The sequence below is a fragment of the Scleropages formosus genome, chromosome 4, assembly GCF_900964775.1.
Source record: "Scleropages formosus chromosome 4, fSclFor1.1, whole genome shotgun sequence".
NCBI lineage: Eukaryota > Metazoa > Chordata > Actinopteri > Osteoglossiformes > Osteoglossidae > Scleropages > Scleropages formosus.
In genome coordinates this window covers 33,871,837-33,982,341 of record NC_041809.1, presented here as the reverse complement: position 1 = coordinate 33,982,341, position 110,505 = coordinate 33,871,837, and the positions used below count along the sequence as shown (strand labels likewise).

Here is a 110,505-nt window from a genome sequence, read left to right as displayed (position 1 = left end):
AACCGCACTCGTCATACATCACCCGAGCCTCGTGCGCATGGCGTGTCACTGTTCCCCAGTGCAGAACTCGGGTCAAATCCTCCTAAGCACAACAGACAGAGATTCACCAGGCCTTTGAGCAAATTATACAAGGTAAAGGCAGATCAGGTAAACCAAGGAAAGTGAGGTGAGTGACAAAGCACAAGATCTTTATTTCCAATATCTTAGATCATAAAAAAAAAATCGTAAAATATATGATACTTAATGCAATGTGGTCTTTACGTTATTCTAATAATTCAACATTTTTCGTCATTTTTTTCCCTGCTTTCTTGAGAATGTTCATTTATTTATACACTTGTAGTGCCACCTATTGGAACTGTACTTAGTTCAAAAATCATCCGGTAATAAAGAGTTTAGCTTCTGAGAAATGGAAGTCATGAAGGCATATAAAGTATAATAAATTACTGCCAGCACACAGGATTTAAGAGAGGATTTTGCAATAAATGAACTCTAACTGGACTAGCATTGTGGTTACAGTTGCTGCCTGTAGACCCAAAGGTTGCAGGTTCAAATTGCACACCCAGCTGTAGTACCCTTGAGCAAGGTGCTTACCCTCAATACCTCCAGTAAAATTACCCAGCTGTATAAATGGGTAAATTATTATCAGTTCCTTAATGGCGAAAGCTGCTTTGGAAAAAAGTGTGAGTTAAATGAATAAGTGCACATCATCTTGACTCAACAACTCAGCCTTCATGGTCAAGGGCCACTTCCCTTCCTTTGATGAACACATAAACTTTGCAGTTTTTTTGCAATTTCAGTTGGCCTATCACTGAGGCAGTGCCAATTGGTCAGACGGATATCTATATTTACATTTATTTTTTTAGCAGACACTTTTGTCCAAAGCGACTTTCAACAAACTCTATGTGGTGTTATCAGCCCACACACCTTATTCACCACGGTGACTTACACTGCTAGATACACTACTTACACTGGGTCACTCATCCATACATCAGTGGAACACACACACACACTCTCTCTGTCACTCATGCACTACGGGTGAACCTAAACAACATGTCTTTGGAGTGTGGGAGGAAACCAGAGCACCCAGAATAAATCCTCAGAGACACAGGGAGAACATGCAAACTCCACATTGACTAAGTGGGGATCAAACCCACATCCTCTTGCACCACCGAGGTGCTGTGAGACAGCAGCACTACTCACTGTGTCACCATGCCACCCATCTGTACCTCTAATATCTTAAATACTTTAAAAAAAAAAAAAAAAAAAAAATGATAGAATAACAATGACCACATTGCACTAATTACGCAACATTTTTTTTAATTTGAACCGGTATCTCTCATGTAAAGACTCAAATGTGCTTTTCTCCCTGTGGCAGTTAAAATATGTGAATGGTGAGCATCCACTTGCTTTAGGATTGTCGCTCTGCTGTGCTTCTCATAAACTGAAAACCTAGAGGCCAAAAGAGAATGAAGTCCAGTTTACTCTGCTCACATGGAAAGTTTTTCCCTCCTCTGTTGGCAAAGCGAGTAAACTGTACCCTACCGTAACCTCGGAGAGCTTTCGACAAGAAGTGCACCTCAACCACCGGCATCTGTCCATGTCAAGAGATTGCATTCTTTTTGAAGGATCTGACATCCAAATGTACGCTCCCCATGCCAGATCTCGCTCACCTTCAACAACGGGCATATCCACAGGTCATGTCATGGAAAGCGTGCTAGTGACTGGGATGGCAGCTATGCATTCAGAGATGTTAAGTGCCAACTCTTGTCAAGCTGTGTTTTCAAGAAGGCCTTTTTCTGAAATTGTGTTTTCCTTCCATTGTGTTGTTTTTTTTTTTAATGTGTTTGTTGAGGGGTGGGAGCCTCTCATTCGGTTTCCAGCACGCAGCCTCCCACAGAGACAGCGGGGAGATGGCCGGAAAGCTGCATTTGCACCATCCATCACCCCACACCCTCACCGCCGCATCCGAAGCCTCGACCTACACTTTGCACGGACGGAGACCAGGGTACCTTTCTCCTGTGAAACGACCACGTGATCAGACCTGACACGCACGAGTCCCGCACCACGTCCTACGCCGACGCATCCTGTCCGTGCGGAGACGAGCGCGACGACGCTGGGAAGACGAAATGCAGCGCTGTCAATGCATTGGTACGGAAAGTTTTCATTCCACTTATAACTCTGATTCATCGCAAGAGAAGGAATCTGTTTTTGGCTGGTATTTTTTTTTTTTTGCCAATGCGCTATTGCTAGGGGGGTGCGGTGGTGCAGCGGGCTTGGCTGGGGCCCTAACCCAGCAACACAGGGCGCAGGGCTGGAGGGGGAGGGGACACACCCAAGACAGGATGGCAGTCCATCACAAGGCACCCCAAGTGGGACTCGAACCCCAGACCCACCAAAGAGCAGGACCCAGTCAAACCTGCTGTACCACCACACCCCCCCCCCCCCACCATCATAATGGCATAAAGTTAATTGTGAAAAAGTTTCCCTTGACATCCACCAAGATTCCATGTACAAGCAAAGAATATCATAAAACAGACACTTATAAAAAGAAACTGGGAGACCTCAGTAGAAAAGCAGGCTATAGTCGCAATTAAGCTCAAGAGACTTTTGTTTGATTACATTTATTTGTTCAGCTGATGCTTTTCTCCAAAGCAACTCGCACTCCTAAGAAATTTACAATTATTTATCCATTTACATAACTGGGCAATTTCTTAGTAAGGACCTTGCTCCAGGATACTAGGAGAAGAGGTGTGAATTAAACCTGCAACCTTCAGCTCTAAGGGCAGTAGGGCTAACCGCTATACTACCAGCTGTTCCACATGAATTTACTAACAACCTTTACCTGACATCTCTGGCTGTGGTGAATTACCTGTTTATACATCAGGGTATTCTTACTTCTTTCCTTGATCAAACACTGAACCGGAGGTGTAAGGAATGGATGCGAGAACTTCGGATTACAAAGTTACAGTCCTAAACTTTACACTACCTGCTGCCTCTAGTTTTATGTTACGCAGTACAAAAATATTCAGTAACATCTTAACTTTTATCGTGTCGACATTTGATTTCAGCAAAGATTCATATTTCTATAACTTGGTTCCCCATACCTCCTTAATCCTGAAAGGAAAAAAAATATATGTAATTATTTGTGCACCAATGCAGCTCCCTTGTTTAATGGCAGGCAGACAGAGGCATGCGGTGCTCCCTTGTTGATCCACAGGAGATCAGACCACCTCTGGCAGTCAGATGCAAACAGCATTTTACAGATCTTAATGAGAACAGCATCTTTTGAACTTAATGGCGGGGGAGAACAAAGGACACAACAAAACAATGGCTTATTATCGACTCCCAAGCTTAACATACGAGGCGTTATCCATCCTTACTTTAGCATTTATTATTGCTTTAGCATGTAAGCGTCTTGGAAGACAAGCCTGTCTGCTGTATGCTGTCATGGCAAACAAAACTATTGTTTTTCCTTTATATTTCATCACAGACCAATGTGACAAATGGTTTTCTTTAGTGCGGATGAATTTCTGTTTTAAATAGTTGAGTTCAAACAGTTCACTGTTTTAAATGGTAACAAAGACATATTGTATTGTAGAATTTAAAGCGCTTTTTAAAAAAAAAAAAATTGAGTTAAAAATAGCTTAAAATTTAAAGGAGTGCAGAGATAATCCAAAATTGCATTATCATAAACAATAGACCAGTATCAAGGATAGTTGGTAGCATGGTGGTTAGTGCTGCTAACTTTGGACCCAAGGTTGCAGGTTTGAGTCTCACCCCTGCTTTGAGTAAAGTACTTGCTTTATTTAAATTATGCAGCTGAATAAATAACTAAGTATCTTAACCCTAAGGCATAGGTTTTTTTTTTTTAGCTTCAGATAAATTAAGTAATGTAAACAACATGCTGAACAGAATATAAAGTGTAAAAGTGACATGAGTTGTACAAAGAAGTTACAGTAGAGAAACATGTGTATCTGTTTATATGAAAGACAATAAATACACAAAACTGCATTAAAAGGCTGATTTCTTTTTTAAAAAAATGCAGGAATATATTCAATAGAACTGCAATTCCCAGAAGGCTTTGCAAAAAAAAAAAAAAAAAAACCAGAAGGACAAGTTGAGCACGAGCCGAAGCCCGAGAAGACGCTAACCCCGCGTCTATGCGTGCGTCGATGACGTGGGAAAGACGTTTCCGTAGTAACCCTGGCTAACGCCGCAGCCGAGAGAGCCGGCGGGAGTGAGTGGGACCTGGGAGTAGCGCGGCGCTGGGAACGGAGATCCACGGAGATCCGCGGACATCGGGAGACTTGAACGAACCGCACCGCGCGTTACCTCATCCTCTGTGAGCGCGCCGAGATGCTCAATATGTGGAAAGTCAGAGAGCTGGTGGATAAAGCGTGAGTACCTCCGCACGCCGAGTGTGTTCCTTCCTTGCCGTCGTCGAGACGAGAGGCCCCGGATTGGTACCCGTTTAGCTGGTGCCGTGTGACGTCAGGTCGTTGTCTCCCGCTGGCGCGTGGCTGACGAGTAATGTATCCAGTGTGGTCGATAATCCGCCTTTTCTGTGCGCGCGCGTTCACTTTGAGCACCGCCGCTATTAGCCTGTTAGCATCCCGGTTAGCAACAGTCACACAGTAGCCCGATTAAATACCACAGTTAGACGCGTTCACGATATGGGTTGCGTTTTTCATGAAATAGAAACGAATTCTATCCAACTACTGTAAATTCGTATCTGTATTATATCTGTAGTAACTGTATATTTGTAGCTACTCTGTAAAAAAAAAAAGAAAAAAAAGCCGGTCCTCGTATTTGACGGCGGGTGAAATTCGTGTACCTGCGATGCTGCCTTGATATGGTGTATTTATCCGGCTGATTTTCTTGAAATTGGCAGTACTAGCCTTACTGTGCTAAACTATATTTTTATCGCCTTGTGTTTTTACTCGGGCTAGAAAATGTGCATGTTAGACTTATGTATCAAGACAAGTGTGTGAGGACTGAGGTGTTTTTCCCAATGAGAATAAATGTATAGGGAAAGTATACTTAGCCTCAGTGCTGAATGAGTAATAAAATATATAAATACATTTACACACTTTCTGCCCTCAAAGCAGAAAATTTGTGCCAAAGAATATCATTTTTGTTATTGTTATTTGTTATTCATTGCTTAGCTGATACCTTTGAGGCTTTGTCCAGGTTGACTTACACAGTGTTGATGAAGAGCTGTACCATGATTTACCCCTTTCCATACAAAAGTAGGATCTGTTTAGGTGGTTAAGGGGCCTGGGTAAACCGATTGTTAATATAACGACCCAACATGTTGCCATTTTTCTCTTTGAAAGTCTTCTGCCTCTAATGAAACTTGATGTGCAAAATCGAGAGTGCGGAAATTTGAACCGCCTACGGTAAACTTACCGGCTTTAAATGACAAGGGTCAAAAAAAGAGAAAAAGGCCATCCTTAGCTCAGACGCTCAAACGCTCTTAAAGTAAAAATGACTCATTTTCTCTGTGTTGATTCTTGTCCTTTGACCCCATTCTGGATTTCTACAGTGACTTCAGTTTGAGGGTCACATCGGGAGGAGTAACATCTGAATGGGACAGGCTGGAGAAGGGGATGATTGCCGGCGGTGCGTGTTGTGTATACGTTGGCCACGAACATGTTTGTGAAGTTGGCAGAGGTTGAGTGTAGAGGTCCATCCGTCAAGACTGGTGTCAGGAAGTCACATATCAGAGCCTTCATGGATGACTTGGCAGTGACTACATCATCTGTGCTAGGGTGTCAGTGGATTTCGCTGGGGCTGGAGAGGCTTACGATGAGTTTCCAGCCACCCTGCCAGTGAACTCCAGATCACTGATACCAAGGAAAGGAAAGGCTGTTGAGAAGTTTTGATGGAAATGCACTGAACTGGTGGAGCTATGCTGCTGAAAAGGCTGGAGGGAAAGGTGTGTTCCCATCAAAATTGGCTGCAGGAGCTTTGCAGGGAAGTCTGTTTAGGGCTCAAGTATGTTTTATGATTTGCAGTCAGAAAAGAAGTGCCATCAAAGTTATTACTGAGGTTATGGATCAGAAGAATGAAGCTGTGGGTTCAAGGTAACGCTGCCTAGACACAAGCTAAAGTCTGATCAGCTCTGGTTGGGACACCTGGGTGAGGGTGTCTTATGACGAAAGATCCGAAACGCCCCATGAACCGACGTTACGTCACTGATGATGTTTCCAGCTGCGTTGCAAGATACATGATATAAACACTCAGTTTTTTCAAAAGTTTTCTCAGTGTTGGGTTCATCTGATTCAAACACCAAAATCAATGTACTGCAACTGTCCAAGCCCCATGAGCTGACAATTTAGATTTATTTGAACATGTACGGAATGGCTGTTGTATTCTTAACACATTTCTTCTTCACGCTTTCAGTGGCCTCAGATCATGACAGAAATAAAGGATACAATTATGAGGTTGACATATATCACTTGTTAACCACAACTTGTCTCTGTAAACGCAGCCTGTGATATTTGTGCAGGAAGGGCAACAATGCGGAACAGTCATATGCTGTTCATTATTTCAGGTCATTTCATTTTTTAATAACACCCTTCCCAACATGGTTGTCTCCAACACCTAAAAGAGAGCAGGATAGGCAGTTATGGTCTAGGAAGGCTGGGAGTGCAGGTTTTTCTTGAGCCTCAGGTACGAGTTCCTGTAATGAAATGGTCACCTTCGCTCAAGTAACTCATATTTTGGGGCGACAGTCAAACGATAACTTGACAATAACTGTGCGCCCTGACTTTGAATGTGACACCCAAAAGATTTAAAAGCATAACTCTTTGCATAAAATGTGAAAAGAGGCAATAAAGCAGAGGAAACTTCAAAAGTAGATTCCGGGAGGGAGGGAAAAACAAACTGGAGATCCAAGGCTGTCTAGTTGTCCTATTGCTGTGGACATGCAAACTTTACTCAGAGGGAACCATGAGAGTATGTTGTGTGTTTGAACTTAATATGAGAGCTTATTTCTCCACATTATTGTTCACATTCTTGTCGAATTCCGTCTTTGCTTTCAGACTCAAATCCGTTGCTGTAATGTGCCGTTTGAGTCTTTGTTGCGCTTTTTTAAAGCAGTGATAATTTGACAACTGTTTTCCAACCCTCTAGTTTTTGCAGGTTCAAGCAAACACCCAGTAGCTTAGTGGTTAGAGTGGCTGACTTAGTAGTTTTGAATCCCACATCCTGCTGTAGTACCTTGGAGCAAGGTACTTACCCTGAATTGCTACAGCAAAAACTACTTGGCTGCATAAATGGGTAAATAGCTTAATGTGGTACATTGCTTTGGTGAAAAATATGAGCTGAATGATTAAATGCTGTAATCTTCATTAAAAATGTGTGACACAGGATCTTGTTTGGATAGATGACCTTGTTTTCATTGTTGTCATCACTTTATACTCAAATGGACCTTGGTGTTCGTGGAATTTTCTGTCAGATGAGGGTCAAGGATGTTGGATGTCGGTAATCTGAACTTTAATTCTGCGATGGGTGGACTTACCACTATACTGCTTACCCTGTTGTGACGATGAGATTTGTTATAACAAAATCACCCTAGACGGAAAACTTTCTCCACACAGTTAAAAGTAGCTGATTAATGTAACAGCTCGGCTTCATCTAATTGTTTCGGTTTCTTGCCTGAGAAGAAGGTCTGAGGCACGTTGAAGAACTCCAAGTCTCAAATCAGTGCTTTGCTGCTTCAGTTAACTTTTTTTGGTTTTTTTGTTTTTCTTCATTAAATGCATTGACTATAGACACATGTGAATGTGTATTTTAGTAACAGCAAGAGCCTGCTTCTTTTGCTTTCCATGCTATTCAGCGTTGAGAGGTTTCAGCACTGAGATTTCAAGAGTTGTACAGTATTCATTTAGTTTTCACCATACTAGGTCTATTTCAACATGTATTGAATATAGCAAATATTGCAATCAGTTTTTTGAATACATATATGTGTATGTAAATGCATGATTGTATGTTCTCAGTTTTACGTGGTGAATGCAGACCTTCTGATGAAGCATGTTGGTTCAGAACATTGGTAAGACATTGATAGAGAGACAAAAGTAGGAGATGAGACTTCTTGTTTGAATGTTGGCCTCAAGAAAAAGAAATGTGCTGCATTAGACAAAACCACGAGCACTTCAGCAAGCCTTAGGGATTATGTGAAGATGAGCTTGTGGCTGTCTTCAGACACCTTGCTGTGGTTTAATCGCATTATGATGATTATAGCTCATTGATACATCCGGGGACGATACGGTGTTAGAGTGATGTTGTTTGTGTCTTCTTGGTTCAACTTCAGCAAGTCACATATGCTGTTGGGCTCCTGAAGAGAAGGTTCATCGCAAAAAAATCGGGGCCCCAAAAGAAGCTCTCTGGTGTTCCAGACCACCCTGAGCAAATGCAAAAAAGGGAGGGAAAAAGAAAACTGAAGAAAAAGAAGACTCAAGCAACTTTTAACTGATTAAGAGTAGTAACATGTTTTTGTTGTGTTGTCAGGTGTGAGCTTATTAACAAGCAAAATAGCAAGAGGGGTGACGGTCGACCTTTTTTTTTTTTTTTTTTTAAACTAAGAACTCTTCTTTGAATTTCACCATCTCCCCGAATTCAGATGTCATTAAACTTTCAATATGCTTCTTGGAAATCGTGGTGGGTTGTATTGGTAGATACAGTAAAAATAAATTCCGTAGTCATGCCAGTGTTTTTTGAAGTTTGTTGAGATGCCAAAGCTAATAATCAAAATTTTTCCCCTCGAGTCTGTAACTGCCATTTGAAAAGAAGCAGAGCTTTCGCAGATCTGAAAGCGGAAAGGAGTCCTAACACCGCTGTCATTTGATTTGCGTCGCTGATAAGATCTGAAGTTTCTTCGCAATCTGTTTGATTATTGGTGTGTAAGCGGAAGTTCTGAGACGTGACGCGGTTAACGTGAGTCGTCTCTTGCTTGTTTTCTTTTGTTTGAGGGGGAAAAAAAGAAGCCGGGGAGACGAAGGAAAGCTGTTACTGAAAGTTTTCCCTACCGCACCCTCTCTCTGCCTTGACCTTAAGTTATGTGATCTCTCGTCCCGTAAAATGCCATCTTTGTTCAACACTAAGGGCGATCAGTGGAGCTTTGTTCTTGATTCCTTTTTCCAGGCCAAGAGATTTCCTTTAGTGAGTAAAGATCACTTTGTGAAAAATAGCACATGGCATCTAACCTGTGAGTATGTGGAGTCCTGACCATGAGGGTGGTATGAGGGCACTGTATTTACATTTATTCATTTAGCTGATGCGTTTCTCCAAAGCGACTTACAATGTTAGCCTACCTACAATTATTTACCCATTTATACACCTGGATAATGTTCCTGGAGCAATTTAGGGTAAGTACCTTGCTCAAGGGAACTACAGTCAAAGGTGGGGGTCAAACCTGTGACCTTTGTGTCCAAAGGCAACAGCTCTAAACACTACGCTACCAGATGTCCAAGCTGATATGGTAGCTGTATTCACAAGCACTAAGTGGTTGAGGTAGGAAGCAACACTTTGGGGACCTCCATACCTTTTCTAAAGCAAGGTGTGCTGGTGATCATTTTTATTTTGACTAGGCAAATGTGAATGGCAGCTGTAGATTTGAATAGAGCACCTGTGAAACTTTTCAGACCAAGTCAGTGTCAAAATGCAAATTGATGTAAGTGCAATAAATACCATGAATTCCATTCCTCTTGTATCACATGGCAAAGCCCAGCTGCCCAAGGACTTGCAGTGCCGAGTAGCATCAGGATGCATCGAAGGGACAGCGGCAGTGACCGGCCACAGATGATGGACCTGTCCCGTGAATGTGTAAGACGACAGGTTCAACCCGATCAGTGGATGTCACTGTGGCCCTCCCCTTTCCCCCCGTTTCTTGCAGTTGCATGATTTTGCCTCTTTGAGAAGATGCTTCACTGTGAGCAGGAAGGAACACTGTGGCTTGCATTCTTGTGGGTGTGTCTCTGCAAGTTATTCTGGTTCCTGTTAACTTGCTCTTTTTGAGCCGTGCTGTAAATCACTGTAACTTACTTGAAGTAAATTTTGACTTTCACTTACTACAGACCCCCCTCTACTTACGTAAATTTGAATCACATAAATCTGGGTTTACGTAAAAAATTCCCAGCACACACGTTATTTACGGGTAGCGCTTTTATTTTACTCAAAACATCTGAAATACGTTACGCGCAAGTCGCGTAACCAGACAAGGCAGGAAGCTGCGTCTTCCCGGTTCCCACGTGTTTTGAGCAGTGAACGCATCTCCTCTCTTTAGTGTAGTGCTTTTTTACCAATTTTTTTTTTTTTTTTTTTTACCCATTTCATTGTTCACAAAGCCTGGTGGTAAACGTGCACTTGAAGGAAAACGAGAACCGTCTCGCAAGCGAACAGCAGTCGATTTGGAGATGAAATTGAAAATAATAAGGAAGTATGAAGGTGGACAAAGATTATCGTCTATAGACAGAACCAGGTTTAGTTGTATCGACTGTGAATAGAAAAGCGAAGGATGCTGTTCTCCGACATATGTAACTTTTGACTTGCGTAAGGGGTTGAAGAACGGTTTATTTGCATCAGTCGAGGGGTGTCTGTATAAAATGTCCGACATTCTTATTGCTGGACCGAAGTTTTGTTGTCCAGATTCGCTCAGTTTCAATCTCTCTGTGCACTGAGCCTCCCAGATTTTTTTGGTCACCTTTGAAACTGATTCTGACCTGGTATAAATAAGGTAAGTCAATATATTTCCCAGACAATGACTTAATTCACACCACAGACCACAAGGGTGAATAGGAAAAAAAATGCAGACCTGTTGGTGTTGTAGGGCTTCGGTTCCCCAACCCTGTTGCCCGTTGTGTCGGTGGATTTTGAAACCCTCAACAATGCAGTTTGGCCCCAGAGCTCCACACATGACAATTTTTCGCGTTGTATGACCTGGTCCACTTCAGCGTAGAAGGTAATAGATTGAACTGAACTCTGGATTCCTAAGTTACCCTTCCATTTTCAGAAATAAGTGCACACAATGCCAAAGGGGGCACCACCGTGTTGCCTTTGAAAGGCTTCTAGATGCTGAACTGACACCTCCTGAACCTGTACCTGGCAGGACCTCAAACGCTTGACTCTTTGCCTTTTTCCACGCCAGTTATGGAGTGCAGTGGGATCCGCTAAGCAGATCCGCCATCTGGACTTCTTGCTGGCCAGGCAGGTGGACATGTATGCAGCCCTACGGGCATCTGTGTGGGAAGACCTCTGCGATGATGCCAATGAACCATTCTATGTGGCTGATATTTTGATTGTTTGCAATAGAGGCTGTGCCGCAAAATGTGCTAAATAGTTAAAAAGACACACGACACCGGTTCAGAGTTCATAGTCTCAAATGTAGTCTCATAAGTGTTAAAGGGCAAACATTTTATTGTCATTTCAATATCACATTTGTACACCTACGCTTTGCGCAGGTTCTGCTGTACTTTAAATTGGCCTAGGGCTGATTTACCTTACACCAGTAGTGATGGCTCAGTTGGCCCAAAGTCTTTACCCTGTTTTGTACAGCTGAGTTTAATTGTCGAATAAAAACATTTGGTGTGAGAATGATCTTTAGGTTAAGGAGGTATCAGTGCTCATAGTGAGCAGCCCACATTAGCATTTTGCCCACCCACAGGCATCTTGGGGAAAATACTGTGAATTTTTATTATAGTCCATTTTATCTATCAGTCCTATTTTGTCTATCATAATAAAGATCCTTAAATCAAAAAAGTCTTAGAATTTAAACTACCAGACACTTATTTTGTTAGAAGTGCTAAAAAGTAAATAACTCCCTTAAAAGGCAGTATCATTGCAAATGACCATGTGGTTTGATTTACTCTTTTTTGATCACAAATGATACTTTATTATGAATATCTCAGCAAAGAAGGGTTACGAGTGTTATGAGTGATAAAAGAATTCGTTTGTTAGATTTCTAATAATTATACTAATGTATAGGGGGTGCGGTGGCGCAGTGGGTTGGACCGCAGTCCTACTCTCCAGTGGGTCTGGGGTTCGAGTCCCGCTTGGGGTGCCTTGCGGCGGACTGGCGTCCCGTCCTGGGTGCGTCCCCTTCCCCCTCTGGCCTTACGCCCTGTGTTGCCGGGTAGGCTCCGGTTCCCCGTGACCCCATAAGGGACAAGCGGTTCTGAAAATGTGTGTGTGTGTGTGTATACTAATGTATACAGTAAAGAGGGAAGATGCAAGGATGAAAATTGTAAAGCTAAGAATTTTAGAACATTAAATTTGAAGGAGGAGGAGCACAGTAAAACATTAACATTAGAAACAACAGCGTTTTAAAAATTACAACAATAAAAGAACAACAGAATCCTACCAATTGCGTATCCATAATCACTTGTACAATCCAGAGTTGCGTTGGTCTTACAAACGTAGCATGTGAGGTAGGGTACACCCTCCACAGAATGTGAGTCCATCACAAGGCAATAACACACACTCTTATTCATAGATCACACATACGCTACCGGCGATTGAGAGTCACGAAACCAAAAAACCCACAGGAAGCTCATGAACACGGACAGAACATGCAAACTTTGCGTAGACTGATCTGGGAGCTGTGAAGCACCTGTGCTATCTGCTCTGACGCTTTGCGACTCGGGCACAACAAAGTAAAATAAATAAATGAAGGCTGTTATGCAGGGCAAGTCTGTATTTATTCGTTTAGTTCACACTTTTTTTTTTTTTTTTGATAGAACCACTTACAGTATCAGGTTTGTATGCAAAACTACTTTCAATTATTTTTACCCATTCATACAAATGGATAACTTTTAGTGGAGTGGTTCAGGGTAAATATGTACCTTGATCAAGGATACAACAGTGAGACCTTTGATTGCAAAGCCCGAGCTCTAACCAGTGCATGACCTACTGCCCCAGAACTTAATTACCTAGATCCAACAGTGGGTTTACTGAAATTATCAGTGAATATGAAAATGGTCAATGGCAAAAGGTATAAGGGCTTTTCCAGGGAGGTGCTCATCTCTCCTGTGTTCCTGAGGCCACGTGACGAAAGACTCCACGCTGGGTGAAGCTCTTTTGGCGCGGGTTCCTGTAGGATGTGCTTTGTTTCCCGAAGTGCAAGACCTCAACTTCGCCGACTGCTCATGTTTGATTTTTAGGAGTGAAAAAGGAAAGACGACCACATTGCGTCATGTGTTTCTCCGGAAAAGCTTGCAGCTGTGGAGGAAATGATGCCGAGAGCTTGTGGCCCGGGTGGCCTTCATGTCCACGAGGTTTGTCAGGGAGATTGTGTTGATAGTTGAGTGTATCTGGGACCGCAACTCGTTTTTCTCCCATTACTTCCTGCCATTCAACAGGCATACACCAAGATGTAGGATATTTTGTCAAAAAAATATATTGCCCCGTTTTCCAGATACTGATGTCAACATATAAAGGGTATGTAAAGATGATGGGTGTTTTTTTGTTTAATTTCATTTAAATGCAGTCATACAAGAACGAGTACAGCAGTGGGGTCAACACACTGCTCTCTGGGAGGTACCTGCGTTAGGGTTGGGGTTAGGGATCAGCCTAGAGGTGTTGATGGTGTTCGTTCGCACATGCTCAGGTCTGCCAGTTAAGAAGTCCTGGACTCGAGTGTAGAGGTTGTTACTGAGTCCCAACTCCTGGACCTTGATGACCAGTTTTGTTGCCACAGTTGTGTTAAATGCAGAGCGACAGTCTATAAACAGTACCTTACCATAGGCGTTACTGTCCAGGGGTGCCTGGATGGTGGGAAGTGCAAAGGGTGGAATCCTCTGTGCAGTGATGGTGACGGTATGCAAATTGAAACTCTACCAAATTATCTGGCATGCTCCGTTTAGTGTGATGGATAGATATTAAAGATGTGTGTGAAAATGTCAGCAAAGTGGTCACAACAGGTTTTTAAAACGTACCCTGAGATTCGGTCTGGACCGGATGCTTAACCTCTAACTCGAGTATTCGTTTTTTGACAAGGTTTAATATTTTAATGTATTTGTTATATTTATACGAGGATGTGCATGCAAAGCCTGAATAATGTGTCTTGTCTGTTGGTTTGGTCACGAAAAGATCCGCGTCTCCGGCCATCCCAGCTCACACAGAACGTGCGTTAAGCTGTCTTTTCACGTCTTGCGGTTGAAGGTTGAACCCTACTCCTACAGGGTTAACCAACTTAGGGATGGGAAGTGTGGTAATGATCAGAAAAGCGTGAATGTGCCCGTTTGCGCTGACTTCAGCGTTTCTCGCAGCGTGCGCTCGGCACCTCTGGACCCCCCTCCCACGCGCTGGCCGGACTGCGTGTGAACTGCGGGGGAAAGTGGAGAGGAAGGAGACGGAAACATCAGTCTGGTTCTACACATTTGTTGCTTATCTTCTTGTGCTTCTGTCTTTTCGCTCTTACTTATTCCTATGTTTTAAAAAAGTCTTCAGTTTTGAGTCCCCACTCCTGCTACAGTCAGCTCATCGGTTCCATGTTCGCCCAGGAGCGTCTCGGGTCCTTAAAACAATCTTTTCACTTAACGGGCAGCGAGGAGCGGCTTTTCGAGCAGTATGTGGGCTGTCGTTTCCCTCAGGCCTAATTCTGCCAGGCCGTTTCTCTTACACATGCTGTTGGATTGTCGAGCCTTCCGGTAGGAACGAGGGCCGAGCTCACTAAATGGTCTCCGGATGATAACAGCTTGCCTCCTAAATGGTCTGGGGCCTTTAAGCGCATTGTCGCTTTCCATCTCCGCGTCTACGTCTACGTCCGCGTCTACGACCGCCTCTCGCTGCTGTTAACGCGGCGGGTTGGTTTGAATCCTCGGAAATGCATGAGTGGTTTCTGTCTCCAACTTGCAGCACCAACGTGGTGATGAACTACTCGGAGATTGAGTCCAAGGTCCGAGAAGCGACCAACGATGACCCTTGGGGGCCGTCTGGACAGCTCATGGGGGAGATTGCCAAGTGAGTCACCGGCAGGGCTGCTTGGGAAGCTGCAGGAGGTTGCATTCTTTTTCCCGTAAAATATGTGCGGTAACTTCCCTGGGCAACTTTTGTGCTTCCACAGAGCCCCATTGTCTCGTTTTGTCCCTTAAATTGGTTTCGTTCGCTCTAATATTCGGACCAGCGATTGCTTTGAATGCTGTTGCGGTTCCTGATGCTCACATTCTCAAACGTTTAGAATTTAATAACCTGTTGGTATTGATTATATCCGTACTATTCGTTTGTAGAATTAGTCCCCCCCCCCCCGCCCCCCCTTTTTGACCTTAAAAAAAAATTCTAATGAAAATAAGGCTCAGGGTTATGTTTGTTACCGTTTCTGTGTTCTCATAACTTGTTTTGTTTGCGATCAGATCCACCTTCATGTACGAACAGTTCCCGGAGGTGATGAACATGCTGTGGAACCGGATGCTGAAGGACAACAAGAAGAATTGGAGGAGAGTTTACAAGGTCGGTAACCCAAACCCCGCCCCCCCCACTCCTTCCGTAACTTCCTCTGGCCCGGACGTTTGCATAGCCCGTTCGCCGAAACGCACGGAGCAGCCGATTTGTATATCCAAGTATGTTTTTGCATTGGCAGTGCGAGTCGCTGGAATATTCCCGGTGTGGGTGGGAGCAACTTGTTCTGTACTGTAATTACACGGCCTTAACTTTCCCATGGTTACCGCTTTCCAAGACATCGATAATATATGTTTACGTTTTGCGGTTTGCCTAAAAATGATCTCGTCCAAATGTCTTTTTTTTTTTTTCTCCCCTTTTCTTTTCTAGCTATTGTTTCTGCAACGGTTATGTTACTAGAATATGCGCACTGCTGCTGCTGCTTTTGTCACTGTCATTAAATTTGATCCGGTTTGATGTTTTAGTGGAAGCTCAGTTACTCTGCCAGATGTGCACTTCATCTGTTTCTCGGGACTGTCATCGTGATTGCAGTCCTGCACACTGGAAAATGAGCGTGTGGAACACGGTGGTCTGCGGGGTGAAAGTTGGGAAGGCCGCGGCGCCCTGCAGTAACCGACGGGCGCGTTGAGCTGGTGTCTTGGCGTGCATCGGTTGCCAGGGGACTTTTCGAGGCGTGGGGTTGCCCAGCCTTAAAAATTTCCCAGTGGGAAATAGACACAATAAAGTGCCTTTTCATTATTGCTGTGAATTGGTCACAAAATTGGTTTTTGTTTTCAGTCTCCTTTCTTACGGCTTAATGCCGAGTTCTGTTTTGGGTGCTTTTTTGTGCTTAAAACCGGAGATTTGTTTAAATTTGGGGATTTCTGAGATGATGGTAAATCTTCATCGCTGTCGGAAGATGCAATAAAGTTTTGAGACGTTCGGTCGGGGGGGGGAATCATCTCTGCGCCCACTGCCTCTTACGTTTACATTTATTCATTTAGCAGATGCTTTTCTCCAAAGCGACGTACATCTCATCTTTTGGGCCGGATGTTGGGTTAATGCCCTACATTTACCCTGATCTTATCCTTTCGGGAACTCTCAGCGGGAGCCCTTAGCTGTGCTGTTGTTTTGTTGGGAAGCATAGCTTCTGCTGAAAGTCACTCGCAAAGAGAAACGGTTGAAATTAGAGTTTAAAGAAGTTCAATCTCTTTCCCACCACTTTTTCTGAACTGACATCTTGTCTCATTGCCAGGCCTTATTACTGCTGGCGTACCTGATCAGGAACGGGTCAGAGCGGGTGGTTACCAGCGCCAGAGAGCATATCTATGACCTGCGCTCCCTGGAAAACTACCACTTTATAGGTGAGCACATGGCCCACGAAATGCAGGTGGGGCGGGGGGATGGTGGAAAGGGGCAGGGTGGATTAGGCACTTTGGGGTCCTGTGAGCAGATTCCAGGATGAGCACAACCCAGGCTCTCCTTTAGCTTCTGTGGAAGACAAGTGAAAATAGCCGCTAGTCTTGGGAGAGGTTTTATTGTACTGACGCCTGGGTGGATATCGACCAGCTGTGATCTCAATGAGCTTCGTTGCGAACATCTCAATTGTCGATTACAGCGAGATGTTCCTAAGGACTGATCTGAAACGTAAAATTCTGATCTTGACCGCATTTTCTCTTTAAAGCCGCAAATGACAATCAACGCCCAACCTTCGTTTACTGCACTGTTCATCATTTGTGTGTTTTTACTTGGTCAACGGTAAAAAAAAGGCAGGAACCCCCTGAGAACTTGCAACCCTTCCCCTGGAATTTTGAAATGGGCAGCCTTGAGATAGAAGCCTGATTTAAAAGACAGGGGTCACTCCCCCGAGCAAACGGCGTCGCTCCCTCGCTGATCACTTTTATTCCTCTTTCTCCAGATGAGAATGGAAAGGACCAGGGCATAAACGTTAGGCAGAAAGTGAAAGAGATGATCGAGTTTGTGCAGGATGATGACCGGCTTCGAGAGGAGAGGAAGAAAGCAAAGAAAAACAAAGACAAATACATCGGTGTGTCCTCAGACAGCATGGGTGGCTTCAGGTCCAGTAAGTATCTCTACAGAGCAGAGGTTGCAGATTTTAACAAGAGCAACAGGCTCTAACAAGTGGCGAATTTATGAGCGCTCGTCTCCGGCGTCTGCCTTCGTTCACCCAGCTGGGGACAGGTACGAGTCGGAGCCCAGGGGGAAGTGGGATGAGGACTGGGACAAAGGCAAGGGCGGGTTCCCCTTCAGCGAGAAGCTGGGCGAGATCAGCGACAAGATTGGCAGCACCATCGACGACACCATCAACAAGTTCCGTAAGAAGGAGAGGGACGACTCACCGGACCGGTGCAGGTAAGAGGCGTGCGGAGAACCTCGCCGTGTCTCCGCTTAACATCCGCTTCCCTCCTCTTCCCCTTGAAGCTCCTGTGTGGCCTGCAAGCTGCTGCACATCTGGGAATTCTTGTAAATGCAGCTGGTAGCGTAGTGGTTAGAGCTGCTGCCATTGGAACCAACGGTCGCAGGTTCGATTCCCATCTCCAGGTGTAGTACCTTCAAGCAAGGTGCTTACCCTAAATTGCTCCAGTAAAAATTACCCAGCTGCAGAAATGTGTAGATAATTGTAAGCTTAACATCGTAAGTCGCTTTGGAGAAAGGCATCAGCTGAATAAATGAATGTACATGCATCCTGATATCAAAAAGGACACATTCTGTACGGTTAGTTCCCGCTCTCACTTGTTGGAGTCGAATAGGTTCGAAGGTGAGTAAGGTGCCTGTGCTGAAGCTGCTCGTGTTAATGAAAGAATGCAGCTTTCCTGCTGTAGGTGAGGGTTCATCAGTCCTCATCCTGGTGATCGACATGGTATTGGACCTTTCGCTCCAACTTCTACAGTCAGACTTTTTCCACAACTTTTAAACAAATATTGGCTCACCGCATACTTTTAATCAACCGCTGTGGCTTTTCTTCGACATTTATTTGACAGTTTGTTGATTTAGTTGATGCTTTTCTCCAAAATGACTTAGAATGTTAAGCTACCTACAGTTATTTACCCGTTTATACAGCTGGGTAATTTTACTGAAGCAATTTAGAGTACATGGGTAAATGTAACGCACATGGGTCAGTGACCGCTGCTGTTCATTTGCACCAGAGGTTTTCTTCCGTTGACCCAGTGAACATCCAGCTTCTCTGAGGCTCATCTGTCACTTTGCCGGTTTCAATTTCAGTGACAACGAAGACGACCAGGTATCCAGGAACGGGAAGCCAGACTTTCAGGATGAGGAGGGCACGGCAACACCTAAGAGCGTCAGAGTAACTCAACCCACGGAGACCACCGCATCACGAAAACGTGGAGGCTTCCCCTCCAAGACGGTGGACCTCGGGGCTGCTGCCCACTACACGGGCGACACCAGCAGCCCTGAACTGGGCATGCAAAATGTCAAGGTTGGTGGTGCGAGGGGGGCATGTGAACCAGGCTGTGGACCGCTTCTCACCTCCGACTTTGAAATGTTCCTTTAAAAGACTGCAGTAAAACTCAGTCGCTTTATCCCACTCCTATGCTGCCACCTCGTGGCAGATGGAACTAAACAGCTCCATCTCATGAGGTCTGGTGAAGTTGACGTGTCCTGCTCTGCCCCTATGTTTCCACGCTCCTGACGGCAGAGCACAGGGCCAGGGGTCATCCAGTCGTCCAGCGGTGGTTTGGCCGATCTGCTGATCGTCGATTGCCGGGGCAAACCATCAGCACCAGCAGGTTAGTATCCAAGAGTCTAGTTGGCGCGTCCATCCTGGATGAAGAGCTGTGTGAAGAAACAATAAGTGCAGCCATAGAAATGAATATTCTCAGTCTTGGGCGTTGACACTTTTTTACAGTAGTTCAAATTATTTTGTGCTATTAAATATTCAGAGTCTGATGGGATAGAAGCTGTCAACTTTTCTCAGAGTGTTTGGGAAGACAGTTGTGAAAATACCTCTGAACCCAGTGGTCATGACAGACCAAGTTGGGAAATTCATAATTTTATGTAGGGTCCATGTAATGTCTTGTCTAAGGATGCTTATAACTTAAGACTCCGGTTTCTAGGAGCTCAGCGGTTTGGGAACATTAATAATCTTCTGTGCCTCCATGGTGGTTTTTAACTTATTCAACAAAAAAGAAATATTTTAGCAGTGCCTTTTTGCCCTCTCCTAACAGTGTTAACTAATGAATTAAGTAATGGTTTCATTCTGGAGCATGTGGAATACTTCCCGCAACTTTCCCAGGGCACGTTTTCTCGTATTCTCAGCTGGCACAAAAAGCTCGGTGTGAAACAAATGCAGCTGCACTGCTTTCACACAATTAATTTTAATAGGAAACACATTTATCTGTTGTCACGGAGAGCAAAGGGACGCAGGCTTACGATCGTTGGAAACGGGATGTTTTCGGTGCCCGTGTTGGAAGCAGTCGGCGGCGATGTACCCGGGTCGTCTGTGAGCCCAGAGATCAGTTAGCCTCGCTGCCAGATGTTCGGAGAGTCGAGTGGAACGGTGTGCAGATGTTACCGTCCCGTCCCTCGGCGGACTCTGCAGCTGAGCTCTGGGGAAGTTTGCGCTGGCAGTGCCAATGTGCGGTGACTCTGCTGTCCATTTGTCTCTGCGCAGATGGGAGCGCGGATCTGATCGGGGCTTTCGCGGACTTCTCCAGCGCGGCGGCCTCCGCGAGCTTCACATCAGGAGGTGGTGCGTGCCTCTTTATCGCTGCTCTGTAACCACGGGTACTCTGTTCTTCACAAGCCCATTTTTCCATATTTACACTGTCTTAGATAAGTTCAGTCCTCAGCTTCCATAAGGCAAATGTATGTCTCTGAAGCTTTTACCCAGATTGACATTACGAAATTCATATTTATGTAAGAAAAAGGGATACCGTGTGTTATATATTGTTTGAGGGTTTGGCCTGTGCCTGCTCTCTGGTGGGTCTGGGGTTCAAGTCCCGCTTGGGGTGCCTTGCGACGGACTGGCATCCCGTCCTGGGTGTGTCCCTCCAGCCTTACACCCTGTGTTGCTGGGTTAGGTTCTGGCTCGGGAAAAGCGGGTTCGGTCAATGTATGTGTGTGTATATTGTTTAATATATATTTAGCACATTCCGGTAAAGCTATGGCAGGTTAGGGTGATGCGTACAGTATACGTTTACAGCAAACTGGATGAGAAAAAAGGTTGAAATACATTAAGCAGCTGGTAGTGTGGTACTTGGCACTCCCACCTTCCATGCAAAAAACCCAGGATTGAATCCCACCTCCTGCTGTAGTACCCCTGAGCAAGGAACTTAAATTGTTCTAGTAGAAAAAATACCCAGCTGTATAAATTGTCAAAGTCAAGTCAAAGTGGCTTTATTGTCATTTCAGCTATATACAGCTGGTACAGTATACAGTGAAACAAAACAGCATTCCTCCAGGGCCATGGTGCCACGTAAAAAACAATATATTACAATATATTATATTACAACTATTATGACGATATATTACAATATATTATATTATGTTGGGGCGGCGCGGTGGCACAGCGAGTAGCGCTGCTGTCTCACAGCGCCTGAGTGGTGCGAGAGAACATGGGTTCAATCCCCGCTCAGTCCGTGTGGAGTTTGCATGTTCTCCCTGTGTCTGTGTGGGTTTCCCGCCAGGTCCTCTGGTTTCCTCCCACACTCCAAAGACATGCTGTTCAGGTTCACCTGTGGTGTGTGAGTGACAGAGAGAGAGAGTGTGTGTTCCACTGATGTATGGATGAGTGACCCAGTGTAAGCAGTGTAGCTAGCATAGTAAGTCACCGCGGTGAATAAGGTCTGTGGGCTAATAACACTACACAATATCCATTGTAAGTCGCTTTGGAGAAAAGCGTCTGCTAAGTGAAAAAATTTAAATGTAATATATACAATAAAAAAAAAACAATATATTACAATATAATAAATGCTGTAAAATATAAATATAATTGCAAAGGGAGTGGAATTGGTGAATTATTATATAAACTGCTTAACATAATCTCACGTTGGAGAAAAGTGTCAGCTAAATAAATAAATGTAAATGCAGGCTAATTACCTGAACATTTAATAGCACAGCTTAATTCCTAGTGCTAGTTTGGGTATGTGACGTATTTGCGATGACGTGCTGCCGCTTTTACTACATGAAGCATTGGTATACAAGGCAGCAGATCAAATCCCTTCCTCCTGGTGGTTAATAGAAGAGATTTCAGCGGGTTTTTGGCTCGCTAGAAGGGGGTGATGCATAGCTGGTGGGCTGGGCAGCTGAAAGGGTTTGAGATGCACCTACTTTTCAGCCAAGTTAAATAATTGATGAGGAAGATCTGCATCCAGATGGAGATGCTGTCTGCTGAAGATAACGAGGACAGACACACTTCAGCTTCTCTTAGACATGATTCACGTCCACCCATCCACCCAAGTCAGGAAGCGGGAGGAGGGGGGCTGGAGGGGAGTAGGTGCACACAAATCTGTCCCTGCTCCTCCGGAACCTCCGTGCGCTCGGGGGGCTTTAAAGGGTTCGGGAGTCAGGACTCTCAGCGATTTCATGGAACACCGCTGCACGTCCAGAGAGATGAGCAGGAACAGAACTCGGAACATCTGTCAAAATGCCAGTCTCTGCAGGACCAATTCGCTGCTTCTTACGGCTTTTCTGGCTGCTCTGCATCTGCCTGACTGCATTAAGATGGGAGACTTGTTAGGTTTTGCTTTCCTCAGGTGCATTGAATGAAGCATAACTGGACAGGTGAGTGTGTGCATATTAAAGTGAAACAAAAAGCGGTTCTTATAATTATGAGTCGCGTACATTCCTATCGGGCAACCGGTGGCATGGTAGTTAGAAGTGCTGCCTTTGGACCCAAAGGTCGCAGGTTTGAATTCCAGCTGCAGGACCCTTAAGCAAGATGCTAGTCCTCTAGTAAAATTACCCAGCTGTATAAGTGGGTAAATAATTGTAAGAAGTTTAAAATTGTACGTTGCTTTGGAGAAAAGCATCAGCTAATTGAATAAATGTAAATAAAAGCATGAGAAATGTCAATCGGAATAAAGCAGTTATATATTTTTTTGTTTTAATTTATTCATAGAGACTAAATTTATTGGAGCCACCTTAGAGTTACTTCTCAGAGCATGAAAAGTGTAACTGGTTCAAGTACCTCTCTAACACCTGCATTTTTTTTCCTTTCTTCTTTTTTTTTTTTTTTTTTTTTTAATTCCAGGGTTAGTGTCTAGTGGAAATGGTGAATTTGGAGACTGGAACTCCTTCTCCAACAGCCAGCCGGCTGCGCCCCCCGCTCAGACCCTCGCCTCCACCGGTTCAGACCTTTTCGGAAGCACGGCCCCCCCGCAAGCACCCACCGCTCCATCTGCTGACCTCTTGGACCTAATGGGCTCATCCCAGCCCTCTGTCAGCGCTTCCCAAAGTTTGAACTTTGCCATGGGCAACTCACAGGGCATGGCTGGTGGGATGGGCATCCCAATGTCCAGATCGCAGGTACGAAGCAGCGGCTTGGGGTCTCTTTACATTGATTTTTTACACTGCTTACATTTATTCCTTTAGCTGACACTTTTCTCCTAAGCGACTCATGTCAGGCTACTGAAAATTATTTACGCTTTTATTCAACAAGGTCATTAATAGTAGAGCATTTTTAGAAACAAAACAGCATTCCTCCAGGACCATGGTGCTACATAAAAAAAAAAAAAAAAAACAATATATTATTAGAACCATATGTTACAATATATTATAATACACACACACACACATTTTCAATATACAGTAAAAAAATTACAATATAATAAATGCTGTAAAATATAAACATAAAATATATAGAAACATTAATTACTTTACACAAGGGCAGAAGGTGGGATTTGAACCTGTGCTTAAGACTTAACTGGTAAACTGAGATTGACATCAAGATCTCAGCACTAGAAACAGCTGTAACATAGACCTTATGCATGGATGCTGGCTGTAATGAAAATGTTCTCCTCTGTTCGCCCTGATTGGAACGGGTCACCTACAGATTTCGTTTCGTCCAATAAAATGTTCAGGGTTTCACTTAATTCTTTGGTTTCCCATCTCGCATCTGGCACCGTGCGCCTTTCTTGCGTAAAATCCGGTACTTTAGCTCGTCTCCGTCTGTCTCTCAGCCTCTGCAAAGCGTGGGTAGCACAGTGTTACCGCAGCCTATGGGAGTCCAAAAGCCCGGGTGCAAGACTTCCATGCCAGCAACATGGTCAGACCCCAGCGTCAACATCAGCCTGGACTTCCTGTCTCAAGGCATGCAGCCACCCAAGCCTTCCCAACCCACCCTCAACAACATTATCCAGCAACAAGGTTAGACTCTTCTTCCAGAAGGATCCGTTTCCTGGAAAACTGAACAGACATGTTCAGAATTTCTCATAAAGCCATCTGGAATTGTATTGCTTTATTTTACAGAACACCTTTTCTTTTTTTTTCTTTTTTTTAACCAATGTCGTCTCCTTTTCGCACAAGCAGATGTCTGCAGTAGCACAATGAGTTGCAATAGTTTTCTTATGCCAAGAGTTTATTGCAAGCTGTAAAAGTACTGAAGAAATGCAATGCTTTCTGTCGTGACTCAGGTGCCCAACCGCTTCTGAACAACGTTGCCCAGAGCTTCGCTGCCATGAACCTCAACACGCAGCCGGCTTCGCAGGTGGCAGCCGTCAGACCACCCGCAAACGCCATGATGTCTAGTGGCGGGATGACAACGGGGATGCCTCCCACCATGGCAACAGGCACCATGGGAATGTGCCCAATGGGCATGACACCCGTAGGAGGACTGCCAGCCAATGCGGGAGTAATGGGAATGAACATGAACGTGAACGTGGGGGTACCGCTGGCAGGAATGAGCTTAGGCGTGCCATTTGGGGCTGTGGGACAGGGTGTCACATCTGCCATGGGGTACCCCAGACAAGATGCCTTTGCTAATTTTGGCAACTTTGGCAAATGAGAGAGTAAGACAAACTGTGAAGGGTCTGCCCGAACGACCATGAAGGAAGACGAGCTGTACTCGGACTACTTGAACACGGTGGATCCTGTTACCTCTCGGTAAAACCACGTACGAGGGACTGATTGAAAGGTTTTGTAAATGGGTGGAACTGTCTTTAACATAAATTTTAAAGAAGTGTTGTTTTGGTCCTTCTTCACGGTACCATCGAAACCATTTGAATTCAAGTGAGAAAGTGGTCAAAACCAAAACGTTTTTCTTTGTCCTCCTCTGGTTTTTAACGTTTCCGAATCTTAATCTGAAATTTAACTCACATGGTCTATATATATATATATACATAATAAACAGAAAAAAAATTATTGGTCAGCTGTGTACAAATGTTGGTGTGCATAAATAAATTATCACTTTGATACCGAAAGACTTCGTGAACAGTCATCTGGAGTGCAAGATTCATGACGGCAACAACATTAGGTATTCATTTTTTTTTTATGTATTCTTATACGGATAAAATTTGGCAAGTAATCCTGAGATTTGCCTTGTTAAATAAAATATCCTTTTACCTAAATCTTGCTATTGACAATTTGGCTGTTAATATTCGAATTAACATTTAAATAAATGAATTCATGTTGAAATTAACGGATGTTTTATGCGCCGACAACCAGCGATTGTTTTATACAGTCTGTGTAGGTCAGAAGAAATTGGTACAGTTCAGCCCAGAAACTGCTGGCCTGATCTGTAAATTGGTTGCCTTTTAAAATTACATACGTGAAAATGTATGCCACAGGAAACGAACTAGTAATTCAGTTTTCCGTGACTTTTATGTGCGTTTAGACAAAAGCTACGCAAATACAGAGATTTGTTCAACCAGAAAGCTGAATATGTGAAATATGACTGTAAAAGCTCAGTGGCAAACCTCCACCGACCGTGCGTAATACAGAATGGTATGGTACAGACCTTGTTAAATCTAGGTGAATTGAAGTCTCCCTTCAGTCTGATGCGTTGCACATTCGGTTGACCAAATTTTTTTATTTTATTATTTATTTACTAAAGATGAGTCTATTTCCCTATTGATTTTTAATAATCGTACAGCATCACGTTACATTTGTGTGTGTTGCGGGAGTGGAAGGAATAACGAATACGCTCTTAGTATGTATATATACAGTCATGGAATTTTTTTTTTTCCCTGAATAAAAAGGATGTTTCATTTTAATCTTTTTTTTCCTAGTTTGATTTTAGTCTGGTGTGCATGCTGTGTTGAGTAAATTAAAATCTTACTAGTTCATGTTTTGCTGCTGAGTACATTTACGTGTTGATTTCCAGTAGGGGCTTTAACAAGTTTCAGCCTTTATACTGTTGCAATAAGTAGGGGGGGAATGGTGGTGCAGGGGGTTTGACCGGGTCCTGCTCTCCAGTAGGTCTGGGGTTCAAGTCCCGCTTGGGGTGCCTTGCGATGGACGGGCGTCCCATCCTGGGTGTGTCCCCTCCCCCTCCAGCCTTACGCCCTGTGTTGCCAGGTTAGGCTCCGGCTCACTGCAACCCCACATGGGACAAGCGCTTTTAGATGATGTGTGTGTATTTTCTGCTGCAATTACTTTGTTTAGAGTAAGCCCTTTCTGGGAGCAGGATATCAGTGAGAAGTCCTTGGTGTAGTATTGTTGGCCAATGTTTCATGGTGGATACATAAGACAGCAGTCCATCACAAGGCACCCCAAGCAGGACTCGAACCCCAGACCCACCAGAGAGCAGGACCCGGTCAAACCCACTGTGCCACCACACCCCTCGCATGTTTTTGATATCCAGTTTTTATTATTTGAAATGTTAAAACCCAAGTCGGTCATTAGTTAGATGTTCAGGTGTTCGCCGAGCTTGGCATTTGCACGTTTCATCACCAGTCGAGACGACGACATCAGCGCCAAGAACAGCACTGATGATGTCACCTCACCTAGTGATGAAACGTTTGCAGTCCAAAAGCGAAGCTCGGCGAACACCTGAACATCCGAATCAACGACCTGAGCCGCAGACGCCTCCAATCTTCTCTACCATTTCGGTTGTTAGTCTTTAAACCTGGATGAGTACTGACGCAGAGTTTGCAAGGATCCAGGTACGTGTTGCGCTGCTTTCTTCTGTCCGCTAAAGGCTGGGTGTTTGTTCATTCAGGTAGGGAGATGGATTTGTTGGTGTTGGAGTCCTGGGACTCTGCGACGACTGCCTGCAGCAGGTTATTTGGGAACATTGCTGTCGAATCCTAGCGGATAAGCAACAGATGTGTTCCATGTCAGCCCCTTGTATGCAGTTTTCCCTTCTTTCATGGTGCCCTGGAAGAGTCAAACTCCAGATTGCATCCTGTCCTTTTTACAATTAATAATACACAAACACACACATTAGCTGAAGCCACTTGTCCCCAGCGGGGTTGTGCCGAACCGGAGCCTAACCCGGCAACACAGGCCGCGAGGCTGGAGGGGGAGGGGGGACACCCAGGACGGGACGCCAGTCCATCGCAAGGCATCCCAAGCGGGACTTGAACCCCAGAACCTGCCAGAGAGCAGGACCTGGCCAAACCGGCTGCGCCACTGCGTCGTCGTGCCCCCCCAGTTAATAATATTCCATTAATATTAATTATACAATTAATTATACAATTAATAATATTGCAGGTGGTGCTTCTTCCAGTGTCACGGATGTTAAAAGTATGGTTGATGTCGTGGACTTTGAAATAAGACTTACATTTATCTGATGCTTTTTTCCAAAGCAACTTACAGTGTTGAGGTTAGAATTATTTACCCATTTATACAGCTGGGTAATTTCACTGGAGCAATTTAGGGTCAGTATTTTGCTCAGGGGTACTACAGCCGGAGGTGAGGCTCAAACCTGCAACCTTTAGGTCCAAAGCTCTAACCAGTGCACTACCAGCTGTCCCCCAGACTTAACCATGCATATAGAGTATAGAAGAAATTCTGCATCCCAGGACCACAAGGATAATAATTCACAATTGTTCTGCATTCCTTATGCTTTCCAGTAAACAACATGAATGCACACATACACATCGTCTGAACCGCTTGTCCCATACGGGGTCGCGGGGAGCCGGAGTCTGACCCGGCAACACAGGGCGTAAGGCCGGAGGGGGAGGGGACAAACCCAGGACGAGACGCCAGCCCATCGCAAGGCATCCCAAGCGGGACTCGAACCCAAGACCCACTGGAGAGTCCTGCCATAATAGTGGCAGAAAAAAATTCTAGCAAATGCTGTAAAGTACCAGTTTGTAAAATGGTCTGATCCTCAGCTGTGTTTATGTATCACACCTAAGCAAATGATATTATACATAAATTCAGCCTGTATGCAGAGGCTTCTTGGTTAAATATATTCTCATGATGTGAGCGACTGTGGAAATTGTGTTCTACTAAAATACCGCTTCCAACCACAAGAGGGAGCCACATGACGTGTAATGGGTGCAACGGCTGTCGCGTTAGAGGCGCTGTGTACCAATCCCGTACAATGGGAAATGCGTCCCTTTTCATCATACTGTGCAGTTTCTGCACAACCCTGAAACAGTGTCGTTCGGAATCAGCTTCATTATTATTCAGAATAATAAAAAATTAATTTACTGGACAGCTGGTTCACAAATTATTAATGGAAAGCTGGATGGATGGATGGTAGCATAGTGGTTAGAGCTGCTCTGTGTTTTCCATCCATCTCAGACAACACAGAGCAGCAGAAGACGGTCAATGTAACTGCCAATGATGTCAAGGAGGAGCTTTCACTACTGAGACTGCTGTGATTGAACGAGTTAATTCTGCTGCTGCTGCCTTTGGACCAAAAGGCTGCAGGTTTGGATCCCATCTCAAGCTGTAATGTCCTTGAGCAAGGTACTTACCTGAAATTGTTCCAATAAAATTACCCAACTGTCTATATAATAATGTAGGTTGCTTTGAAGAAAAATGTAAGATGATAGTAGATAAGATAAATGTTGTTTTTGTTGACAAAAGTGTGCTACCTAAGGGGTGTAAATCATTATAAACCAGAATACCAAGTTATTGTGTTGTAAGAAAACATGAGTTACACTGAAATCAGAGTTCAACTATTTCATTAACTAGTAGTTTAATATTATATCTTATATAATGTGCAGTTTTAAAGAAACTTTATGCTTACCAGTTGGGTTCTCTATATGTGCTGTAGTGAATGAATATTGTGCAGTTTCTGTCATCTCAATATTGTCTTTGCTTAGTTCCATTATTTCTTAAGAGTTTTTACTAGTTTGTCCACATATTTTTTTTCCCCACTGGACTGATTGAAATTGTCACAGTAGTCTGACTGAAGAAAAGTTGGTTGTTTCAAAACAGGCAACATAAAATTTTCCCCAGAACATTTTGCTCTGCCTTTTATCAGAGAAATCCTGGTGTCGATGGTTAAACTATAAAATGTATAAGATGTATAGGGAGTGTGGTGGCACAGCGAGCAGTGCTGCTGTCTCACAGCCCCTGGGTGGTGCGAGAGGACGTGGGATCCTTGCTCGGTCTGTGTGGAGTTTGCATGTTCTCCCTGTGTCCGTGTGGGTTTCTTCTGGGTGCTCTGGTTTCCTCCCACAGTCCAAATACATGCTGTTCTGGGTTCACCCATAGTGCGTGAGTGACGGAGAGAGTGTGGGTGTTCCACTGATGTATGGATGAGTGACCCAGTGTAAGTAGCGTATCTAGCAGTGTAAGTCTTTGGGTGCTCTGGTTTCCTCCCACATTCCAGAGACATGCTGTTCAGGTTCCCCCATAGTGTGTGAGTGACAGAGAGAGTGTGTGTGTTCCACTGATGAGTGACCCATTGTAAGTAGTGTATCTAGCAGTGTAAGTCACCATGGGGAATAAGGTGTGTGGGCTGATAGCACTACATAGAGTTCACTGGAAGTCGCTTTGGAGAAAAGTGTCTGATAAATAAATGCCAATTTTTACATTTATTCATTTAACTGACTTACAAATATTAAGGTTACAATTATTACAAGCGATGTAATCCAAGGGCAGAGAATACAGGGCTACAACAGAGTGCACATTCCACTTTTCAGAACAGTGATTTTTGCAATCTGTGCCCAACGTAATATTCCCAAAAATTAAATCAGACACAGAGTTCAATGTCTTTGTGTGTTGCCAAGAGTGTCATATTCCTTGAGCACCATTGTCCCTACTTACTAACACTTAGATTAATTTTAATTAGCCGCTTTTCCAAGTCAGGGTCCTGGTCATCCGGAGCCTATCCAGGAAGCACAGGCGCAAGGCCAAGCCCTCAATTACAGTTGTCCCTGTTTACACAATAAAATTCAGTTGGTCAATAGGGAACTAATTTATAAAATCATAAATGCCGTGATTTATGTAGTAATGTAAATTTCTAAGTGCGAAATTCAATTTCAACACGTTCAAGTGGTAAACAGTGTCCTTAAAACTGCATTTTAGGCGAAACCCATAACATCCTGTTGTAACTAAGAGAACCCGATCGTTACAAACCACAAAGGAATAGGTCAGCCTACATTGAATGAGTGACAGGAATCTTGGCCAATCCAGTGTGCGATTACGCAGAGAACCGGGATCGTAGTCTGATTGACATGTCTCACAGCCAATAGCTTTCATCCATGTGACAACGAAGGGGTTCATGGGAAGGTCAAGGCGCCATCCCGAAGCTCCTGTAATGGCGGACCACGCAGAAGAAGACGGTATTGGCTTCAGCGCGAACGGGTGAGGCGGCAGACGCGCAGGAAAGGGCGCAGTGGGGTAACGCTGTACACCACGAACGTTCACAGCCGGTGCAAGAGCCTTTTTTTCCGTTCGAAATGAACAGTAACGCTCGGAGGTGTAAAACACACAGCGCGCGGCAGAGCAGAGAGGGGGGGGCGGTGGAAACGCCACGAAAACCCATAAAAAATTTATGCATTTAAAATGAAATATTTCGAGTTGTGCTACTCGGGAACTTTATTTCCATCTCGTGTCCGTCTTCAGGGTGCGCATTAACTCGACTTTGGGTTCTAAAGGAGTATGGAAAAGCATAATTTCTATCGTTTTTGATGAGTCTCATCATGTGGTTCGTTTTGAAAAAATCACTGTGTTTTTTTCACATCACGTCTCAGGTAAAAATACTGCCTCTGAAAGCAGTGGCTGCTATGTGTGTGTTCCTCTCGACCTCCTTGGACCTTGTCGATTTCACCCTTTTCATGGAGCACTTTTCCCCTGAAGGCTGAAGGTTGAGCTGATCCATCCACCAGGCTGACATGATTATAATTAAATTGTTATATCAACTTCATTCAGCTGGTGGCACCTTTGTTCAAGGTCATTGATTTACACTTTCAATCAACCAACTTCATAAGAGTTTTCCAGTTTCCATTTACTGGGGCAGCTGGTAGTGTAGTGGTTACAGCTGGTTGCCTTTGGACCGAAAGGTTGCAGGTTCAAGTCTTGCTTCCAGCTGTAGAGTACCTGGCTTGAGCAAGGTACTTACCTGAAATTGCTCCGGTAAAAATTACCCAGCTGTGTCCATGGATAAATAATTATTAATTGTAAGTAGACTAACATAGTAAGTCACTTTGGAGAAAATGGTCAGATAAATCTTTAGAGAAAGGTATTTTTACTGTATAAATCCATGTTAAGTGCCTTGACTGAAGGTGTTCCAGCCCGAGAACCTTGAGATTACATTTATTTATTTATCAGAAACTTTTCTCCAAAGCAACTTCCAATGAACTCTATGTAGTGTTATCAGCCCATACACCTTATTCACCGCGGTGACTTACGCTGCTAGATACACTACTTACACTGGGTCACTCATCCATACATCAGTGGAACACACACACACACTCACTCTGTCACTCACACACTATGGGTGAACCTGAACAGCATGTCTTTGGAGTGTGGGAGGAAACCAGAGCACCCAGAAGAAACTCACACACAGATGGGGAGAACATGCAAACGCCACACAGACTGTGCAGGGATCAAACCCACGTCCTCTTGCACCACCCAGGCATTGTGGGACAACAACGCCACTCGCTGTGCCATCGTGCTGCCCGAAATGAGGCAATAGTCCTAACTACTGCGACACCTGTTGTCCTGTTTGCTTTTTAACTTTTGTGTGAATTTTCTTGTTTTCATTTTTAATTTATCCGTCCTCCCCATCCAGGATGGAACAGCAGCAGGCTCTGCAATTCCGCACCCCTGCTCCACAGCCCAGCCCGGTAATGCGTGGCCCCCCACCTCTGCTGAGACCCCCTCCTCCTCCATTTGGCTTAATGAGGGGCCCCCCACCTCCACCACGCCCCCCATTTGGGCACCCATCCTTTGACCCCAGCATGCCACCTATGCCCCCGCCGCTGGGGCCTCCACATCTGCAGGTACTGACGGTTAACTTGCTGCATATTCAGCCTGTTGTTGTTTTTCGTAATTTATTAGCCTTTTTTCAGCTGGATTCTTTTTTTTATTTTGGCCCATGGTGACTTAATGCTGGATAATGAACTTTGCAATTATGTACACATTTATACAGCACGGTGTTCTTACTGTAACTGTATACTGAGCACCTTGATGAAAGATAATAGAAAGTTAAAGGTATTAAAGCCATACATACCCTTCCTATGGGTTATGACTTCAGTCGATACTGATGACCCTGTTTCCTAATGAAAGCTGTTACACTTATCTTTGATGTCATGCAGTCCCATACAATGAAAAATCGCTACAATGCCTTGTGAAAATACACAGAAAATACACACCGTTCTATGATTTGGTCAGCTTATTATTGTAGTAGAGTTGCATTTTTTTTTCCTGTTTTGCTGTCATTCAGCTTTGGTAAATATGCTATCTTGAAAAAATGTGGTCAACTCTGCATTGTGATTCCTGAGAGCACAATTCCCACCCCCAGCTATTGATTCAAAGCAGTGATTCAACATGCTAAGAACAAAGTGAAAATAATATTAACGCTTACTAGAGTTGTTTAGAAAACTGTAGAATACACTTAGTGTCAAAACTGGAAGAACATTGCATGACTTTGACAGTCTCGTTCAATCATGACCATACATTGTCAGTGTAACAGCTGAAATGGCAGGTTATTATTGGTAGATCAATTTTTATTATTCTTAATAATAAAACGTTTGTTGAATTTTATCTCCTTCAGGTGTCGGTTGTAATTAAGCCTTTCTTTTAAAGAAAGGGATTTTATTCACTGAATGGGGAGCTTTCTAGTTATAAAGTGATCATGTTTTGTCAGAGACCACCATTTATGCCCCCGCCAATGGGTAGCATGCCCCCACCCCCTGGGATGATGTTCCCTCCTGGAATGCCTCCTGTGCCCACACCAGGAGCCCCCACATTGCCGCCCACCGAGGAGATCTGGGTGGAGAACAAAACACCGGAAGGAAAGGTCAAGAGTTTTGTCTGAATTAATCCAGATGCCCGTTTTCAATGTCGCTTTCTTCAGCATTTCAGTCTGTGTTCTTGATAATTCACTAGTCTGTACCTATCGTACAAATGCAGTCTTTCATGGGTGTCGAGTTTAAAACGTTAACTGCCAGATCAATTTTATAATGACCCTTTCATAAAGCACTGTGTAGGTTTGTTGGTTTATTGCTACATGTGGCAATAAATGTGAGGAATGCATTTCTGTGAATCCCAGTGCCGTATCATGCAGATTAATTTTTTAAATTTGCTAGGCAGTGGGGGGGTATACAAGGTGATGAGAGAAAACTGATACTGTTTCTGTGTTTGACCATGTTTGATCATAACAGTGAACTGTGATTCTGCTACCTTTCCCTCTTTTCCCTTCAGGTGTATTACTACAATGCCAGGACCAGGGAGTCGGCATGGAGCAAGCCGGAGGGAGTCAAGGTTATCCAACAGTCGGAGCTCAACCCTTTGGTGGCAACCCAGGCGGCAGCTGCTTCTCCCAGCAGCCTCCCAGCAGCCAGCGTCGCAGCCAGTTCTGCTTCCTCACAAGCCCCCTCCCCAACCCTGAGTGCCATCCCCACCTCCACCAGCATTTCCACACCACCTGTGTCCCAGGCCCTCACCAGTGAGTACCGAATGAATATCAAGCAGAAGTGCTTCTCTGAGTCTTCCCAGTACTTGCTTCAGAACCACAAAGTTTGTGGACCTCATATCTAGTCAGCCTTGAAATGTACAGTAACACATGGGACACTTTTTAAAGTTTTAATTGAGAAATAAGGACTCAAGCAACCAGTGGACCTTTCAGAGCCTCAACACCTGGTGCATTATTGGGTTTGAATAACTCCTGCATCTCCACTTCAGTGTTGGCAATGTTAATAGTTATGGACCAGCTGTACTCCCGTATCAAGTGTTACAAAAGGGAATCTGTAAAAGCATCAGTTTATCTGGCAAGAGTTGAACAGGCATATTTGTGGAAATGTTTCACTGATGAATGGATATCGGTAATGCCCATTTTTTTTCTGTGTCATTACTGTGGTTTGGGTTATTGAGTTATCATGCATTCTAATTCGTTAGAGTTGTTGGTTGTGATTTTTGTTGATCTAGCACTAGGCACGAGTCTAGATGCTGTTTCATTTCAATGTGGGCTTAAAAATATGAATTCGTCAGTCTTTTTCTTTTTTGTTAATGAAACCGAAGAACATTTAGTTCACTATTGTTTAAATTACTCTGTCGTTCAGCACAGGAAATTAAAGAAATTTTAAATTAAATGAGGGACAGCTGGTGGAATAGCAGTTAGCGCTGTTGCCTTTGGATCCGAAGGTCGCAGATTCGAATCCCACTTCCACCTGTAGTACTCTTGGGCAAGGTACTTACCCTAAATTGCTCCAGTAAAATCCCCCAGCTCTTTAAATGGGGAAATAATTCCAAGTAGACTAACACTCTAAGTTGCTTTGGAGAAAAGCGTCAGCTAAATTATTCACTATACATGTACATTTGCTTTTACAGTCTGACTTACTGCTCAGTGTTCCAAGTAGTTAAGATATTAAGTTGCTTTTATTTGATTCATAAGGCACAGCTGCTCTGGAAATGAACCCCGTGGTTACCACACCATCCAGTGCTGGAGTTAACTCGGTGGCAGCAGTGAGCGTTTCCACGGTGACGGCCACAGTAACCCCGGTGCAGGCAATGCCACCTCCACAGCTCCTGCCAGCGAGCCTCCCAGCGGCACTGCCTCACGCTGTGCCCCAGCCAGCCGCCACCATCTCTGCCTTCCCTCCGGTCGTGGTACCTCCATTCCGTCTGCCTCTGCCCGGGATGCACATCCCGCTCCCCGGTAAGCCCAGCCCCTCCAGGCAGGCTGATCTTCTCTTCTGTCCCTGCTTCCGTCATCATACATTGGTGGTCTTCTCCCAACACTTGTCTTTGTTTAGTTCCTTGTTTTCTGTAGACCCGTTTGGTTTAATCTTGTTTTCTTTCGAACACAGCACTTTTTAATCAGCCTTGGAAAGTGTTTGCTACCCAATCCCAGAAGGAGCAGTAGAAAACATGTAATCTGTCCATTAGTGGGCAGTCTTGCATGCATTTTTAGTTTAGTTGCTGACCAAGTTTGTTTCTTAATGTAAACATGGTTTTATGATGATTATTATTACTTTATTTGATCCAGTTTCTGTATCTGGTGTAGACCCTCCCACCCCTTTATTTCTGGTGACATTTGTTAAAAAGGAAAATAAGTTCTGCCAAGCCTATTCTTGTAAAACTGTGGACCAGTCAGGTTCTGACGTGAGTTTGAGCTCTGCTCAAATGGCCTTACTGCCTTTGTGTCTCATCTGGTAGCCATGGTAATGGAACCACCCCGTAAGTTTGTGTGTTCTACCCTGGCACCAGGCATATTTATTTTATTTTTCCCTACCCAATGTATGCTTGCTTGTCCGTTCTTGCAGGTGTAGCGATGATGCAGATAGTAAGCAGTCCTTTTTTAAAGACAGTCGCTCCCAACAAGAACGGTAATTCTTTCGAACATCTCCAGTCGGTATCCTTCATTTAGTTGGCATGTTAGTGAATGTTGTGAAAATATGCTCATTTATTGTATGTGCATACATACACATATGGGCTGTCAGCTAGATCTGTGGACAGTATTTACTTTTGTAGTTGCTGTGTCTACAGTACTTTTGGATTTCAGTTTTATTCTTGAATTTTAATATTCAAATATCTGTCCTCACAACATGTGCCATTGCCAGTTGGTCTTAAGAGCAGCTTCTTGAATTCATGTGGTTCCGAGAGAAACTTTTTTCAGTAAAATTTGACATTAAATTTCACTAAACAAGTAAGAAAATTATTATTACGTTGCTTATATAAGAGAGTTGGCTCTGGTAAGTTTCCCTTACGTGCTTTTAAGAACACTATCAACAACAGTTATATTGTGTGTGTTTACTGATAGCTTTCAGGATCTCTAAACCTAAAGAACGATATCCCTGAGTTTCTGCGACTAAGGCAGAAACTTCACTAGCTGTATTTTATAGTACATTAACATACCTTTGCACTCAATTTATCTTTAGCTCTGTTGTCAGTGCCCCGTGCTCTACACCAGGGAGCCAAATTTGTACTATCATTTTTTTTCTGTTCACTTTGTTCTTCAGTAGTGCCTTTAATTCTAAGTTCAGTGACATTGTCGTGTGTTGTTTTGTGGCATGCTGAATGTGATACTAACTTCTTATCTGTGTTCATCTGTTTGGTTAGATCCTCCAAAACGACACGAGAATTAAAGTGATAAATGCAGGCTATTTGATTGTAAATGGGTTAAGTATAAGATGGGTCGAAGCATCATGTTTTCAGACTAGTTTAAGAGCAAATGTATATTAAAAATATTCTATACAATTTCAGTGGTATTCCAATACCCATTTCATTATCATTTTATCCTCATAATCTTTATTATTTATCAGTAATTCTAAGCAAATCATGGGATTCAAACCTTGGTCCAAGTGCAAATTGGCAGCTCTAAGGACTACAGTACCTGCTGCCCCTGATGTAACTACTCTTGGAATTCTAATTGTCAGATGTTTAATATTACACAGACCAGCCTCTCTAGAGTCCTGTGTTTACAACAAATTATTTATATTTTCGTGTTGGCTGTGGTCCTGCAGAAGTTTTCTTGTAGAGGGTGTCTTGGGATGCAAATTTTGACACAGAACACAAATTTGTAATTTAACACAATTTTTTTTTTTTTGCTCCCTTTTAAGGTATGCTTTCAGGCATGGCCCCTCCCTTAGTTCCCATGATGCACCCACAACTTGCCATCACGGCCACACCAGCTGCTCTCGCTGGCACCTTGCCGCTCCCAGAATGGTCCGAGTACAAGACAGCTGATGGAAAGACCTACTACTATAACAACCGCACCTTGGAATCCACTTGGGACAGGCCCCTTGAGCTGAAGGAGAAAGGTATGTGTGTATAAAGGGACATTTCTGCAGGTTGTGGAATTGTGGTAATTCCACCATGCACGCTAGAATACAGCAAAGGGTTCAGCAAAACATATCGGTTGCAAGTTTGACTCTGTGACGCAACTGTACATATCTCAGTGCGGTTTAGTGGGTGACTGAGGACCTTGTGCTGAGTTTGATCCATTTGGCTATTTCCACGTGGTGATCTTCTCAGTTCCTCATATTGTTATACATTTGCTGCCGAGAGAATCATTGGTAAGCAAGAGCTGAAATGCGTAACCTCAGTACCTGTATAATGTGCACATTGTAAAAAGTCTCAATAGATACTTTATTGATCCCCTGGGGAAGTTCAGTATTAAGTTATTAAAGTGTCATCCTTATTGTACAAACTGACACATGCTGGTAAAGGAAGATTTTTTGTAAACATTTTTATTTAAAAAGTATTGGAAGGACTTTTTCAAATCATTAGAAGTTTTTAGTACTGGATTAAGAATGGATTGTTACATGTTATCTACAAAAATACTTTGTAGTTAAAATATATCTGTGCAACAAAGCTTCTGCAAGGTTTCTTATTAGAAACTGAAGAGGTCTACTATGGTATTGCAGCAGAGAAGTGGGACCAAAAGCAATTTTGATGCTAAATATTTCCATCCACATAGATTCCTGTTTTCCCAGCACACTTCCATGCTGTACACAGTTTCTAGAAAGCTAACTGCACAGACACAGCACAGGAAAAATTTGCAACTCATTGCCATTCAACTGCTAACATTCCTAACTGGCTGATTCTGGACATGTCTCCTTGGTAGCGTAGCTACTTGTGGAGTTGCTGAAGGAGATTAAAACTTGGATGCAAATACTGTGCTTTTTTTATTTTGCTTGTAGCCGTTAGTTCAGTTGAATTACTGAAAATTCTTGTGAATGAGTCAGTTTCCCCTGTCGCCAAATAGTATTAAGGTTATATGATTGGTTGGGGGAGGGAAGATTTTCAATATTGTCAGCAATTGTTAGCTGTATGCAGGGTCTTTATAAATGTTTTGCACTTTACCATACATAATTGTGCTTATTGTGTCTTCTAAGTTGCTCTATATAAATTTACAAATTAGATTTTTATCTGAAATTTGTTTCAGGCGCCTCAGATTAATGATAAAATATGAATAGTACTATGTCATCTTAGTTGCTTAACTTAATACTCATTTATTTGGTGTGCATAACTTAAATTTCATTATAATTATTCATAAAATGGATTAGTTTATTTTAAATAATATTCTTTTAGGTGAACTTTGGTATAGTAAACAGTCTTCATTTCTAGTATTTATAGGATAAAAAGTTGTACTTATATACCAAAACGATCAATTTTGTTTCCTTTTTCGCCCAAAACAAATTGTACTGAAAAGTACTGTTGTGCTGTTATCCTCTTTCTTAAAACATAGTTTTTGCATTATTTTTGCTTCAGCAGATTGGCACAATAACTTGATCGTGGATATTTTTTTATTAGTGCTACATTAATGCACAAGGACCAAAAGGTAGATGATCTAAGAATTTATAAAAGGGAAAAAAGGATGCTAATTAAAAAAAAAGTTAAAATATTGTATTACTTTTTAAAAATCTTCTGCATGGGAGATGTTATATATTTTTTACATATCCACAAAGTTGATTTTCATGCCTCACACTATGAATGTCTCCTTAAAGTCTGTGTTCAAGGAGGAGAGCAGCTGGTGGTGTAGTGGTTAAGGAAGTGGACTTGTGACCAGAAGGTTGCAGGTTCAAGTCCCACCGAGGGGCACTGCTGTTGTACCCTTTAGCAAGGTACTTTACCTAAACTGAATTGCTTGAATTAATACCCAGCTGTATAATTGGGTAAAGTGTGAAATTTTCGCTGTGTAGCACACTTTGGATGAGGGCTTTTGTGAGGTTAATAACTAAAGAGAACCTGACCATTTATTTAAAAAAGTAATGGCTTTTTTCAGAATGGTCCTCCAAAATATTGACTTTGTCATTATACCATCTGAACTCAATTTAAGTTTAGAAAGGTTAGTATTTAACAAAACAGCTTTAGAAATATTGACCTTAGTGAGCAAATGACCTAATGGTCAAAGTGACTATTCTTAATTTGACAACTTAATCTGCTGTGGGGTAAAATTCACACATTGTTGCTAGCCTCTCTATAAAGTAGTTGTTTCCACCTTAGATACATTAGAGTAACTTTTGTTTGTACATCCCAGATAAGGACACAGAGAAGAACAAGGACCGGCTGGAAGAGTCAGAGCCCATGGACATGGAGAATGAGGTGCCCCAAGTGGAGCCTCCTAAAGTGGTCAAAGAAGTACGTTTCAGGTCTGATAGAGGAAGCAAATCTCTTCTAGAACTAGCAAGTTTTCATGTTACTGAAAGTCTTTTTTTCTGTCCCTTCTCTGTCAGGAGCCAAAAGAGGAGGAGATGACGGAGGAGGAGATAGCAGCACAGAAAGCCAAACCTGTGGCCACCAACCCTATACCAGGGACCCCCTGGTAGAGCTTTCAAATGCAGTAGATTGTCCAATACCAGTTTTTGGCTGGCCCAGCTTATGTACCTGTCTGTAGAATGTATCAGAAATTGACATGATTGTTACAGGTCATGTATCAGTTGTTTTTTTTTTTTTTTTATAGCTTTAATTCAGTTAAGAGATCCAAAGAGGAGCTCATTCTAGCATATCATAGCCAAAAGCAAGAACCTTCAGATTTTACATTTTCCACTTTTTGTGAGTGGACTACTAAGCAGCCAGGTGGCACTCTTGCTGACATGTAGGGAGTGATCATCCCCTGGAGGTTTCAGAGTGCTGATCCTTTGACCATTTTGTAGCCTATAACCAGAGTCTTGGACTGGATATGAATAGCAATATAAAGCCATTGGAAGTAGGTTAGAATGGAAGATGTATAGAAGAGCTTTGGCAAATCAAACACAACTCATGCAACAACTTTCTGAATCAGCTGGGTGGTTTAATGGGCAGAGGCCATAAGATCAGACAGGCGAAAGTTGCAGTAGTTCAGTTGCGATATCGCCATCCCCTGTACAAGAAGTTTTTTAGATTGTATTTTGAGATATGGTCAGATCCTGCTCATGTTAAACAGGAGGTATCATCAGGACTGGGTTATGGCTTCAGTGTGCTACAAGAAGCAGAGACTTGAGTTGATTCTTACTGCCAGATTCTTGAGCAATGGACCTGTGAGAGGCAATAAAGAGCCTTGTGTCTGATAGACACAATTCAAGCTATTTCAGCACTGATCCTTTGATTCCAAGCTCCCAGGCTTGGGAGTATGTCTTAAGGAAGCATTGTGCACTTGTTTGAATATTTGCACCTTCCAGTTTGACTCATTCACCTAAGGCGCTCTTGCTAAGCACAAGCCTTGCTGCTATAATCCCATTTGCTAGTCAGACGACCCTCTTGGTTAAGAGTAATATTAGTTCCATCAGTCTGTGCTTAACTCTTCTGCAGCTTAGCAAGTTTTAAAACAAAACTGAGGAGGAAGCAGAGAGAAAATTAAGCAAAAAATAAAATCTATATAGGTCTGTCATAATAAGTTTGTAAGCCAAATTGATCTTTCCTCTCTTTGTGTATTGCGTGTTTGGGCAGGTGCATAGTGTGGACTGGAGACGATCGCGTGTTCTTCTATAACCCCACCACCCGCCTTTCCATGTGGGACCGCCCTGAAGAGCTTGTAGGCCGTGCTGATGTCGACAAGAGCATCCAGGATCCTCCCCACAAGAAAGGTCTGGAAGGCAGCCACAAGTTGGGTAAGACCACAGAGGCCTTTCAGCTGTTGCCTGGTGAACACTCAAGCAGAACCGGGAACGTAATAGTCCTCTCTCTCTGTTCCCTAACACAGGGATCAGTAAGGAGGAGCTTGTGGCAGCAGCAGAGGAAGCACTTGAAGATGAGCCAATTAAGGCCAAGAAAAGAAAGTAAGTTCAGCACCCTCCCACCTCAGAGTGGGGTTTTGGTACAGCCTGGCTGTGCTGAGATCCTTTAACGTCCACCTTTTTGGCATGAAAACAAAGCATGGAGAACTAAATTAGTTCAAACTCTTATATGCCCATTTATAACCTCTGCATACAAATTGATTTTTTTGAGCCAGATGAAATTATGTTGACATCTGATCCAGCCTACCCTGAGTAAATCCAGTTCTGAATTTCTGTGTTCCTTACGTGGGTCTGACTTCCTCCGACCATAGGAGTTGCCCATCGTCACTGTCCAGGTAGACTCCGTCACTCAGTGTTACCAATCAGTACCCTTCCAGCTTGCCATTCCCTGCCCCAAACAGTGTTCTTGTTGCGCAGGAGAATATATTTAAGGGAACGCCTGTAGAACTGGTGAGACCAACATGGGCCTCCAAGGTAACTACCTTGCTTGACCTTCTTCTAGACTGTGGTAGGAATTACATTCTTAAAATGAAGAATGATTGATGAATTCTTTTAGGTCATACAATTCTGATGCAGAGAGACATTTTTGGGATTTAAAATTTCTACATGTAGACGGTTCCAATCTGAGAGACACCTTTTCCTGTAATGAGGAGGCCCAGTACTTGTTTGGCATGGTAGCACCGGCTGCCCCGAGTTTACTAAGTGCCTCACTGGGTCGCTGTCCAGCTCTTCTTTCAATTGTACCAAAGGTTTTTGGAAAGCCAAAACATTCCGCCATTTCTCTTTCTCCGATACAAATTCCCACCGATCACTCCCCCCAACACCCACCCATGAACTTCTCCACAATCCGTGGCGTACCAGCAGGTACAAAAACATCACATATGTCCGTAACCTTTTGCAGGAAGGAGGAGGCGAAGGAGGCAGACTCGGAGAAGGAGACAGCAATGGATGCCGAAATCAAGGCCGCCCGAGATCGTGCCATTGTGCCTTTGGAGTCGCGGGCAAAACAGTTCAGGGACATGTTGCTGGAGCGAGGGGTAAAACACGTCAATCCACCCACAGTACTGTAATGTTACACATAAATCTAAATGGAAGCCAGCAAAGGTAGAGTCAATTCACAATCGTTGCACTTTCTTTAGATATGTTTTTTGCCTTTTAATGTTGTTTTTTTCTTTATGTCAAAAAGTTGGTACCGTTACATTTTATTAACATGTAATGGTTTTTAAAAATGCTTCATGCATATCCACTGTTGGCTAGTGGCGAGTGTACCTTATCGTTATTTTTGTCTATTGAGGTTAACTTGGGGGGGGAAAAATTCCTTCTGCTGTGATGTAATGTCTAATTACAATTTCTGTTCTGCCTTTTGATATTTCACCATTGAACAATTTTGATTAGATGTTTTTTCAACAGGTTCTATCAGCAGTTTTCAAACATGGTTATGATTAAGCATTTTCATGTCCTATAATGTTCCTTGAAGAATGTCAGATTTAACCCATAATTTGGAGATGGTGACTTTTGGTGTTGAAATGTACTGATGCCATCATGAGGAGCATAGAAATGTTTTTGGACTGTGTTGCTGTGATCATTGTTTGCTGTTGTTCATCCTGTTCTCTCTTACTGTAGGTTTCAGCTTTCTCAACCTGGGAGAAAGAGCTGCACAAGATTGTGTTTGATCCACGCTATCTCCTGCTTAACCCAAAAGAAAGGAAGCAGGTAAAGAACGTAAAGACGGGCTCACTTAACTAAATAATGAGAACAATAATAATATCTTTATTTACATCCCGGTAAAGATGTGCTATGTCGTATCCAGTTCATCTTGTGAACTATTTATCATATGCTACAAAAGAGACAAATTACATAGTGCAAAACACTGAAAAGCACTTGAAAGGCCTGTTTCACTGTAAAATACATGAAAAACATTAACAAAGCACCTAAAAATCTTTTATTCCCTGGTTTAACACTTTGGGTAAAATTCTGAATTGCCTGTTGCAGGTTTTTGACCAGTATGTAAAGACCCGAGCAGAGGAGGAGAGGAAAGAGAAGAAGAACAAACTCATGCAGGCCAAGGAGGACTTTAGGAAGATGATGGAAGAGGCCAGGTTAAATGCCAGGTGAGCTACAAATTTTGCATTTTAACAGTGCCTGGTGTGGATGACTTCCAAGATGATTACAATCTGACACCAGTCTAGCATCAGTTGGATGTGAAAGTGCTATGGATGTTGCTGTATTCTTTTTACAGAACAACATTCAGTGAGTTTGCATCAAAGCATGCCAAGGACTTACGGTTTAAGGCTATTGAGAAGATGAAAGACCGGGAGGCAATCTTTATAGAGTTTATGATAGCACTCAGGAAGAAGGAGAAGGAGGATTCCAAAAACCGAGGAGAGAAGGTAAGGGCTGATATGTCTAAACAAGTCAATGGATGATCATGAACAATGTGAAGTCTTCAGCCATCCCAGTATTTAAAACTATTATCTGACTAATGTAGAACTGCCGTATAGCCTGAAATGTGGCTTCATCTGGAAGGAAATGATTACAAGTGACTTATCAACACAGCATGGACATGAGAAATGATATTTACACTTGCTTTGGAGTCTCAATCATAAAAATAAGTTGTCATGTTCTGCGTTTACATTGTTAGAAATGCAGGCAGTTTTTTGTCATCAAAGGAGGCTAGAAGACCTCCATTCCAGGGTCCCTATCAGATCCAAAATCCCACTTCTTGCCTTGACTTGTAACTTTATTGTTCTCCTGGCTGAAAAATATTCTGTTTCCAATAAAGGTAAAGCAAGATTTCTTTGAGCTGTTGGCCGAACATCACGTTGAGGGCCAGCTGCGCTGGAGTAAAGTGAAGGACAAGCTGGAGAGTGACCATCGTTACAAAGCCGTGGAGAGCTCGGCCATGAGGGAGGAGCTCTATAAGCAGTATGTGGAGAAGCTGGCCAAGGTGAGGCGTGACATACAGACACTTTAATATTTGTCCAGTAACTTTATTAGTTCTTGAGCATGGAACTTTTGTGCACTGTCTGCATTTTCTCATTAACAAATATTTTTAAACACCAACATTGTGAGAGTCTGTAATTCAAGAGCCCACAGATTGTTGTGTTTAGTGATATTTCCCCTCACATTTCAGAACGTGGACTCTGAGAAGGAAAAGGAGCTGGAGCGACAAGCCCGCATTGAGGCCAGCCTACGCGAGAGGCAGCGGGAGGTGCAGAAGGCCCGTTCCGAGCAGACCAAGGAGATTGACCGCGAGAGAGAGCAGCACAAACGAGAGGAAGCCATCCAGCACTTCAAGGCCCTCATGTCTGATATGGTGTGTGTCCTCACGGTGGATATGATCTCGAGCTGAAGGTAGTGCAGCGGTGACCTCAAGATTGCTAGTTCAGTTACCCGGAAGACTGTTGTTATATTATTAACCTGAATTGTTTCATTAAGATATTAAGCTGTCCAAGGGGATAAACTTTAAATACTGAGGTGGTGGTGGACCAGCAACCCAACCAAAAAGTTTCTGTGCTCGTTATTAACCATGTTCCTACACCTGCGGTAGGTAAGGTCATCAGACGCTACGTGGTCTGACACACGGCGGAACCTGCGAAAGGACCACCGGTGGGAATCGGCCTCACTACTGGAGCGAGACGAGAAAGAGAAGCTCTTCAATGAGCATGTGGAAGCTCTTGCCAAGAAGAAAAAAGAGCATTTCCGCCAACTATTGGATGAGACTACCTTGGTGAGGCCCTCCCATGCCTAAACTGCTACACCTGGAGGACTGTATGTCCAAGACCTCCCTAAACTCACCCAAAAGAAAAAACCCTTAATTAACTGACCATTGACTAAAGGATTGACTTTAAAATGTGCCCAATGCATAATTAACCGATCTGTACAATATTTACACTCATAAGCCATTGTTTGTTTTTAGATCACACTGACAACAACATGGAAAGAGGTGAAAAAAGTAATCAAAGAAGATCCTCGATGTATTAAGTTCTCCAGCAGCGATCGGGTAACATTTTATTCAGCCTTGTCTTTTTGATTTTTTTTTAGATTTGTCATTTCAGTTTCCTTAACTGTTGTGCTTCTCATTTTCATGCTGTAGAAGAAACAGAGAGAATTTGAAGATTATATTAAGGACAAATACATCACAGCCAAAGCGGACTTCAGAACTCTTCTGAAAGAGACAAAGTTTATCACGTATAGGTGGGTGAAACCGGTCACTTGTCGCGATCAGAATATTAGGGAATTCTGTATCTTGATTATTTGTTTTTCTTTAGTAAAACTAAAACATGTTAATATAATTAATATCCTCCGTAGCTTATGTGACTGGGACTGGTATACTGTGTTTTTTCCTTTTTTTTGTAAATCCACAGTCAATTTTACTAATAAAAGTCACACCCACACATCCCTCAGTTTACAGCCCAGGTTCTTTAAAAACCTTCGCTACAGCTATAATGAATAAAATATCCTGAGGAATAAAAAATACAGCTTTGTTGTTTTAATTAATTTCAAGCTGCATTAAAATTGAGTTTTAAAATGTCAAGAATACATGCATTTTCACAAGCTCAGATTCAGTCCTGATTGACCGATTCATCTCATAAATGTTCATATTTTTGTTAATCACTTACCCTCACAAGCACCAGACAATCTGTAAACACTGGCAATAAATTGAATTATGGTGGTCCCAGATTAGTACACTGTTTAGTGGAATTTCACTGACATCTATTGGCTGACCATGTTAACACAGGTTTGCATCCAGTTTTTGGATGATGGATATGTGAAGAACATGAGATTTACGGGAGGAGATTAACAGGGGAAAAAGTCCATACCTTTGAAGATGTCACTGTTTGTAACACTATGCAACTATATATATATCTCTCTCCTAATGTAATGCACAAATTGTATTTCTCTGAGATGGAGAAAAGCATCTGCTAAATGAATAAGTGTAAACAGAAGGAGCCACGTATAACTTAAATGTGTGAACAGTAATAGCAGGAGACTTTTCGCACCATTTTGCCTTGTATTCACTTTAACATCAGCAGACTGTATAAAACAGGCTTTTTGTTTGTTCATTCTCGAAACAAACACCTCCAGATCAAGAAAGCTTATACAGGAGTCGGAGCAGCACCTTAGAGACATTGAGAAGATTCTCCAGAATGACAAGCGCTACCTTGTGTTGGACTGCGTACCAGAGGAGCGACAGAAGCTCATCATGTCCTACATCGAGGACTTGGAGCGCAGGGGCCCACCGCCACCTCCCACCGCCTCTGAGCCCACCCGCCGCTCCACCAAATAAGGCAGGACCTGTCCCCGGCCTGGGAGCCTGTATGTGAGCTACCCCATAGACCCATATCTCCGCAGGTCTAATTGTAACAGGTCCCTACATGGAGCATCCGTCTTATTTATTTATGGAGCTGGTGATTCTGTTTACCAGGGCATAGAGCTAAGGGTCACAATTTCATTTGCCACAGTGGTATGTGGCGAAAGGGGGCATATGTCTTCATACATCTGTAGTTTTACTGACAGGCTCTGCAGCCTGCAGGTGAACAGTTTTTAGGTGAATGTTTTCATTCTTATGATGGGAGGCTCTGCTGGTGATGACAAAACTTTTGCTTGTCACTGTCTTTTTCAGTACAGTTTGTTTATAATGTTGTTTGACTTGTTGCGATGGATCTGTACTGGAAGTTTACTGGAATAAATACTACTTTCAACCTTTTTTTCCAAGACAGTGGTGACAGTGCTTTAATTTCCTAATTCTAACTGTGGAAGTCTTTTAAGCAGATTCCTCTTGTAATAGGAACATTATTTTTATATTTTTCCTCATTCTGTTAATCACTTGCATGCTTCCAGTTAATACTGTCTTAGTGTATACTCTTAATCTCTTGGACTATAGAACTGAATGAAATATGGCTTTATTGATGAGGTCAGGGTAGTGCTGAATACTTCAAGAAACCGTGTGGCAAGTGGCTCCTTTGCCCTTCTCCCACGATCGCCACCTACGATGGCCCTGGCTTCTAGGTGAGACTTTTTTTTTTTTTTTTTTTTTGCTTAGGCTGCATTTGTAGACAAGTACTGCCCTCTCTTCAAAGGGGAGCCAGAACAGACAGCGAAAGTCACACTAAAGTGGGTCACTTGAAGGATGGGATTTATGGCAGACAGCTTAGCAAGCCAGTCGGTCCTCTTGAATCACTGGGGTAAAATTAAATTTACTTGTGAGGGTTTGGTAGCTTATGCTAAACACAGCAGAGTTCAGAGCATCAAGATCATTAGTGCTACGTGATGCAAATACCATGTCCAGAACACGTTAAGTAAAAACCAAACAGCTGAACAGAAATCTTTTGGGTTGCTTTTAAATTTAATTCACAGTCTAGTGTGATCACCTGGTGTTGCTTCACGGGCCAGGACTCGGCCCGTTCTGATTGTAAAGGTAAGTGGTGTATGAGAGATAGCTGATAGGAACTGAGGACACGAGTGAGAATTCAGGTCTGCTTTGTACATATAATTTCTGGAGAAGTAAGTAAAAGGTACTGTTGTGAATGTTTTAATTTTTATTTTCATTGTTAATTCGAACATTCTTTAGAAAATCAAAAACAGATTGCTACATTTTGACATGTATTCTTCCCTCCAGCATGATCCAGCTTCTGTCATTAATGAAGTACACAGCTTTGTGCAATTGAACAAATAGAACAATTTACAGAAAGTAAAAGGATGTAGGTTGTGCAGGATGACACCAGCTTCTGGCATCATTTGACATCATCATGAGGAAACTACAGTCTCAGTAAGTAAACTAGTCAGCCCAGTTTTTTGTTTTGTTTTGGAAACTCATACTATCTCCTCTTCAGCCAGTGGAAAACAAACTCCCTTGCACTGTTGAGCATATCCAACAGGCCCAACAGCATCAAATTCAGGCATTGTAAGGACAAAGGAGGGGGCATGTTCAGGTAAGCGCCAAGCTCACACAAGCTCTGGGGTAACGTAGGGCACAGTGCTAGTTGACCTTGTCCTGGAATATGTACAGGTTGTTGGTGGCTGCCACAGCAATTATGTTCTCGGAAGGGTGCCAGGCCGTGTGAAGGATCTTCTTGCTGAAATCCAGGCTGTCCACGCTGATCTCGTCCTTGCGCCTCTTGCCGCCCACGCATACCTTGCGCGGTTTTAGAATTGCCCGGGGTTTGCTGTTCTCCCGCGAGGCCTCAAGAGTCACATCCCGCTTCGTGTTACGGTCAAACATGCGGAAGAAGTTGTTGTAGGAGCCGGTCATGATCACACTGAGTTGGGAGCAACAATTTGAACCAAACAAGAGAAATCCAATCAGCATTAGTGAGGGCAGTCTACAGATTTTTTTTTTTTTTTTCTCTCCCCTCCCTCCCACATCAAGCCTAAGATCCCAGCAATAAAATTCAGATGAGCTTAACAACCTAAACAAGACTGGCTGTAGTACATATGTTTAGAGAAGCCAGGAAGAAAACCCACCAGAAAACTACCATAATTGACTCTTTTAAACAGCACATCATGACCAGGCAATATGCAGTGCTTGAAGCACCAATCGCATGCAAGGATATCTTCAGTATTAAGTAGGTTCTCTACTCACCTGTCGGATCCATTCCATACACATTCAAACTTGTCAAAGATGCAGTCGTTTTCATAAAGGGAACACAACTTGCTCCTTAGATAGTCATGGACCTGGAGATAAGAAGGTATGAGAAATGAATGCTGCTGAAAGACAACAGTCATTTGATACAAATGAAAGTAAGCACTGGTCGTGTGGTCATCGCCAGTATTTTATCACTCTATCAGATGGTGGCAACCTTAAACGTAATCAGAGAAGACTTGAATAGGTATCTGCCACTTTATCAGTTTGCAATGCGAATGAGCTGTCCAGCGGTTAAAGATAGTGGCATTTAACCCCCCTCAAATTACAGCTTGTCCAAACTCTAGAGCCTGCTGAGTCTAAGGCCTTAAATCCTGCTGTTTTTCTCAGAAAAGGAGGCTACCCTTGGCATGTTACAGGCAGCCCTCAATGTACTCAAATAGACCATTCTTCAACCCCTTATGTAAAAGTCAAAAGTTACGTATGTTGGATTCCAGCATCCTTCGCTATGGCATTCACTGTCGATACGGCTAAACCTGGTTCCCATGCTATAGACGATAATCTTTGTCCACTTTCTTACTTCATTATTAATTTCAATTTCATCTCCAAATTGATTGCTGTATGCTTGCGAGATGGTTCTCGTTTACCACCAGGCATTGTGAATAATGAAAAAGGTTAAAAAAAAAAAAAAAAATGCAAAAGAAAGCACTACACTAACGAGAGGAGATGTGTTCACAGCCCAAAACATGCAGTAAGTGGGAAGATGCAGCTTCCTGCTTTGTCTGGCTGCGCTAACTTGTGCTTAACGTATTTCAGATGTTTTGCGTAAAATAAAAGCGCTATCCATAAATGTATAGGCCGGGAATTTTTTTTTCGTAAATTAAGATTTACGTAAGTAGAGGGGTGTCTGTACTTGCACCATTTCTCAGTATGTGAGTAGAGATCAGGAGATGTGGATGGGAATGTTTTAACTTGCTGAAAGGATGGGGGGGATAGATCTGAGTTATGCAACAGAGCTTGTGAAAAGGGAGTGAAAGCAGATACCTGGTATGTTTCCAAGGGTTTATTTTCCATGTTGAGGTCCCACACTTTCACAGTTAGGTAGTCCCGTGTCATCAGGTACCTCCCATTGTGGCTGAACTTTACATCAGAGATGGAGGAGATGATCTCAGAAAAGAAGGAGCGGTTGTTGGGGTCCTCTGGCTCTTCGAAGACTGAGATACACAAGGGAGCAAAATCATACGGAGCTAGATGGGAGTGACTAGTTTCAAATAACTGCATTTATTCATTTCTGCTATTACAGGTCCTCAATCCCTTATCCAAAACCCTGGGAGCCAGATGTGTTGCAGAATTCAGAACTTTCAGATTTTAGAAAAGAAATACGGTGCATATACTATATACTATAACACCTCCAGCGGAGTCTGGGGCAGCACCCCATAATCAAACATTAATATTGACACTATATGGGATAAATTAACTTGTGGTAAATTGGTAAATGGAATAAATATAAGCCATTATTTCTTATTTAAGGGAAAATTACAACTCGGTAAAACTGAAAATATACAGGTTAAAACTAAGCCAAATGCCTGCACACGTAAATATTTGTTTCATCCAGTTACTTGAAGGTCTTGGAGAAAAGAGTGTTAGTGTCACTATTGTCTTCAGGTTTTATTTTTACAGGACTGTTCCCAAACTTAAGAGGAAAAAAAAAATCTAATAAGTATAAATTTTTGGACAGTATAGGCGCTGTTGCATTTGGTGAAAAATGACATACAGTTCAGGCAACCATTCTGGCAGAAACCCCCTGTGGCTCAGCTCAGCCGCCTCTTACAAATCTCAGGGGAGCCTTTAACTGGGCTCTGAGGGAGGCTGTTTTAGGATTGCTTGCTGGAAGAATTCTCTAGAAAAGCCCATGAGAAAAGAGCCCAAAATACAGTGCAGGTAAGCTGTAGGGTGAGTTAGATCACCATGACTTGTTTTCACGCTATACATGTTCTCATCTAACCAACAAAAAAGTGTAAGTAATAGACACCTCTATTTTCTGAGATTCTTGGATGTTGCTACAATAAATATATTGGATGAAATTTTATAATGAAGTTTAACTCGTAACACGGTACAAGTTATTCTGTTCTTAGGACTATTTCTAATTGAAAAGATATCCATTATATTAATATTAAATATATTAATGGAATTGAATGTTTAATTCTGCTTCTCATCCTCAGAACTATAGTACAGCATTTACATAGCTGCTTGTTATATTGTAAAGGTTTGGCAATTTAGTAATGGTTCTTAGTTCCACAGTCTCACATGCTCCAGAGACTTGGTGCTGTCAACTTTAATATTGAAAATTAAAATGTGGAGAGGGGGAAGATCAGTACTGCTTATGAAGAACTGCGTAGTGTAAGGACGTGAAAGTCAGTCAACTCAACCATACTGAACCAAAACAGGAAGGCCGCACTTAGCAACCATGTTGGTTTGGGGTTTCTCCTGTCAGCGGGGGCACTCCAGACATGCTGCTTCTCATCCCCCATCACCTCAGGGTATATGAATATCAATAAGTCCAGATATGCTGCACTCACACTTGCAGTGGTTGTCGCAGAGAGCCGATGCCCTCATGTCACACAGCCGAACGGAGCCCTTGCTGCTGCTGTAGACAAAAGTATTGCAGTGGCTGGGGTGGAACTCTGCTGCAGTGATCACCTCTGTGAGATCTTCCATGTTGGCCGGCTTGATGTCTACAATATCTGGGCAAAGGCTCAGGAATCAACACAATCCTTTGAGAGATCAGTCTTGGTAACTGAAGAAACAAGAGCCAAACTTGAACGTGTTGAACGCATCACATTGTTTCCTGTGGTTGCAGCTATATGGAGAGGAACAGCACAGTGTATACTTCTAAATCTTTAGTTCTGAATTCTTTTAAGGATACTGAAGCTCCTGTTGGTAATCTCAAGATTCCAGAGGTTTATTCTTAGATCGTCTGTTGACATGTATGTCTCATAGTCGCTGTTGACAGAGATGGAATTGATGTGGTAGGTGTGGCCATTGGCAAAGATCCGGCGGGCTGTGGCCTCCACCATGAGGTCCATGGGCCGCAACACCGGAACCTGTGGAAAGAGGACGACGAGAGAAAGAAGAAAAAGACTGGAAACTTAAATACTATCTAACATTTATTTCTCTCCAACAGAGCCCACAGGAGCTCAGCAAAGATTATGCACTAAGACATGCTGTCAAAAGAAAGCCACTGGGTTAGAATGTAGGTTCACATCCAGCTCAGTCTGCGTTTGCCTTTCTGTTTTGATTCATCTTGATTTCTATGCTGCATTTGACATGGTCAACCACTGCATCGTCTTTACTTTGACAAAATGACTTTATCAAAAGGACGATTGTTGAAACGGTTTCAGTCCTACCTGACAAGCAGATTTTACCAGGTGGTTTAGGCATGGCTGCTTCTTTGCCCTTCAGCCTCTCAACAGGTGTTCCACAGGGTTTGATCCATGGCCCGTTATTATTTTCTATCTATACTGATTTCCTTGGCTTGGTCATTACCCCCGACAGCTTCTCTCATCATAGCTATACAGAAATCATACAACTCTTGTTATCCTCTTCCTATCTCCATCCAATAGGAATATATCCTCACGCATTGGAGCATCTCTATGACTATGGATGACCAATCACTACCTGCAACTCAACCCCTCCAAGTTGATCCTTCCTTCTGTCGAGAGCATTCTGTTTCACTGGTAAACTTCATCTCATCCTTTCTCGTAGTCAAGAGCCTGAGAGCAACAACTAATGGTAGTCTTTCCTTTTCCAGACACAGTGCAACCATAAGCCACTCTTTTAGATAGATCTTCAACATCCATTAAATCTGATAGCACTTCACTCTCCACTCTACCCAGCTCCTAATCTAAGATATGGTGATCTCTCCTAGATGACTGCAGTGGCTTCCTCACTGGTCTTCTGGCCTTTGCCATGAAGCCTCAATTGTCACAGAACCCCATCACAAGTAGTACTGGACCTGCCAAAGCTTTTCCATCAAATTGAAGACTCTTGCCTGCGACAGTCAAAGGATCATCGCCCTGATACGTGCAAGACCTGATCCATATCTACAGCCCAAAAAGAATGTTATTGGACAAACAAAGAGGCCGTGCGTCAATCCTAAATGTGTAATTCCTCTGCCTGTTGCGGGATACATTCATGTTTACTCTGAGGTGTATGTTGCTTTGGAGAAAATAGTCTGCCAAATTCATACACGTTAATGTAAAATGGACAGCTGGTAGCGTAGCGGTTAGAGCTACTGCCTTTGAATCCAAATGTCTGAGGTTTGATCCCAAGCACGGGCTATAGTACCCTTGAGCAAGGTACTTACCCTAAATTGCTCCAGTAAATTACCCTGCTGTATAAATGGGTAAATAATTGCAACCTTAACATTGCAGGTTGCTTTGGAGAAAAGCATCAGCTAAATGAATGCAGGTGGTGCCCTGACTGACAATGGAATTACATTCCTTGAAACACTTCATAAGTCAAAAATGCATTTAATACACCTAATAAATACACACCTCTACGTGACAGAGCGGGAGATGCGGATCACTGCCGCTGCCCAGCATCGTACTGCATATCGCTTGCCCAAAAGGGGGGGGATCAGAATTCGAAGTATGGTTTCCACTGAATGTCTATTGGCAGCTCACCATTGTAAAATTGAAAAAAATCCTAAGTCGAACCATCTAATTCGGGGACCACCTGTACCTGTAAATGCGCGTTTCCTCTGCGTTCCCTGGTTTCCTTTCACACTCTAGGGATGTCGGTGGGTATTCCTGTTTAGTCATTAGCATTTGCATGTGTGAGCGAGTGAACGTGTCCCACAAATGACTGTTATCCTGTGACATACCCTGGACTACCACGAACCTACGTTGGATGAGCGATCATCGATAACATGAACGAAATGATAGACAGCTGAGCCGTTCCAGGGATAATGAGGCTTCCCTGTCTCACATCTCAGACTCCACATTTGCTCACGCACCACCCAGAAGGAGGGCAGATCTGCGGCATCCCAGCATCCCGCTGTGCTCTGTCTGGCCTGCTCACAATTCTCCATTTAATTGCATATTTTACCTTAAGTGTTTTCCTCCATTAGGGACAGGAACGTGTCTTCTCTTTAAAGCCAGCAGGAACCCGCCCCTGACGTGATTACTGCCATTATCACCTCCCACTTGCGATTATGGATCTGAAGCACAATTCAAATAAGGGCTCTGCTAGACTTTTTACTGGTGCAAATAAAAAGGTAGTTTTTATTGTTCCATTAAACAATGAATGTTTTTACGACCCCTTTTCCCATTTCTGAATTTAATTTGGTAGTACAGGATTATTGCTATGCTTGCAGACTACTGAATTACTGACAAAATGTTGTAAAGCACAGTGTGCCAGCAGTCCGTGGCAGATTTACTGCATTGCGACTCGGAGACGCTGTCCTTCTGGAGGAGGGAAGGAATATTTAACTTGCGCTCTCGTAAATAAAAATATTGTGAACAGAAACACTCACGTTTCCGTTAGAAAGATTTAATGGGCAGTTGTACTACATCCCTGGCACAATTCAATGAATAATATATTAACTTGTGCAAAAAGTACATATAAAACTAAAGCTGAGTCACAGTTGGAGCATTTTACCCTTATCATAGGACTGATGCTTTGGTTTACAAACTAGCTTGATGCACAAAAGCTTTTTTTTTTTTTTTTAAATTATAATCATGCACTAATACTCATATAATGACCATCTATTATTAAAGCAGAAAAAATATAAATTAATTGCAGGCATGATGATTTAAGTGGTGTTAATTAACATTCAAACACTGTGATACCGTGGCGTTAATTAGCAGGTGGGACAAATGTGCAGATATTGCTGACAGTCCAATTCTGTTGATCCCAGCTGAGGTGGAGGGGATTTTTTTTTTTTTTTGGATTGAAAAAAATGCCCAAAGGCCATATGTAGCAAGCAATAAGTTCATTCATCTTATGCAGTGATAAACCACAATAATCTCACAGTTTTACTGGAAACAAAGGTTCATACACAAATATTGGGCATAACGATTGGTGGCTGCGATACCCGAGTGTGGCCAGAGCCAGAGGTGGGAGATGGAGACCGAGGGGACCGCGACGGCCCGCTTCCACATCATGCCGAAAACTGCAGATGGCTGCGTCAGCGAGGTGACAAACAGCCCTTGCAGTCCCTTCCGCATGTTTATTAGCAGCTCCAAAATGAGATTTACGCTCTCTCTAGAAGGGACTCGGCCATAATTCCTCAGGACTTAATACAAATCTGCGCAGTCCACAGGGGGAGTGCAGAGGGACACTTGAGAAAAATCGCGTGCAAATAAAAATGAAAAACATGATAATGAAAAGCAAGAGCCTGGCAGTAAAAGCAATACATTCTGGCTGTGGATGTGCCGTCTCCTGCGCCATGCACCAGCACACAGGAAGTGTACTTGCGTCACACCGTAGGAATACGCCTGAGGCCGAAAGGCTGCGTTTATCTTCATAACACAAAAAAAAAAATCACTTTTGCTACTAATTCACAATGCATAAAAGTTTTATACAAATGTCCTTAAGTTTATTGATTACGTTTTGTAAAAATGTTAAATATCTCAGATTTTAGAGTTATTGTATCTAGAGTCTAGATACAATTAAAAGAACTTTTAAGATTTTACTCGGGCATCCCTTGATTTATGAAATCTATCCAAAATTTCGATATAACGGCGCTTGGCTTTTGATGACTAATTTTCGATTTACAGAACAAAAAAAGCTGCGTTTTTCTCCAGCTGGAATAGCTGCGGGGGCACGGTGGTGCGGCAGGTTTGGCCGGGGCCCGCTGTGCGGCAGGTCTGGCGTTCGAGCCCTGCTCGGGGTGCCTTGCGTTGGACTGGCGTCCCGTCCTGGGTGCGTCCCCTCCCCCTCCAGCCTTGCGCCCCGCATTGCGGGGTTAGGCTCCGGTTCGCCGCGACCCCGCTTGGGACAAGCAGTTGTACACGTGTGTGCGATGTAGCTGTTTAGATGTAGTGGTTCGTATTTGATTTAGAACATGCTAAGTAACTGATCTGCACTTGTCAGGGATATTAGGTGTATGATGTCCAAATCTCATCAAATCTGACCTGAATTATGTAACACTCAAGGGCCACAGGAGCTGTCTGCCAGTGAGACAGAGCCATCATTCCACTCCACCGACTAACAAGGTAAACGCAAGTCCTCGGATCTGAACTTAATAAGAACGTGGGATCAACTCGATATCGAAGCGCTGCAGCCCAAGGCCGATCGCAGCAAGGTGTCGTAACGCAAGCATCCTAATAAAAGACGTGCATCAAAGCTGGCCATTGTACACAGACGATGCATCAGTAATCATGAAAAAATACACATCTTGGCCATTTATCACAACGCAGCATGCATCAAGATCGCGTACGAGCATCATGTTTCATCTCTTCGGAAAAGTCAAAACCGATGCCGACAGCTCATTTGTAGCGCGTGCGGTATCAGAATTCCACCGCGACCCCATGTGACTGTGATTGATTCCTTGGCCATGTATTGTATGAAGGCCCAGCGGAGCCCAGCGGAGCCCAGCGGAGCCCAGCGTGATAAATTGCACACTCGTGCGGAGGAAAACATTACACAAGCAAGACAGCAGCTACCGAGGTGGAACCGATCGATATAAATATTGACATAGTTCCTGTTCTGCGGCTTACTTATCGAGTATCGTATTTATTGAGGGGCTCAGGACATCTTTGGGTTTGAAAGCAGAATGTCTCCTAGGCACATCTGCCGATGCGGAAAGGTTACTAAACAGAGTAATTCTCTCAACATTGAGCGTTTGGTTTTTTTTTTTTTAAATTTGGTCATTTATTTTAATGACGTTTTAAATATGCACTTTTGTTTAATCTTTTCGTATTTTAAATATGCCCTCGTGTGCACCTTTAAACGTGATTATTTTAAACTTTGTTTCAAATTACGCATTTTTCTAGTTATGCTGAAATATGTTAAGTGCTTTCCTCTTTTACAAAATTATACACAGGCAGCCTGCGCGTAAAGGCCCTTGACTTGCAATGAAAACATACCAACGAATGTCATTTGTTTGAGTCGAGTCAATGTGAAATTATTATCAAGCTTATTATTGAGCAGCGATTTGCTCAGTGGATGTGAACGCAAAGCGCCGACAGGTTTCCATGCCTACAGTTTTAACGAGCGCCGATTTAAAAGACCATCGCTTTAAGCGAATATGATTCTTGAGTATTCCAGAGATGCTTTGAGGATGACCTGGGTGAAGTACATACATTAGATCTCCGTCAATGAAGGGCCTGTTTTTCACAGAGCCGTGCGAATCCGAGCTTACGTGCCTCGAATAACAACGATAAAGACCCGGTAATTGCTAGGCGGCGGAAGACATCTGCGCTGCTGTACATCGCCGTACCCAAATCCTCACCGGAAGGCTGGGAAGCGACCGACAAGGATCTGCGACATCCACACTCAAAGCAAGTCACCTTCCTTCAACAGCAGGATGCAGGTTCTGCGCGACCATGTTGACGGACCTACAGTCATTCCTCCGTAATCCATCAGGGGTCGCATAAATAGCCAGAGAGTCACACGAGCTGCCCAGCGTTTACCGACTTCGCAGACACCAGGGACCACGAGGCAGATGCGTGACTCTCCACTTACCCGCAGAGCTGTGATGGTGGTTGGGTCGCGGATCCTGCCGTCTTCATCCTTGAGGTTGTAGCCCTCGGGCCTCTTGTCTCTCTCACTGATCTTCCATAGCTTCACTGTTTTATCTGGTGGGAAAGCAACGGGAAGACCGAAGCTCTGTCACTCTGATGACAGAGAGGCGGCATCCGGTAGAAATACTGGAAATTGTATCACTGGTTGGAAACCAGCAGAAAGACTAAAACTGGCATCACATAAGTAAAAAAAAAAAAAAAAAAAAAAAAAGATATCAACTCAACATTTAAAATTTATCTAGCTACATTTCGAAGGATTATATAACCTACTGCATGAACAGCAAATTTCTTTACAAAATGCACAGTTAGAAGGCACTTTTGTCCAAAGCGACTTCCAGTGAACTCCATGTAGTGTTTTCAGCCCACACATCTTATTCACCGCGGTGACTTACTCTGCTAGCTACACTGCTTACAATGGGTCACTCATCCATACATCAGTGGAACACACACACACACACACACACACACACACACACACACACACACACTATGGGTGAACCTGAACATCATATCTTCGGACTGTGGGAGGAAACCAGAGCAGACATGGGGAGAGAACATGCAAAACTCCACACAGAGTGAGCGGGGATCGAATCCATGTCCTCTCGCACCGCCCTGGCTCTGTGAGACAGCGGCGCTACTCGCTGTGCCGCCCCAAGATCAAATTCAGTGCTGTGTAATGGCTATGCGTTAAAGCAACAAACATGTTAGCAGACTATGGTAGTGAGGAAGACTGGTGGGACTGTGGGAGGAAACCAGAGCACCCACTGTAAAGTATATTATTGGTGTCCTGAATATGAGTAGGATGCAGTGCTGTGCCTAAAGACACAAATTCCACAGAGCAGTTAAGGCCCCACGAGGGACTCTGCCCTAGTATTCTTGAGAAACCCGAATTGCCCCAGTTAAATGTCCACTTGTAAGAGCTGTAAGTCACGGTAGATAAAAGTCACAATGAAGCAACAAAATAATAAAGCATAAAATTACGATCAAACGAGCGCCCTTTCAAATGCCGTGGCAAAGGGGCCTACAACAAATTGGTGTGGAGGTCGAGCAGGACCGGCGTAGCGTACCGTTGGTGGAGAGCAGAAAGTAGGCGGCATTCTGCTGCGGCAGCCAGCGGATCTTGTTGATCTTCTCCTCGATCTCGAGGCTCTTCAGGTAGTCAAACTCCGGCTCATGACTCTGAAAGGTGCTGTAAACGTTGTACTCCCCTCTTCTGTGGGGCTGGTTCTTGCTCTGCGAGGACAGCAAAGCGAGAGGGTGAGAATGAACTTTGTGGTGGAGGAAAGGTGAAAGGGGTGCAAAAAGGGGGGGGGGGGGGGGGGGGGGGGGGGGGAGAAAGAAAAAAAAAAACGCTAGGTCCAATTTTGTCAAAAATGTAACGGTACAAGACTAGAATATTAAAACCGTCGCAGGAATGAAGAGCATTTCAATGGCACATCGGGATCAAGGGAAACAGCAGAGCTTTGTGCTTCCAGGCCAAGGAGACAAATGTTTAACGTTGCTATAATGAGCCGAGCTCGAAGCAGAGGAAGGGTTAGGACCACAAAGGTGGTCCCGCCTCTAGGAGGCCGAGTTTCAAGAGAAACCATGAAAAGGGCTGAAAATCGACAGCAAGCGCATTAAGGGGGATGGCTTTTCTCTCTGCGGGGGATGGTGGTGGTTCGCCGTGGGGAGGAGAGAGCCGGCGTGGGCCCGTCCGCGTGAATCTGGATTAACAGGCACTGTGGCACGTCTTCAAAACGGGAGGAGACCAGGGACAAGAAAGAGGGCCTGACATTCAAAGGGAGATTCGATCGAACGGCACGTCGAGACCCCGTCACGTTCTTTCGCGCAGTTTCCTAAAGGAAGATTTAAAAGTGCTGCATTTTTGAGCTTTCGTCAAAGAGGAGGCCCGTAGAACGTCGATGCCGAACGCACCGGTAGATAATCCCCTTTCGGCTCCCCTTTCAGCGCTTTTGCGATGCGTCGATGTAAGAAGAAAACGGTTTCCGCGGTGGCGGACGGCGTCGAGTTTCGGCCTCTTGCGCCAGTTTAGCCGAGGCACTTACTTCCTGCTCTCTCTGGAAGACCACCACGCGTCCACCCTTGTCCCCCGTGGCCAAGAGCTCCCCCGTCGCGTTGAACTCAACGGTGGAGATGATGTCAGCTAGAAAAAGAAACACGCAAGAAAGCCCATTCAATTTGTTTGCGGAAAAAGAAGACAAATGAAACCAGCGAGCCATAACCCGGGAAAGGTCCGATAAGTTAGACTCGTCACGTACAGATGCCCCTCGACTCGCGATGGTTCGACTTACGATTTTTTTTTGACTTTGCTACGGTGACCTGGCGATATGCATTTAGAAGAAACCGTACTTTGAATTTTGATTTTTCATTTGGGCGAGCAACATGCGGAGTGATGCTCTCTCGCGATGCTTGGCAGCGGCAGCGATCCTCATCTCCCAGTCTGTCATGCAATCGCTATACAGATACCCCCCCGTATCTACGTTGTGTTTTGAGCATCCATGTCATCACAGAAATGCCCATCTGTGTCTCGTGCTACTGGTGGGAAGAAGAAGAGGAGGAGGGCAATTACTCTCGAGGACAAACTCAAGATAATTGACCAGCACGAAGGTGACAAACCCGTAATGGCCATCGCGCATACGATAGGCTACGATGTTCGGTAGGTTGGGTGCGTCAAATGCGTTTTCCACTTACGATATTTTCGACTTAGGATGGGTTTCGCGGAACGTAACCCCGTCGTTAGTCGGGGACCACCTGTATCCCACCTTACAGACTGCACCGCACCACGATTACTTGTAAGAGGGGAGTAATGCAGAAACAGCAAGTGAAACTGTAACAAAGGGGTCTCACACAAAGAGCGAAGGCCTTCCGGATGAACGATTTGAAGCTTTCAACGAAACACTGCAAAAAAAAAAAAAAAGAAAAAAAAAAAAAACCTTAAGTGGCATCTATTGAAGAGAGTTTGATAGCTCTTAGAAGCGCCTTCTCACAAATGGAAAGGCCATCTCTCGCAGTAATGACGAAGGTACATTACAGCTATTACAGACATCAGATCGTACCTGCTGAGTGGTCCAACCTGGGACAAGGTCTAGCCGAGGTTCCTAACGATAACGCATCGCTCCCCTCAACAAAAAAGCAGTTCCTCTTTTCACGCTGGCATTTTGTCGTTCTTCCATTGATATGCAAATGCCCTAGACGCTTCCCACCGACTCCAATCCTGGCTACAGTGATTTTATGGCGCCATAATTGATGCTGGTATGATGAACCAATTATGGGAAGAGCGCATCGAAATAGGACACTGGTTATGAACGTGAGGCTCAAATGTTACCATTAAGTCCATAAGGCAATATTTCCACTTACTCGGTATTTAAATGACTCGATGAGCCCCCCCCCCCGATTTTTAGGGCTATAGTTCTTCGCAAGCTACACGTGCTTTCTAAAATTTATTGATATTTTACAGAAGCGAAGTATATAACATCCATACTTTGAACAAAATCGACAGTCTTCCATTGTTAGGTGGGAGGATGGACTACTCAAGAACAAGGGGTGTCTTTGTCAGCTTGGATACATAGATGTACGAGCAGCAGACTCGACGCCACCCATTCCGTGACCGGTGCCACCTCGTCGAATAACGGCACGCTGCTGAGCTAGTAGCCGAGATCTTCGCAATAGGTCACGTGCTCTCGATCATCCAACGGAGGCAAGTCTACAATCCCACCTATTGATGAGGCAAAACTAGGGCAAACTCAAGATGTTTAATTTATGCGACCCACATGAAGAAAGAGAGCAGATCGGAGGTTCAGTGGGACACGCCGACACCTCGGGATCGCTACGGGTGGCCGATGATGCGTTCATCCCTTTACGCGATGCCTTCGGGCTCTAGCGGGCTTTCGGTTGCTTCTTCCCCAGGTGTAAATTCCCATTTACAGAAAGGAAAGATGGAAAGACTCCAAACAGAGAGCTCTGTATAACCCTTCTTGAAGCATTGGATCATTCTGATTCCCGGCATGCCAGAACAATTCTCCAGATCAGATGAATAGAAGCAGCGACCTTTGAGACTAAATCCCTACGTTTTCATCTAACATTTCATTTAAAAAAAAAAAAAAAAAAAACACAATCACTAAAAAACCGGATTTTCTCCATTTTAATCTACCACAAATTCCTACAAATCACAATCTGAAAACAACATGACACACATAGGAAATCCCCGCGAAAGTTCCGTAATGCCTCGACACAAGCCGACGCGCAAAGCATTAGACATAAATACAGGTCGAGGATACAAAAATGATGCAATCAAAGAAAATCAAGCCATTTCGTCTAAACGGAGAGGTTTGTCCGGGTGCTGCGCTCTCACATTTCGGTCCGTCAGCTAAATGGTAGGCGTCGAGCGAGATTGCAGATCCGCTATGGCAATCGGCAGCAAAAAGAAGAAGGGGAGGAAAAAAAAAAAAAAAAAAAAAAAAAAAAAAACATGGCATTCATAAGCAGGTGCTGAGAGATGCCTACCTTTCACACATTTTTCTTTGTCCTCCTCAAAGAGATGCATCTGTTTCGGTAAACTTATTACACGACGTCGCTATGCAAATGTTCTTAAAAACGAGCGAAAACGCATCGTCTTGGCAACTCTCCCTTTCGTCCGTAGGTGGATTTCATCAGATCTCCCGTTCGGATCCGACGCTCCCTTTCAATCCAGCACGGCTGAGCGAGCGCTCCGATTCGAATGTCCGCGCCCCCTCGAACGTAGCACGGGTCCGGTCCTCGAATAATTACCGCCGAGGAGCATCGAACCAGCGGAGATAACGCTCTGGTCTTTTTCTGTGGAGGTGCGTCCGAAGAAGAGGCGGGGAGGGGGGGACCGGAGCGAGAGAGGAGAGGGGGGGGAGATGCCACTGTTGTTATTGTTATTTTTACTCGCACACACCTCCATGGGTTTAACGTCGGCTGTGGAGAGAATTTAAGAAACGGGTTTCCATGACGACCGCCCCCTCCCTCACTGAGAGCGGTGGCGTTTGGGGGAAAAAAAAGATTTTATTCTTGCTGTTTTTACTGAAATGATATCGTTTTGTCCCCCCCCCCCGCCCCCCACGCCACCAGCACTTGCTATTGCTGCAAATTTTTCTCTTTTTTTTTTTTTTTTTAAATTAAATATTTCGAGAAGAGCGAACGAGGATACCCCACCTTTTTCATCTCGCCCGGAATACATTATATAAGAGAGGGCCTTTGAAGAAACGTGCGCTTAATCCCACCACCTTAATGAAACGGACAAGCCGAAAGCACCTCGTTTCGTCGGCGGATCTGAGGTCAGGTGCTCCGCTCTGACGTCAAGTTGCCGACCCTCGACACGCCGCTTTTCCGCAACGACATCAAAGGTCCTCCTCTGCGCGGAAAGCGAAAAACTCCAATTTACTCGTGCCTTTGCGGGAACGGAGGGCTTGCCGCAGCGCGAAGGCTAACAATGGCACCGTTTGGCAAACTCTGATCCACCCTGTATGAAAGGGGGCTTTTGTGTCCCGACTTAAAAAGCGCTCCGTTCGGCCTGTCACGGGATGTTTATCCTTGGCTCCCGCTCACAATGTTCCGTTTTTCAGCATTTTGCCATTTGAATCTGGTTCAGGCCTCGGTGAGGACTCGCACCGTGGGCCGCTGTACGTGGATCCAGCACGCATGAGCGAGATGTCCCATTAGCATGAGAACAGAGCAGCATGTTCCAAAGGAGCATCGCTACAAAAAACGAAACGAAAAAGAAAAACGACACACAATTTAACCCGGGGTGAAGCCGGCCACTTTTTTTTTTTCTTTTTTTTTTTTTTTCTACCTTAAACGCGCGTGGCCACGGTGCCAAGCTTCTGGCCAAGGGGTTTAGATGCGGGACCCCCGGCGAATCATCTGATGGAGTGCCTGTGTCTGATCTCCTTGGTAGCAGCTGTGTTATCGTTGCAGAAAACCCTTGCCCGAGTACCCTGGGGCACGGAGACAAGGGGCACGGCCTCTGCCTGGGCTCAGATTAGACGCCACGTTGGGCGAAAAAGCGAGATAAGCAAAAAAAAAAAAAACAACGCGGAGCAAGCCAAGGCAGGAGCTGCTTCGATAGGGGAGGCAGAGGATCGGAGACACTGAGGGCAGGATACGCGTAGAAGTCATATTCATATTTTTCCACCGGTTTCAAATTTCCATAAGGCAAGGAACGCGTTAACTCCGCCACGGATGGTCCCAAGCCCGGCTGAGAAAGGAGGAGGGTTGGGCGTGGGGGGCGAGCTACCCCACGCCGTAAAAACCTTGCCAGCTAAAGAAAGGCCAACAAGGAAACTTCATGACATCTCAGCTCTTAGGGATGCCTGGAGAGCCCCAATTAGGCCCCGGCTGTATATACGCTTACGGCAATATTTTCATCTTTATTACCTGCGTGTATCAACGACAATTAAATTAAGGAAGAAATCGACGAAAAACAACAACATCGCCTCCTTTCTGTCATCACGCGCACAGACTTTGGTCATAATGAGGGGAACGCAGCGATTCGTCCGTTGAGCTCGGCGATGCGACGCAGCCGTCACCCTTCCGGTAACGGCGTCGCCCAAAGCGAAAAGGGTGCCAGAGATGGGGTGCGCGCCTTGCTCGGAATCTATAGTTACTACAAGACTTTCAGAGCAGAACACAGAGGGGTTTTGCACATCCCTGGTGGCACGTGCGCCCCTGACGGACTCATGCTCAGCTTCCTGGTCCTCCCATCTAAACAGGAGAGCGGAGAACTCAGCGGGGCGCCACCTCTTCAAGAACGCACTCGTCGGCGTCAAAACGAACGCCCTCGGACCTGCGTTTCGGGGTGGAAACGCGTGTCATCCACTACCTGTGAATATAATACAGTGTGTACAAGGCATTATGCGGCTGGGGGTGGGATATATTCCCCAGGGGACGGTGGAGACAGTGACAGACAGCCCCTAAAAAGGGAAACATGCAAAGTCACCTTTCTCATAACTCTTTCCTCTGCTTACTTGAATAAGGACTTACGATTAATCTATTTCCTCTAATCTGCGTAAATGCAATTTTACTTATTTGTGCCATTATATTCTGCGCTGCACACGTCTCTACTCCTCTTGTGAACATATCAAACATGATGGAATGTCGTTCGTGAACCATGCTGATTCAATCGTCCATCCGCACTGAGAAGTTTATGACTTCATCCTGAGTCATATGATGTCATTTCTATATTTATGCGGCGATTTCTGAGTCAAAGAGGAAGGCCGAGTGCTAAAACGTGGCCATATACTTAAAAACGTGTCAATTTAGTAAAATATCCTAACTTTTTCATATTCCCCCCCTTCTGACTATTGGAATGGAGGTGGGTTTGTCGGGAAAAATACCTGTGACTAGTTGGTTTTGGGTTCAGCTCCCTTGAGAGCAACTACAGTTTAACCTGCTTTAATGACCTTCAGGGACTAATAAAGTAAATATTTTTTTCCTGGGTGCTCTGGTTTCCTCCCACAGTCCAAAGACATGCTGTTGAGGTTCACCCATAGTGTGTGAGTGATACACAGAGTGTGTGTTCCACTGATGTATGGACGAGTGACCCAGTGTAAGTAGTGTATCTAGCAGTATAACACTACGTAGAGTTCATTGGGAGTAGCTTTGGAGAAAAGCATCTGATAAATAAATAAATGGAAATAGCTCACACCAAAGAAATGATACATCTTAAAAGAGCTGTCAATGCTATTGTTCCCCAAATCGAGGAAGCTCTCTTCATGGTTAAAAAACTAATCGTAACGTCCTACTGGCAGTCCGACACTATTGCTGGACCAACAGCACATCATCGGTTGTTGCCCAAAAACCCGCTGGCGGGAACTACGTCCGGCAAACACGGCGCTTACAATCCATACAAATGCTACTAGAGTAGCAGGAAGCGTAGAGGTTCGCGCTGTTGCCTTTTGGACCCCAAGGTCACAGGTTTGAGTTCCACCTCCAGCTGTAATACAGCTGACGAAGGGATTTACCTTAAATTACCCCGGTAAAATTACCCAGATGGGTGAACAGCTGTAGGAAATTTTCAATTAGCTGACGCTTTTCTCCAAAGCGACTAACAATTTTAAGCTCCTTAAAACTATTTTAGTCGTAATTAACATTAAGTTGTACGTTGCTTTGGAGAAAAGTGCCAGATAAATCTATTAAAGAGCAGCAGCGGAGTCCTTGGCTTAGGTTCCATACATGAGTAATGAATCGCTTGTGCGGTTCTGGGTCGTTTAAGGTTTATTCTCGGTCAAATTAGCTCAACAAATTTCTACCCAGGATGTTGTGGGTGTCCTTCAATCTGAGCATTTCTGCGCTTCCACTGTGAATCAGACCATATTCATCACCCTACAGAGCAGCATATGCCAGTTCCCGCTTTAACGAATATGTAGAATCTGTAGATGAACAAGCGTGTTGAAGGCCTGCTGAAATAATAAATAACAGAGCAGCAAAGACGGGAGAAACGGACACCGGGTTTCTCCTTCACAATCCCTCGTTTTCACCGCGGCAGATAAGGAAACGCTTCCGGACCAGAAACTTAACTATAAAGCATATACCGTATTCCGCATGCTGTAATTATCGTCTTCCAGGACGCCTAAAAGGAGAAGAAAAGCATTTTCATCAGAAAACTTTGCAATTCTCAGAACTGCATAAGTGCATCCAGTAACATATCCAATCTGTGAAGACGTTTCAAAAACCTGAGCAAAAATGAGCTAAAAAAAAAAAAAAAAAAAAAGAGAAGCAGCATCAGTGTGGTACTGACACAAGAGATCGGAGACACGTGCACAAGGTTACACCTGCATACTCTCGGTGGGAAAGGTGGTCCCTACGTGCGTGTTGCTGACACGGAGGAGAAGTCCTGCTTGGCCTGTTGGCAATGCGATGCGATGCAATGCAATGAGGTTCTGCCGGATGTGGAAATATGCATTACCTGGGGCTGCTTTCATCGATAAGGTTGCGAAGCAGAAAAGGTTTATAAATCAGGAGGCTGGCCGGCCGTAGCGGAGGTCAGAGATCAGCGTGCCGTACGGAATGTACGACGCCCCTAACAACAGATGAGGTTCCGCGGAGTCCGGATCATCGTGCGGAAGCCTCGTTATCGTACATCGCCCCCTTCCAGGAAGCGCACGCTCGGATGAAACATGCATGAGGGAGAGCGAGCGGCCTCCCGTGGAACGAGCGTCACGTGGCTTCTGCCGTCTACTGCAGATCGTCCAGGAGATTGGATATCTCACCGCTCCATCCACGCATTTAACCGCTGGATGAAAAATGAAAAACGGAACACAAGCATCGCAGACTGTGCATTGATGGTGCGGGATTAAAATTAAATAGAATCTCGGGTGCATGCGTTAAAAAGGAAAACGATCTCCACTGAAACGAATGTGGAAATAAGCAAGGATATTGATTTCTGCAAGAAAAAATAAATGGGGGAAAAAAAAAAAAAAAAAGGAGTGCAAAACATGGTCTTATTGTTGACACTCCTTGGGTCCTTATTGTAAATTGCTACATTAACACGAAAGAATAATAAGGGACAATTGTTCAGACTGAAGTCCTCAAAGGCCCAGAGGGTTTAACATTTAATAAGGACACGACGACGAATGGAAAAAGGAAACGAGCCAACTTCAGTCACATTACAGTTATTGCTAAGATGCTAATACCATTTTTGGTGCACCATTTTCACAAGCTGTATTAAAAAACTGTTATAAATAGCTTATTAGTTTGAGCTGAAGGTTCTTGCTGGTTCAAATTCTGCCCCATGCTGCAGCACCCTTGATCTAGGTATCTGAATAGCAAATCATTATAAAATGTATCAAATAAAGCTGTGATCTAAATAATGGACAAAATGCAACAAGTTTGATTAAAATAACCTTTAAATACAAGCATGTTAAAAATTATATCGATGTTAGAAGCTAAAGAGAGTTTCCGTTTTTCACTCAAAAACACCATATAGAGACATTTATTTACTCAGCAGACGCTTTTCTCCAAAGCGACTTCCAATGAACTCCATGTAGTGTTTTCAGCCCACACATCTTATTCACCGCGGTGACTTACACTGCTAGATACGCTACTTGCAATGGGTCACTCATCCATACATCAGTGGAACACACACACACACACACACACACACACACACACACACACACACACACACACACACACACACACACTATGGGTGAACCTTACCAGCATGTCTTTGGGGTGCGGGAGGAAACCAGAGCACCCAGAAGAAACACACGCAGACACGGGGAGATCATGCAAACTCCACACAGACTGAGCAGGGATCGAACCCACGTCCTCTTACAGCACCCAGCAAATGTGACTATTCCCGATTGTGATCACATAACGGCAGAGCTTAAATATTAGCGTTATATTTAATTGCAATAATATTTTAAATGACACATTTAATATTATGCATGTTATAATGTTAACGCACCCACCACGCCTTAAAATTGTCCATATCTATTTATTTATTAATTATTTACATTTTATTCCGAACTCGTACAAGGCAGCCATGCATGACGGCTTCAGCTTTGACTTTGACTCTATTAACTTCTCAGCATTCAGCAAAATTTCAAAAGGACAAAGAGTGGAAGGACCAGATTGCCCGTAACAGGGTTAACAGAAGGGAAAAAAAAAAAAAGCTCATCTGTGAGAGCTGATTAGCTCATCAATTGTTTACGACGGAGAATCACTTCTGCTGAAGAGACAGGTGGGGCGGAGAGCAGGTAAAAGCCCCGGCTACAGGGGAGGGCTTAGCAGAAGCCAGCCGGAGAATGTAGGTCAGTAAGCTGACGGACTGCAGCTTTGGTTTAAAAGACCGGCTAAAACAGAAACGCGCGTGCGACCGCGGTCATTCCCCAGTCAATGGGCACGTCGAGCACCTGTCGCGAGAAGAACCGGTCGGTGGCACCTCCCTCGCTGAAGCCACCGAGCAAGAGAATGGAAGACGGGCGGCGGGGGCCCGGGTTCCGCTCGTTAACCACCTGCAAAAGGACGGCAGCCAGGTCGATCGCGGTGGCCGACTGCAACCCGCCCCTTCCCCAAGGCCTGCGTCTGTCCTCTCCAAGTCCTTTATCCTCCGAAGTCCACAAGCGCTTTTGAATTCGACCCGATTGCAACGTTGAAAGAGAGCAGAGAGCACTCAAAATCAAACAGTTAAGCGTAAATACCAGAGGACGTGGGTTCGATCCCCGCTCAGTCTATGTGCAGTTTGCATGTTCTCCCCACGTCTGCGTGGGTTTCCTCCGGGTGCTCTGGTTTCCTCCCACACTCCAAAGACATGCTGTTCAAGTTCCACTGATGTATGGATGAGTGACCCATTGTAAGTAGTGTATCTAGCAGTGTAAGTCACCGCAGTGAATAAGGTGTGTGGGCTCATAACACTGCATAGAGTTCGTTGGAAGTCGCTTTGGACAAAAGTTTCTGCTAAATAATGCAAATATAAACGAGCAGACGTGAGCCTGCTGTTTGATATCACCAACAGAGCGAGCGGCTGAAATCTGCTCGCTCATTTGTATTCTGCCGTTTCACCGTTCCCATTGTCCGATCCCAGCTGCTGTACCCGTCAGCAGGGGGTCTCGTGTGAAGTACTCATGTAGAAAATTCCAGAAAGATTTTTTTTTTTAAACACAAGTGGTCTGAATGACAGCTTGAATCAAAGAAACGGGACGGGTCCTTCCTTGAACACATGTGATCGTGTGCGAGAAGAGAAGGTACTTTGTTCAGAGTGTGTTTTGAAGCAAGGCAGAATGAGTACCTGCAGCTCTGCGCCTTTACCGTGCTCAGATTAAAGGGCTAGCATCTCCCTGACCCGTCGTTTTAATTGGCTTAAATAGCAGTGCAAATCTTGCATCTGCCACCCATCGAAAGCAGGTCGTAATTCTCCATCTAGGCGGCTAGTCAAACGCAGCGGGTGGTCTGAGCCCTGAACCGCCAGCATGGGCACAAATGTGGATTATGGTGCTGGTAAACAAAGCCAAAGCCTGAAAGTTTACATGCAATCATAATATTCACCAGAACCACAAAATCATTCATTTATTTAGCAGACGCTTTTCACCAAAGCGACTCCCAATGAACTCTATGTAGCGTTTTGAGCCCCCCACACCTTATTCACCACGGTGAGTTACACTGCTAGATACATTACTTACACTGGGTCACTCATCCGTACATCAGTGGAACACACACACTCTCTCTGTCACTCACACACCATGGGTGAACCTAAACAGCATGTCTTTGACTGTGGGAGGAAACCAGAGCACCCAGAGGACACCCACGCAGACACGGGGAGAACATGCAAACTCCACACAGACTGAGCGGGGATCGAACCCACGTCCTTTGGCCCTGAAACCATAAGATTTTTTCAGCAATTCCATGACCACATGAGCGAGACAAACCAGGAGTGAATTTTTGCTGGCTACTTTTTCTTTGTGAATAGAAATCATGACTAGCGACACGATTGGGCATTTAAGTTTTCACACTCGTCTGTGTTCCTGGTTTCTGTTTTTGCTATAAAATGCCAGACAGTGGTGACATTATCACCTATGGTTGTAATCACTACATTTATTCATTTAGCTGACACTTTCCTCCAAAGCAACAAACAACATTAATCTACGAAGAGTTTTTTACCCATTTATGCAGCCAAATGATTTTACCGGAGCAATTTATGGTAAATACCTTGCTCAAAGGTACTACAGATAGGGGTGAGGTTTAAACCTGTGACCTTTGGGTCCAAAGGCAGTAGCTCTAACCACTACTCTACCAGTCACCCCACTACATAAAATACCTTTAAATAAATTTAAAAAAAAAAAAATCTGGGAGGTTTACAGCTGTCTATAAGAGCAGGTAGCATGAGTACACCACCCAAAATGTGTCCCCTTCTCATATATCATGGGCCATATTTTGAGATTATTCTTGCATGAATAATAAATGTGGCTTGAAGGCATATGACTTTGTTTTTCTAACAGCACCAAGTTACCGCAAGTTCCGATTCCATATGCAAAACGCAAAGGACTGCAGAGACAGCACCGAGGCTGAACGTTGGGACGGGCGCTATGCGAGAAATTAAATGTAAATTGAATGAAGATTGCTGTTCTGATGACTGTGGCACTGAATCACATTGAAGAATAAAGGATTTGGCGCAACGCGACAAGGTTGGCTGTCGAAAAGTGCCGTTCCTCGGACGTGCGCTTAGAAAGCATTTGAGCCAAAGTACAGGCGGTCCCCGATTTACGACGGTTCAACTTTCGATTTTTTTCGACTTTGCGATGGCGAGCTGGCGATGGACATCGAGTAGAAACCGTACACGGAATTTTGAATTTCGATTCGTCCCCGGACAAGCGATATGCGGAGCGATGCTCTCTCGGGATGCCGGGCAGCGGCAGGGATCCGCATCTCCCGGTCTGTCACGCGGAGGCGTGTATTCGGCGTATTAAATGCATTTTTGACTTACGATTCCGTGGAACGTAACCCCTTCGTAAAACGGGGAGCGCCTGCAGTTTGTTTCTCGATGGGGGCAACTCTGCTAGAAGCACGGATTTTCTCTTGTGTTAACGGATCGCTCCGGGTTCCCTGGGTTTCCGCAATTCCCAGCGTGCAGGACGTCGCCGAGTCCGTGGAACCAAAGACGACGAGGCGAAAACGGCAAGAGCGGTTCGTAGACATGAGTCGCCTCACTGCTGCGGCTCAGTGGTGGGAGAGATTTTACAGGATGACCAAACGCCTTTACCGTCGTCTTTATGTGTCCAAATGACTCAGTTGGGTAACATAACTTCCACTGACAATCTTGAATTCCAAGACAGCACACTTATTACCGTGCTTCGTTCCGGTTCTGTTCTTCTTGTATAGGTTCCGGGGGGCGCGGTGGCACAGCAGGCTTGGCCGGATCCCGCTCCCCGGCGGGTCCGGGGTTTAAGCCCCGCTTGGGGTGCCTTGCGATGGACCGGCGTCCCGTCCTGGGCGCGTCCCCTCCCCCTCCAGTCTTGCGCCTTGTGTTACCGGGTTAGGCTCTGGTTCGCCGTGACCCCAACCAAGCGGTTTCAGTCAACGTGTGTGTAGGTTCCTTCATTATCCCTCCAGTTATACAGTCCCGAAACTGCTTTCTCGAAAACATGCCCAAAAACCAGCCGTCCCTTACAGAAGGACACGCCTGCTTCCACTACAGTTACATTTATATTTATTTATTGGGCTGATGCTTTTCACCAAAGTGACTTACAATTCTGAGCTACTTGCAATCATTTAGTCCCTTGTACAGCTGGGTGACTTTTTACTGGAGCAATTTCTTAACGTTATATTTAATATTATGCATATATCATATATGTCATCGTATTAAATGTGTTCAAAATGGGGAACAGTCACATTTTGTGCACAATTTTACCATTTCTACTGCAGAATCACTTTCCAGATTGTAAGTACTGTGTAATCGCAGCATGTTGGCGCAGTGAGTAGCGCTGCTGTCTCTCAGCGCCCGGGTGGTGCGAGAGGACGTGGGTTCGATCCCCACTCAGTCTGTGTGGAGTTTGCATGTTCTCCCCATGTCTGCGTGGATTTCCTGTGTGCTCTGGTTTCCTCCCACAGTCCAAAGACATCCTGTTCAAGTTCACCCATAGTGTGTGAGTGACAGAGAGAGTGTGTGTTCCACTGATGTATGGATGAGTGACCCAGTGTAAGCAGTGTATCTAGCAGTGTAAGTCACCGCAGTGAATAAGGTGTGTGGGCTGATAACACTACATAGAGTTCACTGGAAGTTGCTTTGAAGAAAAGCATCAAACATAATTATTTCGTCATAGCATTTATATGAGGAACATAATGCATGGGTTAAAGGCAATGTTTCTAGTCTGCTTACATTCTACACTTTTAGGATCACTCATTGAAACCTGAATAAACCAGGTCTACCCAGGTAAAAGGCTACTATACCTTCCCAAAGCTGAAACTGTTGCATCTGCACCACATGCATGACAAGGGGAGGGTACGAGAACCCCCCCCAGTATAACTCCAATGAAAATGACTGCTAGCATTTTCTGTCACCCCCCTCCAAATACCTGACCAATTCTTTATACCGCTGATGTGAATAAAGCTACAAAATCCGACATCAAATGTTTTCTAACAAGCCAGATTACGGAGCAGTTCAGAAATTTCTGCTCATGGTCCAGATCAGACATGAATATCATTTACTGAGAGACACGGGGCAGACTTGGAAGAGGATATGGAAAATCACCAACTGGTTGCTAGGAGTTAAACCTGGGGGGGGGGGGGGGGAGGAAAATCAACCCCCTCATAAAAGCAGCAGAAAGAACAAAGGGAATCAAAGAATTAGTTCTGTGACTTTTTCTGCGTTGCAGGACGATGCTGAAAAATCTGTCACTTTGACCTACAACGTTGTCCTTAAGATAAAATAGGCCCCTCAGGAGATGTCAGAAGACCGAAATAATAGCATTAGAGGATTACCTTTATACGCCCAGATCAGAGAGGCAGTAGTGGAAATATTACTTTCAAGGGACCAAAGGGCACTCCGCAAGCAGATACAATCCGCCAACTCCCAACGGGATACAGTTGATGCCATAGAGGAGCGTTAGGCTGGACATCGGCTCGTTTAATAACATTACAGCACATATGTTCCAGGGCTCTCCTATGATCTATACCTTTACTATCCCAAAGCCCCAGCAAGAACAAGAACTCAAACAAGTTTTTCTATCTGCAGGTTATTAGTTCTGGGACCAAACAAGCGACTGTTGCGACCATTAAATTAGCCCTCGTAATAAAATCACTGAACGCGTGCGGCCGCACTCGATTGTGTTGGGTGAGCAGAAGTGTTGAGCAGTAACTCCAAAGAGAGGATGCCGTTAGGCGATACCCTTCAGCCTTTCCTCATATCTTCCTGCATTCGCAAGAAATCATTCTCATCCACACACGCATTGTCTGAAATCGCTCACCCCAGGCGAGCCGGAGCCTAACAAGGCAACACGGGGCGCAAGGCCGGAGGGGAAGGGGACACACCCAGGACGGGACGCTAGTCTCTCGCGAGGCACCCCAAGCGGGACTCGAACCCCAGAGCCGCCGGAGAGCAGGCACAGGCCAAACCTGCCGCGCCACCGTGCCCCCCCCTCATACTCACCCACATTCCCCTAAATATATTTGCAAACTCGGTCGACACGGTAGCAGTGCTTAAGTCCGGCCAAGCAAATGTGGGCGGTGCTAAGAATAATACCTAAGTGCTCTTTGGAGGCTTTCAGTCATGGTCTTGTCTTTGTGCATCAGCTGTGTCTTCTCTGGTTCGCATTCTTATGTTAAATAATGTTGGGCGTGTTTAAGTTCCTTAAGTAAAATGGCAAACTATAAATTGGAAAGCAGCAAGGTGTATAGATGGTCCCAAACATACCGGGAACGGAACGACGGCTCGGTGATCCGTCCCGTTATCTCACGGGTCCAGGGCTGCGTGTTCAAATCCTGCCGCTCGGTATAATAATTGAATATGTGCTTATTGAAAATGGGTGGAGGGAAGAAATAAGTTCTCAAAACACCGACGGATATTAATCTTCAGAAAAGCCTGCAACATAAATCGGTAGCGTCAGGTCGTACGGCAGCGAAGGTTCACCGGTTCAAATTGAGGGAGCAGCTGTACCGTCGTAGCAGCCTTAGGAATTTTACTTAACTTGAAGGATCCCTCATTACTTTTCCATCCCCTATTATTTATTCCTCCCGCTCCAAAATGAATCACTATATGTAGGTATGTTTGTGTGTGTATATGGATGTTGTGGGGTTGTTTTTTTTTTTTTTTTTGTATCGACTCTAAAATACGAGCCATTGGGAATCAAAGAAAAATTCCTTGCATGTCTGTGGATACTTGGCCAAATAAACCAGATTCTGATTCTGATATCCAGCTGTAAACGTGGGTTCAAAATAATAATTCATAATAATACCTTTTGTAAGACCCACAATCTCAAAATGAAAGAAAATAAATGTTTAACACCGAGTTTCATCTGAATATGGGCAGAATAAGACCGGAAGAACCAGCTAGAAAATGCTCAATAGGGAGCAGCCAATAATGCTGAGTCATACGTTCCTCACACGGCGCTGTAATATCTGCAAACGTTCCTGAGCTACAGCTCACTTTTATGGACCTGCAGACATGATAGCGGGTGTTCAAATGACAAAATGATCAGTGTTGAACCTGGTCACACGAGAGAAATCCTTTTCCCTAACGGTATACAGTTAGATTGGTTAGCACATACGTGGATATATTTGGCCTTAGACCTTAGAGTTTAGTTTCCCCTCCGTCACTTTTTGTTTCAAGTAGTAAGTGTTATTACAAATACCGCTTCTTGCATTTCTCTACTTCTTCTTGTTGAGAAGAGCACTACAATCAACGCTTATATAACAAGGTCCTGTGCAACAAAAACTACTACAAGGACCTATGAAAATGTATACTTTTTTTTTTGCATACAGGCTTATTATTTGGTACAAAAGCATTTTTGCTCATTATGAAGTTATTATACATACATACATACATACATACATACATACATACATACATACACACACACACACACACTGTCTGAAACTGTTTGTCCCAAGCGGGGTAGCAGCGACTCGGAGCCTAACCGGGCAACACAGGGTGCAAAGCTGGAGGGGAAGGGGACACACCCAGGACGGGACGCCAGTCCATTGTAAGGCATCCCAAGCAGGACTCAAACCCAAGACCCACCAGAGTGCGGGACCCAGCCAAACCCACTGTGCCACCGCGCCCCCACTATTATACATATTGTAATTATATATATATATATATATATATATATATAAAATTATAGCGTTTATACTTATGACAAAAAAAATTACTAGGAAGGTGATCAGGAATCATTGATATTCAGATAAAGTTTAATGCAGCTACTTATGTGATGAACATTAGTTCATATTGCGGAAACAAACAAAGTGCACTTAAGAATCACACGTCTGCATCTACGTGTCTCGTCCTGCTCGTGTAATGAACACGTTGTATTTTCTACGAGACGTTCGTTGCTTTGGAGAAAAGCGTCTGCTAAATGAATACACGTAAATGTATGAGTAAATGTAATTCAGTCGCTCAATATCAATATAATTCAATTAATCTGAAAACGTTTTTGTCCGTCTAGAAATCAAGCCCCAAGAAACAGAAGCGGTTCTCTCAATATCTAGTAACACGAGGAGGATATAAGGTCTTGTCAGAAAAAGGAATACAACCACACGTTCCGAAACGCCAGTTGCCGAGCTCTGGCTCCTGCCACATCAATAGTACTCTTGTTGTCCCACAAGGGCAGTACCACGGTGAAACTTTTCAGCTGCGATATCCTCCTGCATTCTGCCACCGGGGTCCTTTTCCAGTCCCGTTCCCCAGAAACACTTGTAGTGACGTCCAGCGTCCCCAAGCGGAGCTGCCCATGGTGCTGAAACTCATACCGTTCATCTACTAGAGAGATGCTCAACCTTGCTGCCTCCAAAATACAACTGTCTTCAGTCTGACTGCATGGTTTGCAAGAGTGAAACAGCTTAAACTTGTAACTTTTCTTAATCCCCATCTTTCAATTTCAGTAACATACATTCAGATTGCAGAAAAACTTGCCACTTCGTCACTCGCCATAACCGCAAGTAGATAGGTGGTGAAAATCTTTGGTGCGTTCTCCGCAGATGCTCGGCATGAGTTTTAAACATACAGAGCACAAAAATATACACGACAAACACCTGTACAGTACGTATTGTCTAAATACACACACACACACACACACACACACACACACTTTCAGAACCGCTTGTCCCATACGGGGTCACGGGGGAACCGGAGCCTACCCGGCAACACAGGGCGTAAGGCCAGAGGGGGAAGGGGACACACCCAGAACGGGACGCCAGTCCGTCACAAGGCACCCCAAGCGGGACTCGAACCCCAGACCCACCCGAGAGCAGGACTGTGGTCCAACCCACTGCGCCACCGCGCCCCCGCGCCCCCTTGTCTAAATACCAGCTTTTTTAAAGATTGCAAGATTATCAGTAACAGGCTACTTCCCAGTGAAACACCATGCACGATATCCAAACTGCTGATGTAGTCCTCGGGCTTCTGGGACGACAACGCGTGTGGGTTTGCCGTTCACGAACTAGTTGCCGGACTCCCTGTTACTACCTGACAGCAGTTGCAAGCTTTTCCAGTGCTCTGGGTGGTGCACAGAGTGCAGTAAATCCAGCTGCCCGCCTGGACCATGGGAATTGTAGCAATTACACACCTTGTCCTATTTCCAGCCATCTAGTTGAAATTTTAAACATTGTAAGCTGGTTGAAATCTAATGCTCACCGTGGGATCCAGTCAAATTTGTGGCAATGTAATCTAGTCCACAATTACAGAACCTCTAGGGAGGGGAGGGTATGACCTGGAAGAGGAGCATCAACAAATCTACATTTAATGAACCCATGTCAACCAGTCATCACGTCTTCATGGGGTCCATACAATCTCCCCGCATCCCCAATTCCAGGGTCAGAGGTCCACCTGTCACCTAAAGGAAACTGGAAACCTGTCAATCTGTGGTCGCCGTGGGCAACGCAAACAGGAAGTGCAATGGTCTCCTTTGGCAGATGGCTTCTCTTGCTGTGCGGCCACCGCATGGGAGCCCAGGTTAACAGACTATGCGGACCTACACAGCCTTGCTTCACTCAAGTCGGCTCTGCGATTGTGCGCATTCACACGCGTCCAGTCTCAACCCAGCGTTACAAAAAGCAGAAATGAAGAACTGAGGAACTATGAGAAGTTCACCAAGCCTTGCAGTCTGGCATGTGGATCTCTCTCGCTATACATATGACTCACTTCACTCATGGCTGAGAGACACAATCTTTACAAACAGCATGGGACAGAACAGAGGTTATGTCTCAAAGCATGTTCACAGCATTGGATAAACAATTTAGCTTTAGACCCCTTATTACTCATATACTTAATGACATTGCTTTATTTCTGTGGGAAAAATACTTTTGTTGTATGCATGTTGTACGGGGCGTCCTGACGGCACAGCGAGCAGCGCTGCCGTCTCACAGCACCTGGGTGGTGCGAGAGGATGTGGGTTCAATCCCTGCTCAGTCTGTGCGGAGTTTTGCATGTTCTCCCCGTGTCTGCGTGGGTTTCCTCCAGGTGCTCTGGTTTCCTCCCACACTCCGAAGATATGATGTTCAGGTTCACCCGTAGTGTGTGAGTGAGAGCGAGTGTGTGTGTGTGTGTGTGTGTGTGTGTGTTCCACTGATGTATGGATGAGTGACCCAGTGTAAGTAGTGTACCTAGCAGTATAAGTCACCGCGGTGAATGAGGTGTGTGGGCTCATAACACTACATAGAGTTTATTGGAAGTCGCTTTGGTGAAAAGCGTCTGCTAAACAAATAAATGTAAATGTATGTCCGTTAAAGTAGTCCCACCCTGGGCTCTTATGTCACAGCTACAGTCACACAATTATTTTTCCCCCAAAGACAATGAAATTCCCCCTGTCCGGCACCTTGACCAAGGCTGCTACAGCAGTGGTGGTGCGAGACTTAAACGAGCAACATTACCTTACGGGTGGGTGCCAAAACATCACACGCTGCCACTCCACCTCAGTGGAAACGTAAACAAAAGGCTGCATGCTAAATGCAACGTCCTTCCTCCAAAACACCGAGACAAAGGCAGCGCGGGCCGCGGCTCGCCCTCGTGCCGTTCCCACGAAGCACGGTGACGTCCCGAATCCCGCCCTAAACCCCCTGTAACATTCCATGCTGTCATGAAGTGGCCAAACAAAGGCTGACATCAAGCTTCCATAAGCAGCGCTTCCTGCGTGGCCTTCGACCGCCAGCCCTCGCACCAGGAACCTCAGGAAACATTCGCCCTGAGCACACGGGTCACTCGCCACCGTCTGCTTTCCGCCACCACGACTGCCTTTTGTCTCGCCGTTTCCCTTCCCGTTATCTACACAAAGAAGCTGTTGTTGATTTAAAAAGCATAAAGTAGAGACCCTACACACGAGAGAGGCTGCCGAACAATACTCTCCGATCGCACGGGGTTCGAGAGGACGAGGATGAACAACAACAACGGCAATCGCTACGTGAAGAAAACAAACGCGGTACAAAAAAAGTGTGCAGAAGAACATGTACAAGTGTAGATTTTTAAACCGAGCACAGAGAAGGCATCTCTAAAATCAGTCTAGATTAGAGAGAGATGCACAGGAACGAAAATACGGGGAGCCGAGGCTCACGGAGAGCTGCTAAGACAAACTGGACGAAACGCTGACGTTACAATGTTTCACCGAGTGAAAAACAGTCAGCAACACATAAGTACCAGGGCGCTCGAATCTCCACTGGGGCGGGGGGGGGGGATCTTGTTTTGATTTCATATTCACATACTCATCCAGTCTGATGAACATACAGTTATGTCCACACACATATTATCAAAAACAAAGGAACTGCACTAGGACACATACGCAAAGTCACACATCTGGTAAACTACCGGTGACGAAAACATGCACGGTTCACATTCAACAAGCCCTCGTTCAAAATCTAGTGCTCAGTATAGAAAATATATACTTCTCGCTATGAGGAATTTACAAGACGAGTATAGAATACAACGGCTGCAGGGAAGTGGGATAAAGACTAAAAATATGTGCTTACACAGCAGGGGTTGTCTGCTTAAGGCAGTGTGTCTAAACATTTCCAACTAATGCTTGAACATAAGTGTGTCTAAGAGCTTAGCGTATACATCCACGGGTATTTAGGCTATAAGTTCATGAATTACGAGGTTATGCATCCACCAGGAAAGGGCCGTAACCTGCGAAATGTTCTTTGACCGGTGGCCAGAGCATCGGCAGTTTGGCTGTCAAGTTTACACAGAACACAAAGCTGTTGCAGACACTGCCTTGCTGGGTAAGGTGCTCTTTACTGTGATGACTTACCCATCCAGCCTAATAGGCTGCTATGCAGGCGAGTGTCACATCTTAACCTTAGGAGTTACCTAGGAGCTTTTGAAAGTCGCCGACGCAGACACACCTTACCTTTCCCAGCAAGCAAGTCATGGGCGTTGCCTTTTGAGGATTTCATTCCTTTTCTCATCAATGTATACATAGTACAGATATTTACCACAGCTTACCCGCTTTCAGTAAAACACAGAAAGCAGGAAGAGTAACCAAGGGGATGCTTGTCGGACAGCATATCGGCAGCCCAGAGTGGCCTTCGGTTGTTTGTCGCCCATTTATTTTGGTACATGACCTTCTAAGAGATAAGACAGAGTATTACCAGCTGCTAATACAGAGCACAGCAAGTGCATATTACAAGGACACGTAGAGCAGATAGTGATGTTTGCAAATAAATATTAGTAACCGTATGAAAGAGCCTATCCCTCACTCTAATACTGTATATGTTACATTTCCACTGTTGATATTTTGTAATCTTGAAATCTGGAAATCTCAGATGTTCACTCGCACACTCAGAGAGCACTGCAAAGACATGACAGTCTATCAGCCCTACTATCAACACAGGATAGCATATTCTCAAAAATGCTATGATTTTACAAGTTTGGCCAAGTCTGGGCCAAAGGTGACCATAGATCAGGAAGAAAAATAGAGGTTGCGTGAAAAAAATGGACATATCTCATTTATTCTTTTAGCTGACGCTTTTCTCCAAAGCGACTTACGATGTTAATCTGCCTACAGTTACTTACCCATTTATACAGCTGGGTAATGTTACTGGAAAAATTGAGGGTAAGTACCTTGCTCAAGGATACTAGAGCCAGATGTGGGATTCAAACCTTTAGATTCAAGGGCAGCAGGTACTGTAAAACCACTGCACTACCAGGTGTCCAACTCAAAAACATTCAACTTAAAAAATAAATACTTTGAGAACAAAAATCTCTGGGAAAACCTGAATTGTTCATCCAGTCTATTGTTAAACCAAGAATAAGAGCGCTCTTCTAGTTTTGCTTACTGGTCTCTCCTAGTGTTCAGACCAGCTGTCTTGTACAGTCTTGGCTGTTCTTTAAAAACAAGAGACAGCTGGTCTGCATTATGTGAATAATAGCACAGGATGAGTCCCTGTGGCCTATGAATCATCCCCAGTCCAGCCAAACCAAGGTAAGAATATTCCCATTTACTATACAGAGCCAGGGAAGGTCAGCTCTTTGCTCCTGCATATAGGTTTCTTATATGGCGGAAAAAACTATACAGGCAGCCCCCCGGGTTACGAACGGCCAACTTACGTACGACCCATAGTTACGAACCTCCCCCCGTAAACCCTACTATATAAAAAATTCGAGTTACATACAATGATTTGTAATATCAAATGGTGCTACTTTGCGACATGCATCAAAACACTGTGCATCTACAGCGGTTCGTCGGCTCATTGGCACATGGACCCAAGGTAGGACTAAGACTTCTTTCTTGTCAGTTGGACCACATTGCTGTTAACAGAGTCTCGTGTATCACTGTATTTGGCTTTAATTTCTTTGCGTTCACCCTCCTAACCATGGCACCAAAGCGTAAATGGTGATGCGTCAAAGAAAAGGAAGACGATCACGACTGAAATTGAAGCGGGAGTGATAAAACAATCGGAAAAAGGTGAAGCGCCAACAAACATTGCAAAAGCGTTACGCTGCAGTGGGTCAACGATGAGGACAATTTTAAAGGACAAAGTGAAAACAACAGAGCAAGTAAAAGGCTCTGTCCAGATGAAATCTTCAATTATCCGACTTACGTACAAATTCGACTTAAAGACAGATTTAGGACTGGAACTCGTTCGTAATCCAGGGACTGCCTGTATTCAGTTTTTTCTTAGCGTGCCTTGCCTGTCCTATTTTCTTTCATTTCTGATTATACTGATTCCTGTTGGGCATTTTCTCTGCTACTCTGTTATCAGTACTCAACTTGCCAACATACTGACTACTAACATTTTTAGGTGAACCCACATTTCATATGCTTGAAGGTAAACACAGCATGTTTAATTTCCTGAGCGGTTATCATAAGCTGTTGAACTTAAAGCTGTGATAAAACACAACCATATCATTTCTTGTGTTTCTGAGATCAGCATAAATATTCATCAGTGGCAGATGACACCACTGGAATTACAATAGATATTATGGGAGCAAAACAGGAATCGTCCCCGAAATCTGTAGGGTGATTTAAAAAAAAAAAAAAAAAAAGAGAAATGAACCTTGAGATTTCAGAAAGTTGCAGGAACACTGCATCTGCGTTCCGGTTGCTATGTGCCTTTCCCTACATCTGTCTCAAGGGTGGCTTCAAGGTCCGTAGATCAATACCTTGATGCGGTGAGGAATGTCACTGGGAGTGGGGACGTGGTGGGACTGGGGGGTTGTGCTTGCCATATCAATCCATTTCACAAAGGTGGAACCACCGTGCCGTGATAAAACTTCCATTATTGAAGCCTGTGCTCATAAATTCTGGGGCAAATCTCACTTTTTAAACTTTTTTTCAGATGTGCCTTGTGTTTTAATCTTAACCCTGGATCTTCACAATTCCTTATGACACAAATATGCACATTAATCCACAAGACTTGATCGCCCGCTATACTCCAACCAGACTGCATCGCTCTTCCACATCTGCCCGCTTGGTGGCCCAACGCTCGAAAGGTAAAGCACGGAGGTTCTCGGTTCTGGCGCCGTTGCGGTGGAACGACCTCCCCCCCTCACTCAGAACTGCTGAATCTCTGTCCACATTTAAAAAGGGTCTTAAAACTCACCTCTTCCAGGCTCACTTTGCCCATCATCTCTTAAGCGCACTATATGCACTTGAATGCACTAGAACTTTAAGACCATTCCCAGATAAACCTTTACACAGCTACTCCTGTAATGTGACGTAAATGTACCGCCAAAAAAAAAATAAAATATTACTAGGAAGGTGATCAGGAATCATCGATATTCTAAGTTTTATGCAGCTACTCATTTGGTGAACATTGGTTCGTATGGTGGAAACAAACAAACTGCACTTAAGTATCACGCATCTGATTCTAAGTGTCTCTTCCTGCTAATGTAATGAACACATTGTATTTTCTATGAGATGTACGTCACTTTGGAGAAAAGCATCTGCTAAATGAATAAATATAAATATAAATGTAAATTAGCCCGTCTGTCCTGGAAACACGTTCGGTCTGGTTCAGTCAGACTCGTCAACAGCCGACCAACTTGCAAACACATACGCATGATGGATCGTGAATTCTCTAAAGGCTGCTTGCTCTGGCTGCGCCGTTTGCGCTAAACAATAATCTCGAAGATACAGAGGCCGTTTATCCGTCCGCTCAGTTATCCCACACTTATGCCATTTTTGCTCCCTTCGGAATTTGTTTGCCGTTCTCGGGGAAAAGCAAAAATCCGTTGCAAACGGTCACTTCAGCTGATTAACTGAGGCACTGAGATTTACTCACATGCTGGCATGTTTCCACGTCTTTGCAAGCACAAGCTCAACTAAAGCGCTCCTCCTCACGTCAGTAACGTCACATTTTCCCGTATGCTTTTACGGAGAGATTCTGGAATTAGTCTGCCCATCCACCCTAAACCTTTTTCAAGTCACCACAGAAAAATCACAGACGGATTTACAGCTCTTGCACTTGTACGGCGTCGCGGAAGTACCGTATCGCTAAATCTTTTGTCACTTGCTTCTTTATTTTTTTCCTGCAATGCTAAAATGATTTGTTTTGTCCTTCCTCATAGCTCCTTACTCTTCAATCATCCCTGCAAAGTATTTGCTACCGATGACAAAAGGAAAAAAAAAACTACACGTTGTGTGCAAATACAACCTAAATTACTATTGTGACTTGTTAAAAAGGGAACATCTGCTATATATGACCAAGGAGATAAATTAATATTCTACAGGGCAGTTTAATTATTTCAATAACGGCTTCATTTCTGCTCCCTGGACTGCAGGCTCCATATCTGAAGAGAGGGCAGAACCTGCTGGACATCAGCCAAGGACACAAACCAGACATGATGTTTGTAAACTACAAATCATTCTTACAATTAAAACATGTGTTCTCTCTTCTCATGTCACTTTTAGGGGGGGGGACGAGGAAAAAAGGTACCAGAATGTTCCTTGCAGGTACATACCCTAATTCTCAGAAAGGAGACGACATCATGCGGAAAGTGCATGAGATAAAACCTGAAATAAATGTCAGCCGTTACACTTGTAAAGGTTTTTTTTGTTCCACGCTCAAAAAAATGGACGAGATGTATGTTCTCTGCTGGTGCAGATAAAAAGTTCACCATGACCCATTCATTCGTACTAATGGACAGAAGAGGCACTGCCTGTATTATTAATTGCACACAGTCTGCAGGGAAATGCTGAACAGGATGGAGAGTAGAAAACCTGGTGGGGGGAGGGAAGGGGGGGTTTGTCGCTGGGTCACTGGGTAAAACAAGGTTATTCGCATGGAAACAGGCTGATTCCATCTGAAAAAGGAAAGATGTAGTGTGCAAGCAGTCCCCACCTGGGTGATAAATTCTGCAGTGCTCAGGCTGTCGGAGGCTTCGGAGATGTGAAGCGGGGGAGGGGGGAGCGGTGACATTGGGGTGTCAGGGGCGGGTTAGAATAGGAAGCAAGGTGAAGATGTGGGAACGGCACACTGCCGACACAGTGAAGTTTACCTTCTCACTATCACGTTGCTGAAGAGATATTATGAACCACGAAGGAAGCGGTTAAAGACACGGTCCTGCAAACCGAAGCGTGTTGGATCGTAACCCAAGGAAGGGTCCTGGATGGTATGTCCTTGAGTAAAACATCTGAAGTGTTCCATTAAATATCCAACCGTATCAATGGGTGAAACACTCTTTTTGGATAAAAGCATAGCCTGAGCAACAAAAACAATCCTAACAAAAAAAAAAAAGAAAATAATCAAAAAGGGTGCCTTCCTGTTCATATAGTTCCACTGAAGAACCGATGCTGAATTAACTGACCCAGCAGCTCCTAACCCAATAAACACTCATCTGAAGGAAAGGTCCAACTACACCATCTCACACTGATAAATTACTACCCCCGACATTCCCTCCAGATGAAAACATGCTTGCTGCTGCGTCGCAACAGAGACGCATCACGGCTTCCAGATAAAGCCATTTGTCATGGAACACCACACTTTTTTTTGGAGGGTCACTGCACACGTGTCACAACGAAAATGCAAAAAGCTGGAAGCAACCAAGCATGGGACACAGTGCTAAAACAGTCCCTTCGCACTGATCGGTTGTCAAGCAAGCGCTGTTTCAACAAAATCAGGTAATAAGCAGAAAGCCATGCGTTTAGCCAAACTGCTGGAGTTCAGCTGCGTTGTTGACACCTGAATAGCGTTTCTTTCGCTGTACATACGGGAAGGGTAATACGCCTGTTTGTGATCTGCCAGCCGAGATCAGCGCAACCTCTACCAACCTCAGGTAAAGAACCTCTGGGACCTCAGATTGTTTATATCTATAATTTTTATTATTATATTATAATATCTTGTTTTTTACTGTGTTTATTGTTTAGTAATTACTGCACTGTCTTGTGCCGTTTGCGCACGTCTTGCACACGTGCACTTTATATAGTCCTGTGTGGGGTAGCTTTGCGTTGTTTCTATGCAGCACCATGGTCCTGCAGGAACGTTTAGTTTCACTGTACCAGCTGTATATGGTTGAAATGACAATAAAGCCACTTCATCCGACTTTGAAAGCATGTCCACGAACAGGGTGACACAATCAGACCACACTAACAAAGGATATCGAACAAAGTCACGTGAGATGCTGGAAGAGCGGACCTGATCGAGCCACCAGCTACGATGTTTTTGCTGCAGTTGAATGAAGAAGGATTTTTTTATTTTAAAAAAAAAAAAAAAAAAAAAAAAAAAAAAAAAACTGACCACAGACTTTCATTAAAGCCCACCTATTATAATAAAACTAAAATGGGTATAAGAAAGAAAAAGAAAAAAATAAAAATAAAAAAAAGAGTACTGGAGAACAAATTCTTTGGGGAAAAAAAATTAAATACATGAGTAGATTCCCAGACCAAGAGAGACAGAACAGTAAAGCCTTTTTCAAATCAGTTCAAAAATTGTCCATGGATTTGTTGCTCTTGCACTTGTAATCTGTGGTGGAAATAATGTATCACAAAATCTTTTGTTTATTTTTCCTTGCAATGCTGCTGGGTTGTCATAAAAAAAAAAAAAAAAAAAAAAAAAAAAAAATGCTTTGCCCTTTTCCATCACTGCTTAGTTTAATAATAACAAAGCCAAGACAAAAGGTAAAACTGCATATTTGGTACAAGAGCAGAAATTACTAATCTGACAGTAGCAGTACAATAGCAGGGTTTCCAGTGCCAAAGACAGAGAAATCATGCAGTTCTTGTAGATTTCTGAGGGATTTCACTTTTACGGTAAACACTCTCTCTAGTCCTCGTCTTGCTATGAGCTCTGTGCCAAAAACTCTGCATACGAACTACTTATTTTATCTTATGTTTTGTGTCTCATTTGGATACTGGACTGACTGTAGCCTTCAGCACTATAATATTTAACAGTCAACCGGGATACAAATGTCAGGTAAATACAAAAATCAATTTTACAAGCTTCTGAGAGGACAATTAAAAAGAGCAGGAGGAGCTTAAATTCAGCATTTTACATTTACATGTATTCATTTATCAGTCGCTTTTCTCCAAAGTGACGAACATCTCATAGAAAATACAATGTGTTCATTGCATTAGCAGAAAGAGAGACGTTGTTGCAAATGTGTGATTAAGTAGTTACTTTGTTTCTTTCCACCATATGAAAGAATGTTCATCACACGAGTAGCTGCATTAAATTTTATCCGAATAATCGACGATTCCTGATCACCTTCCTAGTAATTTTGTTGAGATACACAGTTTATTTTAAGTGTAAAGGCAAAAAATAATGTTGCAGCTACATCTGATGGAGTTATAGCATGTTCCACAAACCACTGTATTGCCTTCACAGCACAACACAGCACCATCATGTATTGAACTTGTGACACAGAGTAAACAATGCAAACAATATGAGCTGCCTAGGTATTTGAGAAAAAGTTTTACCATATCCTCAAATATAATTATCACTGTGGGGGGGGCTTGCAGCGATGCCGACTGAGTGTCCTAAACTCCTGTAAGGTCTTTTACTGGAAAGGCCACTCGGTGTTAATTCATCCAGGGCTGCAAATCTGCTTACCGAGCAGTCAGGGGATGACGCTTATTGTCAGGTGGGACATTTGTGGTGGAATTTATTTTTAACCAAGGACTTCAGCTGAAACCTGACCACACCTTCAACTGCAGGACAACCCCTTGTCCACAAATGTAAAGACAGCGTTTTTTTAAAAAAAAAAAATAATAAAATTTAAAAAAATAAATTCTTCTGCCACTGCATGGTCAGCCCTGCACGCATCCGGAATGTTCACCTGATTTCAGCCACTTTTACTTTTTTGCCAGCATTGCATCAAATTGCAAACGACTCGGTGCAGCTCCTGCTTGTCCGCATCACTTTGGCTATGAAACTGCCTCTTCTGATACTGCACTGTCACACTTCTTTTATCCCAACAAGCAACTTGTAGAAGCTGCAGCAGATCAATACAACAGCTGTTACAGTTACTCACTATTAATAACTGAGTTCAAAGCCGGGAATCATACTTTGTGGAAACTGTGCAACTGTGTCCTGGATACAGCTGTCACCTTGCAGTCTGAAGGTCCCAGGTTCCAAAGCCAGCCCCTTCTCTTTACCCATGACCAAGGTGAAGGTACTCAACCTCAACTGAGAGAGCAGGAAAATACTGCTGTGTGAAAAGGGTAAATCGCAGTAAAGTAGAGGGACGGCCAGCGATCATTTGAGATGCACTTTTTAAATACCTTCAGTTGCATAGTTGTGGTCGCGGAGGAAGCTGCTGTTGATTTTGCGAGTGTCCGTGTCCTCATCCATTTATGACGTCGCTGGAGCGGCGGTCCTCGCGCAGGCAGACGAGTAGGCGGACGCACGCGGGTCCATGGTCCTCGAGGCGCTCCTCAGCAAAGGGTCCGCGCGGGCCGCCAGGCCACCATGGTGGGAGCCCGGTCCACGCAGCAGAAAGGTTCGGTGAAAGAGGGGAAAGGAGCGCGATGATGGGGTGGGGTCACGATCTCCTCGGTCTTATTTAGAGAGAGAAGCGACGGGGGATGCGGTCCGGTCGCGCGGGGGGGGGGGGGTTCGATCAAGTTGTGGATCGGCACCAGCCAGGTACGAACTCGGCACGATCACATGGAAAAAGTGCGTGTGGTCCGATTGTCGAGTCGCGCAGGAAGAGCGCAATGTCCTCCAAGCTGGAGATCCGCTCTCGGAGGCGGTTTCAAGGATGCATCAATGCGGAGGGCGTTTGGAGTCCGTGTCTCGGCATGTGGAGCGGGACGCGCCCGGTGTCGGCTGACGATCCTCTCTCTCTCTCTCTCTCTCTCTCTCTCTCTGCGCTACGGCAGACTCCGCCCACACAGGGCGCCGCCGTCCGTGTGGCCGCGGCGATGCGCGCACGTGTGGGGTCCGCAGGGCGGCAGAGACACGGAGGGATTCGTCATCGGAAAGGCTCTCGCTGAGCACAGATGTCACATCTGACACCTTCCGCTTGTTAGTGGAAAAACGGGGGGGGGGGGGGACGACAAAACACCCCGATGCCTAAACCCCGTTCGAGGCCCACAATACCTTTTTATATTTATTTATTTTGCTGACCCTTTCCTCCAAAGAGACTTATAATGGTAAGCCACTTGCAGTTATTTACCCATTTACACAGCTGGGTAATTTTACTGGAGCAATTCAGGGTAAGCACCTTGCTCAAGGGTACTGCAGCTAGAGGTGGGATTCAAACCTGCAACCTTGGGGTCCAAAGCAGCAGCTCTAAGCACTACGCTACCATCTGATCCCTACAGTTTTACAAATACACACAAATAGGACAACAGATGAAAGACAAACATGTCCACTGAACAATAAACACAAAACTGTCAGAATATTTTTTTTTTTAAAATTTACTGTTTTGCATTTCAGGGTTGGTGGGTTAGTACTGTTTGTAAATAAATTCACACGCTGTTGGTAACTATGCGGCGAACCAGTCAAACGATGTGGGGTAGGTCTACCTCCAGCACATTCCTAACAAGGGGGTTGACATGTCCTCCTCCTCCCCCAATGTTCAAGCAAGCCTCATGCCCCCCAGTGTTTATGAATTATACACAAGTGTATTAATCCTATTTTTTTATCCCCAAAACACCACAAGATGTAGCTCTGTTGATATTCTTCAAAAAAGAATCTCTCATCTATCCTCCTAGGACAGAAGAAAAAAAAAAAAAATCTGGATTTATTTCTAGGATATTTGCCTGATTTACAAATATGTGGCATCTTTGAAAAGCACAGGTAAGGTGCTTTCGGACCTTGCAATGAATTGCATTTACAGTTTTGGAGACACGATTATAGACAAACGTCCTCTACAGCGGACATAAATAAATAGCTGCGTCTTTGGAGAACTATAGGAAATGAATCATATATGTACAAGATGTCGTTCTCCGCTTCATGTTTGAACCTAAGGAGAATTCATCGAAAAGCAGCTTTTATGGGCTGTTTACACACTGCGATTTTCTCCCTCTGCATATTTACCGCCTTAATCGAAATGCTGCCGTTTCCTGCTCTGGCCTGCTGTGCAAATAAAACAGAGGGCACATGTTTGCTATTTCTCTTAAACACACCGAGCAATTTTATCTAAGGTCCCGTTTCCGTTGGAAGTTCCTCATTTGTGCCGCGACGCATCAACGGGAGCAACGCCACTCGTTTAGTCTAGTGGAACATGATGAAATGTCGTCCCCATCACAGGTTATTTTACACGCCACTGCCCCTGTAATACAATTAATATAAACGGGTGACATCTCCTGTATCAACTAGTAATGTGTTCCAGGCGTGTGTTGTGTGACATGGCGCTAGCAAGCTAAAAAATTTAAATATCTTGTGAGCAAACCAAGCACAACGTCCCTCGGTCTCAAATAATTTGAGTGCAGCAGAGTCTTTCCTCCGCAATGTGGAAATAATACAAGAAAAAAGCAAACTGCGTGACAGAAATAAGCTTTTTCAGGCTACCCTATTTAGTGTGATTATCATTCCCAATGGATGCGCAACTGACTGAGCGACAAAAAAAAGCACGAGTTACTGCTTTTTCTTCAGAATCACCGAACAGGGAAATTGCTCATGTACTAAATAGCAATACTAGATAATCAGCCAACATGGAGTTTTTGACTAATTGACTAATTTTACATCTATTCATTTTACTGCCACTGAAAATGAAGCAACCCACTCAAGCTCACCTTTGCTGGTTAATGTAATGCAATTTTTATGGTTAACTGCTATACAGTATATCCTTCAAGCATTACAATATGAGATTAAAAAAATACCTTGACTGTTAATGACGACGGTTTTAGTGATGATCAACAGGACAGATGAATAATTAATCAGTCCTCTGCTCTGACTCTATTGAGGATCATATGGAAATCGGGGCTTTAAAAGACAGCTGAGATCCTTGCCCTTTAAACGCGAATGCTCCGAAATTGGCTCGTAGCTTTGTCAAGAAGCGGCGTTTTAATAATTTATCCTTACAGTTCTTCATCCAAGCCTTGAAAAACAAATCTTGGGCCACCCTCCTCCTCCACATGCACTGCAAGGAGTACTATGCTTGTGAACTCCTGAATAAAACAACGTAAAATTCTCTTAGAAAACAAGGTTCGCTTTGATTTACTGCACTTCGTGCTATGTATACAGAAGCAATGCAATAGCTAAAAGATTAAAATAATCTTATGCCTCCTCCGACAGACACAGGTCTCTGCAGGCGAAGAACATGAAAACCCGACATACTACTCATGGCACTGCTGTTGTAACAGCAAAGCTTTGACTGCTCCAGTATTTAAATTAGAATGCAACCCTCTGGGGGTAGCCATGGTAGTGCACAGAGGGGGGGAATGGATGAGGGAGGGGGACACTTTTACACTGTAATTGCCAAAATTTCAGAGGGTGGAAAACACATGCACCCAGATCAATGGAACTGCTCTAATTAAAGGCCCCCCCACCTCCCAAAAAACCCCTGTGGCAGTGAGCTACAACAGCAGTAAAGTTTACAGGCTCTGCTGAAGTGCAGCTTTAGATATAAGATTCTGAGGGATGCGTTGGCTCTTACTGCACCAACGGAAGGCAGGATTGTGAGTCCAGGGTGGTTCTGCGACACAGAGACTTCCCCAGGTGTAGTCGTACTCTCCAGCTCTTTCTAGACAGATGTTGAAGACTCTGCTAGGGGCATCTAACCTGGCTGTGGATTGTAGTCGTCAGGAGGATCACACTGCAGTGGTACTTCATCCACAAACATTCGCTTGGCTTGATGTCCAGGTGACTTGAGGATTGTGCCTGTGGTCTAGCTTTGGTGCTCTTTTCTGGACAGGTTCCAATCCGGAGAAGATGGCGTAACCAACAAAGCAAAGACTGAAAAAGCCTAGTCATGAGTGAAGCTGTTCTTAAGCCTGTTATTTACTGCTCACGCCTTTCTTTGTACTCTTGCTCATAACTGTGTGATTTGCAACAAACGCTAAGGGCAACTGCAGGTGTAGAGTCATGAGTTGTGAAAAATATTCTCAGTAAGGACCTTCTCTTTTTCAGCAGGTATCTCCAGCTCTGCAGTTCCACCTTCTGTTTCGCTATTGCATACCTTTTGATATACCACCTAGTCCTCACAGTCCAAATCATTTGGCAAATGGTCCTTCAATAGCAAAAGCTTCTGGACAAGAACTGACCTTCTACTTCCACTATACTCCATGTATTTAAAGCCCTGGAACTCCCACACTCCCTGCCCGGTTTACATAACTCTTCTCCCATTTCAATTTTATAGATCTGTAGCAACTAATCAATGTCTCACCCTTGGAAGGGACAGAGGCATTTCAAATCTAAAAGACCTCTGTGCTCTAACAGAGAACATGTGAAGCTATTCTGCAGAAGCATGAAATGGTCAAATTGTACGTAGGGTCAACACTGTAAGTAATCTTACGGGTTGAGGCATGGAGGAACACTGAGGCAAAGACGAGACATTGAGACAAGAAATAATCTGGCTTCGTCCATGTACTGTCCAGGAAGGGACCATACAACCTGCCTTAAACACATATCGCAACCTGGACTGTCAAACTATTCTGCTGAGCCTGTACAATGTGGAAAGAATAAACGAGATAAAACACGAGGAGTCAGCGAGTGTCATGGATGACTGGGGAAGGAAAGTACAATTTGAGACTTAGTCCAAGGTTAATAGGGATGTTAAAAGTGCAAATTATTTTGGGTCATATCATAATTTGGGCTTATACTTTAGCAAAGAAAAATGTGTTTCCCCTGTGATGTTTAAATAAGAGAGACCTGCTCTGACATAAAGAACTATTCATCAACAGTTACTAAGAAAATAGACTGCAAAAGGACTTAGATTGACACTCAAAGGATGGGAGTTGTGGGAACAGATGGAGACGGATCATACGGGGGGAGGGGGAAGGACACAGATATATCTTCTCTCAGCTCAGTTACAAGTGAAGTTTGGAAAGGCAGATGGCTGGTTAAAAACCAAAATATCATATTTACTAGGGATTTACTTTTCATTTTGCCTATGAAGCACGGGGAAGCTAGTAGCATAGTGGTTAGCGCTACTGCCTTTAGACTTAAATGCTGCAGGTTTGAATGCCACCTCCAGCTGCAGTACCCTTGAACAAGGTACCTACCCTAAATTGCTCCAGTAAAATTATCCAGCTGTATAAATAGTTAAACAATTGTATGTAGATTAACATTGTAAGTCGCTTTGGAGAAAAGTGTCAGATTAATTCGGTTGTGGTGGAGTAGCCACCAGCTGCAGGGCCTTAGGACACTTCAGCCTGCACAGGGGACCAAGAAATTAGAAGAAGATGACGAAGGACAGCTAACAAGATGAACGTGTGGCTTTAGCAGAGCGGATTAAATCCTGCCTCGAGGATGATAATCTAATCACACTTCTTAAATCCCGACGACCACAGCAATTTCCCTCCTCCAGCTTCTTTAGGATCCAAGGAAGTGAAGACAAAAATATATCAATATAGATTTAATACAGACCAAACTGTGTGTGTATATATATATATATATATATATATATATATATATATATAAATATAATAGTTATATAGCTATCAGATGCCATTGCGCAAACGGGGGCAAATAAATCCAAAGGCATTAATTTTGATATTTATGAGTCAACATTTTTTCTGAACAGAGGACAGATTTTGGCTTCTGCAGAACCAATAGCCATTCTTATAACATGCAACAAGTCTACAAGTCTTCTTTTATTTATATTTAAATTTATACAAACAAATAGATATTGTGGCACAGCGCCATGTGTTTGGATGGGGCGAAGAAGGACACAGAGGCAGCGTTCATCTCGAACGCTTATTTGAACATCAGCACCAGGGAAATAATGCTCTCGGTCCGAGGACCCCGTTTCCTCCAGGACCTGCACCTCCAGCCAGCCTTCCCAGCCTGCTTAGCGCCCCCAGGCTCTCCCTTCTTTCCCCCACTGGCAGATGCAGTCACCCCCTTATATTCCCCATACGTCACCAAAAGCTAACCTAAAGCTAATGGTCATATTTCTATATTTAGTTTTATACCAGTGTTCTGTTGATTTCATAAAATTCATGAAAGGTGTTTCAATTAAAAGGTTATTCTATAGTCATAAAAGCTAACTTTTAAAAAAATTTATATATTGTTCATAAATAACACCTATTACCATATTTTTCACACTAATATTAATGAGCTGTTACCCTTAATGTTGATTTATCTATAATTTAAGATGATAAGTGTCCATACTTTCTGACCTCTGTCTTGATTTATTGTTTTCTTGATAGATCAAGAGGTGACACTGATCAATAACAGTTGCTTTGTTTACGTCGTAAGGCACACTGATTTAAACCCCAGTGAAACCACCCAGGAGAGTCCGTTTTCCCATCACATTTCTAATTTCAGGGACAGTGGGCTTTTTTTGCTTTGGTTACAAGTGAAATACACAATATATTGTACATTTTCCCAAAAGGTACAAATATGACTTGGTAAAATCTTTCAGCACATAATCCTAGTGGGAGATACAAGACGACTGTATTATTTTACAAGCAAACAGATATTAAAAGTGTGACCTGGAGGTAAGCTAATCATCCGTACCATCGATCCTGCGAGGGAGGGCAGAGGTTTGGTTTTCCTGAATTTCCCTGCAGCTCCTGTGACAGGGCACAGGGGGGGGGGGGTTTGTACGCTGAGGCGGCACTCTCCAGTCAAGCTGGTTGAGCAAAGGGCACCTGGGACGAGGCCATGCGCCACCGCAGCCAGGCCACGCTGCAGAGAAACATCTCGTTTTCACAGCCCGTTCTCTCCGTCCAAGAGGTGCCCCGGACATGCTATTTATACAGTGCCCCGAAATCTGAACGATGGCAGGAAATCCAGAGGAGAAAACATCCGTGTTTTAAAATTTGGCAAATTTATTCTTCCGTTGTTTCAACAGAAGATAGCGCTTGCTAAAGTACTAAAATACATTCATGGTGACTGCATATACTGCTCTCCGCTCGATCCTGTGCTCAGTACCAACCCAACCAACCAATTTCAACAACCGCTTGTCCTGAACGCGGTCGCAGCAAGCCGGAGCCTATCCCAGAGACACTGGGCGCATACCCTGGACAGGATGCCTGTCCATCACAGGGCCACAACTATGTACCCAGTCACACAGCTGGGCAAAGGTACTAGAGCAATTGCAGGGCAAGTATCTTGCTCAAGGACATTAGAGTTCGAGGCGGGGACTGAACCGGCAACCTTCGGAGCCAAAGGCAGTCGCTCCAACCATGACATCACCAGCCGCCTTTCCTGTGGTCGATACTAATATGTAATTTTGTTCCTTGAATGCACATTATTGGTTAAAAGTCTGAGGCTCACACTCATTATCATAGTTCAGAAATTATTTAGATACCAGGTGCTACCAATACAAGTGTTTTCCTCTGTTACGCAGTACAGTAAATCCTTTTTCACCACTTAATAAGGACATTTTTAAAAGCAATGTAAATATTTATTCAGATGGAATATGGTGGCAGGAAAGTAAGTCAATATATTTGGCTTTATTTGTTTATTGTACTACATAACGCAGATAGGAGTGTAACAGCTACTGTGTACATTATTAAATCAGACCTTGCATTGATAATGACGGACAGATGTATACAACTGGCAAGTAATTAAGAAGTTTACCGTTTGTTGTCAAAACAAATAATGTTAAATTTGTTTAAAACAAAATATATATTGAAATATTTCAAAAACAGTTGGCTACAGGGAGCAGCCATGTTTTATTTCAGGTTTTCCAGGCTGTATTTCAGCCCTTCAGGACCACGGAGAGCTCTTCATTACTGCAGCAAGCAGCAATACTGTCGGTGTTTCACTTCCAAAAAGAAGTTTGAAGACTAATCCAGCCAACAGGTGGTAGAAGTTTACGTTTTACTGGATTTTCAATTACATTCATTCATTTAGCTGACTCTTTTCTCCAAAGCGACTTACAATGTTAAGGTTGCAATTATTTACCCATTTATACAGCTGGGTAATTTTACTGGAGCAACTGAGAGTAAGTACCTTGCTCAAGGCTACTACAGCCGGAGGGTCGAACCTGCGACCTTTGGGTCCAAAGGCAGTTGTTCTAACCACTAGGCTACAGGCTGTCCCCACAATTACAGACAGTCCCCGAGTTACAATGGGCCGACTTTTATGATTTTTTTGACTTTACAACAGTGCAATAGCGATACGCATTCAGTAGAACCGTACTTCGAATTTTGATTTTTTTCTCAGGCAAGCAACATGCAGTGCAATACCCTCTCTTGATGCTGGGCAGCGGCAGCGATCCACATCTCCCAGCCTGCCACATAGTCGCTAGTGTATGCAACCGATACTCTACAGCGTTCTGTGTTGCCAGCAATTTTTGGATACCCCCCCGGTATCTATGTTGATTTTTGTGCATCCATCATGTCTACAAAATGCCCTTCTGTGTCTCCTGCTACTGGTGGGAAGACAAAGAGGAGGGCAATTACTCTTGAAGAGAAACTCAAAATAACTGCCCAGCGTGAAGGTGGTAAATCCGTAATGGCCATTGTACATGAACTTGGACTTTTGCAATCGATGATTTCAACCATCTTAAAGGATAAGAAGCGACGATGTTCAGGAGATTAGGTGTATTAAATGCATTTTTGACTTACGATATTGTCGACTTACGATGGGTTAATCAAAACATAACCCCATCGTAAGCGGGGGACCGTCTGTATTCTAAAACTAACAACTGTTAGGACCGTCACACGTGCTCATTCCTCTACATTTACGCTTCCGTAACATTTCCTTAAATACCCATAAGACTTTTTTCTGAAACTCAGCGTGTTCAAGGCATATTAATCCATTTAAACTTTCAACTCTACCAGGGCGATGGGAAAGAAAGAAAAGGAAAAACTAAATTAATCTTGAAAAAGGTTTACTAATAACATTAACATGTAAATAATACTGCAAAAAGTAACTGTTCAGTTTGCAGTATACATTGTAATAGTTATTGTGAGAGTCATTCATTCTGTCTAATAGCGAACAGCTGTGTTTCTATGATAACCTCTGTCAAGAAGCCATCTGTGGTTAAATGAATAAGCCTCTTTTTTTCTGATGCAGCATTCCCACAATGTCATGAAGTCATCTAAAATCAATAAGCCAAGAGAAGTCTTTCCAAAATCAGCATCCTTGTTTATTTCTGTCTGCTATTATTTTATTAAATATCGGAATCTGTAAGAATCAGTAAAACTTCAAACCGATTATGGCATTTCATTGACACGTTCCTGGAATGATAGGTTGCATGGAAGAGAAATACGTGCATTTGTTGCCAGTGAGAAGCAGAAAGGATCTTTTCTCTGGTCTCCATGACTTGCGCCCTATAAAACTGTCAGCAGTTATGGCTGTTGCTCAAATAGCACTCTATGACGGAAGGATGGAGAGCATCTGTCTCTAAACAAATCACAAAGGCAGCAAATTATTAACATTGATGTACAAAGGACTACAAGCAGAACTAATTAAGGGCATCAGGTAATGTAGTGCTTATAGCTTTGGACTCGAAGAATGGACCAGATTTCTGGACAAAAGTAGCTCTTCACTAGTACAGTGTCCATCTTCTGAGGGGTGACCAGCAGTACCACACAGCTGACCCATTTTCCAAAATTCAAAATTTTTAAATTAATATAGCAGCAGAAGAACAGATAGCTTTCATTTGCATCACACTCAATTGTTACACAGGCATCTAATTACATGTCAAAATCATATTGATAATCATCATTAATTTACTAATGTGTGTTTTACCCAGTTATTACACTTTCGTACAAAACACCGACTGTGCAAGAAAGCTGGCAGCTTTTAGAACATTGTGACTTATTACTTTTTTCAGTGCGCGTGATTTGACAATATAGTAGCTGCTTATTACATTTTTCTGGATTTAAGAAACTAGGACTCCGAGTACTGAAGTGGAGTTTCCACTCTAGCTCTTTAATAACTGCAATAATCTGTTCACTTAAGAGCGCGCTCCAGTGACGGCCCGTATTGGGACACTGTCGTGCGCACAAAGAATCCACTGTGAACGGACCACTACAGCTAAGCTTTGGTTATATTTGGTACAGAACTCATGGGTGATTTTTTTTTTTTTTTTTTTAAATATTTTAAGCATAGCACCCGAGTTCTAGGAGAAATTAATATTTTACGAACCAAACCCTTTGTTGTCCTACAAAACAAAAATGGGCATTCGGAGAAGGGGGGGGTGGGAACATGTGGTTGCCATGACAACTCGATAATCACGGCAATAGTTGTATCCCCCCTCCCCACGGTGTAAACACATCACTCAATAATAACGGTAGGATCATTTAAATTAGAGTGCAGGGATTAGGCGTCCTGTTGAAGCTGAAACACGGCTACTGGCCACGGGGACATTTAGCAGGCGAGCGGGATCCACTGTCTGACTGCGATTACCATATGTCACATTAATTCACCCTGTTGGTAGGCATGCCTACTCCAAGGCAACCCGCAGCGCTCAGAATGTTACATTCATTCCATGCCCATTGTAAGAGGTACTTAGCTGCAGCTGGCTGTATTCAGACGTTTCCCCGCGAGTCCTTCGCACAGCCTCGGCAATGTCTTTTACAAGGTTAATCCCTGCAGACAAACCATGTGCCCTTAACCCCGTGTTTGAGCTACACTAAGAGCCATAACCTTGAGGTTTTTTTTTTTTTTTTTTTTTTTTTTTTTTTTTGACATGCTCTTTTTTTTTCCCCTTTTTAAATCAAATAACTGGGTAATTTCACAATTTTTCCATCGGTTCGGTCATCTTAAATTGATGAGATGCCTTCGCTTCGAAATGCACAACACAATTTTTGTCTTCGGAAGTCTGCCACACGTATTCACTTCCTGGCAGTAGAGCTGTATTATGTTGGAGCACCATCACCTGGACGGGAAGTAGAGTTACAGCGACGATTCTAGAACTGCACACAATCAGCAACGGGCACATTTCACCAAAATCAGTCTTCTCCAAAGCAGCACAAAGCAACTCATGGTAACTATCTAGTTCAGGGAACAAAAGACGTGGGATTCAAACCCGGGACCTTTGATCATAACATGACGGCTCAAACTGCATCTCAGACACAAGCTCACATGGAAAGTTCGCAAAAGTCAATCCATAGCACGGAATGCAACCAATAACCAACCAACGTCAACAACCGCTTGTCCCGAGCGGGGTCACAGCGGGCCGGAGATTTACCCGGCAACGCAGGGCACAAGGCCGAAGGGGGAGGGGACACACCCGGGACTGGATGCCAGTCCGTCGCAAGGCACCCCAGGCGAGGCTCGAGCCCCAGACCTGCCATACAGCGAGCACTGGCCAAACCCACCGAGCGATCATGCCCCCAACACATGGCATGCATTTTCAGTCCATTATAGAGTAGAATTATAATAATGCAACATAAACTAAATAATACACAGCCGCTGGAGCGTATAAGAAATATCACAGCAGCTGCAGCTGGCAGCTTGAAGAATATTCATATCCATGCAGAGCTGCTTGTTTCTTACTGCTTCACATCTTCTGTGCCACCTGCAGCATGTGACTGTGCTGCGCTCACATTCATTAGGTCGCACCCCATCCACCAGTATACACAGTGCAGTGTGTCAATGCGTGTGGGTGTGTGTGATCTTTCCCTCTCCAACTGTACCCTGCAGTGGGAGATATGACATGAGAACATCATCGCATCTTAAGAGATTTTTAAATAACGTAGTTTTGCAACCCCTTATACACAGGCCTAGGCAGTTTTTTATTACAGTCTTATTTATGCTGTGTGCTTATTATTCCACTCGCACTTGATATTCGGGTACTTTTTGGACAAATTCATACCAACCTGCAACGTCATTATAATGATTACAAGCAGTGAAATTATTTTGCATAGGCTGTCTAACTGGGGGAGGGGGGAATTAAATCAACAGATAGATTTTATAGACATCACAGGACATCTGTCTAGCTCCCAGGATTTGCCAAATTTATGTTCCATGTTCCCTGTATTAATCACTGAATCACTAAACACAATTAGTTATTTCACCCTGTAAGACTAAGGCAAGATATTCAAACTCACGATAAAATCTGCAATCATTTTGAGGAAATAAACAAACTGGTTAGGTATTTAAGAGGACTGTCAGTGGCAGAATGATGAAGAATCTGTAGCAAAACAAACTAAACCAACAGTAAGTGTATTTTGACCCCCAGTTTATTTTTATTTTCAACACAACTCTGCTGTCAGGTAAGAGCCCTCCAGTTCGGGAGCACAACGGTGTCAGCGCGTGGGGGAAAAACTATTTTATATTTTGCATATAAAAAGTCAAAAGACTCAGTCTGACATATGATAGAGGTAATCAGACATTTACATTTAGTCTGTTGGGCTGTACAAAATTCCCATAATTTCTTTAAAAGCATGCTTTGTGTAAACAAATGGAGAACCTCTGAAATGAGACAGCTCAATATCTAAGGCAGGGATTCTGATAACATTTTCACCACTGATTGGCAAACAAATATTCTAGCAATTATAAACAAGCCATAAGCCTTTTACGTCTGTTGATAAGTATCAGAAAAATTCGGAGGTATTGGGTCAATTATGAGCATCATAGGAGACTGGCTCTCTTTTGCATTGCTGCAAAATTATAGCATAATGGTGACTTTTTCAGTCTTGCACAGCAATGGATTCAGGTTGATTTGTCATGCTCTCCAACATGTTAGCCAACCATAAGTGAGGCTAAGCCAGAGGGGTCTCGGCCCGTGCCCGAGATAAACCTCGCGTTCCCACGAATGTGTCCTGCTGACAGCAGGTATCGATTGCGCTCTGTGGGAATGTGCTCAGCTCAACGGGATACTGTGGGATGGTGCTGCCTGACGGCCAGCGCTCGGTGTTTGAGCTGCAGATCACGGGCTCAGGACACCTGGGCCGAGCGGACAAGGGGATGGATAGCCTTGTTATTTCACCAAAACAAGTTACTAAGTAAATAAGATATTATTACGTCTTTGTTTACCTGATGATGTCCACTTATTCAGCTGGATAATATGATTTGGGGGAGGGGGAGGAGAAAAAAAAAAAAAAAAAAAAATCAAGGTAAACGTGTAGCTCAAAGGTAGCATAGCTTGGCCACTCCTGGAACTTACACAAGCAACCATCAGGTTACCACTCCGTTTTTAACCACTATGCCACTTGACATTCCATAGTCTATCCCAGTAACATAATAAAATGTTTTAAACCACTAAAAAGGACATGCTATACCATGTTTTAACTATATAAAATGATCGGTTCTCCCCTCAAGGGTCAGCAAAGCAAACAGCCACTTATGCAGTACTTGTGATATCGTCGAAGGGACAGCATAAGGATGGACATGCCTGCGTTTTCCTGCCTTTCCCCAGAGGCGGGCAACTCGTCTCTTCTTTTAACCTGTGAGCTCCTGAAGCAACATTGATACACTGACAAAGAGGACTGGTGTTGTTTTAAGATAAGTTAGTGTGTCTGCACAAAAAGCTCTGTAGCACATGTAAAGAAAACACTCAAAACCTCAAAGCATCTCTCCCTAAATGGTTTTACTAAGAATTACACTAACAACCGTCAACCACTATGAGACATTTAGCAAAGCTCAACAGCACATAGTGAATGGAAAGCAAACTGGGGGTGGGGGGGTTGCAGTAGAGTATTTGAAAAGAAATACAATAGCACTTTAAAGCGCGAGTACACCTTGGTGACCTGGCCAATGGTTGCATAGCACAAACTGGACCGAAGGGTTGAAGCAAAGCATCCCGTAAGCATCCTTACATTTCTAAAAGCTGTTTTTTTTTTTTTAAGGAAAAAGAAATAAACCTCTGGCCAAAGGAGTGAAAAATAGAATAAGAATGACAAGAACTTACTGTAGTTAGAATGAACAATCGCTGCTCGCCCATGACACCTCTCAATGTCAGCGCTGCCAGAAGAATTCCAGCACAGCAGCATTACGACAAGAGGACAAAGTAGGTCTTCACATTATTCTCCATTGTTGATTTTGATGGAAAAACACAATCTCCGACACAGGATGTTGTTTTCCATCTCATCTGTCGATTCAATATTAACGACAGCTTGTCCACTGCATGGTTACAATAGTCTGGAGCCTGAAGAGGAAAGGAGTCCATAGGGAGTGAGGCAGCATAGACCCTGGACAGGACACCAGTCCATTGCAAGGCAATCTGTCACACACACACACACACACACACACACACACACACACACACACACACACACACATATACACAAAGGAAGAGTCACCAATTTGATTGAAACACATGGCTTTGAACATTGAAAAGCACAGCACCCCAAGAAAACCCACATAAACATGCAAAGTCCCCGCAGAGCTGGATTCAAACCCACATCCAACCCCATTGCAGTTATACTGTATAATCAAAATGACAATCCTACAGAAGGACATCTGTCCCGTCCTGTAATGTGTTTTACTGTCAACTGCTTTCAACCCTCAAACAACACAGAGTAAAAGACAAACTAATTCGTTAAGGAACTTGTTTTTGACATTTCAGGGTAAAAATTTCCACCTTTAAATCTTTAAATGTAAATAAAAATCAATAACGTTAGAAGTAAAAATAAATATACGTTCAAGTGTGTGATTACACAGTTTCACCTGAACACATAGCCCTGCTCTGTGATTAACATCTCATGTCCACCTTGAGTCAAGAGCTTTCAGCTTTCAGACATGTAAATCACTTTGACTCACAAGAATCTTAATTAGCCTTGAAAATATAATCCTCTCTACTTAATCCTACAAAACATGCATGAAAATAGAAAATAAAAAAATCCAATTCATTTCCAGATTTGCTGCCTGCATCTGCAATTACAAGATTATGGGATTATCTCAATTATAGCGGGCAAATATGAAATGAACTTCAAGACGTGATTTTTAGAAGCAACGTGAACATTTTAACATGATTGAGTATTCACACCTGTAAACTTCAAGGAAATGCCTACATGTGTCATAAAATGAAAAGAATGGATTGATTTCTGACGGAGAAACATGGATTCTAAGAGCCAAGTGTATTTATAACTCACGCATTGAGGCATGTTAATATTGTACCACAGGACCGTGTGTCCACACCGCTCTGGGGTTGACCGGCTATCTCCCTGTATGGTTCTTGGACCCGTGTGCCATTGTGACTAAGGAAATCGTTCTGCTCCAAACTGGCTAATTATGTCACCTTACTGGACTCTACACCGGTGTTACCATGAGTTACATCAGCACGCCTGACCAGCCTCTGGCAAGGTCAATCACTGTCAACTGCACTTGCACCACATTTCCACTTATTTCCACCAATCGGAATCACAGGAAATGGCCACGTGACCAATGGATTCCAGTCTAACAATTGGCATGGTAAAAGTTTGAGTTCTTGTCACATGGGGAGGGCCTCCTCTCTTCAGATATCGGAAGAAGTGATGGACAGCGAGAACACGCTGCACTCAGAATGATGATGACAATGAAGGTAGAAAGCACAGCATGTTTTTCGAGTGTTTCCTTGCCCCTAGGTGACACTGATCTCAGCGAGCCATTTTCCCCATCTTCTGCACAATTCTAAAGACAGCCAAACGTCACCTGCACCTCAACAGGAAAACGAGAAAGGACCCGCCATAGCAGGCGGCAGAAGAAACCTGGACATCTGCTGAGAGCAGCACAAGGCTAGTCAAACGAAGCTCACACTGTGCCCTTCATCCTCATTTTTAATGCTAATAATCAATTTAACTGGGCTCCTGCATGGGGCTCCTGTGAATTTACTACCGGCAAGGGGTGTTATTGCTCTGCCCTAGGACACGACGACTCCGACGGCTCCTGTGAAAGAGCAGCTGATAGCCTCGGATGATTAAATGTTAAATCAAGGAGCGACTTCAACTCCAATCCAAGCCAATCTAACCCGGCATGGAGGTAACCTCGTACAGCAAACCTTCACAGTTACACACAGGATGTGTGTGTTGGTCTGTAATCCTGAGCCACCAAGTGGCTCCAAATGCTGAGCAGCCTCACTGTTCAGGGTGGCTGTCAAATGTCCCACAGCAGCAGCATTATCACAGCCGTTCAGGTGGGTCCACGGCCGGTTAGCCAGAGCTCATCTGATATCACTGCTTTGTGGGCAGAAACATGGTTAAGGAAACTGACCTGGCTTCAAATATATTATGGAAATTACTTTATTTTTTGATACAGTGTTGACTTCTGGTAGTAATTTAAAAACACAGACACTATAGAGCAGTGGGTGTGTATAGAAGGTATACCCTCAGCTCATTATTTAATCTCACCAGGCAATGAATGAATGAATGGATGGATGGATGGAATACATACATCATAATTGCTGAGACTGAACATCAGAGGCTTAAAAAATCATCCAGCCTCCTGACTCCTCCTCAACCAGCTGCATAAGAGTCACATCTTCGATCTCTGCCATAGAATAAAACAAATCACCAAAAATGGTCAAAATTAGAGCCTGCTCTGCCACCGATGCAGATGCCACAGCTGGCAATGACACAAAAAAACCAGTGTTGCGTGTTTCTGAGCCAGAAATATAGATCTTGTTGTCTGCACTGCAATGACAGATGTTATTTATACAAAGGTTGCTGTCTTATCAGCTAGATGACTAAGCGCACGTGTTAAACTCAGATTATTTAAAACACCTTAAAAAAATAAAAAACAAAATTTGCATGCAGTAGTTATGCACTTGTCATCCACAGCTGTCCCAAAAAAAAAAAAAAAAAAAAAAAAAAAAAAAGCACATGCCTGCAACCAAGATTCCCTTGCAATTCAGTTTAACTGAAACAACAAATGAAGAGGTCTGCACAACCAGGAAATACAATTTACTCTGTCTTGCAGTACAAAGTAACTTAAGATCCCCTACATTTAATCATGGCTTCCATGCTCCAAAAAACATGCTAAAAAAATAGTTAATCAAAAAGCCATTTTTGTGAGACTCACAACTGATTGATTTAATTTTTTCTGTTCAATTTAAACTTTTCCTGTTATTCAAAACATGCAGCAAGTGGTAAGAGCTCTTATCGAAGCAGGTGGCCCATCGTCAGTGGAAAAAGATAACAGCCAGCCTGTCACTGCAAAGCTGATCACGTACTCCCGATAGCTCTGACGCTTGGACTGTCTGTATGTGTAGAAAGGAAGAGGGTGGTCCACTTGAAATATCTGTGATAACAACGAACGCTTGTTTTTCTTAACTGCGTGCTCCAACCAAGGCCCGGGATCACTGATCTCCAGAGGCCCCTGGGAACTAGAAAGAGGGGTTTGAGTTCATAAACTGAATCAATCCATGCCAACAGTTCCTTGATTGGGCTCAAATACAGCACTCCGAACCTAGTTGGGCCCCCAGTGTCAAATGAGATTGGTGGGCCTTGCTGGGTCTCCAGCAGAGGCTGTTACTGTTGGCAAGCAAGACTTGATCTCTTTATTTGTTCTAAGGGAACACCAAAACACACAGACCTACCCATCCACTCTATGCCTGTCCAGGAGAAAGCAAAGAAAGGCCCAATGAATTTAATGCAGTTCTTTGAGAGCAGCCTTCCATCACTAAACTGCATCTTCTGATTGATGAGGTTGATGAATTCCACTACAAAACTCTCCTCTTAGGACCCACAGAGCTCCTGCCAAGCCACGGATCATTGAGCCAGACCAAAGTAAAGTCAACAGTTATGCAAAGCAGACTTTCCCCCAAAGTCTTCTGCACTGTTCTCTTAAATGTCAACATGAAGATTGCCTTTTTTGGAAAATTCCAAATACAAAGTCAAACTGAGGAAGCCACATTATGCAAACGCAGCACATGCAACACTACACATTGCAGTTTTGATCAACAGAATGAGCAAGTTGCTACCCATTTGCACATTAAGTCCAGCTGCATGAAGAAATTACGGCAGCAGTGCCATGAATCTCTTTACGAACCCTCGGCCTATGGGAGGTGCAGTTCAGCAGAGTTCAGATGATTCAAGATGCAGCCATATTTTGTGATTCAAATTTAGATAAAATTGAAGAATGAATGAATCGATGCCAGATTTTCACACATTTACTTTCTACATCTAACTCAAAAAAGAACAATTTTGGCTGCTAAGTTTAAGCGCACCTTGAACTCCTTACGACCTTCTACTGACATTGTAATTACTAGAATTGTATGCTGAATGAATATGGCAAATTGGATCAAGGCAAATGCAACACTGAACATTCCAGAGCTTTAAATCCCACTCAAATCCTTTGCATTTACAAATATTCTTTTTCTTCAATAATGGGTAGCTTTTTTCAATATTGAACAACTGACAGGCAAACAAACCTCTAACAAGCTCTTTCTCTCTCTCTCTCTGTTTATAATAAAGCCCTCAACAAATAATATTTCTGCAAAGAAATCAAAGTGGAATACTACTGTTAACTAATATATTACCTTTGTCTATGACTGCTCTATCTAATGTTTTTTTTTTTTTCCCATTTGTATTACAGAAGTGCAGAGCAGTGGAGTACTTCTAGTGTCTCATTTACAATTCATAGGGATGCACACACATAAATTCTCTACCGGAAGAGAGAAAGTGGATGTTAAATGTCAAAAGAAGCAAAGGGAACATAATGTATGTCAAGAGGCATCAAACCAATGTTGTGACACAAGTCAACATATAGTTAATGCATTGAAGGCATCAGTTGTTTCAGATTTACTTCCTCGCCTGCTTTACCTCATTTTTATGCATGCATACATACATACATACATAGATATTACCATCTCTTTTTTCCTCTGTCTCACCCTCATCATCTGAAACGCTTGTTCCTTCAAATCAACACTATCTCTATGTATAGCCCTCATCAGCAAAAGAGGAAATCAAGAACTTTATTTTTTAATTTCTGCTATGATTATTATTTTTTTTCTTCTGGCCAAAAGCCACTAGAAATTCTACAGCTGGTTATTTGATTTCTGTAGTTAAGCTACCTCACTCAAAGGCACAACAGCCTGGACCCTTCTTGGATTACACCTGCAAGCTCCTAGCGAAAGCCACTCAGGACTATTATGGTATGGTATACTATACTATACTACACTACACTATACTATGCTTTACTATACTATGCTAGGAGTCAGTATTCTCCTACAGTCCAGAATAAATCCCAGCTGCAAGGGTGGAGAATCAAAAAGCTGGAATCCTCGAAACCACTCTTCCTCTTTACTCTCCACAGAAACTCAAAGGAAGGAGGGTGATGAGACAGAGGCAGAAGACAGGAACAGCAGCAAAGGGGAAGAAAGGGTTACTGCACCTAATAGTGTTTAGGTGACACTCTGCAAAGATAACAGGAGATTTAGTGCCAACAAACCTAGAAAGAAGCAGCCCGGGTTACAAGAACAACAATTATATGCATTCAGAACACTCCAGGATCTATAAGTGTTTTCACCTGAAACAGCTCTCTCATCTTCCACCACAATGGCCAGCTCATCGATCACGAGGCCCAGAGAGAGATGTTTTGGCTGCAGGTCTAACAAATCTAAAAGCTCTGAAACAAGCTACTGACACTGAGCCCTCCTTCCACTTTATGCCTGTTTTGTGCTATTAACTCAGCCTCTACTGGTCCTCAGAAACACTGCACGCATTCCTTTTGCGGAGGATACACCTTGAAGGGTATGTCGGCAAGAAGAACGCTGTGTGTTTTTGCCTGTCTGTTTGCGTGAGGGTCTTGGAAGGGATGAGTAGAGATTATATGGGGCAGCGCTAAGAAAGTCGAGGTGAAATTCCGGACTGCGACTCACGTAGACCTTGTCCGCTCCCCAACGCAGCCAAAAGCCCTCATTGCTTTGCTCTCCCAGCGATTACGCAACACGCAGCCGTAGGAAGCGAGAGAAAGGCAGGGCTGTGGCAGCTATCTCAGCAAAAAAGAACCAAACATCACCCCCACCCCTCCCCCAGCCAGCCAGCCAGCCAGCCAGCCAGCCAGCCATCCCCAATTCCTGCCACGCCACTCCCTCACACACCACGGCAGCTTCATGGGCCTCACTTTCCCATTGCCGTGACAACGGCCAAACACACCTCTACCTCTTTGGGGGTGCATTCTTAATTCCACATGCTCCGGCCATCGTGATGGCAACAGTCGCACACAGCTCAGCTGCGCCCTTTTCTCAGAGCGGCAAAAAGACCACGTCGGAAACTTCCACGAAAACTCCAATTAAAATCTGCCGTCTTACTTAGACAATGATAGCTAGTCAGTTACTGCAGTTACACACTGAAAACAGTTATATTGTTACTCAGCTCAGAATGATCATCTACAGCTGACACCCTCAGTCTCTGTAGTTACTCACCCTTACAAACAACTATAGCGTTGCTCAAACCAAATAACTTTTTTTAGTACCCATGTACTTTTTCAGATTCATTTGCCTAGAAGCTATAATGTACTTTAAAAAAAAACCTGAAACAAGATTCTAGTATTATATTACTCTGACATTTGAGTTCCAGCATCAGTATAAGGAATCAAATGAACTCTCAATATTGATTTAACACTGCTAAATTTACCATGCTGTAAAAGTATACTTATCAAATATTGGTGACATAGGGGCATTTTAAAATGTGGCCTTGTTAATACCGTGTCACAGAAGTTGGCTTTCCAAAAAGGAGCCTGACAGAAAATTAGATCAGTTTTTTTTTTTTAAAAAAAGGCCATTTTTAAACAAAAGATTAATAAATAAATCATGCAATATATACTTTTCCTCTGAAAATAAATAGTGAAATAGATATAGCTTTCTAGACAGGATTATTGTAATTATGTAGGGCAAGAGAAAGATTGTGATTTGGGCCAGTCACTGTATTCCTATTTGAATTCATTACAATATTGTTTATAATATCTCTCCTCCATATTAGTCAGAGACGCTAAAAGATTTTTTGCTAGAATTTTAGGTGACAAAGCAGGGAGAGTACTTTACAGCACTATATTTGCCTATTTATGCTGTATTTTTTATTTTTATTGAAACGGGTGAGGCCTGATGACACCAAGCGCTCCCAAACGAGAAGCCTTACAGGCCCTGAAGAAACCGCACTTTGTCCATGACGCATTACAGCAACGTAACAGTTTCTAAGGAACCCTGTTCAGGTTTCTGTCTAGGACTCAAACCTACAACCGCAGTTTCAGTTCTTTTCTCAAACCTAATGCCTGCTGTGTCCTTAGACATAGAGGGGGAGGGTATCTCCCATGGGAGGAAGGTCACATAATAAAATCCCTATAAATAAAATGAAAAGCTGAGGGTTGGCTGCATCCCGCCCAACCCAAACTGTAAGCACTGGGTACTGCCTGGGGGTTCTTGGGATGGGTCTCCCACAGAAAGCAGGTGTCCCAGGACAGACCTGCACCTCACCCTGGATCTCCATCATCGGCGCACAGCCGGCAGCCCTCAGTCGAACCTCAGCGGAGACACCTGGAGCGGAAATCTGGACGGACCGGGAAGAAGAGAACCTACAATGCAACAAGATCTTTACCGCGATGCTGCTCGGAACGATTTACCTCTTTCCCGGAGGTAAATCATTCCGAGCTGCAAAGTTCCAGAGCAACTTTTTTATCCTGTTTTTAATGATTTCTGGAACTATCCAAGCCTGAGGGAAACTGCGGTTGAGGGATTTTGTAGTTACCAGGGTTAAGTTCTCAGGTCTACTTCAGCTGGAACACAAGACAAGGCAAGTGAAGGGGTGGTAAACATGTTTCTCCGAGGTTCTTTAACTGTTCCACAGCCTTCCTGTTCTCGAAACAAGATCCCAGCGCACGGTTTGCTCACCTGGCTTGCGGTAACATATTAGTGGAAAATATGAGTTGCACATCTTCCCACCACCCCATAAATTATCAGATGAATAATTAAAGAGAGACGAGGAGTGCGAGAGAGGAGGGATGGCTCGGCTGGAAGGGGGAAGAACAAGGAAGCACAGTAACACACTACAGCCTGCAGCCACGGCGCTTCGCTCGTCTTATTCCACCGCCGCCGGACAGCGCTCACGAGCGCTCGCGCTCGCGCTCCCGTGCCGCGTGCAGTCGCGTAGCCGCAGCCGCAGCCCTACCTTCAGTGTGGCAGCTCGAGGACAGGATGGTGCTCGGAGGTCTGAAGAGGTACGGCAGGTACCGGGAAAAACATTTCATCTTTCGGTCCTTGTTTTGTTTTTTTTTTAAATTTTTTCTTTTTTTCTTTTTAAAGAGGCAGCGAGCTACGCTGTGGTCCACATCATCCCTCCGGCGGGAAATTCCACGGAGAGAGGTGTCCACGCGCCCGCCCGCGCGTCCCTCTTCTTCGCTGTCGGGGAAATTCGCGGCGGCGTCACCACTTTTGTGCTGCGCGCGCGACTGCGCTCGGCGCCTCCGGGGCGAGCTGCGTTTTCCGCGCGCGCGGCGCCGCCGCCGCCGCTCTCGCGCTCACCATACTTCCGTCCCTCCCAGTTGCGAGGAGGAGGACGCGCGCGAGGATACGTTTCCTCCTCCCCCTCCTCAAGCGCCCACAAAGGTGCGGGTCTGAAGCGGGGGGGGGGTGTTTATTTTACAGTGTGGTTTTCTGAAGCTCGGGCTCGTTAAAGCGTCAACTATTCCGGCGGGAGGTCGAGAGTCGTTATATTTATGTGGCCGTCTTTTCTTTTTCGCGGTTGTCTCACCCCACGCGGACACGCACGAGAGTGTCCGCCACCCGCGCGTGGTCCATCCAGACCGCCTGTCCACACCGGCAAGTGTGCCCTAGTTCGTCTACTTTCACATTTAGAAACATATTTCAGAAACAAACTTCAGTAAAAACCACCCGCGGACCCGACTTTATATGAAGAACTCATCTTTAATTTGAGGCGGCGCGAGCCGAAGGAGTGCTCGCTCGCGTTACGTCACCGCAACGGCGCATGCTGTGTTGTTGTTAGGAAATGTCACATGTAAATATTCAGTAGTTTTACTTATTATTATTATTATTATTATTATTAAAACAAACAAAAAACAACGCTGCGTGTTTGAAATCAGTAGGTTCCCGCTTCGAATCCTACCCTGAAGGACAGTACTTTCCCTGAATTGAATTGAAACAGAGTAAGAAAACCCACCTTGCTGTGTGTGCGAGACTCACTCACTGTAAGCCAGTAAGGTCTGTATCAAACAACCCTGTCAAACACAAAAGGCATCTGCTAAATAAAAGCCCCTAAGAAAAATAATAATGATAATTTTACCCCAAAGCAATTTTGGGTGAACCTGTGCTGGACTCCAGGATTGATTTAGTTCAGGCGTCTAGAGCGTTAGTCAGTTCACCCTGAAAAATCTCTTCATCGGTGATCCAAGCTGAAGTCTAAGCTGCTGTAACCCCAGTGAACCTGGAGCAACACCAGAACATCTCCACAGCACAAAAGGCCAGTAGGTGGGGTAGCGGTTAGGACCGTCACCGTATTATATGAAGGTTCCAGCTTTGAGGCCTGCTGCTTGACCAAGGTGGGGGCGCAGTGGGTTGGACCGGGTCCTGCTCTCTGGTGGGTTTGGGGTTTGAGTCCCACTTGGGGTGTCTTGTGATGGACTGGCATCCCGTCCTGGGTGTGTCCTCTCCCCCTCCAGCCCTGTGCTCTGTGTTGCCCGGTTAGGCTCCGGCTCACTACAGCCCTGCTCGGGACAAGCGGTTTCAATCTGTGTGTGTGTGTGTATTTGAATGCTTTTTCTAAACATTTCAACTGAAAGTAAACCGGGAACAGTACTTGTCAGTATGGAAATGCACATAACCAAAGAAATGGTTAAAGCGTTACATTTTATTAGCAAGACTCTTCAAAGTGGTCAAAGCACACGTCTTCAACTGGTAATGAATCTTGAGTAAATTTTGAACGTCCTTCCTCAACGCAGTTCAGAAGCTAGACACGATCTTCAACCCCCGACGGTGGGAACAGCCGCCGTGTGTCAGTTCTCACAAATGCGCCCGGACGAAGTCCACACTTCCCTTCCTTCGCACCTCAGCCCACACGCTCACACACTTGATGGAGTCACCTCCCAGTACATGACTCAT

The 110,505-nt window shown here is 43.9% G+C and overlaps 3 protein-coding genes across 8 annotated transcripts; 2 read left to right on the top strand and 1 right to left on the bottom strand.

Annotated features, from left to right (window-relative positions):
- The first annotated feature begins 4,147 nt into the window (after positions 1–4,147).
- LOC108934433 (clathrin interactor 1-like) lies at positions 4,148–25,546 on the top strand. 2 transcript variants are annotated; one of them, XM_018752254.2, is made up of 12 exons: positions 4,149–4,397; positions 14,857–14,961; positions 15,351–15,447; positions 16,631–16,739; positions 17,294–17,458; positions 17,568–17,748; positions 18,619–18,835; positions 19,055–19,145; positions 20,030–20,107; positions 22,610–22,884; positions 23,538–23,724; positions 23,991–25,546. In XM_018752254.2, the coding sequence occupies exons 1-12, from the start codon at positions 4,357–4,359 to the stop codon at positions 24,359–24,361; spliced, it is 1,917 nt and encodes a 638-aa protein (XP_018607770.2). In that variant the 5' UTR covers positions 4,149–4,356; the 3' UTR covers positions 24,362–25,546. The 2 variants fall into 2 exon arrangements, with proteins under 2 accessions (XP_018607771.2, XP_018607770.2); XM_018752255.2 differs by lacking the exon at positions 20,030–20,107 and having other exon boundaries at positions 4,148–4,397.
- Positions 25,547–29,984: 4,438 nt separating this feature from the next.
- On the top strand, positions 29,985–46,324 carry LOC108934332 (transcription elongation regulator 1-like). Of its 2 annotated transcripts, XM_018751964.2 has the most exons (21): positions 29,985–30,066; positions 31,496–31,706; positions 32,573–32,725; positions 33,130–33,373; positions 34,319–34,582; positions 35,190–35,252; positions 36,486–36,686; positions 38,909–39,009; positions 39,105–39,193; positions 40,297–40,457; positions 40,550–40,625; positions 41,485–41,620; positions 42,207–42,296; positions 42,576–42,694; positions 42,823–42,973; positions 43,366–43,530; positions 43,717–43,899; positions 44,134–44,313; positions 44,503–44,586; positions 44,680–44,780; positions 45,672–46,324. In XM_018751964.2, exons 1-21 carry the CDS (start codon positions 30,020–30,022, stop codon positions 45,871–45,873), a joined length of 3,021 nt encoding a protein of 1,006 aa, XP_018607480.1. In that variant the 5' UTR covers positions 29,985–30,019; the 3' UTR covers positions 45,874–46,324. The 2 variants fall into 2 exon arrangements, with proteins under 2 accessions (XP_018607480.1, XP_018607481.1); XM_018751965.2 differs by lacking the exon at positions 35,190–35,252 and having other exon boundaries at positions 45,672–46,319.
- A 395-nt stretch (positions 46,325–46,719) lies between these two features.
- On the bottom strand, positions 46,720–108,840 carry ppp2r2bb (protein phosphatase 2, regulatory subunit B, beta b). Of its 4 annotated transcripts, none has more exons than XM_029250995.1 (9): positions 108,560–108,840; positions 58,967–59,064; positions 57,986–58,151; positions 56,860–56,972; positions 51,095–51,272; positions 50,748–50,912; positions 49,213–49,382; positions 48,169–48,260; positions 46,720–47,845 (listed from the first exon to the last, which is right to left on the bottom strand). In XM_029250995.1, exons 1-9 carry the CDS (start codon positions 108,636–108,638, stop codon positions 47,566–47,568), a joined length of 1,341 nt encoding a protein of 446 aa, XP_029106828.1. In that variant the 5' UTR covers positions 108,639–108,840; the 3' UTR covers positions 46,720–47,565. The 4 variants fall into 4 exon arrangements, with proteins under 4 accessions (XP_029106828.1, XP_018607482.1, XP_018607483.1 ...); XM_018751966.2 differs by lacking the exon at positions 108,560–108,840 and adding an exon at positions 86,744–87,319 and having other exon boundaries at positions 46,721–47,845; XM_018751967.2 differs by lacking the exon at positions 108,560–108,840 and adding an exon at positions 78,932–79,085 and having other exon boundaries at positions 46,721–47,845.
- Positions 108,841–110,505: the final 1,665 nt, after the last annotated feature.

Bases quoted from the DNA above. Each gene is read 5' to 3' on its own strand.
- ppp2r2bb (XM_029250995.1), bottom strand. From the start codon at position 108,638: ATGAAATGTTTTTCCCGGTACCTGCCGTACCTCTTCAGACCTCCGAGC. The intron at 59,065-108,559 runs GTAGGGCTGCGG...TTCTTTTTCTAG, and splicing joins CTCGAGCTGCCACACTGAAG to CTGACATCATCTCCACCGTT. The intron at 48,261-49,212 runs GTATCTGCTTTC...TCTTATCTCCAG, and splicing joins AACCCTTGGAAACATACCAG to GTCCATGACTATCTAAGGAG.
- LOC108934332 (XM_018751964.2), top strand. From the start codon at position 30,020: ATGGCGGACCACGCAGAAGAAGACGGTATTGGCTTCAGCGCGAACGG. The intron at 31,707-32,572 runs GTACTGACGGTT...ATGTTTTGTCAG, and splicing joins TGGGGCCTCCACATCTGCAG to AGACCACCATTTATGCCCCC. The intron at 40,458-40,549 runs GTAAGACCACAG...TCCCTAACACAG, and splicing joins GGAAGGCAGCCACAAGTTGG to GGATCAGTAAGGAGGAGCTT.
- LOC108934433 (XM_018752254.2), top strand. From the start codon at position 4,357: ATGCTCAATATGTGGAAAGTCAGAGAGCTGGTGGATAAAGC. The intron at 17,749-18,618 runs GTAAGAGGCGTG...TTTCAATTTCAG, and splicing joins GACTCACCGGACCGGTGCAG to TGACAACGAAGACGACCAGG. The intron at 20,108-22,609 runs GTGCGTGCCTCT...TTTTAATTCCAG, and splicing joins GAGCTTCACATCAGGAGGTG to GGTTAGTGTCTAGTGGAAAT.